Genomic DNA, 144,179 nt, shown 5'->3' with positions numbered 1-144,179 from the left:
ATCACATTTTTTGCCACTTCTCACAGTCTATGTTGTGACTCCTCTAAATGTGCATAGTTTACCTGTGTCCTAATAGGTGCTCCCCACTCCCTCACCTCTACTCTCAATCAAGAAAATAGTGCAATTCATGTAGGCATGTCATGTCTCTCCCAAAAATATTATTGTAATCTCTCAGGGAAATACATCTTAATGACTAAATGCCCAATGATAGTACACCTGATCAAGTACTGCTCCTTTCTGCAATATGGTAGGTGGATCTCATCATCCTCTTTCCCAGGGAAATCTCTATATGGTCTCCATATGAATTGCATAAAGATGTCCATTTTATGTCTAAAGTACAATGTGTATCCAAAGGTCCCCACACTAATTCCCCTCCATAGTTGTATTCATATGGCATATCCTCCACTATCTCTCTCTCCACAAGCAGTATGAATAATGTCATGTGCCCATATGCCTAGATATGTACTAATGTGGCCCCAGTACTAAAGGACAATATGCCTCTATAAGAAAACTTGTGGAGGTAATTGATGTAAAGCATCTTACAAATCAACCAATCAGTGGGATACATATTGATACCTTCAAAACCTATGAAATAATTTCATTATTAGAGGCATCTCATGAGGCAAAACAAAGCATTTTCCAACACAAAATCATCAACCCTTCTCCATTTACATATCTTGATTTATATATTTGATTCTATTACTCATAACTTCTGTTATAAACACCTTCTTGAAAACCCCTTTGGAAAAATTGTTCCAAATTAGGCCTAATAAAACATATCCAAGACTGAGTACAATATAATATACCACTTAAAAATTATGATGTCTGTACCGAGACCCATTTGCTTTGTCATAAACCAGAAGTAAAACATGTGACCCTACCTAAGGCATCAAATATCTTTCACAAAACAAATTCAAATAACTCCAAACCAATTCCAAATCATCCATTGTGAGTCTAGTTTCCAAATTTATAAGCCATTAATTTTTTCAATTCATAAATCATTATATAAGCACAAATCTTTGCTTGCAACACCATTAAAGGCATTTAAAAACCAATTTTTGCTCAAATTTTCATAACTTGCACAAATCTACATAAAAAAACCTCAAAAAAATGAAATGGAAGGTAATTCACATATATTAAAATAACTACATTTATACTTCTTGAACCATCCATATGTGTCCATACCAAATGTTGCAACATGATTGCTTGCAAGAGTTCTCAAATCTGAAAACAACTTTCACCAAACTAATCATAACTTCCTCAAAATTGAATGAAATTACTCCAAATAAAGGGAGAAGAAATATGATTCATACCACTATGAAAATATATAGATTATATAGGGTTTCTAGGCTATGCATGTCTATACAAGGCATGGAACCAACACAAATCTAGAAAAACCAATCAAAATAGCAATAGGTGAAAACACCAAAATTCTCCAAAATGATTCTTTCTTCTCCTTATTCTAATTAATTTATTTGAAATGACCATTTAAATTTTCTTGTATGATTTTTGATAGTTGACAGCTTCCCAAAAAACTTTTGAACCAACTTATTATGCTCTTTAACCCTTTTTGCACTTTTTGCAAAGTTTTAAAGTTGCAACATTTAAGCAACTTTTACATTTTAGAAATTTTGACCTCACAACCTTATTCCAACCTTACAAACATGTCATGATGGAATATTAATCACCATTTACAATTTTTTACTCTTCATTGGGTTTAAAAACACATTTTGACCTCTTGACCAATTCATGACCTTACTAGGACAACTAGGGCAAATTGACAACTTTTACAATTTATGACAAAATGGCTTCATAGCCTTTACATCTTGATTTTAATAAAACATAAATGACTTAAATGAATTTAAATATATTATATAAGGAATATTAACCTTATCATGTTCTTGTACTTTAGGTTCTCTTGCACCATACTCCCAACCTTGAAAAGTTTCCAAGTCTATTGGAAACATGGAACCAATAACCTACAAAAAAAAATCAGACCAAAAATCTTCACCTTTTTCTTCACTTGTTTATTTTCCTCTTCATACCTCTATCACCATCATGTATTCCTTTAAGGACACAAAACTACCCTTAAAATCACCTCAAATACTCCTATCAGTGGAGCATTAACGATTGCAACTTCCATGCTACCTTATGAGTGAGTGCTCCACCTTTACCATTCTACTTCAAACTCACCACAACAACTCACCCTTATGCCCCACCAAGGAGTCCTCCTCTTTGCCTCTCTCCCTAGTCTCTTGGAAATCTAATGGACCACTCCTTGGCCTTGGACCTTCTCTTGGCCCTTGACAGACTTTCAATGTCTATACACACAACCCAACCTTCACATGTAGCAATATGGATGAGCACCTACAACCAAAACTCATCAAAAAAATAAATACCAAATCTCCAAGGTCCTTGTTTGGATTGCCTCCTTCGACGCTCTACCCACACACTTGAGATCTTCAAGCTCTAATACCAATTTGATGCAAAGCATCTTATAAATCAACCAATTAGTGGGATACATTTTTATCTCTTCAAAACCTATGAAGTAATTTCATTATTAGAGGCATCTCATGAGGCAAAGTAAAGCATTTTCCAACAGAAAATCATCAACCCTTCTCCATTTACATATCTTGATATATATATTTGATTCCATTAATCATAACTTTTGTTATAAATGTCTTCCTAAAAAACCCTTTGGTTTAATGTTTCCAAATTGGGCCTATTAAAATATATCCAAGACTAAGTACAATATAATGTACCAATTAAAAAATATGATGTTTGCACTGAGACCCATTTTCTCTATCATAAACCAGAAGTAAAACACATAACCCTACCTAGGGTATCAAATATCTTTCACAAAAAAATTCAAATAACCCCAAACTAATTCCACATTATCCATTTGTGAGTCCAATTTTCAAATCTATAAACCATTAATTTTTCCAATTCATAAATCATTGTATAAGCACAAATCTTTTCTCATAACACCATTGAAGACATTCAAAAACCAATTTTCACTCAAATCTTCATAACTTTGACAAATCTACATAAAAACAACTCAAAAAAAAATGAAATGTAAGGAAATTCACATATATTTCCACTGAATACATTTATACTTCCTGAACCATCCATATGTGTCCATACCAAATGCTGAAACATGACTATTCGCAAGAGTTCTCAAATCTAAAAACAACAACTTTCACCAAACTAATCATAACTTCCTCAAATTGAATGAAATTACTCCAAAAAAAGGGAGAAGAAATATAATTCATACCACTATGAAAATATATAGATTATATAGGGTTTCCATGTTGTACATGTTCATACAAGGCCTGGAATCAACACAAATCCAAAAAAACCAATCAAAATAGTAATAATTGAAAACACCAAAATTCTCCAAAATGATTCTTTCTTCTCCTTATCCTAATTTATTTATTTAGAATGACCATTGAAATTATTTAACAGGATTTTTGATAGTTGAGAGCTTCCCAAGAAACTTTTGAACCAACTTATTACACTCTTTAACCCTTTTTGCACTTTTTGCAAAGTTTTAAAGTTGCAACATTTAAGCAACTTTTACATTTTAGAAATTTTTACCTCACGGCCTTTTTCCAACCTTACAAACATTTCATGATGGAATATTAATCACAATTTACAATTTTTTACTCTTCATTGGGTTTACAAACACTTTTTGACCTCTTGACCAATTCATGACCTTACTAGGACAACTAGGGCAAATTGACAACTTTTACAATTTATGACAAAATGGCTTCATAGCCTTTATATCTTGATCCAAATAAAACATAAATGACTCAAATGAATTTAAATATCTCATATAAGGAATCTTAACCTTATCATGTTCTTGTACTTTAGGTGCTCCTGCACCATACTCCCAACCTTGAAAAGTTTCCAAGTCTCTTGGAAACATGGAACGAAAAACCTACAAAAGAAAACTCAGACCAAAAATCTTCACCTTTTTCTTCACTCATTTATTTTCCTCTTCATACCTCTATCACCATCATGTATTCCTTTAAGGACACAAAACTACCCTTAAAATTGCCTCAAATACTCCTATCAATGGAGCATTAATGACTACAACTTCCATGCTACCTTATGAGTTAGAGCTCCACCTTTACCATTCTGCTTCAAACTCACCACAATAACTCACCCTTATGCCCCACCAAGGAGTCCTCCTCTTTGCCTCTCTCCCTAGTCTCTTGAAAATCAAATGGACCACTCCTTGGCCTTGGACCTTCTCTTGGCCCTTGACAGACTTTCGATGTTTGTACACACAACCCAACCTTCACATGTAGCAAGATGGATGAGAACCTACAACCAAAACTCATCAACAAAATACATACCAAATCTCCAAGGTCCTAGTGTCGATCGCCTCCCTTGGTGCTCTACCCACACACTCGATATCTTCAAGATTTGATACCAATTTGATGTAGAGCATCTTAAAAATCAACCAATTAGTGGGATACATTTTTATCCCTTCAAAACCTATGAAATAATTTCATTATTAGAGGCATCTCAAGAGGCAAAGTAAAGCATTTTCCTACACAAAATCATCAACCCTTCTCCATTTACATATCTTGATTTATATATTTGATTCCATTATTCCAAATTGGGCCTATTAAAACATATCCAAGACTGAGTACAATATAATTTACCAATTAAAAACTATGATGTTTGCACCAAGACCCATTTTGTCTGTCATAAACTAGAAGCAAAACATGTAACCCTACCTAGGGCATCAAATATCTTGCACAAAAAAAATCAAATAACCCCAAACTAATTCCACATTATCCATTTGTGAGTCCAATTTCCAAATCTATAAGCCATTAATTTTTCCAATTCATAAAATTGTATAAGCACAAATCTTTTCTCGCAACACCATTGAAGACATTTAAAAATCAATTTTCACTCAAATCTTCATAATTTGCACAAATCTACATTAAAAAAATTCAAAAAAAAGGAAATGGAAGTTAATTCACATATATTTCCACTAAATACATTTATACTTCCTAAACCATCAATATGTGTCCATACCAAATTTTGAAACATGACTATTTGCAAGAGTTCTCAAATCTGAAAACAACTTTCACCAAACTAATCATAACTTCCTCAAAACAAAATGAAATTACTGCAAAAAAAGGGAGAAGAAATATAATTCATACCACTATAAAAATATATAGATTATATAGGGTTTCCATGTTGTACATGTCTGTACAAGGCCTGGAACCAACACAAATCCAAAAAAACCAATCAAAATAGTAATAATTGAAAACACCAAAATTCTCCAAAATGTTTCTTTCTTCTCCTTATCCTAATTTATTTATTTGGAATGACCATTGAAATTATTTTATAGAATTTTTGATAGTTGAGAGCTTCCCAACAAACTTTTGAACCAACTTATTACACTCTTTAACCCTTTTTGCACTTTTGGCAAAGTTTTAAAGTTGCAACATTTAAGCAACTTTTACATTTTAAAAATTTTGAACTCACAACCTTGTTCCAACCTTACAAACATTTCATGATGAAATATTAATCACCATTTACAATATTTTTACTCTTCCTTGTGTTTAAAAATACATTTTGACCTCTTGACCAATTCATGACCTTACTAGGACAACTAGGGCAAATTGACAACTTTTACAATTAATGACAAAATGGCTTCATAGCCTTTACATTTTGATCTTAATATAATATAAAAGACTCAAATGAATTTAAATATCTCATATAATGAATCTTAACCTTATCATGTTCTTGTACTTTAGTTGCTCCTATACCAATAATAGTATAACATCCCGAGCATGCATGGCCCCCATGAAAACATTCTCTCATCCATCACCATCCGCTCTAACACCCTACCCCATCCCATGGGGAACCCATGCCCTCTCCTATCTAGAATTATCAAGCCACCCACCATCCAACATATCACTGCAATGAGACACTGATGTTGAGCTACTAGCACCTACGATCCTATCTCATAATCTTTGATGTCTAATTCTACATCCCCACATCTAAACATCAGATGTAGCATGGCCCGCCCTATTGTGGGCTCCCTTCCAACTCCCTATGTAGCAATATCTAAAGGATGCACCATACATCTCTAAAGTCACAATAACCTCCCCATTTGGTAGATGGAAGGAACTCATCTCTAAGTGTCATCTCTCTATCAATGTTGTTAACAAGCCCCTGTTACTTGTAATCTCAGGCATAAAGGTAATATGATATAGCCCTAGCCCAACTAATATCTCCCACTCACTTAGAGTCATCCTTTGATGTAATGGTAGGCCCTATGTCCTATGTCCCCTTGTCCTCAACAAAGGAAGGTCCTCCTGCATGATCACACACCTTCTATCAACTTTTTGTGGCTTTCTACCAAATTTGACCTAAGTTTGACCTAGATTTGACTAGATTTGACAATGTTTGACTAGGTTGACCTAAGTTTTGACTTCTTCCTAGGGTTTTGAGCAAGCATACCAAATTTGGAGTCATTTTGAGTCAATTTTCCCTATTTCAAGCTATCGACACATCAAGGTGCACAGTTGGGATTACCAATTATGCCTTGGGTAGACTTGGGTGCGTTTTGGGTGCACTTGGGGTAGTTTGGCACTCAAAACTACCCTGGGGCCCTATTTGACCCCTATTTGACCCCTACCTAATCTATAAATGTGTAAAATACATAGAGAGGCCTCGATATACTCACTTATGATCCTATGTCTACCCAACACTAGTAGGTGCAAACTCATTCTCCGCGATGTTGCTCCCTTGGTAACCTATCCATCTTCCTTTGTCCAAAGCTCTTTTCTCTAAAATGTGAGGGTAATAATAACCTCCAAAATCCTCTCCAAACCACTTTATAACCCTTTTTCTTCCTAGATGGACATGCAAGAGGCCTCTTATGTGTTGGATGTTATGTTTTTTGCACTCTAGACCCCATAACTTTTACATTTGAGCTTTTATTATTGATCTGTCAATTCTTATGGTTTTGTCTCTTCATTGTTGACCTATCACATACATTTTTTGGTCAATTTCTCAAGGGGCACCCATATATACCACCCCTACTAGGGCATGTTGTTTCTAGTTTTTTCATTAGTTATTCTTTGACACAACACTCTAAATTACATTGTATGAAAGAGGGGAAAAATGTAGACACTAAAAAATGGTTTGTGCCTATTGTTTCATCACATTTTCATACTAACACATCCCATTTTCTTATTTCACTAATTCTGATATTTTGGCCAAACTTGATCATCATTCGAACATATTTTGACATGTTCTTCATCATCCACACTCCCTTACAAATCAACTGCATATCATCTCATAACCGGTTCTTGTTTTATCTAAAAATTTTAGAACTAGCTCTAAATCATTTCAACATCATCAAAATCTCATCTTATCAACACTAGACCATTTCAATATCATAAGAATCTTGTCTAATCAACCCAAAACCATCCCAAATCAACCCAAAACTATCCCAAATGAACCCAAAATCATCCCTAATCAACCCAAAACCATCCCAATTCAACCCAAAACCATTCTAAGTCAACCCTAATCTATTTGAATTAAAGATAGAGTAACTAAGAGGGGGGTGAATCAGTTACTCACAAAAATTAATCCACAAATCCCTTAGATGTCTTAATGATCTACTTACTACTTTTACTTGATAAACAACTGCTATAACTTGGTAAATTAAACTATTACTTTCTTTTCAAGCATTCATGCATGTAACTAAAAATAAAGTGAACACAAGAGACACTAGATTTAACGTGGAAACCCAATATGGGAAAAACCACCTAGTCACCAATTTTTCACTCTTCTAAAGTGAGCCCTATTAGGAGCCAACCCTGTTAAAGGTTACAATACACACTATTAGGTGTGACCCTATTAGAGGATTTAATCATCCTGCTAGGAGTGGCCTTGCTAAAGGTCTTTAGAACAATTCAACTGAACTGTCACCTTGTTAGAGGATTTACAAAATGGCTGTTAAACCAACTCTATTAAGAGATTTGAAATCACTGCTACAATGGTTAGAAAGCAACAATGAATTGACATGAATAAGATGCAACTAAATTTTTTGTATACAGGTCTCTGTTCAGCATCATTAGATCATCCTTGATCAAATATGACTCTGCTTCTCCTCAATGATGTCTAATCATCCTTCAAATTCACTTCCACAATAATTAGTCTTCATATCATATTAACTTCTCATATCTCCACATCATGCTACTTTGAATTCGCAACTTGACTTCTTACTTATACCATTCAAGTTGTCAAGTCAGCCCATTTACATGTTACATTTATCAATAATCCATTTATCAGTCAGCTACAGATATTACTCTTAATCAAATAAATGTTATTTCATAAGACAATGAAATCCTTTACTGGTCGACCTTGCTCAGTAAGTACTGCTTCCAGGAATTTCTAGAGTTAACCTTCTTGACTCGGTTAACATTACAATATCCTTAAAATCCTTTGGCTACCGAGTTCGCTCGATAAGAACTGAATCTTCCAAATTTCCTTTGATGACTGAGTGAACTCGGTAAGAATTGTTACTATCATATTTTCTTTGATTACTGAGTGATCTCAGTAAGAACTAAAATTCTTTGATTACCTTGAAAGCTCAATAAACACTGTCCTTTGCCTTGCTGACCTTCTAAGCTTGATAGACACTAGCCTTTGCCTTGCTAACCTTTTGAGCTCAGTAGACACTATCATTTGCCTTGCTGACCTTCTGAGCTTGGTAGACACTATCCTTTTCCTTCTTGACCTTCTAAGCTTGGTAGACACTATCCTTTGCCTTGCTGACCTTCTGAGCTTGGTAGACACTATCCTTTGCCTTGCTGGCCTTCTGAGCTCGGTAGACACTATTTGATGACTGATGTGACATTTTGTGACATCAAAGACAACACACAATTGAACAATTGTATCCAACACTAATCAATCCAAAACATGTCAAATATCCCTAATCATTAAACACTTATCCATTCCTAGGTATTATCGTATCCATAAGTACCTCTTCAATCTATAAAACCTATCAAATCAAAAATTGGCACCACCATGTTCCTTGGTGCTAGGTCAATCTATCATATTTATCATTTGATTATTGACATTTTTGAGTCCCTCAGTGTCGGATTGTGGCCTTATTCAATCAATTTAATAACATTGAAGATATTTTTTGATGTTATTATGATCAACCTTATCAATGAACTTTGATCCTATGGCATTTACAATGCCTATTAAATGTCATATATCCTTAATCTATGGCATATGTCCTTGACATGCTATCAATCCTAATCACCAAATCAATTTGATCATGTCTTTGACCTATCCACCATCATCCTAGTCAATCTGCATAATCGTCGCAATTCATCAAAAGGGTAATCCTGCATTTATTTCATCAAATTGGCCAATCATTTACTAAATTTTCCTATAGGATTAGATAACCCATAATCTATTGCTATGCCATTTCAATCACTTTGTTCATCCTAGTCTACTAATTATTCTCACTAACCAATATTCTCAATTAATTGATCCATCTTTGTGAGTTATGGGAATTCTTAATTTCCTAATTCCTATTTTCCCATTTCTAATTTCTAATCTACTAATTTCTATTTGAGTGGAATTATGCATTTTTAATTCAAAATTCCACCCAATCCTTACACATGGCCATAATGTGTCATACATTCTCTCTCTACATATGGCTAATATGAGTCATATTTGGCATATATTATTTCTTACACATAACTATAATAACTGACACTTGTCATAGATTCTTGTCTAGACTTGGCTATGATGTGTCATAGGCTTGTCATGGATTCTCTTCTATTTTTGGTCATGTTGACTTATATGTCTCATAGAATCCTATATGGTATATTACGTCATATTTTTGATAGAGATTCTAAGGAATATTGTGCCAAATTTCCCACTTGAAATGACAAATTTCTATTTCCTCATTCATTACTAACCTCTTGCATTTTACCTATAATTTTTTCCATTTTGCACTCTTCTGGAGGCTTGAACCACATTATCTTGAATCATGCCCAAACCATGCTTTTAGTATTCTTGATATCATTCATCACATAACGTTGTCATTAACCTTTTTATTTCAATTATGTGTGCACTATAGGAAACTAGAGCTACATCAACAATTGAGAAGAAAGGACATGGGAACTACACTTGAAAAGGGGGGTTTTTTGTTTTCAATCTCCTTATTTTTAATTGTTTTTATAGTAGATCGGAGGAGATTTAGCATATGTTATTTGAGTTTGTGGTTTCTCATAGTATGCTATCCCACCTATTTTCTAGTCCTACATAGAGTGTCATATCAAGATGATTGATGAAGAGGATTTGAGAAGGACATAACAAAAGGACCTAGAAGAAAGGTTCAGTTATGAGGAACTACAATGAGCACTTGATTAGCTAGACTTTGAAAAGATAATATAATTATTAAATCATAATACAAGTGGAGAAGATAGTTGTACTGAAGCCTAGAAGAAGTGATAAAAGAATGACCAAATGCATAGGCTTAACCGTGAAAAAGAGTAAAAGACCAAAAGATTAAGGAACTTCAAGTTTAAGTTGATTGATGCTAGAGTTGACCAAGTGAAGGTATAAGTTGAGTGAAATATAGCATCAACTAAGCATAAGTATTGACAAAAATTCAATATATGTGCCAATCGAGTAATCTAGTGATGACCGAATGTTAGAGAACTCTATTGGTTGAGGGACAACATTTGATATATTATGAGGAAATCATGATTTTGGTCGACATATTTGATTTCTTGAAATATACAAAGCAGGTTGAAGATAAGGATAGATGACCTAGAACATTTAATCAAGGAAAACCATGTTTGAAGCATTTCTACAAAAGAATTCAAGGAGACGTTTCAAGAAAAGAAAGAGGAAAAAATGTGGATAGATTCATTGTATGTGTTGAACCTAATCAAATCCCTAAGATCTATGGTGATGTTTAAGTGTCAAAAGATTAGAACTACAAACTTAAGGAGGTACAAGAGCTAAGCTTAGAGAGTTTAGTAGAGCTGGTGAAGACCTCAAAAAGGTTGGAGCAATTGTTGATGCTATTGATTGGTGAACTTGAGCAGGAGGCTGAGAAGAGATGTGAAGAGGTGAAATGTGATTGCTTGAAGGGTTTCCAAGAAGATCAAAGATAGAGATGACAAGGGAGGCTAGTCAGTGGATTAGAATATGAACCGAATTGTGATTTGTATTTGCAAAGTGAGTTATATTTCTTAGATAAAACCTATTGTTACATTCTAACCATTGTATCAATATTGAAATCCTTTAGTCAAGGTTGACCTAATAGTCAGATGTAAATCCTTTAATCAAGGTGACATTCTAATGGAATGTTCTTAAGACCACTAACAAGGCCACTTCTAACTGGGTGATTAAATCCTTTAATAAGGTCACATTTAATAGTTTATTTTCTAACCTTTAATAAGGTTGGTTCCTAATAGAGCTCACTTTAAAAGAGTGAAAATTTTGTGACATGTTACTACTGGTTTTTTCCCAAATTGGGTTTCCATGTTAAATTTTAGTGTCATACTTGTGTGGATGTCATTTAATATGTTTAACTATTAATATTTTACATTTTGCAAGTTTATTACTATTAGGATAGTGAACTACAAGTTTGTGTTACTTATTATTTGGTATAGAGATCGAGTTATTAAATGTTTAGATCTAAAGTATTTGAAGTGTTTAAAAGTTAAATTGGTACATCTTGACCTAAGGATAATGGATTCATCCCCCTCTTAGTTATTCTAAATCATTATAACAAATAATGGAAGCCCCCCCTATAATAGTGACATCCACAAATTTTTGGTAAGAAAAACTTTCATTATCTGAAGACAGTTTGATACCTTCAAAATAATTCAAATTAATTCTAGTAGAGATCAGTCTACACAAGAATTCCACAACAATAATAAAAGGATAGGGGAGAGAGGGTCTCCCTTCCTTAATCCTTAGGAAGCATTAAACATATCATTTGGCACCCCATTAATGATAGCCGCCAAGGAGGCAATAGATACCACTTGGAATATTAACTTATAGACCTTTCTGTCGAAACCTAAAGCTGAAAGAATCTTTAAAAAGGAACTCCTAATCTACTCTGTCATAGGCTTTGGAAAGGTCCAACTTGAGAACAAACCCTTATTTTTTGGCAGCCTCAAGAGAATGTATGACTTCATGGACTAGGATGATAGGATCAAGAATTTTTCTTCCAGGGGTGAATCCCAATTGATGTGGAGAGATAATCATTTGAAGGATCTCAAGAATCTGCAAGGTGAGAACCATAGAGATTATTTTGTAAAAGTAGTTGGAAAGACTAATGGAATGAAATTTTTCCACAGAATCTACACTAGCCACCTTAGGGATCAAGGCCAAGAAAGTAGAATTGATCTCCTTTAGAAGATTCTTGGCACCAAAGAATTCTTGGACAAATTTCACCACATCATTTATGGCAATACTCCAAAAATTCTAAAAAAATAACATGAAAAAACCATTTGGGGTTAAGGCCTTATCATCTTCAAAGGGAAAAATATCCCTTTCCACCTCATTCCCTAAAGGAATGTCACTAACTTTCTTATTCTGATCCTCTCCAATAATAGCAGGAATATAACCCAAGAGTCTATCCTAATTCTCCTTAGATAAGGTTGAATCCAAAGTAAAGAGGTCTTCAAAAAACCTATTTTCTTCCTAAATAATACTTTCTTCTTCCCTAATAGTTGTATAATTTTTAGCCAAATGAGAAAATTTGATTCCCACCCTATGCTTGAGGGAAGAGAGGTGAAAGAACCTAGTTTTTTTGTACCCCTCACACAACCAAATAGATCTTGATCTTTGCCTCTAATAAACCTCATCTTTAATTATAATATCATCATAGGAAGAGAGAAATTTTTTTTATTGAGTCAACATTTCTTCATCATATCCCAATTGTTTGATGGATTCCTGAATCTAGCTAATTTCCAAAAGAATGCCAACTTTTGATAAAAAAATATTTCCAAAAATAGACTTGTTCCAGAATATGATTTTATCTTTGAAATTCCTGAGTTTTTTGGAAACTCTAAACATCATGGTAGTACTCTCAATATTAGTAGACCACCACTCTTGAATCTTGTCCTAGATGCTTAGATGACCAAGCCACATATTTTCAAATATAAAAGGATAACTTCTCTTTCCATGCAAGGAGTCCAACACTAGAGAAATAGGAGAGTGATCTAAACCTGGCCAAAGTTGATAGCGAGTAAGAAAAGGAGTCCAACCTATCAATAGTTATCAAAGCTTTATAAAGTCTAACTTGATTACAATCTTCCCCAAGTCTCTTATTCATTCATGTGAAATCAACCCCTTGAAGATACCCATCAATAAGATTCAGATCATTAATAAGATTCATAAGATCCATCATGTTGTCCAGGTCGATCTTTGACCCCCCTACCTTTTATCTTGGATTTTAAAGGGGGTATTCAAATCTCCCATAATAATCCAACCATATTGTTCTTAATACCACTAGCAAGGCCACTAACTAAGATTTTGAATAGTAGTTGGATTATTATGGGAGATTTGAATACCCCCTTTAAAATCCAAAATAAAAGGGTGGGGGAGTGGTCAAAGATCGACCCAAATATCTAGTCCTACCTCTCTTCAAGTTTGGTGCATAAACATTTAGAACATAGCAAATACTATCCTCTCTAGAATTAAAAAATTTTATTAGCAAGAGATTATCATCTTCAAAAATAACCTCACCTTTAAAAATTTAAGAGTTCTATAATACATCTAGCCCACCAAAAGCTCCCTTAGAACTAAAACTAGCTACAAAAAAAATCTTACACAATTTCACAAACTCCACTTTGTCCTTGGTCATTTTGGTCTCTTGGATTAGAATAATATTAGGTTTATGATCTCTTATAAAACTTGTCAAAACATATTTTTTATGTGGTCCATTCAAACCACAAATATTCCACAATATGACCTTCATTTCTTTTCTTGAAAACAAGTCTCCTAGATGGTCATCTGAGTTCCATCTTCTATATTATTTCATGCCTCTTCCTCTCTCACAATACTTGCCATTTGACATCCAGACATTTTTGGTTTGGCTTCTACATCTAGATTATTTTTAATTCCATTCATTTTCAGTGATACTAGAGAGGGATTTTTTTTCTCATCTTTCTTGACTTTCTCTTTGAATCTAATTCCCATCTCTCCTCACTTGATGTTTCTCCCCCTTTGCACTGAGAAATTAGGGGTTCCATTTTCTTGATTAGGGGGTTCTTAAATCTTGAGTCTAAGATTTGGCTCTGTGATCCTCCTATCACATTGCATCATTGAGATTTCTAGAAAGACACATTGGGGGTGGTGGTTTCCAAAGACTCCCTTTTATCTTGAATCCCCCTTCCTCCTTGGACTAGTCTCCAATGGAACTAGGAACAACAAAGATGTTCTCTAAATCTTCCTAAAAAGAATTAGAAGAATGCCCTTCTTCCAAGATTTTGGTCCCCTCTTCCTCCTTTTGATTTTCCTCTAGAGGGTTAGCCTTCCAACAACTCAAATTTGGATTAAAAACTTCCTTAGACCTAGGATCGTACTCCTCATTCAATTGGACATCACCCTTCTCATCTTCTTGACCCCCCTTGGAAGGGGAGGAGATCATCAAATTTTCCTTTTTCTCTTCATTAGCAAGAGCATTTTCCTTCTTTCTCCATTCCTTTTTTTGTACCTTCCTAGCTTTCTCTTTAGTAACAAAGGATGGGGATAAATTTGATATATGACCTACCTTCTTACAATGAAAACAAGAAAATGACACAATTTCATAATCTAGTTTCTAAATACATTTCTCTAGCTTGGAATGGATTTCAATAACCTTTGGCATGTATTTATCTTTCTCCACTCCAACACAAATTCTAGCATAAGTTAGACTTCTATGTGACACTGTGACTAGGTCAATAGACAATAGTTCACCAAAAGAACCAACTATGCCATTAAAGACATCTACATACCAAAACTCTAGAGGGAGCTTTGAAAGCCTTACCCATGCTAGGGCTTGAACAAAAAAAGAATAATTCAAATCTAGACTAGGAGACCATTTCTAGAGGACCTGAGGGAGTTCTCAAGTACATCTTATTGTATGCATTACCTTTCTTAAATCCCACTCTTATCAAGTTCTTGCCTAGTCTTGCATACCAAGCTCTAGGTACTTGCTCCAGTCCATACAATGATTTTCTTAGTATGTAAACCATAACTTTATCTTCATTCAATTGAAATCCATTAGGTTGTTCAATTTAGACTTCTTCCTCAAGTTCTCCATTAAAAAATGTTGACTTAACATCCATCTAATATATCTTAAAATTATTGTTAGATGCATAAGCCCAAAATATTCTTACGGCTTCAAGCCCTACTACAAAGGAAAATATTTTTTCAAAGTCATTTCCTTCCTACCATGAGTATCCTTTACATACTAAACTTGATTTTTTTCTTATCAATTCACCTTGTTCATTCATTTTGTTCTTGGATACCCATTTTTTCCCAATAACATTATGATCTTTAGGTCTAGGGACTAGTTCCCAAGTTTTGTTCTTTTTAATTGGATCAAGTTCTTCTCATAGCCTTCATAGAATATTCATCTTTGCATGATTCATCAATTGTCTTAGTTTCAACTTGTGATATCAAACAAATTGTTTCTCTTTATTTGTTACTTGTCATCACTCCCTTGTTTGTGCTTCCAATGATTTTTTTTTTAGGATGATTTCTTGTAACATACTTCGGTGTTCTTTGTTCAAGAATTCCTTATTTTTTCCTAATTTAAGTTATTTTTTCATCTCTAGGTACTTCAATTTGTAAGTCACTATTTGTCTCATAGAATAGTTTATGTTCTATCCTTTGACTTGTGCTATCTTCATTGTTAGAATCATAATCAAGAATCCTTTCTTGTATCCTAAATTTCTCATCAACTCTTTGATTAGCACTTTCACCTATTGTTCTCATCTCTAATTATAACATCTATATGCAATTTTTTTTAATGAATAACCAAGGAATATACCTTCATCACTTCTAGGATCAAACTTTCCTAAATTGTCTTCTCTCTTGACATAACATTTGCTTCCAAAGATTATAAATTATTTCAAAGTAGGAGTATGCCCAAACCAAAGTTCATAAGGTGTCTTTCTAGTGCCTTTTCTATTTGTGCTATGTTCATTGTATATACTACAGTGTAATTGCTTCTCTCTAATACACATGTGATACATTTCCTTCAAACATCGTAGCTCTATCTTCCTTAGTTACTGATATGCTTCTTCTTTTTCGTATCCCATTATGTTGTGATGCTTTAGGGGCTGAAAGATGTCTTTTGATTCCATTGTCTTCACTAAATTTATTGAACTAATTTGATATGAATTCTCCTCCTTTGTCTGATCTTAAACATTTTATCTTCAATCTTGATTCATTTTCTACTTTAGTCTTAGATAACTTTAATTTCTCAAAAGCTTATGATTTCTCTTTAAGAAATGCTACCAACATCATTCTTGTAAAATCATCAATGAAAATAATAAAGTACCATTCACCATAAATTTTCTTGTTCTTGTAGGACTACATAGATCTATGTGTACAATCTCTAATTTACCTATTGCAGTGAATGATTTGTTTGAAAAAAAAAATTATTTCTCTGTTTGGCCAGCATGCATTCCTTGCAAAACATGTTAAAAGGTTTTACAATCTTAGTTAAATCTCTTACTACATTAGTGCTATTGATCTTCACAATATTGTGAAAGTTTATGTGACAAAATCACTTATGTCATAACCAATTTTCATCAACCTTAGCAACCAAACTTGTGGGATTCAATTCAAAGACATTACCTTTAGTCCTTACATACATTCCAATCAACTTACCATCCTCATCTTGGATTATCAATGTCTTCTTGGTGAATTGCAAAAGATATCCATTATCACCAAGTTGTCAAACACTCAAAAGATCACATTTCAATCCATCAACAAGATAGACATCCTCAATGCTAGTTTTACCATCACATGTTATAGATCCTTTTCCTTTAATAGAACAAGGAACATTGTTGCCAACTCTAACTACTCCACCATTAGAAATATTGAATTCAAAAAAAATTCCTCTATCTCCTATCATGTGATGTGGCCATCCACTATCTGTTATACAATTAAAACTTTTATTTTCTACATGTAATACAAATTTTTTTCTCTTCTTTCACGAGAATTTCTTCTTATATAGAAAAAATCCATTTCATATTCTTCATCATGACTTTCTAAAAAATTTATTTATTCAAAATCAAACTCATCATCCTCATTGAGAAAAAAAAAATCTTTTGTAATCTTTGATTATAAGGCTTCTTAGGTTTCATTTTATTTTCTCTCTTAGGACATTGATATGAAAAATGAAAAAATTCCTTGCAAGTCCAACAAGAAAAGGTTTCTTACTTCTTGGTTCTCTCCTTGCAACTAATGAAAGAGCTTCCTTAATCTTCTTATTTTCCTCACTTACATCTATCAACATTCTTGTAAAATCTCTACTACTTTTTTCACTTTTGGTTAGTATTCTTTTATCTTTTTGTACATTGGTTCCGAAATTAGTCTCGGATCTAGGTAAGTTTGGTTTCAATCTTGATTTGCATGCTTGCAATTTTCCAATCAATGTTTCTCTATTACAGTTTGGCATAACTAGTGTAATTTCTTCAATAGCTAATACCTTATTCTCATAAGAAGAGGTCAGAGATCTCAAAATATTATAACATACCTTAGTTTATATCATAGATCCTCCACAACCTTTGATCCCTATAACAATCTTAGAGATTCTTTGTGTATATCTTCTAATTGATTTATCTTCCCACATCTTTGCATTCTCAAGCATAGATTTCCAATTTTTTAATCTAGAATCCTTTGCATGTTGATATTCTTCATAAAGAGCTTCTAATCTTATCCAAATATCATGGACAAGATGTAGAGCTTTTATCTCAACAAATTATGATTATAGAAGTGCATAAATTAATGCTTCTCTAACAAACATATTGTACATGAATAGCTCCATTTGTTCAGTAGTGCAAGAGTTTATCTTGCTTTCTTGTACCACGGTCTTCTCATCCCTTGTGATCATCGAGTAGTCAATTCCATGCATATAAAATGTTTCTTCATCTTAACCTTCCAACTATCATAGTTATCCCCATCAAATATCAAAATTTCCTTCCTAAATGATGTCATAGATCTCCTTAAGTTGTAAAACTTTCTAATCAAGGACTTGAAGCTTTGATACAAATTGTTAGAAAGTAGAGTCCACCAATACAACTGGGAGGGGGTGAATCAGTTGTATACTTAATTAGATTCAAATTTAACTTATTAAATCTAATTCCAATAATCAAAACATACAACCATAAGAAAACTAACATGCATAATAACACAAAATTTGTTAACTAGGGAACCCCTTGATCATAAGGAGAAAGCTAGTGGAAGTGATGCCCAAAAGATGATGTACTAATATAAATGTTCCTTTTGAATGGACTTGACCTTATTGAGAGCCAATTAAATACAATTAGTACATATGAGTCTCTATTAGGAGACTTTGAATCCCTGCTAGAACATTCCACTCTATTAGGAACTAATAAGTTAACTAAACTCACTGTCCAAACTGCTTCAAAACTATCTTCATTAAAAAAATTCTCAAGATAACATATGCAAGGGTGAATCGATTGATACAACTTCTTATTTTTCAATATAGTTCCTTTGAAGTTCTTAACACATCATCAACATCATCTTTTGTTCTGAACTCATCAAATTGCATCCACATTTTGAATAACTACAATAGTCACAACATCATAAGAAGTCTAGAGCAATAAATTCCCATAACAGTTTCTTTGGTGAAGGAGGGGTGGATTACCATTACTAGAAAATATCATAAGAAATTCACTCCTCATTTTGAAATGAATCTCACCCCCAAAAGAAGGGAGGTAAAGGAAAATTCTAGTGTTTTCCTTATTTTCCTTGTTTGAAGCTTTCTTCCCCTTGGGGAAAATTAGTTCTTTATTCTCTTTTTTTTAATCTATCAATCTTTCTTGGTGGAGATTTATGGGGCTCCTTTTTGGCCTCTATATTGATTTGTTGCATTTCTCTTGGCAATTGTTCTAGTTGTTTGTGCTTAGTTGAAAATCTTTTGGTTGAGAAGTTGTTAAGGGTTTTGGCCCCCCTTCAAAACCTATTTTTATTTCCTTCATGAAAACCCACAAAAATCACAACATGATCATATGACACTTACAACCAAGGAAAACATATTTCTTTTATACCAGGTCCTAACAAATCATTGAGTCAGCCTTGAGGCTTCCCCAATGTACAATGAATAATATATGACCATATTAAGATAATACAATACATATTCAACATCTAAAATAAATCCCAATACACAATTCACTTGGCTGTGAACATGTGACACATTACACTTCAAAAACAATCAAAGAATCATCAGTATCATCTTCTATCTCAAAAATATCAACACAAACATACTTTCAACCAAAATCCAAGCTTGCTCAACTAAAATTCATCACATTGAATAGATACAATTCATTTACTAGTGAACTATGTCATGTGTACTAGCCTACAACTAATCTACACTAAATCAACTTACACATTCCTTAATAAGATACATCATTAAGACATTTACAACAACATGATTTTAAGGTCGTAGCACTAATTTTCGCATCCTCTAACTGCACTAACCAAAAGTTTTTCTACAATTTTGACTGTCATAATAAAAAAGCATAATGTTGACATCAATGAAAAAATAAGTCATGAATGAAACACATAAACACTCAATCATCTCCCTAAACATACTACCAATCTCCCCCATCAAAAAATCATTAGCATTCATACTAAATTGATTGGCCTATTGAGCCCTCTAGGTCAAAGATGAGTCAAGATGGTCAAATAGGCCAAAAATATATTTGACTGGTGTTGATGATTTATTTGGATCACATTGGACATATTTATAAGGTTCTCAAAGTCATTTAATATAAAAATGAAAAAATACACAATAATTGCAAAATTTGTCAATGTAATTGCACTAATTTGGGGGGTTAATTGAAAATGAATGTACAAAGTTGGTTGAATCAGTTATAATTAGTAAAATGTCTTGGGAACTTTAAATAGTCTTTTGGGTTGGGCATCCTTCTATTGGCTCCTGAATTAACAATTTTTTAATAACCCAGTGATAAGAACACATACACCTAGGGACAGCTAATTTTCATGTTCAATGCACCTATTCGAACACTAGGGCCAACTATAAGGCTATTTAATCTCCTTCTTCACTTCAGGCTCTACAAAACCTAGGCAAGTGGACCTTAGATCCTTTATATGGTACTAGTGTAAAAGCATATAATTGAATCTATAAAACAAATAAAAACCCCTAAATCTTCTAGTACTCATACAAACAACATAGACATGAAATAGCTAATAGCATGACCTATGAACTTGAAAAGCTAAGTGAGGGTAACTCTTTTTAGCTCTTCAACATAAAATAGAAAAACTTTGATTAATATGTTGAATATCAACATAATCCAGGTATGCAATAGAATGAACATGTAATTTCCAAGATGATTAGTCCCTTATCCATACATACATATGGATATCTAAAATATACTCATGTACCCAGATATTAGATCTATCCATTTACCTTGCAAATAGACATCTATCTTCAAAATGAAACTCATACTTATCAGATCCTCCTATGATCCCTTCAATTCTACCAATGCATATCAAGTAATTTACTCAAGTCCTTGACCCAACAAGATACATAATGGCATACAACTTCAAAGACAAGTTGCAACTGCACAATATGCACCTTGTACATATATCAACAAAAAACTACAAACCCATAAAAAGGAGACAAATTTCAGAATGAAACTTTTAACAAAGTTTTCTATTAATTTCCTTGAAACAAATACATCAAATTTATGTAGAGAGTCAGAGAATACACAATAGATGATTGTATTAACTAGATTCTTAAAAGGAATTACAACCATTTTTCATACAGAGAAAAATGTTGAGATTGGTATCACAGAAATGGAGAGAATTTTCAAACTAGAACCATCCTTATAGTATCATAGTAGTGAAAATCTTAACCAAAAGGTTGGAACTAACCTGTGGTATCATGATGGTAAAATTGGAACCCTTAAAACATATTTACAACTGCCTTTTATATAGTTAAGGCATAACTTAGATGACCATGAAGTTCAACCTCAACCCAAGGGGAGTTAAGTTGCAGAGAGCAGCAATAAATGAATATTGGAACTAAATCTAATCATGAAATACAATCTACTATAATGAAGTGACATGCAATGAAAAACAAATGTACCCAACCATAAAAAATCAAATCCCATGAGATTTAATCACTACAATCCTTAAGGAGGCATGGAGAAGCAAAGGTGTAATGTAAATAAGGTCAAAGAATGTTGTTCAACATTAAAGAATAATCCTTGTAATGTATCATAACTACAATAAAAGAAATCACCCCATTGTCAAAAAATGTGGGATGGGATAACATGCTATTGGATTTTTTTAGAATAACTGAGAGGGGGGATGAATCTGTTATTCAAGGTCCAAATGTACAAATAAAACTTTTCACAGCTTAGTGAACCCATATTCATAAAATATTTTCATCATGCATGCATCCATTAGATTATGCAATCACTTAAAATTGTAGGTTACTGTCAAATCAATTTGCACAAATGTAATCATGAAACATAATATATTTGACATAATGATTTAATGTGGAAACCAAATTTGGAAAAAAACCACCAGTAACATGCTACTCATTCTCACTCTTCTAAAGTGATGCCCTATGAAAGGCCAACCCTATTAAAGGTTACAATACACACTATTAAATGTGACTTGGTTAAAGGATTTCAATCACCTTGTTATGAGTGAGCCTTGTTAGAGGACTTTTGATCATTCACTTGGAATGTCAATCGGTTAAAGGATTTAAAAATGAGTGTTAGGTCAACCTTAATCCAAAGGATTTACCCTAGACTGATACAATGATTAGAGAGTAACAGTAAAGCTTGATCTGATAACAACTTACAACACACTTGTAGATTACAAATCTCTATTTCAGTCCTCCATTCTACTTAGCTTTCATACACATTGGCTCTAATAGCTTGTTCACCCTTCAAGCATCCATACCCTTAAGCCTTCTTGCTTTATTTTCCAATAAAAACTCTTCTCTTAGGTCACTGAATGAAGCAATACCCTAAATTCCTTGTCTTCCTTAGGTTCTTGCATATGACAACCTTTTCTTTTGACCAACCATCTTGATAAATAGAGAATTAAGATCCTTTTTCATTCATCCTCCATCATCCTTTTTAGGGTTAGGTTAGATTAGGTAGGATTCAATGAATCTACCCCTCATTTCATTTCATTCCCTTCTAAAGTCTTCTCCTTCAATTCTCTTTGAATTCACCTCAAAATGGTTTATCTTGAATTTTGTGCCACCAGGTCATCAATCTTATCTTCCACATGGTTCACACAATCCAAAAAATCAAACTTTTCAGCTTAGATTCATCAAATTATTGATCTTTCTCATAATGCTAACACTCGACATTAATTGGCTTCTGATGCTCGACACATACTACATTGTCTGGCATCTGCTATCAAAACACTTGGCACGAACTAAAGGCTACTACAACTAAACTTTACTCAACTTACATTGAAATTGACTTTTCTTGGCTCCAACTAATTTTCTACTCGGTTTGCACTAAATTTTCTTGGCACTTACTGTCCACTCAGTCAAGCTTGGCAGAAAAACTTTGTTTAACTTATTCTTCTAAACTAACTCAGTGTAATCAACCTTTACAACCTTAAGTAGATTATCAATGCACTATAATATCACTATCTTAACTAATTATTGTACTCCTTTTCATATCATAACTCAACCTTTCCTCTAGGTTCTACTATTACCTCATTTGATCAAATCATCTTCATCAATCAAACAAATGACAGCACTTAAATCATATAAGCAGTTGTCTTACCAGCAACTAGCAAGTTTGACATCAATGACAAAATAATGATTGAAACACATTTATCATACTTGTATCAATATATTTTCAACAATCTCCCTCTTTGGCATTGATGGCAAATCAAACTAACTAGACTTGATCAGTATGATGAACAAAAAACCAAAAAGAAAATAAGTCCTTGTATTGAAATATCTCCCTCGATCAGCAAATTCCATCTTCTGAATAGGTTATAACATTCTATTTTGTTCAACGGACAATTAATCAACTCATCATTATGACTACCTCAACATTATCTCCCTCTTACTAGGTAGATGTAATCAGTGGGTACACTTGTATACGTTATCCTTCTGAGTAGATATTCCAAAGTTTTGTACCTTCTATATCTAGATTTCTCCCTCTTTGACAACAATGCCAAAGATGTTGGCATTAAGTCAAGTTTGTTATTAGTGATAACACTTACTCAGATTCTATATGGTTACTGATCTCTTTGATCAGTCTTCAGTGATTTCCATATAATTCAATAGTTACCAAGCTTCACAGTTCCTATCAAGCATTCTAGTGGTTACCAAGTGAATTGAGATAGTGTGAAGTCCAGCAATTCTTACCAAAAAGTTTAGTAGTTATCAAGCTTCGTAGTGTCTATTGAGTCATCAGTTCTTGTGAAGCAAAGATAGTGTTGACCAAGTGATGAGATGATTAGTGTTTACTGAGTGTAGGCATGGTAAACATGAAATTCAGTTTCTACCAAGTGATATAGTATCTACTGAGTCACTAGTGTATACCGAGTTTGAAACTACGTTGAAGTGATCAATATGGACCGACCCTCTACTTCTACTGAGTGCATGACAATGCTAAGTAATGATAGTGGATGTCGTGTATCAAAAATTCACCAAGTCAATTTTTTGAACCCGAGTTTCTACATTTGGGCCGACTTTATAATATTGGTGTTAACTTGTGTATTGGCTAACCTTGTAATCTTGAGTGACATGACTATCATCACTTGAACTAGCTTGCTCGGTAGATTTAGGAATCCAAAGTTGTCTCATCTACTTCCTAATGTTATTAGCTTTTGCTTTCTTTTCATCTTCAGTTGTACTTGTATTCATGCAATTCTAAGCTATATGACCAAGTTTAGTGATCTAGTTAAGATAGTTATGGATATCATAGCCTCCCTTCCTCACTCTTCAACAAAAACTACAACATCATCAAGCGTGGAGATAGCTTCAGCAAGTTTGATTGTGACCACAATAGATACATCAAATGTCCAGTCACTCTTCACTCCCTCACAACTCAACACATCACTAATGGAAGTGTCTACCACTTCATCTACCAAGCTACAGCCTCCCTCTTCTTCAGTTCTTGAGTCAGGTTCATTAGTAGTGAGTATAACATGTTCTACAATTTTGTGTTCTTTAGTAGTGAGTACAGTTTTGAGTTCTACAATTTTGGATTCTACAATTTTGTTTTCTACAGCTTCAAATACTTCTATAAGTATATCAATTTTGGATTCAATAAGCATACCAACTAGTATTCCTTCTATTGGTACTATATTAGTTTTCACTAGTAGCCCTACTATTTTCACTATTGTTTCTATTCCAAAATCTAAAGCATTAATTTCAAAAGTTGAACCAAAGATTCAACTAGGACTTTTTATTAGTGGAAAGGAAATAGAGGAAGATATAGATCTAGATAAGGATATTCAAATTCCCAAATTGGATTTTGACAATGCTATTGTAGATCAGATGAGATTAGTCAGTCAGCTCCTTGAAAAGAAAGCCAAACAAAAGCAATTAAGAGAAGAGAGAGACAGAGAATTCAAGATTATTGAAAGTGCTAAAAATATTTTCACTAAACCTATAGGTGTTAATGTTGATTCTTCTCAACACATTTTGTTTCAATTAGAAGAGGTAGTTAGAAAATTCAATGAAGATTCCAGTGGCCAAGATAGGTTGATGGAGAAAGTAAAGAAGAAGTTTGATAACAAAGTGCTTGAGAACATTTCTCAGCAATAGCTATTCAACAGGTAGAACTTTCTTCAATTTTTTCAAATCTTGAATCCTCCTACACTAATGTAACATCTCTTTTTTTTAGGTTATGTGATGTTACCGAGCATACTAAGGAAATAAAGAGAAAATTGAATAAGATTGATGAAGATCTAAAGGCTAGTGCACAGAAGTTGCAACTTGACCCCAATTCAAGCTCTACACATCACATGAAGATCATATTCTTATCAGATGTGCAAGAAAAATTATTGAGAGAGGAAGCAAGGATCTGGTCTACACTCTTAGATATCTAAAATATGATCCTTCTCATTATGGATACAATGCAAAAGCATAATGCTTATTCCAAAACTTTGATCCATGACAATAATTTTTCAATTGCAGATCATATGATTGAGCTCTCTACAAAAGTACATGTTGCACTTCAAACCTGCTAAATTTTGCAAGAAAACTAGGACAAAACCTTAACTCTTATTCTTAAGGTACATTCTAAATTTCTCTCACATTTTGGTGTCTCTATATAAGTACCTTGTGTATAAATCTTTGGCATTATTGTCAAAAAGGGGGAGAGACATGTATATAATCAAGGAGGGATATTTGTATATATCATGAGAGAAAGATTCCATACTTAGTATGACACAATATGTATATTGTATGGGGGAGATATATGCAAAATGTATATACAACAGAGTTACAAAGACAAATTTTGAAAAATCTCAAAAAATCAGCATACCATACCAAGCCAGTATCATACTATGTTGTACATAAGTTTTGATTGATAAGTGTTTTTGTCACTAATGTCAAAGGGGGAAATTGTTAGCATTAAGTCAAGTTTTTTATTAGTGACAACACTTATTTAGATTTTGTATCTTTACCGAGCTCTTTGATCAGTCTTCAATGATTGCCATGTAATTCAGTGGTTACCAAGCTTCATAGTTCCTACCGAGCATTCCAGTGGTTACCAAGTGAATTTAGGCAGTGTGAAGTCCAGTAGTTCTTACCGAGTAGTTCAATGGTTACCAAGCTTCGTAGTGTCTGTCGAGTCATCAATTCTTGTGAAGTGAAGATAGTGTTGACCGAGTGATGAGATGATTAGTGTTTACTGAGTGCAGGCATAGTAAACATGGAATTCAATTTCTACCGAGTGACATAGTGAAGTGATCAGTATGGATCGAGCCTCTACTTGTACTAAGTGCATGATGATGTCAAGTAATGACAGTGGATGCCGTGTATCAAAAATTCACCAAGTTAGTTTTTTGAACTTGAGTTTCTACATTTGGACCGACTTTGTAATATTGGTGTTAACTTGTGTATTGGTTGACCTTGTAATTATGTGAATTGGGTTGGTATATATGTAATATATTGTATCATACCCAAATGTAATGTTTTTGATATGAAGTGAATGCAAATGAAATGATAAGCATGCAAATGTAAATCAGTAGTAGAACAAAGTGTATTACAAGGTCATATCAGGAGCAGTCAAGTTACATCTATCACATAAAGGTGATCATTATTTCAAGAATCTCAATCAGCAATTCAGTTATAAGTAAGAGATCTATTTTTTCATCCTAATAGGTGAATCAACTTCAAATCCTTTAATAGGGTAGACTTAACAATCTTTTCTTTAAATCTCTTTACCGAGTGCATACTTCATTATATGTTTGTAAAACCTCTAACAAGGTCGACCTAGCACTCCTAATTGCTTCTAATAGGGAAAATCATCAGAAGTGATCATTGTAAGCCTTAACAAGCCAACTTTATACTATAGTATTGAATTTTTGTGGGTATCATCCCAACCCCAGTTTTACTTTCCATTTGGAAGGTTTCTAGGTCACCAAATATTGTGTTCAAAGTGCTATATGCTTTTAGATTTTAAGCATGTAGTAGATTAGATCTATTAATGATAATTTGATTATGTTATTTGGTGCTTAAATTGTCAAAAGTTTTGAGGTTATTGATTCACCCCTCCCCTCTTAGTAACCTAGCTAGTCCTAAATATTTCCAAAAAAAGATGTGTCATCTTCATATGCAGATATGAATATTTATAGTTTCTCCCTCTGTCACTTTACTTGTGATTGATTTATAGTTCCATCTCTATGATTACTTTAGGCATCTCCTAAAGTAAGATCCATTGCATCAATGTGTAACATATATCAATCAACTTGTTTGATACAAGGCACTCCCCATGCTTCTTAGATAGCCTTTTATAAGAGTATCACCCCTAGTTTACCTCATAGATACTCATAAGCATCCTTGGGTAATGCTTTTGTGAAGATATTAGCTATTTTCTCTTTTCTGTTAACATATTCCATCTTCATCTCTTTATCTTGAACTAATTATCTTAAGTAATGATACTTGATTGCAATGTGCTTAGTCTTTTTATGCATCACAAGATTCTTTGATATATTTATAGCACTTGTATTATCACAATAAAGTATCACAATTTTAGTGATTTCCTCCTTCATACCTTTGAGTTGCTGTTTGATCTATACAATGTTTGTACAATTTACTACAACAACAACATATTCAACTTTAGCAGTAGATTGAGAGATGCAATTTTTTTTCTTGCTAGTCCATGTAACCAACCTTTTGCCTAAGAAAAATGCTCCTCCACTGGTGCTTTTTCTATCATCAATATTTTCAGCCCAATTAGCATTATTATAGGCTCTCAATTCAAATTTCTCATTTTTCTTGTAGTATAGACCATAGTTCTCTATTCCTTTCAGACATCTCATTATTCTCTTAACTACCATCAAGTGATTCTCCCTACGATTAGCAGAGAATCTTGTAACTATCCCTATAGATAATGAAATATCAAGTATGCTATGTACTACATACTGTAATTTGCCAATCATAGACCTGTATAATGTTTAATTCACCTCAATTGAATCATCATTCTTTGAAAATTTATGGCTTGTCACAATAGGTGTACTTGTTGGCTTGGAATCCTCTAATCCAAAAGTTTTTAGTATCTCATTTGCATACTTTGATTAAGTGATGTATATACCATATTTCATCTTATGTACTTGCAAATCCATAAAGAACTTGATTTCTCCAAACATAGACATCTCAAATTCTTTCTTCATTTCATTTGCAAAAGCATTACATAATGTATCTTGACCTCCAAATATGATATCATCAACAAAAATTTCAGATAAAAAAATACCTTTGCCTTTTTCTGTCTTCAAGTACATATTGTTATTATCATTAGTCCTTACCATGCTCTCGGTGCTTTCTTCAAAGCATATAAAGCTTTGTGTAGTCTACATACCATGTTTTTATTATTAGCATCAACCAATCCTTCTAGTTGTTTTACATAAACCTCTTCCTCCAATATACCATTCAAAAATACATACTTAATATCCATTTCATAAACTTTGAAATCTTTTTATGCAGAGTAAGCAAGCAGATTTCTTACTCCTTCCAGTCTTGCAACATGGGCAAATGTCTCTCCATAGTCTATCCCTTCTTCTTGTACATATCCTTTACAGACTAATCTTGCCTTGTTCCTTATGACTTCACCATTTTCATCTAACTTGTTTCTATGCACCCACTTAGTACCAATCATGTTTTGTCTTCTGATCTAGGAACTAGAGCCCATGTCTTATTTTTCTCCATTTGTTCAATGTCTTCTTCCATGGCTTTACTCCAGTACACATCTTCTAAGGAATCTTTCACTATTTTAGGTTCTTGCATGCTTAGCAAACATGTATCATTTCTTAACTTGTTCCTTGTCATTGGTCTAGCATCTTTATCTCCAATTATTTGTGCAGTAGTGTGATGTCTCTTGACATACTTAGACAATCTTCGTTTACCTTGGGCTTCTACATTTGTTCATTAGCGTGTTAATAATTAGAATAGGTTTCCAACCACATAAAAATTGTTCATTAGCAGATTAGGTGAAACAAAACCATTCTCATAATGCATATAAAAACTTGAATCACTCTCTTCATCTTGCTCACTATGAAAATGCATATCAACATGCTCTTGAATACAAAAATCAAACTGAGAGTCTTCAAAATCAAAAGACTCATGCATGCTATCAATTGTAAATACAAAGTGCTCATACTCTTCACCATTTATTTGCAACTCACCTTCTATACCTAGATGTGAAGAGTATGCGAAATCTGATCCCTTATTATTTGATGTCTTGTTACTCACCCAATCAGATTTATCATGTGTTGAAACCTCTTCACACTAAAAAAATTGGTTAGTTACCAAGCTTGAAAAACTATCCTGAAAATGTTGACACAAAATATGTTGATCATAATCATAGTCTTCATCTAACAAACTATTAGAGGGAACCTTAAACTTATCATTACAAGATTGATCAACATATAAATAAAATCCATAGGTAGACTAACAACCCCCACTGATTTTGTCTCCATCATTTGAAGCATCAAACATATTGTAGCACAATCACCAACATGAGAAGAAATTGAGACAGCACCAAACTTCCTATTATTGATATCCCCTACATCTACCAAGTCGTCATGTGCAAAGAAAATTGAGGTATTGCCATATACACCTCCAAAATTTGACAAATATTGTTTTGATTTTGTATTTTTTTCCACATCAAACTTTGGCAAAGTGACTTGACTAGATGAAGAAACATTAGAAGGGATATGAGCATCCTTAGAAGTACTTACATATTTTTCAAAATCATGAGCCAAAAAAGTAGAAATTTTATCAAGGCTCAAGAAGATTGCCTCACAAATCTTCTCCTGGCTATGATTACTATCTAGATGACATGAAGAACTTACAACAGCAGAACCATTAGTTTAACAATCTGAAACATCAGAATCATTACAACATTCATTCTCATCAAGGTAACAGTTACCTCTACTACTATTATACACTTCTTCAACTTCATACTCATTGTCACAAGACTCATTTTGAGTTACATATTCATCTTCCTCATGCTAACTACAATCATTTGATTCACTAACAACTAAATCCATCTCTTCACACTTGGAAGACATATTATCATTGTATATGGATTCATTACATTCATTACTACCTTGACTTTCAGCCCACTCATTGTCATCATTAGAAGATCTAGCATGAACTCTATTACTATCACTTTCCATCTTCTTAATGAATTTTTCAGCTTGTAAAAGCTCTTGTAATCTTATAAGTGATGGCCAATTAATTGAATCAGGCACTAGAATGTCAAGGAAAATACCAGGCAAGGAAGATTCCTCAAGTCTAGAATGAAAAGGCATCATGTTGATTACTAATCTAAACTTTAGATAACATTACCTAACATGTAGACCCTGAGTACTTCCCATTGCAATTCTTATGAATTTGACAATCCTAATATGGATTTCCTTGTTCAATAAAGCAATGTTATTAACCACAATTTCCAAACTTTTAGATCTTGGAAAACAAGCCTCAATATGAGAGCTGACTCCATTTTGAAATAAAATTTCTACCTCTTTCCTTAGTTTTGAAAATCATTGAATGAGTAACTAATTTTTAACATTTGACATTCCATGAAAAGGAAACTCATGAAAAGCACAATACCTTTCAGTGTTGATGCAAAAATTTTCCTCTGTTGATCTGGCATGGGTGCGAACAAGAAAAATCTCTCACACCATTGATAAAAACTTTTTAGAGCCACCACTTCCTTGAAGAGGAAAAATGAATCACTTCTTGTAATAGAAGAAGCATACAACACTAAACACTAAAACAATAAACACACTTCTTTAAACTATCAAAAGCTTCAGATCTTCCCATACAACTTGAGAGTCGTTCAAAATATAACATGAAATCAACTAGGAACACTAGTATAGAGATACAAAGTCACCACTCACACAAGTGAGAAATAAAGCATAATTGGTCACTTGATAAAATTTGAACTAGACCTTCAATTGTAGGAAACATGCAAATCATCAAACCACTTTTGTAGATTTAAAAACTTGAAAAATAGAACAACCCTATTGTTTATTCTTGACTATAACACTACACCACTTTGAAAACACTTCTTAGCTGAACTAATTGATGATGAATCATTAGTAATAATGCAATTTTCATTCAACCTTGAAAGCTACTATAGTCTAGGATAAAACATTACTGGGGGGCATGAAACTTCAGTATGACCTTGCTGCTAATAACAAACTTCGCACATGCCTTTCTTCTAACTGTATTGAATCACCTTTTAGATTTAATGCATCCCCAATAGAGTCACCATTTTGTTGGCTCCTAAATTAATATTTTTTGAATAACTCAGTGATAAGAACACATATACCTAGGGGTAGCTAATTCCCATGGATACCAAAAATTCCCATTTTTCCAGTGGTAATTCCCATGATTTATCTAGTCACCTTGTAAACAGACATCTATCTTCAAAATAAAACTCATACTTATCAAATCCTCCTATGATCCCTACAATTTTGTCAATGCATATTAATCAATTTACTCAAGTCGTTGACCCAATAGCAAGATACACAATGGCATACAACTTCAAAGCCAAGTTGAAAATGCACAATATGCACCTTGTACATATATCAACAGAAAACTACACACCCATAAAAGGAGACAAATTTCAAAATGAAACTTTCAACAAAGCTTTCTATTAATTTCCTTGAAACCAATACATCAAATGTATGTAGAGACTCAGAGAATACACAACAGATGACTTTATTAACTAGATGCTTAAAAGTAATTACAACTATCATTCATACAAAGAAATCTTGAAATTGCTATCACAACAATGGAGAAACTTTACAAACTAGAACCATCCTTATGATATCACAATAGTGAAAATTTTAACCAAAAGACTAGAACCAACCTATGGTATCACAATGGTAAAATCAAAACCCTTAAAATGTATTTACAACTATATTTTATAGAGAAGTTCAACCTCAACCCAAGGGGAGTTAAGTTGTAGAGTAGCAATAAATGAATATCATAGCTAAATTTGATCATGTATGTTGTAATGAAGTGACATGCAAGGAAAAACATATGCACCCAGCCATAAAAAATCAAATCCGATGAGATTTGATAACTACAATCCATAAAGATGTATGGAGAAGCAAAGGTGTCATGTAAAAAAGGTCAACGAATGGCGTTCTATTAGAAACAATAGTCCACCAAGATAACTGAGAGGGAGGTGGGGGGGTGAATTAGTTATCTAACAATTAAAACACTTATCTTCTTTAAAAAAACTTAACCATTCAACCAAAGTAAATAACAACCATACAAAGATGCACATAGACAATTACACCAGATATGTTGACTAAGGAAACCCTTGATCAGAGGGAAAACCCCGGTGACAATGATGCTCACAAGATGATGTACTAATATAAATATTCCTTGTCAGAGGATGGACCTTGTTAGGAATCTATTACAACACATAGTACAATGAGTCCATATTGAGAGACTTTGAATCCCTATTAGGAGATTCCAACCCTGTTAGGAGTTGTGCCAACCCTATTAGGAGTTGTAGTACAATGTATGCAAGAAGAGCCCACTGCCCAAACATGCAATTTCAACTACAAGAAGAGCTTACTGCTCAAATAAATAGTTTACTATTATTTTCCTCTTTCCTTGTTCTTTCCTTTGTCTTCTCAACCGGAGCAATCACTACTAGACCTTGTAGACCAGGTCACAAACCTCAGATCTAAATACCAAACCTTGGATCACTTAGCAAAACCTCAGCAATGAAGTTTCCTTCACTTATGTACTACTCTGCTCAAATTTGCATTCCATACTTTCTTGCTTTCTAAACATTCAAAATTCACATATATCCATACCATGATAAAGGAAAATATCCTTCCTTTATACCAGGTCCATTAAACAATTCCTTGAGTTGATTGTTAGTCCTTCTCAATTAATTATTATAGGACTACATTAAGAACATGTTACACTTATCAATAGTACAAATCTTCTACCTTGCAACTTGAATAACTTTCCATACACACAATATTATGATGAGCAAGCTTAGCCATATCATCCTCAACATGGCTTCTCCATGTCCTCAACCTCGATCCTTAAGATATCAACTCTGCTAAGAGATATAATAAGTTTACCAAAACATACCTCTATAAACTCTATCTTAGAATAGATATCACCAAAACTTACATAACTTCTTCTAGACTTATCCTTTAATTTCAGCTTCTAACATTAACTGCATATGCCAGATACTCAAATGTATCTCCCATAACCTTGGGTGGTTATCATGCTCAACTAGTCATCTGTATCAACTTGATCTTTCTATTGTTCTCTAGTCAATTACCACAGAAGACATCAAACATGCTTATGTTGACATCAATGACAAACTCAATCATGAATGTAACATATCATCATCAAACCAATCTTCCAATAATCTCCCCCTTTGGCATTGATGACAACATAGATGAAAAATATCTAGTTCCAAGAATACCAACAAAAGATTGTCCATCTTCAAATCCTTTTCACCAATCATACTTCCCCCATTGATATACCTCAATGTGCTCTATACCAAACTGTTATTCCACATATTATGCTTATGTCAAACATCTTCCTTAGCATACTACCAAACTTTTCTTCTTAGCATAATATTTTCCTGCAATACTTCTCCCCATTTAGCATAATGTTTTTCATGCCAAACTTCTCCCCCATTGACATCAATGTCAAAGGTTTTTGCAACTAATATCTCTGCATCAAACTCTATAATCAACTGATACTTATTCAGCTCAAGTGTCAAAAGACACTATTTACAACAATATCAATCAAGAGTCCTAAATGACTCTGTCCATCACAAATACTCCCCCATACAGGAAGCATCAGCATCCAGTCCAAAAAAACAATGGTGCTATGTTACCCTGGACTGATGCATTCTCACATCTTCTACTCTGATGTAGGAAGGGACATAACCCCAAGCATACCTCACAAAAACTCAAAAGTCTCTTTGGGAAGAGGCTTAGTGAATATATCTACAATCTGCTCTTTTGTGCTTACATACTCCAATCTGATTTCTTTTTCTACAACTTTTTCTCTCAACATGTGATACTTAATAGAAATGTGCTTAGTCTTCAAATGCAACATTGGATTCCTAGACATATTTACCATGCTTGTGTTGTCAAAATGTATAACAACAAGTTCACTGATTTCTATCCTTATATCCTTCAGCATCTATTTCATCCAAATAAATTGATTACAATTATGTGTTGCTTCAACATACTTTACCTTTGTTGTACTTTGAGATGTACTATCTTACTTCTTGCTTAACCAAGAAACCAATCTTCCTCCAAGAAAGAAGGCTCCTCCACTGATGCTCTTTCTATCATCCATACTACCTGTCCAATCTACATTAGTATAAGCACTTAGAGTAAAGACATTAGCTCTATCATACCATAATCCAAATTCTAACGTTCCTTTCAGATATCTAAATATCCTTTGTATTTCTACATAATGTGTTTCTCTGGGATGAGTCTGGAATCTTGCAACAATTCCAACTGCATTGTCTATATCCGGCCTTGTTGAGTTAGATATTGCAATCCTTCGATGATAGATCTATACTTCTTCTCAACAATAGGTGTCTCATCCTTTGTAGATAACTTGTATCCAATTACCATAGGTGTTCCAATAGGTTTATATGTTTCCAAACCAAACCTTTTCAGTAAATCCTTTAAGTGCTTAGTCTGAGAAATAAAGATTCTTTATTTATTTTGTACTATCTGCAATCCTAGGAAATATTTCATTTCTCCTATCATACTCATTTCAAATTATTTCTTCATTTCTTCTACAAAATTTTTCTTTCTCCATCATTACCTCCAAATATAATATCATCAACAAATATTACCAAAATCATCAAACCATCATCAATTTCTTTCCAATACAAATTACTATCTGCCATACCTTTTTTATATCTGAGCTTTGTCAAATGCTTGTCTAACCTTACATACGAGGTTATGGGTGCTTGCCTCAATCCATACAATTCTTTCCTCAATATGCATACTATATCCTTGTCATTTGTTAAAGGACATCCTTCAGGCTAGTTAATGTATACCTCTTCTTCAAGTTCTCCATTCAGAAATACTGACTTGACATCCATCTGATATACTTTGAATTTCTTATGTGCTACATAGGCTAAGAATAATATTACTACTTCTATTCTATCCATTTGAGCATAAGTCTCCTCATAATCTATTCCTTCTTGTTGTGAGTAACCTTTACATACCAATCTTGCTTTGTTTCTTACAACTTCTCCTTGCTCATTCATCTTGTTCTCGAATACCCATTTCGTTCCTATCACATGCTTATCTATTGGTCTAGGGACCAATTCCCATGTTCCATTCTTTTCTATCTGATCCAATTCCTCTTTCATATCTTGTTTCTAGTAATCATCACTACATGCTTCATCTGCATTTTTGGGTTCAACTTGAGATATCAAGCATAGTTCTTCATTCACTCTACTTCTTTTCATCACACCTTTGTCTTTACTTTCGATGATCTATTTGGGCAGGTGATTCTTTATCATGTTCTTTCCTAAAGTAAGAGTTGCTATCTCAACTCTTGGTTATGCTAAAGGTTTTGAGCTTTGTCCCTGCTTTGGCTCTCCTTCATTCTACAAACCATTGTTAGTCTCAATAAATATCTCATAATTCCTTGGCTTAGTAACAACATCATCATCTGAATTCTAATCAACTATTCTCTCTTGCATTTTGAACTTCTCATCAATTCTCACATTTGCACTTTGCATAATAGTCTTAGTTCTCTAATTATAACATCTATAAGCCTTTCTTTTCAACGAATAACCAAGAAACATACCTTCATCACTTCCTAATCAAACTTACCAATATCATCATTTCTTTTTATGTAACACTTACTTCTAAATATTTTGAAATCCTTAACTATAGGTGAGTGACCAAACCACAATTCATAAGGTGTCTTGTTTGTGTCTTTCCTAACTTGTACTCTATTCATAGTGTAAACTATTGTATTCATAGCTTCTCTCCAAAATGTCTTGGATACATCATTCTCTACTAACATAGCTCTTGCAGCTTCTATAACAGACTTGTTCCTTCTTTCTGCAATGCCATTCTGTTTAGGGGTTCTCAACTCAACTCTTTCTTCTACTCTAGGATTAGATCTTTGTTCTTTAATCTAATTCCCATTCTACAAATCATTGCTAATGATAACTTCCACATTTTCATGGTTAGCCTTTGGATCAACAATAGTTACCAAAGCTATATATTCTACTACTTCCTTTTCCTTAATCAATTCAAACTCAGTATCACAATCTTTCAAGAATCTTTCCATACTTGCTTTAAATTCTTCATCTTCATCAAAAATCAAACTCTTTCTAGATTTCCTTATTCTCTTAGGGCATGTAGATGAAAAATGACCAAACTCTTTACATGTCCAACAAGAAAAAATTTCCATACCTTCTTTCTCTCTTTTCATAAGTAGATCAATACCTTCTTTGATTTCCATGTCTTCTTTGGATCTTGATCTATCTTTACTTATGCCTCTATCTAGAAACTCAACGCTCAATTTTGTACACAATTTTGATCTCTCAAAGCTCCATCTTCTTGGTGTTAAAATTTTCTCCATCAAACTTAGGACTAACTTTTCTGAAATACCTCGCCGCTAATCTCCCAAAGTTGTTAAGCTTTATCTTCAAGGACCTAACACTCTGATATCAATTGTTAGAAACAATAGTCCACCAAGATAACTTGGGGGGGGGAGGGGGAAGGGGAGGGGGTGTGGTGTGAATTAGTTATCCAAAAATTAAAACACTTATATTCTTTAAACAAACTTAAACATTCAACCAAAGTAAATAGCAACCATACAAAGATGCACATAGACAATTACACCAAATATGTTGACTAGGGAAACCCTTGATCAAAGGGAAAACCCTAGTGTGAATAATGCCCACAAGATGATGTACTAATATAAATATTTGGTGTTAGAGGATGGAACTTGTTAGGAGTCTATTATAACATTTAGTACAATGAGTCCCTTTTAGGAGACTTTGAATCCCTATTACCCTATTAGGAGTTATAGTACAATGTATGTAAGAAGACTCTGTAACGCCCCGCCAAGGGACCCAAAAGAAAAGACCTAAAGTTTTACTAAGTTTGCCAAAAAAAATTTTTTTGAAGTAAGAAAGTATAACATACATGTCAAACACATAGTAGCGAAAGCAATAACATACAATCAACTAAAGCATGCATGACAGGTTACATTCCTTAAGGATCCCATGATGTTGAATTACATTTAAATCTAGTCTAATCCTAAGTCTAACAACTACCACATCCACATGAAAGAATAATTAGAAAGTCCAATGTCCATATTATACATTTGTTCTGAATGCCTCTTGGAAAATTAATTCGAAATGCTCAATCATCCACTGTACATGTCATAGGGTATGAAAGGCTAAAAGAATAAACATATGTAGAAATAGAAATAAAGATACATCACCCTCCTCAAATCCATGATACAAAGTACAATAAAATAAAATAAACCATCCACCATACATGATACATCCATCCATCATAAAAGATATAAACAACCAACATGAAATACAACTATCCATTATAAAACATAACTAACTAAGTGCGCAGTTCCTCCCAACCATCAATAGCATCATAAGACCATCGTGGGCCCTAGCCATCGCCCACACATAACATCCCAAGTCACCAATCAGATCATTGGTACTATCATAATAGGGATGTCACTCCTAAAATATACTACAACATACGCATAAAGAAATCTAACATGTTAATCATCAATATAAGTAAATGCATCAGTAAATAACATCATCTAAACATGATAAACAAACATCCCAAGAAGCTCCAGCCACGGTAACTACGGACATACTCAATGGTAAGAGTGAAAAGGCACTACCACCCAACCACATGGACCCTAAATGGCCCACTCCCACCACACTAAGGAGATAGTCTCAAGTCCTAAACAGGATATCAAATCACATAACACAAATACTCTCTAAGTCCAGGAAATCCTAAAAGTCTACTAACTCAAAAGTTCCAATCACAAATCGACATCTAGACCCAGAGGCACACAAGACAGGTAGGAAACCTACTATGTAAGCGGGCAACTGTCATTGCACGAATCATGTAGGAGTTACCCTGGCAGTTAACTTAGGACTCCAGGGTCCCTAGTGATCCCTATGCGGCCACTAGTATCCTCTCATACTGACGAGGTATACTACGGAATGCAAGGTCATAACCAAGTGTTCTCTCTACTCCCATCCTAGTTTGTACTAGCACTCGAGGCATGGGTGAGAACATACAATTAACTCTTATTAGGTTCATTTAAGTTAGTATTTAGTGTAATGTTTTCACTTATTAAAACAACTTACAATGTGTTATTCCCAGAGCCACTTAGGGCCCTCATCCCCCATTGCAAGCCACTTCTCGACACTACATATAGATAACCTACCCTAAGCTCATGAAATCACAAATCAAAGAATCATAGTAAAATCATCTCAGTCATATACAAGTGACTAAAAAGCATCAAAAGATAATCTACAATATTCACATTAGTTCTCCACGAGTAACTAAAAAGCATCAAATAATAAATCACAATATCCATCAGTTCTCAATGAGCAACCAGAAAGTATCCCAAAATAATATTGATCAAAGATTCCAAAAATGGTCAAGTCAAACATGACACAACATGACATCATCAAGAACAAATCATTCAAAACACCTCAGTCCTCTCAAAGTGACTGGAAAGCAAATCAAATATAATTGATCGATGACTCAAAAATGGTTAAGTGAGGTATCTCATAAACATACACCTTAGCTTCATACAAGGAAACTGGAAAGCAATAACAATCAATAATCCACACACATCATAGAGCATGCCATCGCATTACCATGGTTGGGTTTTAAAAAGATCAAGATCAAAACATCATAACATCACAATCACACAACCCCCAAGCCTTTGGTAAACATCCTAAACTAGTCAACATCTAATCAACCCCAAAACATAGACAAGACATAGAAAGCAGAATAATCTCACAGTTGATTTGAATTCACATGGTTGAGATAAACATTAAGATTTTAGTTTTCATTTTCAAGGTACGTTTCAAGCAAAGGATTTCTAGATAACCCTATAGGTTGACCCATTCACTTGTTCAAATGAAACTAGAATTACTCTCCCATCATGTTTTAAATCAATTTTCTACAAATAACCAAAGGATAATTATTTACTTAACTTATTAAGATAATAATTGTTGGTGATTCTTTCTTCTTCTTTTTTAATAAGAACTTCCAACTTAAACTAAATCAATAATATAAATCTATAATTTAAACAATATCCATCATTAATTAAATTTAATTAAACTAATTTTAATTAAATTAATTAATAATTATCGGTCTAAACACTTATATTAATATCTTCATTAATTATCAATTTATTAATATTTAACCAAAACTATTAATAAATTAATAATTACAAAAACTATATTTAAATGCATTAATATTTAAATTAATAAATATTAATAAAACTTATCATAATAGTATTAAAATCTTATTAATAAAATAATAATTACTTATTATTAAATTTGCTAATAACTTATAATATTTTAATAAAACTATTATTAAATTTATTAATACTCAACATTTAAAACAATTAATAAAAATTTAATTAAATAATATATATATATTAAAAAACGTCAAACCTTACCTGCGATTTAATAAATTGTTGCGCTTTAATACAGCGCCTACCCTTTAAAGGGTGTTGCCACAACAGTGGCCGCTGTGTAGCCATTAATGGCTGCCAGTGGGCCCACTATCGTGGACAGTGACCGCCGGTGGGGGGTGGGGGTGTGACTACCTGCCCCTCACCACATTTTTTATTATATTTTTTTTAAATAAAATTTTATTATTATAATAATTTGTAAACCGTTTTAAATAAAATTTATTTATTTTATAAAATTTATAATTATGTAAAATTTATTAGACAATTGTTTTTTTTTTAAATATTTTTTTAAAAAATTGTTTTCATCATTACTCTTATAGAGGAAATATTATTAACCATCCAAATTTTTTAATTTAGAATTCCATCTTTAAATTCTAACCCTTTCCAAATTAAATCCTATTTTCTTTAATCTAGAAAACAAGGGTTTCTGATTACTTTTCTAATCTCCACATATGCAAAAGATATTGACAAGCATTTAATAAATTACAATATTGAATTGTTTAAATGTTCATCACAGAGAATTCAGATTTACAATTCACTGGCACGAAGAAGATAGGAAAAGAAAATTGCATAATTAATCAGTGATCAAAACACAAGACCCTACATGAACCTGATGCTAATATGCAACCACCTGATGATTGTGGAAGAATTTGCTTCTATCCAAAAATCCCTCTCTGAAATTTTCCAAAAATCCCTTTCCAAAATTTGCTTCCCAAAATTCACATCCAAATTCATCCCTCTCTTGAAAATGAACCCTAAAATTGAGATAAAGAGTTCTCTCCTTAAATTAGGGCACTAATTGTGTGTTCACCCAAGAGAACTCCATGCTCACTAGACTCGAACTCCAATTTAACTTTTATTAATCTTTCTTTATCTTACATTAATAATTTTCATGCACGTTTATGAATTAGTAAATAACTTTATTTAATTTTCACTTGACTCCTCTTTTAATTAATTAATTACTTTAATCCCATATGCACTTTATGCAATTAAAATAACATTATTAAATTCACATGTTTAATCTTATTAATTAAGTTCTTTTATTTTCAACTCATGCACACATCATGCGATCCAGAATCTTTTTAATAATTTAATATCTTTTCACTCTTTAATTTATTTTAGAAACTTAATTGATAATATGTTTATTAACTTAAATAACAATAATATTTAGCATTTATTTAAAAATGAACTCTAAATATATTATTATTAAATTAAATTAATATCATCACGTTCTAAATTTATACTTATAACTTTTATCTCCAAATTTAAATTTTTTTGTTTAATTAATTAAATACAATTAAATATTAAAGTGTCATAATAATTTTCCATTAAATTAAATCATTAATTTAATCTTTTAAATAGACTTAATTAATAGAAAATTCACCAAAGACTCATAAAGCAACATACGAAAACCCATCTTAGCAAAACACATAATAAATCAAACAAAAGGGTTATAATCACGAATTAACATCATTCGATGCATTCTGAGGGTACTCGACTCAGATACTTGTCCTAATTTTCAATTAGGACAAATGACTTAAAGGTTTAGGATTTGGACTTAAGAATTTATCTCCCCTCTCTTACCATTGAGATAATGTGATAGGGTATGCTCATCCTGGCAATTTAGGGAAGTCAATACCTAGTACCTACAACCTACATAAAATCCATGCATGTACAAACACAATATTCTAAGCTAAATAGGCAATGGCAGGAAGTGGTGCATCTTGTAGATCCCGACTAGCAAGTGACTACCACTCCCTTCTTTAACCACATCAGAAATGTCATACATAAAGAAAACAAACACACACACCATACACATGCAGTATGGGGTAAGTATCCATAAGAAAACACATATGATAATCATCATCAATAACTGAAATCACTGAATAATCATCATGCATACATGAAATATAGAGTACCAAGTAATCTCATCATATAATAAATTGAATGTAAAACAATATCTGATAATCTCAAAATAATGCTACTGATAATGAAGCATAAAAATGGCCTAAAAGAGTTTGGCAATGATAGCAAACATGTAAACTAGGGTAGGCACTATAGACCCCACTACCAAAACATGCAATTTCAACTATAAGAAGAGCTCACTGCTCAAACAAATAGTTTACTGTTACTTTCCTCTTTCCTTGTTCTTTCCTTTGTCCTATCAACTGGAACAATCACTAACAGACCTTGTAGACTAGGTCACGAACCTGGGATTTGAATACCAAGCCTTGGATCACTTAGCAAAACCTCGGCAATGAAGTTTCCTTCACTTCTGCACTACTCTACTCAACTTCACATTCCGCACTCTCTGTTGCTTTCCAAACATTCAAAATTCACATATATCCGTACCATGATAAAGGAAAATATCCTTCCTTTATACCAAGTCCATTAAACAATTCCTTGAGTCAGTTGTTAGTCCTTCTCAATTAATTATTATAGGACAACATTAAGAATAGGTTACACTTAGCAATAACACAAATCTTCCGCCTTGCAACTTGAATATCTTTCTATACACACAATATTATGATGAGCAAGCTTAGCTACGTCATCCTCAACATGTCTTCTCCATGTCCTCAACCTCAATCCTCAAGATATCAACTCTGCTAAGAGATATAACAAGTTTACCAGAACATGCCTCTATAAACTCTATCTCATAATCCTTTATGCTTCTGACATTAACTGCATATGCCAGATACTCAGACGTATCTCCCATAACCTTGGGTGGTTATCATGCTCAACTAGCCATCTATATCAACTTGATCTTTACATTGTTCTTCTATCAGATACCACATAAGACATCAAACATGCTATGTTGACATCAATGAAAAACTCAGTCATAAATGTAACATATCATCATCAAACCAATATTCCAACACATTCATCATTAAAGAACAATCCTGCTAACATATCATGGCCGCAACAAAAGAAATATCACCATTGTCAAAAAATGTGGGATGGGATAACACATAATGTTAGCCCACCACAAAAAGCTAGAGTTGACCCACATGAAATAAATCTGATTTGACCCTTATAAGATGAGCCATTGATGTAGATATTCATTATGAAATAGATGGCCCAGATGCTGCAAGAAAACTCCTCAATAGAAGAATAAAACACAATCGTAGATCTAAGATCTCCATATAACCATAGACGGTTGAGATGCACTCAAAATATCCAAAGATGCTCCCAAATCTAACAACCATTGTATCTTCGCAAGAGGCCCAAGCAATGATATGAAAATATGATAACTATCTCGTTCAAAACAACCCAACACAAGAAGGATCTTCCACATGGAATGAATTTATTGGTGGACACATTCACGGTTGAAGAGATAACTGTGATTTTCATGATATCGCGAAAGCCAAAAGTGAGACTTTCCAAAATAGCAAAAAATAATTAATAAAAAATGTTAACCCTGATAGAAAACAAATGTTAACCTGCAACTTGGCACATGAAGGATACTAAGTTCACTTGGTCAAAGAACAAACTGAACTAGCTCAATCAATGAAGGGACCAAGCCAATTCAATTCATGAAGAGACTAAGTTAACACAATATTAACCTCCAACAAAATCACACGTTAACCCACAACAAGGAAAACAACCCATTGAAGATCTCTCAAATCAATTATCAGTAATGGGTTGAATGGGGGGTGGGCAAAATAGGCAAAAGAAACCTATCATCATGGGATGTAAGCATATGTTGAATGAAAGGTGTGGAAAAACTGAAACACATCATAGGCTGACTCAAGTTTCACATAATGGTACTCAAAATCAAAGCTTCAATTTTGAGTGCCAACACCTTCAAAGAATGGAGAGTGATCAAAAGTTTGAATTAAAAAAAGTTTATTTTAATGACATTTTCAACAAATTTTCTATGTCAATCACGTGTAACTTTGTTTGTTTGATTTGATTCAATGCAAAACCAACTAGAGAAGGAAAAATTTTGTGATATATTTCATTTGAGCCTACTCTTATCACCAATCAATCATTCTCTAAGGAAGAAGATCAAAATAAATTATGAAATTCACTCTCAAACCCTCACTTTCAAGGGTTTCAATACAATTGGCTTAATACCTTTGCAACTAAATGGTCAATTTTTTATAGTCTTTGGTATTTCCTTGTATTGTTGATGTGTTTTCCATTGGTTTAAGTCTCAATTTTTTTGGAATTGTATGCAAGGAGAAAATGCAAACCATAGCACGTGAAATAGAAGTAAAATTGTGACCATGACTATGTATTTCCAAGTTTTGATGATATTTGATCAAGTTAATAATTGAATAGAGTACATTTGATTGAAGGGAGATTAATGCAGCTTAAATCAATCTTATATGAGTGTTTTGAAGTTGAAAGTATCATCATTTCTTGGAGTTTAAATGGGTGGCAACATGTCTACAGTGATACACGCAATTCATGGTATTACTGACATTATTGCATAATATATTATTCCTAGCCATTATCAAGAATTTTTGGTGAAAGACAATATTGTCAAGACCTTATTGAACATCCCTAATTAAGTGTCGAAGGATGTTGAAGTTAGTTTGATCCATGTTTAATGTTGCAAACCCAATTCATTGATATAGTAACCAAGGACAATCATAATCTCCTAAGGTCTAATATTGGATTGATTGTTGTCATCAAAGTTGATTGGGCATCAATAGTCCTCACTATTCATTTCTTAAGGGAGCGCCATTATTTGAATCCACCATTGTTTGGGTGACATCATATTATCCTCTAAAGGCATTATCCCCATTGCTTATTGATTGTTGCTCCATTGTCAACAATCAAATCAAAACCATTACGTAACCAAATATTGTTGATCCCTGAAGATCTTAGGTTGGTCATTTGTCTTAGCTTCCTTGCTTTACATTGGGGTTGAGGTTTTCAATACATTGTTAAGCCTTGTAAGTTGAAATTACTACGTTTCATATCACCTCTAGGACAAACCCATATTGAATGTGATCCATTTGTCAAGTTGTTTATCACACAAGGGCATGAGGTTGCTTGAGACTCCTTGTTGCTACAAAACAAAACGACAATGTGGATTAGTCTCGTCTCCTCAAGGCCAATGGAAGTATGATGAGTTGTACCATGGTGAACAAGGTCACATAAAGGTTAGACAAGTTGGATTAGCACACCAAGGATAATTGTGAGAAATATTTTGTAAGAAGGATGTGTAGAGGTTTGCCTATGAAGTTCATGTGAGTGGTAAATTGTTAAGGAGGATAAGAGTAGGGCTTCATACAAACGTAAGGGAATTGTGATCAAAATTTTGACTGGGAGTGTATTGATTGCTTGAACATTGTCAGAGACCAGTTGAAAGAGAATGTGTGGGCTTTTTTAGCAAAGGTGTGTATGTTGTCTTGGGATCAAGTGTAAGTCTTCTACATGGTAAGTTGTGAAGTTGAGAAGAACGTAATCATGTTAGATGCCTCAAATCCATCAAATTGGAGTCTTCAAGGGATGTTGGGGTTATGAAATTCCCTTAGGATTGTGTGGTTGTAGGATGCTCCACTTTAATAAAATGGTAAACATAATTGTTATACTAACCCTAAATATGATACTAATTCTAAATGTAAACATAACATCCTGTCCCTAACCACAACCTTAATCTTATCCTACACCTAACACTAACCCCTCACACTAATCATATGCCTAACCCTAACTCTATTTTGTTGTCATTCACATTATGCTACTCATAACATTAAACCATTCAAATTAACTATTACCATGTCTCAACTATTGACATTAGGTTACATACTAAGGTTACATGTGAAACTAATCATAATTCTAAATTTAAACCCTAACACTAAATATAACCATAACTCTTCCATTTACCCTAGGTACATAATTGTTATGCTAACTCTAAATGTAACCATACTTATAACACTAACCTTAACAAAATTTAAAAAATTTAAAGTATCTTCAACTTATGTCATTTATGTAAAAATATTTAACAATGTGTAAATTAAAAATTAACTTAATACTTTGACACTAAATTCACAAATTAAAGAAAATCATAAAATATCTTAATTTATACCATCTATTTTAAAATAATTAACAATGCCTAAAATGAAATTTAAAAAATAAATGAATAATTAATACTAATATTAACAAAATAAAAAAATCAGAAAATATTTTTCATATTACATCGTGACTATTACTAACTTATACATGTAAATGTGAATGTATGTACATATAGAACACCAAGAATAATCTTTTTGAAAATGTCTATTTTCCAACAATCCTAACATCTATTTTCCAACAATCCTAACTCTCACACATAAAGCCTTATAATTTGATAAAAATAGACACGTTGAAAAGATTACTCTCGACATACTATATATGAGTCTAAGTTTATGAGAAATGTTAGATAAAGAGTCCATCTCGATGAAAATATCAAAACTTACAATAACTGATGGTCAACAGCAAATCTGAAAGGACAGAAACACCACTACATGTTAATTACCTTGACACGCGAAATGGAGGATTGTTATGACCAGACCTGAAAATTGATGGTCGTATTGGCCATTTTTCGATATTTTAACCATATATGATAAGCTAATTTTTTTAAAGACCGTACACATTGACAGGCTACAAAATTTTAAAACCGTAAATTTGACAATTAGATTTCTTAATAAACCATCAAAATCTCTTATAAAAATAATATAATACTTCACTTACTAATATAGATATAACATTATATTAAAATATATGTAATATATGCATAATAAAATATAAGATATTTTAATTAATATATAATATATATTTTGTATATTAATAGTAATTTAGAATCTAAAATATATGAATTTTAAAAACTCAACTTACTAATAAATACTGTGATCTAATTGTTAACATATTTTATATTATTAATTATATGTATCTATTTCTATATTTTTAGCTTAATTCATTGTAATTTGTAATTATTATTATTTTAGAATCTTTTTTATAAAGCATTTGATTTTAGAAACTTGTTAATATTTATATTGATTTAATATTTTTAAAATTAAATATATTAATTTTAGAAAGTTGCCAAGTTTCTTTAATATTTTTATGATTTTATATTTTTAATCTTATAAATTAAATCTTTTGTGTTAACATTTTCTTATATTAATTTAGAAGCATCCGTGATTTGTTAATATATGATTGATTTGTACTTATTTTTTATTATTGTTTTTAAAATTGTTTTCAAAACAAATATGAAAAAATTAGAAATTTATTGTTTTATATTATTAATTATATATATCTATTTCTGCATTTTTAGCTTAATTCATTGTAATTTGTAATTATTATTATTTTAGAATTTTTTTATAAAGCATTTGATTTTAGAAACTTGTTAATATTTATATTGATTTAATATTTTTAAAATTAAATATATTAATTTTAGAAAGTTGCCAAGTTTCTTTAATATTTTTATGATTTTATATTTTTAATCTTATAAATTAAATCTTCTATGTGTTGACATTTTCTTCTATAAATTTAGAAACATTCCTGATTTGTTAATATATGATTGACTTGTACTTATTTTTTATTATTGTTTTTAGAATTGTTTTCAAAACAAATATGAAAAAATTAGAAATTTGTTGTAAATATGAGATTTCTTTATTTGTTACTAAATTATACTTATTCCAATTTGTATCTATATAATCATATCACCAAAAACATTATTTTTTGTCAAACAAATGTATTTTATTTGTACCTTTAAAATTATTCTTCATCAATTGAATTACATAAGGTAAATTTATGTAGTTTTCAAAATTCCTATGTTGAATCATATAAGGTAAATTGTATGTAGTTTTCATAACTCTTATTTTCATACATAGTTACTAATGTTATATTTATTTTTGCAGGTATATAAAAAATGTCCTCAAAGAGAAGGAAACAAGCAACTATTGGAGAAATGTATAGGTGGCCTCGAAAAAAAAGATTCAGATGTTTTTTGTATTTCATTACTAAATCAAGATGAACAATCTCACAATAAAAATTTGAAAGAAACTTTCAAAGAAATTTTTGGGACTTCTTCAGAGGAGGATTTAAATGAACAAACAAATCAAACTGGGGAAGCATTTAGTTTTAATGACGAAATTGAAGATAGGTCAAATATTTCTAATCAAGGGAAGAAAAAAATTCCAATTAAAAGAAAATTTCGAATGGAATGGCTAGAAAAATTTGTGTGGCTAAATCATTTTCATAATGATGGTAACATAGTAATGAAATGTTTACTTTTCATTTTAACTGAATTTTTTTTCTTATATATTAGAATATTAGATGGTGTACTTTTGAGTTTTTTTTAATATTTAATATGTTGGAAATTATAGCGAAAAATTATTAAAATTTAAAAATAATTTATTAAATTATTCATATAAAAAAGTTTTGACAATAATTTTTTTTTGAACGTAAATAAAATGAAAGGTACCAAAATGACTCAACCGTCATCAAAAATCTATATGACACGAAGGGTGACCGTCAAATTCCAATCTATATGACACGAAGGGTGACCGTCAAATTCCAGGCCGGTCATGACTAGAGCCATTTTTAAAATGGCGGACTCATCATGTAACGTGACTGATAACTAATGTGTCTTGGCAGAACTTTTGAGGTGGTCTTATCGCACTGAAATGAAGCGTCTACCCAGCCGATAGATTGGCTATTAAATTATTATTTAATATTATTTTAAAACTATAAATCAAACGGTGACACCACTTTCTTTACAAGAGTGGCTGAAAATTTCCCGGAATCCCTGCTCTGGACATTACTCCAATCGCTCTCAACAGTCATTCAAATTGACTGTTCGATCTGCTGACGGTGGCTTCTGACCAGAAATAAAAACAATAACTAATCCTCCTTTCTTAAATTTTTTTTTTTTAATCAAAAACATAACGTACTCTTGACAGAACACTCATTCAAATTGGGAAGTTCAATCTGCCCACGAGGACCAGGCTATCGTACATAAGACAAAATAAAGGGAACTTGTTTTTTTTTCAGATTTGCTATTTTCGTCTACAAATTAGGCCGATCTTTAGAATGCTGAAATTTTTAGAGAAAAATTTATGATATTTTTTATTTTTAAAAAATTGGTCAAATATACAGTTTATCTCGAAGAATAGCAGCGTCCATAATTCTACCTCTTAATCCATTTCCTCAATTTGCTTTTGAAGGCAAGTGCATATGTACCCAATTCATCATCTTCGATGATTTTACTGCGTTTTCAATCCTCACCCACCATGCTTCAAATCACTTGGAAACTGGTATTTCTATCTGTCACCCTCCTCTGTATTACTGCTACAGTTCAAGGACAAGATGGAACATCCAATATTACAGGCTACAGCTGCTCTGATGGCCCAGCACCATGTAATACATATGTCTTTTATAAAGCCCAGCGTCCTAATTACATAAATTTGCAGACCGTCGCTAATTTGTTTCTTGTTACCCCGTCAAGTATAGCAACAGCCAATGGTTTGCCTGAGGATACCTCTTCTTTTGCTGAAGGGCAAAGTTTGCTTATTCCCATTACATGTACATGCGCGCGAAATTATTCTCAGGCCAACATAACTTTCGTTATACAGCCCAGTGATACCTTTTATAAGATTTCAACAGAGAATTTTGAGTATTTGACCACATACCAGGCTGTAGAAATTGCAAATCCTACTTTGGTGCCAGTAAATTTAACTATTGGTACTCCGGGTACCTTTCCAATCAGGTGTCAATGTCCATCCCAATCCCAAATTAGTAAAGGGATCAATTTGCAGATAACATATGTTGTACAGAAAGGAGACACTCTGCAATCCATCAGTGAAAAATTTGGTGCAAATCTGGGGGATATAAGGTCTGCAAATGGTATGTCATCAAATTTAATTGTTTCTAATTCTACACTCTTGATTCCTGTTTCTGAAAAGCCAACGTTAGCTCAATCTCCTTCCTCTGCACTCTCACCGTCACCATCTTCTTCTTCAAGAACAAAACTATTTCTGGGTGTTGGATCTGGTATTGTGGCTTGCATCGCAGGTGGCCTGTATTTCTACCTTTGTTTTCACAGAAGAAGGAAGAAAGCTGCATCCATCGGTGGTGAAAACCTAGCAAGCATGGATCTTGAAAAGCTTCTACACCACATTCCACGACGATTTAAGATGGATGATCTACTAGCCGGAACTAGCAATTTCAACGAAGCTAATAATATTGGGCATGGAGGATTTGGGGCAGTGTACAAATGCAATCTTGTCCAAACAAATGAGATTGTGGCTGTAAAACGCATCTCAGAAGGTTCAAAGCAAGGGATTAAGGAGTTCATTTCAGAAGTGAGCATAATTAGTCGTTTGAGACATCGGAATCTTGTTCAACTCTTGGGATGGTGCCATGAGCAAGACCAGTTGATTTTGGTGTATGAATACATGTCTAATGGAAGTCTGGACAGACATATTTTCCCCAGAAGAGGAGAAGAAGAAGAATATCATGCGCCGCAGTGGAGTATCAGGTATAAAATAGCTACTGAAGTGGCGAGTGCACTGCTGTATCTTCATGAAGAATGGGATGAATGTGTTGTGCACAGAGATGTGAAATCGAGTAATATTTTGCTGGATAGCAATTTCAGTGCGAAAATTGGGGATTTTGGCCTGGCGCGTATGCTTACGCATGAGCGTTTAGATCAGACAACTCGAGCTGCGGGGACATTGGGATATCTGGCCCCTGAATGTGTTGCATCCGGAAAAACTAGTCCTCAATCCGATGTATACAGCTTTGGAGCTGTAGCTCTGGAAATAGCCTCTGGCAAGAGAGTAATAGATGCAAGCTTGGTCGATTTTGACATGCGGCTTGTAGCTTAGGCATGGGATCTGTATGGTCGAGGAAAAATATTGGAGGCTGCAGATGTGAGATTACATGGGGAGTTTGAAACGAAAGAAATGGAACGATTGATTGTCGTGGGGTTGTGGTGTTCACATCCTGATGCTGCTAGTCGCCCCAAAATGAGGCAAGTGCTGAGGTTACTGAGCTTTGAAGTTGCAGAGCCTATTCTTCCACCTGCAATGCCTGTACCATCCTATGCTCACACTTCCATTACCAGTAAGTCTTCCTTTATATCACACTCTATTCCAACCACTTTAAGCCCAAGATAGATCTATCTCTTGTTGAATTCCTGATCGCTGCGATATAGATCTTCATGCTCTTCTCTGAGGTTCTTTGTTGCTGCTGTTGGATGTGAAGTCCAACTCTTCATTTCATCTTTTCTGATTGTTTATTTCATGTTTGACCCTTCGTCTTCTGTTGAAGACTATTGTATAAATATAAGGGCAAAGCCTTATGTATGTAAGTTGTAAGCTGCAATGACTCAATAAATATATGCTCTGCTCTTTAGTCTGGGCGTATTCACATTTGTGGCAAACCAAGATAAATCATGTCTCTTTCTCTGTTTTGTGGTTTGCAATTTGTCTTTTAAATTTAACAATTGATATCAGACCATGTAAGATCCCAGAGAGCAGAGCAGTCTATCAGAGTCATTAAAGGGAGATCCAGCATTTAAGAGAATAATCATCTATGAATGTAACATAATACCAAAAATCACTAAGAAAAGCAACCGAAAATGGACCACATAAATGAAGATGTATTAATTCTAGAATATCTCTAGCTCTACTTTCATTGCTGTGAAAAGTGCTCTTGATATTTTTCACCTAGAGTGCATCCCTTGCAAATCCCTTCATGCTTTTGGTTCAGCTTTGAAAGACCAACTGCAACCTTTTCCATAGAGGATAAAGTTCTGAAACTTAGATGATGCCCAAACCTCTTATGGAAAAGTTCATTTGAATCTGAAGATAATTAAGAGCAAGAGCTTGCAGAGGACGCGCTGAAAGTTTGTATAGACTATCATGGCAAACACTGATTTCACGAGCTGATTTAATACTGCACTTCATTTTCCATGTCAAGACCTTGCCACTAGAAAAAAGAAACATTGTATCCTTTGTCTTGTATCATTGAATCTTGAATGTTAGATTCAGTGATGTTGATCCAGATTCACCTTCTGAAATTTAGAGGGAGAATGTAGATTCAAAAGTTTCAGGTGAACCGGTTAATCGTATAAATCCAATTGATACTTCAGCAAGACCTAGTAATTTTTCAAACAACAAGAAAAGACCATTATGGGTCAGGAATTGATCACTATCTTCGAAGCTTGGGTTTCGATAAGAATGATGCTGATCCAAATCTATACTTCAAGGTAAACAACGACAAGGTGTTGATTCTTGCACTTTATGTTGATGATTTGTTTCTTACCGGTGATGATGATCTCATTGGTAAAATGCTAATGTGCAATCCGTGGTTATTCCTATGGAAGCAAATCTGAAAAATATACACGAGGACGTTGGTGTATCAGATTTAGTTGATCCTACTATGTATAGGCAGTTTATTAGCTTTTTAATGTACTTGGTCAACACAAGATCTGATATATGTTATGCAGTTAATACATTGAATCAGTTCATGTGCGAACCAATACAGATTCATCTTGCCACAGCCAAACATATATTGAAATATGTCCGTGGTACAGTAGGATACTGACTAAAATACTCCTCAGATATTGAGCTGAACTTACAAGGATTCTCTAATCTAGATTGGGCAGCATGTACCTGACAGGAAGAGTACTTCAGGATGTTGTTTCAGCCTAGGCTCAGCCACGATTTCTTGGTGTTGCAAAAAGCAATCTTGTGTGGCATAGAGTACAGCTAAAGCAGAGTATGTTCTAGCATGTATGGCTGCAAAAGAAGCTATGTGGTTTCGCAAACTTCTTGTAGATCTTTTTGGACAGCATTTGAAACCTTCTATGATCTTGTTTGACAACCAAAGCTATGTAAAACTTTCAGTCAATTCAGGATTCATGATAGGTCAAAACATGTGGGGATTAAATACCACTATTTAAGGGATATGGTTCAAAGGAAAGCTATTGAGCTTAAATACACTTATATGGAGGAGCAGATTGCAGATATACTTACCAAGCCTCTTCTGAGAGTCAAGTTCTGCTACTTCTGGAATAAGCTTGGCTTGGTGGAAAATGATTCTCTTGCTGAGAGAGAATCCCATTTCAGTGATTAATGGGTTCTTGTCTAAGAGAGAAGTTTGAGGGTAAATCCTTCAATCCTCACTCTGCGAGTAAGCATGGTGGATGTCATGAATGTGATTACATAAATGTTTTATTCCTTATGACTCACTTGCTAAGAGTAGCTATGGTGAACATTGTTATAATGAGATGACAATCTATGATTAGATGTGTATTACTGATATAATTTTTACTGCAGCTATGTGCACTTGTCAAAAGATGGCACTTTGAAGATCTCTCTTGCTAAGAGGGAGTGTTCAATTCCTAGTAGCTGTGATATAGATCTGCATGCTCTTCTCTAAGGTTCTTTGTTGCTCTTGTCTAAGATTCTTTGTTGCTGTTGTATGGTGTGTGTATCTCTTTACTTATCTGTCACTACCATTTTGCAGTATGGTGTTGTGTCTATGATATTTGGTAGGAATCATCTGCAGTAATTTCTCTTATGCCCGCGTTGTGCATCCCTGGTATCATGCGCTCAAGTAAATGTTTGGTGACAGCTCTCTTACTCTCCATTCTTCTTCCTATCACTCGTATGTTTACCTTATGATCATGCATATGTTCCTTATCGACAGCATCACTCATGATCACACTTGGAGTGCACATAGATGATAACTTGGTATCTCTGTTGCCAGCATAACCTTCTATCATATTGATATTGCCAGGAGTCTTTATTTTGTTTAAGGCTGTGTTTTTCTTAATGGTTGTGCATTCTCTACGTCCGTTCTCTTGGTCATAGACTTTTAATTAATAAAAAGCCGTTTACATTGTAATGGCAAACTAAGACATTTCGATTAATTCCATTCTGTTCATTCAACGATGATGAGAACGATATCACGTTGTTGTCTTTTTCGTCTTTATTGGACTGGTCATTTTTGTACAAGGCGTTCTGTTTTTATGAAGAGGAACGATATATCTGCTTCATATTCATGTATCAGTATTGGTTCTATTTCTAAGAACAACAAAAGGATGTACCTTCTGAGATGCATGTACATGGTAGTTTCTTCAAGCAGATTTCTCTATTGTTTGTATAAGCTCAGATCTCTCTATGATACTTGAGCATCTGAATTATTCAAAGGGGCAGAACATTTTTGTAATCAGTTTTGCTTTCTAATAAAATATTTTGTTTGTGGTGGGCTGGTTGTTTCCCTCAGTGAAAAGGGTTTTTCCTGGGATATATTTTGTGTAGGTTCTGATTGTTTTGTATTCTTGAGCCATCATTATTTGATTTAGTTATATTCTGGTTACTATCATAACATCTCTAATTTCATTAAGATGAATAGATTTCTACAGTCAGTCATGGTAGAGTGATGCATATTCTGGATTCGATTGTGTGTCATATTTTTTAATCAATATTTTGAATCACACTCAGTGATCCATCCTCTAGCTTTTCTCATCCTGATGATCAATCACCGAGTGTGATTCAAAATGTTGATGCAAAAATATGGCACACAATCAAATCCAGAATATGCATCTCTCTATCTCTAATATTTTTACTCTCATAATTCTCTGGATTATGGGCTAATGTTAGCCTACCTGCAAGATATTTCCCTATAGGGATGTCTTTCTTGTTAAGGGCTGTCTGTTTGGGAGCTGTTTCTTTTGTTTCCGCAGTTTGCTGTGTTAATGGAGTCATATGTATATTAAGGCTGTATAATATACAGAACTCTTTGACTTGCTATGACAAATCACCACAGAAAGGTTCTGATTTCGAGGTGGGGATTTTCTTATAAATATTTAGTGGGTGCTGTCACATGTTTTAGAAGTATATCAAACAAGTCATCTTCTATATTTTGTACAGGGATCTTAATAGTCTCGTGAATTTGTAGTTTTGTATATTTAATTCAACCATCTCTGTAACATAGAGGGCTCTGTTTACAAAAGTACTTTAGATGGTAAGGTTTATGCCATAAATCAAATGAAGAGAGAAGTTTCTGAAGAACTGAAGCTTTTGCAGAAGGTAAACCATAGAGTAACTTGGTGAAACTGGAAGCATTTTGTATCAGTTCAAAAGACAAATCTTTCTTAGCCTATGGCTTTGCAGAGAATTGTTCTCTCGATTGCTGGCTCCATACACCTGAATTTATTTGAAAGTGGAATGCTTCTACTTTGAGTTCTACATTTTTTTCATGGAAGATCAAATTGCAAATTGCCTTGGATTTTGCAAGTAACTTCAATACATTCATGAATATACAACCCCTAGCATTATGCACAAAGATGTAAAAAAATTTAATCTCTTGGACAGAATTTTCAGGACCAAAATTGTGAATTTTGAAACAGTGAAATCAGGGATAAATGTTCTGACAAGCCAGTGCACACAGATACATGGCCCCAGAATATGTTGCAGAAGGACTGGTGACCCGCAAGCTTGATGTGTTTGTGTTTGAAGATATGCTACTAGAGCTGACTTCTGGAAAAGAACCCATAGTGTGTGAAGGGGGAGTTCCATTAGTAGGGAGGGTAGGTCTTCTTTTGATGCAGGAGCATCCAGAGGTATAAGGGCAATTCTGTGTCACCCAAAAAAATATACTTAGACTTAGTTCTTGTTACATGTGTTTTCATTTTTGGATACCCATTTGGGTCAAATAAAGGTTCCAACTCTCACAGTTCCACTATTAGTGTGCTAAAAAATTTCGAAAAAATAGGAGCATGTAATTGGGCCATCATTTTGGTAAACTAGAAGGTGTGAATTGGCCAGATGAATGTAATTGTAATTTAGAGCATTCCAAAAAAAGAATCAGGTCAAAAGGCCCCACGGTTTGAAAGTTATTGCATTTTTTCGGGTTTTGGAGACCTCCTAAGAATGCTTCAAAGTCAGGTTAGGGGCATTAAATGACTTCCAAAAGGGCCAAAAAATGGGGGACGAGTAAAGCTGGTCCATAGGGCTATAGAGCACTTTGAGAGCTTTCCGGAAATGTAAACGGTTCGTCAATCGGAGCTACGGTTCAAAAGTTATGCCTCCCGGAAGTTCGGTTACTGTTTCTGGATTCTTCTAGATTTGCACCGACTTCTAACGCAGCTTCTGGAACCTTCTATTTGGTCGGTGGATGCCTACTAGCACTTTCTAGAATGTACTCCTAGTCCTTAACCCTCCGGGGTCTATTTAAGGAGATTTCTGGCATTGTAAAAGGCAGTTTAGAGTGGAGTTTGAGAGGAGGTACTAAAAGGAGAAATTATCTCCACATTTATGCTATTGTAAGCCCTTAGGGCATGTTTTGAAGTTTATTTTCTCTGTACTAAATGTACTAGCTTATTTTTTAATTAATACAATTTTCCTTTTTCTGTTGTGTCCATTCTATTCTTGGGTTGGGTCCCCATCAAGTGGTATCAGAGCTAGTTTTCCTGAGTGTGTAGACAGAGCGTCGACTGTGAGGCAGTTTGCACCAGGACTGTGTGGTTGTGGGTTTGAGTTAAAAGATGCCTCCATGAAGAGAGCGTGGCGAAAGGGCCAGAGCTATTAATCCTGAGGAGGTTAGAGCCCTCCAAAGGCAGGTACAAGCATTGCAGGAGGAGCTCCGTAGAGGAACAATTGTGGCCGCAGGTGATGAAAGTGAAGATGACAACGAAAAAGACGAAATTGGACTAAAAGGGGAATTTGACGGAGAAGTTCTGAATCATGCAGAGGAAAGGCTTTTTAGGGCCATTACTAAGTTTGGGAAAAGACCTACAATTGAAGTGGGTGTATTTTCAGGAAATCTGAAACCAGATGAGTTGATCGATTGGATCAATGAACTGGAAGAATACTTTGAGTATGAGGATATCAGGGACCCAGATAGGGTTAAGTTTGCAAAGGCCAAACTAAAAGGCCATGCCAAAATCTGGTGGCAAGAGGTCCAATTGGAAAGAAATAGAAGAGGAAAGGAGAAGATCACAAGGTGGGATCGCATGGTGGACAAATTGAAGAAGCAGTTCATTCCTATGGACTACGAGCTTGATTTGTTTAAGAAGATGCATGGGTTAAAGCAAGCAGGAAGATCAGTCCAAGAATATACAGAGGAGTTCTACCGACTCTTGATTAGAGCAGGGCATGCAGAAGCAAATAAGGAGAAGGTTGCTCGTTATATCAATGGGTTGCGACCTAGCATCCAAGAGGAATTAAGTCTGGTAAGAATGACCAGCGTTGAAGAGGCAGACCAGTTTGCCCTACGAGTTGAAGAGAAGCTGAATAAAAGGTTTGAAGGAAGACAAAGAGGGCGCGGTCAAGGAGGAAGGGGAAGCGGTAGATCATCTGGAGGCCGCAATGAAACCCAAAAGAAAAATGAAGATATGGGTACTAGCAGGAACCATAGGAATGGGGGTTTCAACCGCTCTATGATCAAGACTTTGGAAATCAGAGAGGAAGAGGTAGAGGACGTGGACAAGAAAGAGGAGGCTTCCGTGGTACCTGTTTCCATTGCAATGAAGAAGGTCATCGTGCCTTTGAATGCCCTCAACAACAAGGAAGGACAGATAGGAGAGCTAAGGGCCAAGCTAGGGTTGCTCATGTGGATGAGGATGCACAATCATCACATTCAAAGGATGCAGAAAGAGGAAAAACCTTGGTAAATGAAAGAGTCCTACTAACTGGTGAAATTGAGCCAGGACAACGGAGGAGTTTGTTTCGTACCAGATGCAAGTGTGAGGATAAATGTTGTGACGTGATCATTGATGGTGGTAGCACTGATAACTTGGTATTAGAAGAGATGGTCTCTAAGCTGAAGCTCAAGAGGGAAAAACATCCCCAGCCCTATCGGATTGCTTGGGTAAAAGATGATCATAAGGTCCTAGTAAGTGAACAGTGTTTAGTGAAATTTAAAATTGGGAGTTACCATGATGAAGTTCTCTGTGATGTTATTTTGATGGATGTTTGCCATCTATTGTTGAGTAGACCATGGCAGTTTGATAGACATACAGTACATGATGGACATGCAAACACATACTCTCTGACAAAGGATGGAGTTTGCCACAAATTGAAGCCCATGAAAAAGGAAGGTGAAAAGGTATGTAGCAGTGCTAGGATTTGTCTTGTTGATGAAAGGAAGTTTTTAGATGGCATGAAACATCAGCATATGTGCTATGCTTTGATTCCTAGGAAAGATAAAGAAGGTAGTAGTGAAATACCACTTGAAGTTTCAGATTTGCTAGGGGAATTTGGAGATATTATCTCTGATAATGTTCCAGATGGATTGCCACCAGTAAGGCAAATCAGTCATCAGATAGATCTGATTCCAGGAGCTAGTTTGCCTAACAAGGTTGCTCATAGGATGGCTCCTGCTGAAACAGAGGAACTAAATAGACAGGTTCAGGAGCTGTTGAGGAAGGGCTTGATTCGAGAGAGCCTGAGTCCATGTGCAGTACCTGCAGTACTTGCACCAAAGAAGCATGGAGAGTGGAGGATGTGTACAGATTCTCGAGCTATAAATAGGATAACCATCAAGTACCAGTTTCCTTTGCCAAGGATGGATGATCTTATGGACTGCTTGAGTAGAGCTCAATACTTCACAAAGATAGATCTCAAGAGTGGCTATCATTAGATACGGATTCGAGAAGGAGATGAGTGGAAAACAGCCTTCAAGACCAAGGAGGGTCTTTATGAGTGGTTAGTCATGCCCTTTGGATTGACGAACACCCCAAGCACCTTCATGTGGCTCATGAATGAGGTACTTAAGAAGTTCTTGGGGAAATTTGTTATTGTTTATTTGGATGATATTTTAATTTTCAGCAAAACTTTGGAAGAACATTTATTGCATATTCGTAGTGTCCTTGAAAGGCTAAGGGAAGAGAAACTGTTAATTAATCTGAAGAAGTGTATCTTTGCAAAAAGGGAGTTAGTCTGTTTGGGGTTTGTTATATCACCTGAAGGTCTCAAAATGGATCTAGAGAAGGTAAAAGCCATCCTGGAATGGCCTACTCCAAGGTCTGCTACTGAGGTAAGATCATTTCATAGTCTGGTTAGTTTCTACAAGAAGTTTATTAAGAATTTCAGTGGCATATGTGCACCCCTAACTGATACAATAAGAGGGGATAGAAAAGAGTTCAAATGGACTGCAGCAGCTGCAAGAAGTTTTGAATTACTGAAGAAGAAGGTGACAGAACAGCCTGTGTTGGCACTTCCAGATTTTAGAAAAGTGTTCCAGGTGGATTGTGATGCTAGTGGCAGTACTATTGGAGCTGTATTAAGCCAAGAAGGTAAGCCTATTGCATATTTTAGTGAAAAATTGAATGATGCAAAGAAGAAGTATTTTGTTTATAATCAAGAGTTCTATGCAATAGTTTAGGCCTTAAAGAAATGGAGGCATTATTTATTGCCAAAGGAATTTGTTTTGTATACTGATCATCAGCCATTATAGTACCTAAATAGCAAAGGTAAATTGAATCAGAGGCATATGAAGTGGGTAGAGTTCTTGCAGAGCTATACATTTGTGTTGAAGCATAGAAGTGGAAAATCTAACAGGGTTGCAGATGCACTAAGTAGGACACAATTGTTGCTTACAGTAATGCAGGTTGAAGTAGTTAGGTTTGATGAACTCAAGAATTTGTACCCCGAGGATCCTGATTTTGCTGAAGCATGGAAAGCTTGTAAAGAGCATGTTGCTGTAGATAGAACCAAGTGGTTAGACTATTTGATTCAGGATGGCATGTTGTTCAAGGGTAGTCAATTGTGCATTCCAAGGAGTTACATGAGGGAAAATCTGATTAAGGAGAAACACAGTGGAGGGATGGCAGGACATTTTGGTCGAGATAAGACCATTGCCATTCTTAGAGAACATTATTTTTGGACTCAAATTTCACAGGATGTGAAGAAGTTTGTATAGAGTTGCCAGGTTTGTCAAGTTGCCAAGGGGTTTAGTCACAATACTGGCCTATATCAGCCATTGCCTGTTCCATTAAGGCCATGGGAGGACATAAGTATGGATTTTGTTCTTGGATTACCAAGGACACAAAGGGGTAATGACTCAGTATTCGTGGTGGTTGATAGGTTCTCCAAAATGGCACATTTCATTCCATGCCACAAAACTCATGATGCTGTCCATATTGCAGACTTGTTTTTCAAAGAGGTGGTAAGACTACATGGTCTCCCAAGGAGTATAGTTTCTGACAAAGATACTAAATTTGTGGGGTATTTCTGGAGGACATTGTGAAAAAAGTTGAGAATAGACTTGAAATTCAGTTCCGCGCATCACCCACAAACTGACGGCCAAACAGAAGTGGTAAACAGAAGTCTGGGCAATTTGCTGAGATGTTTAGTTGGGGATAAGCCCAAGGGATGGGATTTGATTCTACCACAAGCAGAGTTTTCTTATAATAACTCTATAAATAGGAGTACTAGAAAATCACCATTCCAAATTGTATATGGGAATAGCCCAAGGACTGCACCAGAATTGAGAAAGATAGAGCAAGGGGAGAGGACAAGTGCTGAAGCGGAAGAATTTGCTGAACATATCAAGCGTCTACATGAGGAGGTTCAGGCACATATTACCAAGATGAATCAAGAGTATAAAGCTACGGCTGATCAAAGGAGAAGACATAAGGAATTTCAAATAGGGGATCTAGTCATGGTGCACTTACGAAAAGAAAGATTTCCAGCTGGTACTTACAACAAGCTGAAAATGAAGAAATTTGACCCTTGCAAAATTTTGAAAAAACATGACTCAGAAAAAGCATATGAAGTGGAGCTGCCAGATGGTATTCACATTTCTCCCATTTTCAACATTGCAGATTTAACAGAGTATCATGATGATGGTGCAGATGAGGAACTGGTGTTAGAGCCATGTCCGATTCCTACTTCTAAGAAGGAGGAGATAGAAGACATTCTAGATCGTCGTGTGGGTAGGAGTACCAGAAACAGACAATATGAAGAGTATTTGGTCAAATGGAAAGGACGACCGATCAAGGACTCAACTTGGATTTCAGCAGCTGAGGTTTCCCATTTGGGATTTCCTCTACCATTCATAAAGTGACAGGGTCACTTTTCAATCTACCTTGGGTGTCTGATGCAGGAGCATCCAGAGGTATAAAGGCAATCCTGTGTCAGCCAAAAAAATATACTTAGACTTAGTTTTTGTTACATGTGTTTTCAATTTTGGATACACATTTGGGTCAAATAAAGGTTCCAACTCTCACAATTCCACTATTAGTGTGCTAGAAAATTCTAAAAAAAATAGGAGCATGTAATTGGGCCATCATTTTGGTAAACTAGAAGGTGTGAATTGGCCAGATGAATGTAATTGTAATTTAGAGCATTCTAGAAAAAGAATCAGGTCAAAAGGCCCCACGGTTTGAAAATTATTGCAGTTTTTCGAGTTTTGGAGACCTCCTAAGAATGCTTCAAAGTCAGGTTAGGGGCATTAAATGACTTTGAAAAGGGCCAAAAAATGGGAGACGAGCGAAGCTGGTCCATAGGGCTATAGAGCACTTCGAGAGCTTTTTGAAAATGTAAACGGTTCGTCAATCGGAGCTACGGTTCAAAAGTTATGCCTCCCGAAAGTTCGGTTACCATTTTTGGATTCTTCTAGATTTGCACCGACTTCTAACGCAGCTTCTGGAACCTTCTATTTGGTCGGTGGATGCCTACTAGCACTTTCTAGAATGTACTCCTAGTCCTTAACCCTCCGGGGTCTATTTAAGGAGATTTCTGGCATTGTAAAAGGCAGTTCGGAGTGGAGTTTGAGAGGAGGTACTGAAAGGAGAAATTATCTCCACATTTATGTTATTGTAAGCCCTTAGGGCATGTTTTGAAGTTTATTTTCTCTGTACTGAATGTACTAGCTTATTTTTCAATTAATACAATTTTCCTTTTTCTGTTGTGTCCATTCTGTTCTTGGGTTGGTCCCATCATCTTTGAACCCCAATTAAACCCCTAATGGAAGGGAGAGACAAAGAAGTGAAACTTAAAAAGTGGATTGATCCAAATCTTGGTGTTGTTTGTCCTAATGATGATATTCTTTGCTTTGGAATGATAGTCAAAGCCTGCATCAATGAGGTTCTTGGGGCACTATTAGACCTTCCACATTAGATACACTTTCAGAACATTCTAATGGAAATTTGAGGCTTTGATTTAAGTTATTGCAAGGTGATTCTTACTATTAAGTGCTATTAATGGCATCTTTGATGTCATTATAGAATATATCTCGGGATAATAATGGTACCAATGATATCTTTGATGCCATTCTAGAACGTCTCTTGGTATAATAATGATTGACAAGTAGTCAAACGCTTGTCCAGTTTACATTCAATCTCTTTTAACTTTTTCAAAATAATTTTAAATTAATCATCCATTTAGATAAATACATCAAAAACATGCCAAGAATGTGGTGGAATGGTTTTCCAATCAATCTTGAGACAATAAGCAGGCCCAACTCTTCTTTTATCAGGAACCTACATCTTGAAGGTTGTGGGGTTGTGTATAGTCAACGCATCCTCTAGGTGGCAGCTGCACTAACATATTAGCACCTCTCCAATTCTCTATCAAGGTAATTCGGAAGCAACCAAATCCATTACACTAGTCTGACTGGTATATTTTCAAACAAGATTCTTAGTGCATTCCTGCAACTATTTTGTAGCTTGATTGAACAGTAGTAGAAAAGAAGCAACTCAGTACTGTGAAGGGTCCCTCCCTCAAAAGTGAAAATAATTGCTGTGCGCTTTGCGAGACATTGCAAGTAGTAGCTTTCAGATTATTAACATTGATCAGCAGAGAAATTTATGAGAGACTTATCACCTGCTATTCAGTTGTAGTTGTGGAAATTAATGGGATACTCCCTTCTCTAAATATGGAGTTCTGTTTGCACTTTACACACAAGAGAAGAGCCAGAATCTCTACAATTCAATCCCTTTATGTCTTTCATGCTGGCATACATTCATCTCTGTTAGAAATCGTCGAAAGAGAAATTTTGCATAATTCTTCTTTATTGAATTTTAACAATAATTTCCATTTTCTGCTGTTTGTGAGAATTTTTTAGCAGAATTATCTAGTATTGAATGGATCCCAGCTACTGCTGATGCTATAAATGAAATGGCTATCAAAGCCGTCTTCACATATAATGAATAGTAGACGTCAGACCACCTCCATATGTTAAACTTACTACATTCTTGTTCACAAACTCTATACATTGTACATTGCATTTCTTCAAAATTTTGTGTCATTACACTGGCTCTTGTACTTTAAAGACTAAAGTGCAGAAAGATAGACAAGGCATGTGAAATGTTTTAAATAATTCCTTGATAATCACATTTTCTGAGCCTAAATATTATTCTCAATCAGAATATCCAGTGATTAGAGTTGCTTTTATCTTTGTCTGCATAACAACAACTCTTAGGCTACATCTCATTCCTCATCTACCATTGTAGGGAAGACCAATGAAGAATAAACATACAGATATATGCATGGAAAATTAACTCCTTGCAGGCCTCGTAAACTGAATCCACAATCGTTTATTAGGATTAGATGGCAAGAGGACTCATCCATAATGATAACTGGACAAAAGGCAGACTTCAAATTTATACGCCCCCCTGGTACATGATATTTCATACCATCAATGTCTACAGCTAAGAAATCCTCATTACCAGAACCCACTCCTGTGAAAATATCAAAATGCAAATAGATGAAAATTTCCTGTTTTATCCCAATAAGGTTGAATTTTTATTGCATTTATAAAACATTTCTAGAAGCATGGAGTTAAGTTGAAGAACATAATTAATAGTTATGTCCAGGTGAAGTTTGTTCAGGAGATTTCACAGATTGTATGAAATTAAGGAAATAACTCCAAGAAATCGTAGCACCTACATGCATAGTTTATGCAAAGAATATAAAATCTTTCATTCCGCGATTTATGTATAAATATCAAATTTAAGACTCCATACAACTCTGAAACAATGATATCCACTGTAGATTTACAGAATTTCACAGGATTATATTTGTGAACATTAAAAACATATTTTTATGGCTGTTAAGATATAGATCAGATTAGATTCTTAAATAATTCAGTGTACAAAATTGGATGCCTGAAGAATGTTAGCAGACATATTAAGTTGGATTTGAAGCATGTCAAGAAGATATTTGCATATTATCAAAGCAAAAGGATGAATGTGTTGTCATGATTTCAGTCCCCCTATATTTTTCAAACTTCTAGGATTAGGGTTGAGTCAATGTGATGTCATGTCGTGTCTAGATTGCCCTTAAGGAACTTCTCCTCTCATCTATCCCTTTGTGTGCACCTAGGTGGGCATTCAAAAGCAGTCTAATGCATTCGCTCATATTAAGTGATTAGGAAAGGGAGGGTAAGTTTATACATTTCCTAGATGAGAGGGAAGTTGTTCTGAAACCATAATGCTTTGATCAAGTGTTCATGGTGAAGACAGGATGCATTTGAAAAGAAGATCACACTTACATTCAGAGCAAAAGGCAGCAGAGAACATTGATATCAAGGCCAGAGGATATGATGTAGATCATGGAAACAAGTTAGAACGAAGAGCATTCAAATCTGATGCATAGTAAGAACTCAAATATCTAGCAATGGGGAAAAACTTGGTTAAAGGTGGCAAAAGACCCTATTGAAATGTAATTGACAGTGCAGATTAAATCTAAGTATCCACGTTTGCAAGTTGAAGAGTCAAATACTCTAAAGGACATGTCACAATAGTTAGATGGGGATCAAATCGACGGATGGTGTTTTAAGATGGAATTATAAGTGCTCTTAAGTATTTTAAGGCAGTGAAGTTGCGATAAAGAGCTAACCAAAGCAATTAAGATCTGAGCTTTCGCATCAATGCAAGGAGTTAGGGCTGACTTCTAGTTAAAGAGGCGAAGCAGTGAAAGTCCTTCATCCCATCATCGTTGGCAATTAAACTTGACCTGAGGTTAAGGTTGCAAAGGAGCAAAAGCTTATGATCGCACCATCACAAGGTTAAATGTTAGGTTAAAATCTTAAGTTGCAAGCTTGTGAGAGGTATTAAGCAACAGTTAAGTCAAATAGTTATCATGTGGTTGCACGGTCTCAGTAGCAATTAAATTCTTTGGTCAAGAAGCTACAAAACAGGATAATAGTCTTTTATGCAGTTTTCGCAGTGTCGCAAGGTGTTAATGTTGACTCTCAAAGAAGGCTGTGAAGGTGTGAAAAGGGTAATTACAACAGTAAGATTACAAGTCATCGCTACTTTGCAATCAATTAAAGTTGACCCAAAGTTAGGTTTACAAGGGAGTGAAACTATGTATTCATAGCTTCGTAGAGTTAAAGTTAACCTAAGATTAAATAGTTGTGAAAAGGCGATAAATGGCCAAATCAGTAAAGTTAATGGATCACATCGTCACACGATTAAGCCATAAACAAAGATTTTGAGTTGTGAAACTATGAAGAGTACATGATAGTTAAGATAGCCAGTGATTGCAACATCGCATTGTTTCATTTGCAATTATGGTAGGTGGATCTCATCATCCCCTTTCCAAGGGAAATCTCTATATGGCCTCCATATGAACTATTTAAAGGTGTCCAGTTGATGTCTGAAGTAAAATGTGTATCCCAAAGGTCCCTGCACTAATGCCCCTCCATAGATGTATGCATATGGCATGTCCTTCACAAGCTCTCTCTCCACAAGATGTTTGAATACTACGATGTGCTCATATGCCTAGATCTCTAGTAATGTGACCCTAGTACTAAAGGACAATATGCCTCTAAGAAACCTGGTGGAAGTAATAGTATAACATCTCGAGCATGCATGGTCCCCATGAAAACATTGTCTTGTCCATCACCATCCGCTCTAACACCTTGCCCCATTCCATAGGGAACCCATGTCATCTCCTATCTAGAATTAATAAACCACCCACCACCCATTATATCACTACAATGCGGCACTCATGTCGAGCTACTAGCACCTCCCATCCTATCTCATAATCTCTTATGCCTAACTTTGCATCCCCGCATCTAAACATCTGATGTAGCATAGCCTGCCCTGTCATGGGGTCCCTTCCAACTCCCTATGCAAAAGAATCTAAAGGATATGCCATACATCCTCTAAGGTCACAATAGCCTCCCCATTTCGTAGATGGAAGGAACTCGTCTCCAAGTACCATCTCTCTATCAATGTTTTCAACAAGCCCCTGTTACTCATAATCTCAAGCATAAAGGTAATGTGGTATAGCTCAAGCCCAACTAATATCTCCCACTCACTGGAAGTTATCCTATGATGTAATGATAGGCTTTATGTGCCTATGTCCCCTTGTCCTCAACAAAGGAATGTCCTCCTGCATGATCATACACCTTTTGTCAACTTTCCATGGCTTTCTACCAAGTTTGACCTAAGTTTGACCTAGATTTGACTACATTTGACCATGTTTGACTAGGTTGATCGAAGTTTTGACTTCTTCCTAGGGTTTTGAGCATGCACACCAAATTTGGAGTCATTTGGAGTCTATTTTCCCTATTTCAAGCTATCGACACATTAAGGTGTGCAGTTGGGCTTACCAATTTTCCCTAGGCACACTTGGGTGCATTTTGGGTGCACTTGGGGTAGGCTACCGCCCAAAATTGCTTTGGGGCCTTCTTTGACCCCCATTTGACCCCTATCTAACCTAGAAATGTGTAAAAAACATAAAAACACACAGAGAGGACTTGATATACTCACTAGTGGTCCTACATCTACCCATCGCTACTAGGTACACACTCATTCTGTGTGATGTTTCTCCCTTGGTCACCTATCCATCTTCCTTGCTCTAGAGCTCTTTTCTCCCAAATGAGAGGGTAAAAATGACCTCCAAAATCCTCTCCAAGCCCTTTTATAGCCCTTTTTCTGCCTAGATGGATGTGCAAGAGGCCTCTTATGTGTTGGTCGTGATTTTTTTGCACTCTAGATCCCATAACTTTTGCATTTGAGCTCTAATTCTCAATTCGTCAATCGTTATGGATTCCTATCTATGTTGTTGACCTATCATATACATTTTTCAGTTAATTTCTCAAGGGGCACGCATATATACCACCCCTACTAGGGCATGTTGTTTTTGGCTTTCTCATTAGTTATTCGTTGATACAACACTCTAAATTACATTGTATCAAAGAGGGGGAAAATGTAGACACTAAAAATGGTTCATGTTTATTGTTTCAAAACATTTTCATACTAACACATCCCATTTTCTTATTTCACTAATTTTGATATTTTGGCCAAATTTGATCATCATTCGAACATATTTTAACATGTTCTTCATCATTCACACCCCCTTTCAAATCAACTGCTGATCATTTCATAACCGGTTCCTATTTTATCTAAAATTTTCAAAACCGACTCTAAATCATTTCAACATCATCAGAATCTCATCTAATCAACACTAAATCATTTCAATATCATCAGAATACTTTCTAATCAACCCAAAACCATCCCAAATCAACCCAAAACCAAATTGAGTCAATCCTAATCAATCCAAAACATGTCAAATATCCCTAATCAGTAAACACTTATCCATTCCTAAACATTTTGATGTCCCTAAGTACCTTTTGAATCTATAAAACCTATCAAATTAGACCTCGGCACTGCCATGTCCATTGGCACTAGGTCAATCTGTCATCTTTATCATCTAATTATCAACATTGTCGAGTCCCTTAGTGTTTGATCGTGGCCTTATTCAATCAATTTAATAACATTGAAGATGTTTGTTGATGTTATTTTGATCAACTTTATCAATCAACTTTGATCCTATGACATTTACAACGTTAGTTAAATGTCATATCTCCTTAATCTATGGCATATGTCCTTGACATGCTATCAATCCTAATCACCCAATCAATTTGATCATGGCTTTGATCTATCCACCATTATCCTAGTCGATCTACATAATCATCACAATTAATCAAAAGGGTAATCCCACGTTTATTTCATCAAATTGGCCAATCATTACTAATTTGTCCTATACGATTAGATAACCTATAATCTATTCCTATGCCATTTCAATCATTTTGTTCATCCCAATGTGCTAATTATTCTTACTAACCAATATTCTCAATTAATTAATTGATCCATCTTTGTGAATTATGGGAATTCTTAATTTCCTAATTCATATTTTCCCATTTCTAATTTCTAATCTACTAATTTCCATTTGAGTGGAATTATGCATTTTTAATTCAAAATTCCACCCAATCCTGACACATGACCATAATGCATCATAGATTCTCTCTCTACATATGGCTAATGTGTGTCATATTTGGCATATATTCTTTCTTATACATAACTATAATAAGCGACACTTGTCATAGATTCTTGTCTACACTTGGCTATGATGTGTCATAGGCTTGTCGTAGATTCTCTTCTATTTTTGGTCATGTTGACTTATATGTCTCATAGAATCCTACATATGGTATATTACGTCATATTTTTTATAGAGATTCTAAGGAATATTGTGCCAAATTGCACACTTGAAATGACAAATGTCCATTTTCTCATTCATTTCTAACCTCTTGCATTTTGGCTATAAATTGAACCATTTTGCACTGTTTTGGAGGCTTGAACCACATTCTTTTGAATCACGCCCAAACCATGCTTCTAGTATTCTTGATAACATTCATCACATAACTTTGTCATTAGCCTTTTTCTTTCAATTATGTGTGCACTATAGGCAACTGGAGCTACATCAACAATTGAGAAGAAAGAAGGACATGGGAACTACACTTGAAAAGGGGGTTTTGTTGTTTCCAATCTCCTTATTTTTAATAGTTTTCATGGTAGATTGGATGAGATTTAACATATGTTATTTGATTTTGTGGTTGTTTATAGTATGCTATGCCACCTATTTTCTATTCCTACATAGAGTGTCATATCAAGATGATTGATGAAGAGGATTTGAGAAGGATATAACGAAAGGACCTAGAAGAAAGGTTGAGTTATGAAAAACTACAATGAGCACTTGGCTAGTTAGACTTTGATAGATAATATAATTGTTTAATCATAATACAAGTGGAGAAGATAGTTGTACTGAAGCCTAGAAGAAGTGATCAAAGAATGACCAAATGCATAGGCTTGACTGAGAAAATGAGTAAAAGACCAGAAGATTAAAAGGAACTTCAAGTTTAAGCTGAGTGATGCTAGAGTTGACCAAGTGAAAGTATAAGTTGAGCAAAATATAGTGTCGACCGAGCATAAGTATTGACCAAGATTCAGTATATGTGCCAAAAAAAATTGTTAGTAGCGATCGAGTAATCTAGTGATGACCTAGTGTTAGAGAATTGTGTTGGCTAAGGGACAACATTTGATATATTTTGAGAAAATCGTGATTTCCAGTTGACACAGTTGATTTCTTAAAATATGGAAAGCATGTTGAAGATAAGGATGGATGACCTAGAACATTTAATTCAAGAGAAACTATGTTTGAACCATTTCTATGAAAGAATTCAAGGAGAAGTTTCTAGAAAAGAAAGACGAAGAAAGGTGGATAGATTCATTGTATGTGTTGAATCTAATCAAAACCCTAAGATCTACGGTGATGTTTAAGCATCAAAAGATCAGAATTACCTACTTAAGGAGGTACAAGTGCTAAGCTTGGAGAGGTTAGCAGAGTTGGTGAAGACCTTAACAAGGTTGGAGCAATTTTTGATGCTATTGATTAGTGAACTTGAGTAGGAGGCTGAGAAGAGATGTGAAGAGTTGAAGTGTGATTGCTTGAAGGTTTTCCAAGAAGATCAAAATAGAGATGACAATGGAGGCTAGTCAGTGGATCAACATATGAACTGAATTGTGATCTGTATTTGCAAAGTGAGTTGTATTTCTCATATCAAACCTTATGTTACTAACCATTGTATCAATATTGAAATCCTTTAATCAAGGTCGACTTAACAGTCATATGTGAATCCTTTAATCAAGGTTGACTTAACACTCATATGTAAATCCTTTAATCAAGGTAACATTCTAACATTTTGTTCTTAAAACCTCTAACAAGGCCACTTCTAACAGGGTTATTAAATCTTTTAATAAGCTCACATTTAACAGTGTGTTTTGATGCTTTGATACAAATTGTTAGAAAGTAGAGTCCACCAATACAACTGAGGGGGTGAATTAGTTGTATGCTTAATTCGATTCAAATTCAACTTATTAAATCTAATTCCAATAACCAAGACATGCAACCATAAGAAAACTAGCATGCATTCTTGTTGGTGTAAATAAGTATTTACTATTTACACATTACTTAAGTTTACTTAGGTCAATGCATTATTTTATTATTTCTTAGGTGAGACACTTAGGAGTTTGCATACTCTTATGAGTTGTCATGTTGATGATACTAGAGTAAGCAACCCTAATTCAACACATGGTGTCTACAACACTGGAGTTTGCATAATTAATTAAGGTGTCATGTAGACAACACAATTATTAGCACTCTTAATTAAGCACATGGTGTCTACAACATAATTTTGTGTGCTACACCTTTGTAGGCTTATCCTCACATCATCACACTTACTCTTGTGCTTAATGGAGGATAATCCACTTTTGGTGGACATGTGCTTGTTTGTAAAACTTATCATGTTGTTGATTCCTAGGCATTATAGAAGCATTCGAGAGACCTTTATATACAGGCACTCCTAGTGTACTTTTACAATACACATTGAATTGAATACTATATTGTTATTCTAATCATACTCTTTCTGGTCTACTGTTGTGCTTGTGCTTGAGTTCCTTGATCTTGGATGATTTTTCCCTAAAACAAATTCTTACATGGTATCAAAGCTATACCAAATTATTACATGGTATCAGAGCTTGGGAAGATTCTCTTCACATAGCTATTCAAGACCATTCTTGCTTCAAGCACCTTGACCCAAATCTGGAGAATCCACAGATATTAGGAGCATTTAGAGCCAAAGCAAACCTCACCATTATGTCTAGAACGTCAATTCAATGAAAATCAGCTATAAATTTGTCTATATTGGGCCAAAGTCGATTTTGAGGAAAAATAATTTCAAACTAGCACCCTAAGGCCCGATTTGAAAATTAGGTATGATCATTTGCAGATCTGCTTAATTGTTTTTTCAGATCTATTAATTGATTTTTCTCTGCAATTATTTTCGAATTTCTAAAAAAAAATCAAATTTTTTTGGCCAATTCAGCTTGCAGAGAAATTTTTTCTGCAGGAACTAGGCGGTGAAACCTTGGCCCCTGTAAGGAATATTCAGAGGGAATATTCCATTTTTTAAATCGATGACATTTAACATCATTTCCACCTTTTGATCTCTGAATTTAAATTTCTGGTCTACATATTTTACCATTTGAATCTCTGTTATTTTTTTTTCTGGATCTGCATTATTTTCTATAAAAAAATTGGCCATTAGGCCAATAGGAGAGATTTTTTGCAGACATAGATTAGAGCTTGGTGGTGCAAATTAGATATTTTTATCAAATTCAAAAGATCCAAAAACCCCCAAATCAAGTTTTGTTTCACCAAAATCGGACATTTGAAGTGAAATCTAGAGTCATTTCATTTTTGGAGGCATGATAGCGGTGATTTAGGAAAAATAATTACATTAGCAATTTTGAAACAATGATATCTCCCTCATACAAACTCCTTTTTGCAAGCATTTTTTTTTTTTGGGTAGAATTTCATGAGGTGTGTTGAGATCTTTCTCCCTAAAGTTTTCTACAACTCGCAAATCTCGATTTTTGCCACTTCAAATGATTGGTATTTGCTCATCTGGACACATAATCAAGTTTTATTTTTTTTGAAATTTATAATTTTTTGTCTACTTTCCAGATTTGCAATTAGATTATAAGCTTTTGTGGACAAAATACTACTTTCAAAAATAGGCCCTAAATTGGCATGTGGCTATCGCACTAAGTGCCAAATCATATATTAGGGGGGGTTAATTGATTATTTATGCATTTTGGGGGGTACATTTATTGATCTAATGGAGTCTTGTCACATATGTCAGTCTGGCATAAGACCAAAGTTGACACTAAGGAACTATCAAAAATGGAGTGCCTTAATCATTGATCATCTAAGTAGAGAACATCTGGAAGTATTTCCTTATCTCTCCTCGAAGATACTACCACCTAATCCTAATTGGGAAAATCATATTCATCTTCTTATTTGCTTTATGTATAACAACATGAGTGAGGAATCTTTTGCTCCTCTTCATATGGCCATTTTTCCTCATGATGTTTGGATGGCCCTTTGGGAAGCATATGGAAATCCAATAGTTCCTCTATTTCTAGAGGATATTTTCTCTTTAGTTGCTTCAGTATTGGTTCCTCCAACTCCATATGAGATCACACCTCCTAATGCTCCTATTGCTTCTACTAATCCAATTTCAGCCACAGATGCTTATGATTCAGTGCAACAGGAAACACTATGTCTTCCTACTTCATCTTCATGGGATGACTTCCTTCCAAGCATTGCAGGGCTGTTTGTGGAGTCTCACATTGAAGATGTGGGCGACATCATCGATTCAATTCATCTTCTCTTTGTTGAGGAGACTACTCCATGCATTATGGAAACTGATTGTGACACTAGTAATAGTGCTTCAACAAATTTAGATATGTGGGTCCTATTGACATATACAGGGAGAGGTCACAGCATTAGCAAATTCTACATGCACATATTGCCATAGTGATAGGTCTAGCACAGTAGGGTACACCTTGTCGTCCAGCTCCAACATCGATGGATGACTTCTTGACAGATATTTTAGGTTTGTTCATGGAGTCACACATAGCAGATTTGGGAGACATCATTGATGATATATATCTTCTCTTTATTGAAGAAGATCCTTCTCTAGTTGTTGCGAGGACTCACTCTGACCCTCTTGTTTATTCTCTACATGATCAATCTTCACAGGTTGATATGATTGTGTATCCTTATGTACAACACTTGCAGGAGGTCTCTTTATCATTTGATGAGACAATTGGTTCTTTGGGATAGGTTCTACATCCATCTTTGCTAGATCTGCACTTGTTCTTTTATATAGTATTGGAAGGGGTAACCGTTAGTATCAACACAGGGACAGTTGAGCAAGTTTTAGAGACACTATTCATCTTCGGGATTCTTTCTACACATAGGGAAAGCATCTCACCTGTACCTCTGCCATTGTTTCTTCCAAAGGAGAGGAACATTATTCAACGCTCATGGATGAACTTCTACATTGGAGCAGCTATCATTGATCGACACACTACATTTAGAGGGGGGGACTACCTTGTCTCCTTTCTTCTTCTCTCTCTTGTGGGAGGGACCTTTTCCTCCTTTGGGATTGTGTTCTTCTCATACTTCTCTATTGTATATACTTGATGTATGTCATAATGTGGGGATCTTGATTACCCCACCGATCCATACATCTTGTCTTTTCATCTCTCTTTTTGGGGGAGGGTTTTTCCCATGAGATTTTCTGTCTTTCTCTGCTTTATGAGAGATTGCATTGCATTTTGTATATGGGTACCTAACATGGCCTTGTAGCTGAGACCCATTATGCATTTCATCCTAGCTTTCATAAGTTTAAGTGAATTCCTCTAAGTTGCACTTAAGGGGGGGTGTTGGTGTAAATAAGTATTTACTATTTACACTTTACTTAAGTTTACTTAGGTCAATGCATTATTTTATTATTATGCAATATTTTTTTATTTCTTAAGTGAGACACTTAGGAGTTTGCGTACTCTTATGAGTTGTCATATTGACAACACTAGAGTAACCAACTATAATTCAGCACGTGATGTCTACAACACTAGAGTTTGCATAATTAACTGAGTTTTTATGTAGACAATATAGTTATTAGCACTCTTAATTAAGCACATGGTGTCTACAACATAATTTTTTGTGCAACACCTTTGTAGGCTTATCCTCACATCATCGCACTTACTCATGTGCTTAATAGAGGATAATTTACTTCTGGTGGACATGTGCTTGGTTGTAAGACCTATCATGTTTTTGATTCTTAGGCATTCTAGAAGCATTCCAAAGGCCTCTATATACAAGTACTCCTAGTGTACTTTCACAATACACATTGAATTGAATACTATATTGTTATTTTGATCATACTCTTTTTGGTCTACTATTGTGCTTGTGCTTGAGTTCTTTGATCTTAGGTGATTTTTCCCTAAGGAAAATTCTTACAATAATAACATCAAATTTGTTAACAAGGGAAATCCTTGATCATAGGGAGAAAGCTAGTGGAAGTGATGCCCACAAGATGATGTACTAATATAAATGTTCCTTGTGAATGGATGTGACCTTGTTAAGAGCCAATTAAATACAATCTGTACATATGAGTTGTAAAGCCTCACTTAGGAACCCAAAAGAAATAAACCTAATATGTTACAAATTTTATTGAACTATTTTTAAAAAAGTTTAAACAACATCAAAGTAACAATAATGAAATTGAAAAATGTTAAAAGAAATATTAATTTTTGGAATAAAATGGACTTCGGCCATATTTTTCAGGATAAAGATGAGAAGATTTCTTAGCTTAGCTCTATCCAAGAAGAAATTCGACACATCGGTTACAATGATTAGAACAAGCTAAAAGAGAGAGCCACCCTCTCAAATCTCCATAACCTCATTTCAAAGGAAGAACATTATTGGAAACAAAGATCTAGAGTTAATTGGTTAAAAGAAGGTGACCAGAACTCAAGGTTCTTTCATCTGACCAACCTAAAACATTGCGTAAACAATAGGATCTCTTCCATTAAGAAAGGCCAGACTCATTTAACCAAGGACGATGAGGTTGCAGATAAGCTGTTTCCTTTCCAAGGATCCTTCTCTCTCGGATCCCGACCAAGTTGACATTTTGTCTTCTATCCCATCCTTGTTGCAACCGCACCACAATTTGATGTTGAAAACTATCCCCTCCTCAGAGGAAATCCTCTTGGCTCTCAATTCTCTCCTGGGAGCTAAAGTCCCAAGCCCGGACGCCTTCCCGACTTTCTTTTTCCAAGTCTTTTGGGAAGTGGTCAAGAAGGATGTTATTAAGACAGTGCAAGAATTCTTTGGCGCTAGAAATCTTCTGAAAGAACTAAATGCCTCCTTCTTGGTTCTCATTCCTAAGACTCTAGGAGCTAACTCGATGGATAAGTTCAGGCCCATAAGCCTTTGCAACTCTTTGTACAAAATTATTTCAAAGGTTCTTACCTCAAGACTCCTCAGCATCCTCCCTTTGATTATTTCTCCTCAATAGACTGGCTTTGTTCTTGGGAGACAGATTCTTGACTTCATTATCACGGTTCATGAGGTCATCCACTCGCTTGAGGCTAGTAAGAAGGAAGGTTTCTTGCTCAAACTGGATATGTCTAAAGCCTATGATAGGGTGGACTGGAATTTCCTTCTGGCAGTTCTACAGGCTTTTGGTTTTGATGCCCAGGTTTGCAAGCTCATCTCTCAACTTGTTACTTCTCCTTCTTTATCTATTTTGGTTAATGGTTCCCCTTCTCTTTTCTTCTTTCCTTCGAGAGGATTGAGACAGGGTGACCCCATTTCCCCTGTTCTTTTCATCATAATGGCTAAATGCTTGGGAAGACTCATCCAGAGGAAATGTCAGGACATGAGTTTGCTTGGTCTAAAGGCCTCTTCAGGTTCCTCAACCTTCACTCACCAACAATTTGTGGATGATACCATTTTGGGGGGTGAAGCCTCTTTCAGTGAGGCCAACGTTTTCAAGGGCCTCCTAAATACCTACACCAGAGGCTCAGGCCAGGCGATCAATTGGGAAAAGAGCTCAGTCTTCTTCATCAACACTCCCTTGGAGAGACAGAGGAAGATTGCTTGCATCTTGGGAAGCAATATTGGGTCTCTTCCTGCCAACTATCTCGCCCTGCCCTTGGGCACCAGACCCCTAGATTCTTTCTAGAACAACATCCTAGATAGATTCAATAGGAAACTTGTAGGCTGGAAAGGTGCCACCCTAAGCTAGGCTGGCAAGTGCACTTTAGTTAAATCCATCTTTCAGAACCTCCCAACTTATGCCTTAAGCCTTTTTGGCATCCCAGTCAAGCATGTTGATAGGATGGAGAAGATTCAAAGGGACTTTCTTTGGTCAGGGTCTGATGACCATAAGAGATACCACCTCATTGCTTGGGACCTTGTTTGTCTCCCCAAATGCTATGGTGGTCTTAGCATCAAAAAAATCAGACATCTCAACAACGCTCTCCTAGCTAAGTAGATATGGCACATTTTTCAAAGTTTAGGTTTCTGGAGGGATATCCTGACTGAGAAATACTTGAGAAGGTAGTCCCTCAACTCCCTATTTGATGGATCTGAGATTCCCCAAGGGTCTTACAGTTGGAATGGAATTTTTAAGGCAAAGCCTCTGGCCAAATCTAAGGCCAGGTGGAAAGTTGGCAACGAGGACAATATCCTTTTCTAGCATGACAACTGGACGTGTTAGGGACCTCTAATCAATCACCCTTGGTTTGGTAGATGGGCTGAACAAAGCATAGAAAGATATGGTCTATATGTCAGAGATTATAGATCTGGAAATGATTGGCATGACCTGTCTGAGCTATCCCTAGACCTTAACTCTCTGATGATTTATCTGAAAGCCACCTTCCTCAACAATAGTAGGAATACCCTCGTTTGGGGGGATTCTTTGGGTGGGCAGTACTCTATTGCCTCAAGATATTTCTCCATATGGGATAGGATGGAGAAGCCAATTTGGGCTAAAGCCTAGATTTCTAGTCTCACTCCTAAAATCAACATTTTCTTATGGCTTAACCTACAAGAAAAAATCCTAACCCTGGATAATGTAGCCAAGAAAGGCTAAATTATTCCCAATAGATGCAGCCTCTGTAAACATGATCTAGAAATTGTTAATCATTTGTTCATTCATTACCCTTTCTCTTCCAAGGTGTGGAACCTTGTAACCAGGGACCTCGATTTCAGTTGGTGTCCCGCGGTTAGTTTCTAGGACTTCTTCAGCCAATGGAGAAGCCACCACTCTAGCAAAAATTCACATTTATTTAGCTTATGGATTCTCCCACACTTTTGCTAGGGAATCTGGTAAGAGCACAACAATAGAATATTTAGAGAAAAATTCATAATTACTGAGAAAATTGAAGGTCTCACCTTGGAGAACTATGCTATAACCAAGGTTGGAAACATCAAGGAAGGAGGGAACTATAAAGCTAGAAAGGAAGATAGGGACAAGAGGAGATAGGAAGCCAGATGGTCCTTTCCCCCTAAGGACTGGCACAAAGCCAACTTTGATGGGGCAACAAAGGGGAATCCTGGTCCCGTCAGAAGTGGAGGCATTATTAGAAATAGTTCAGGTGGAGGAATTGCTGCTATTTCCTTCCCTCTTGGTCACCAGACTAACCACTTCAGTGAAGTTAGTGTGGCAAACCATATTGTTAAACTGGCTTTGGCTTCTGGAATTGAGCATCTCTGGCTTGAGGGTGATTCCTTAAACATCATCAACTTTATCAAAGCTCTCACCACGCCATCCTAGACTATTGCCAACGTCATTGAGGATATCAAATCTGACCTGGGCAAGTTCAAAAAGACTTATGTTAGCCATATTTTCAAGGAGGCCAACCTAGTTGCTGATTGGTTTGCTAATGATGTAGTCATAAGAAATTTGGTGATGACATGGAGGAATGATGACAAATTTCCAGTTTCGGTGACAGAGTTACTCCAACTGGACTGAATCTAGGGCACGAATATTATTCCTTTTTAATTATGACTAGATTTTCCAAATCACATGTCAGAAGGAGAGTAATAAGAAGTAATGCAAAGCCCTTTTCAAGATATAATTATACATATAGAAGGCACACTTTGAAGGCAGGCTCAAACAGAACCACTAAAAATCATAAAAACATTTTCATTTTTTGCACCCCAACCAATTTTGTGCTCTATAATACTGCTAGTGGTCTTGAGTTTGTTGAGCCGAAGACTACCATGGTGGGTGAAAGGATCAAAAGAGAGCCTTCAGGGGAGGCAGAGAGTTGGAAGGAGAAGAAGAAGGTTTGACGTAAGCTCGAAAAAGGTGGAATAACTAGGTTCATGGAGAAGCTGCATGGTTTCAACGCTGGGGTTACAAGGGTCATGGTGGATTCTTAGAGCAACAAGAGAGTCAAAATTGATGGTGTAACCCACAAAATCTCTGAGGGCTTAATCGCAAAGACAACAGAAATCTCGCTGGATGGCATAAAATTTTACAAGGACAAAAAGATGTCGCCCAATGCTGTAAATGTATTTGTCAATGATGACGAGGAGAGAGACAAGCTCATCAAGATCGACACCTACTATGATATTGAATCCATCAAGAAATTATGGAGGTATGTCCTCATAATCCTCATTGAGTATATTACTCTTGATCCCAGGTTCGACAAGATAAGAACACACCATTTTGTTTTGCTGAACCACTTTAGACATGGTGTTAAATTTTCTTTTACCTTCTATCTTTACACTTCCATGTCTAAGGGTATTGAGGGTTTCAAGAAAAAAACTGTTACTAATCTCGTCCTCTACGAAGGCCTTCTTCTCCTGGTTTACGAGTTTTTGAAAACCCAAATCAGAGGAAATCCCTTGGTGACCTGGGTAGTGAATCGGAGGATACTACCAGTTCGGACTTGGAGGATGTTCAAGTTGTTCAAACGGAGGAAGCCAAAGCCACCCCTATTGCTTGCAACCCCAGTATGCCCAGTAGAAAGAGTCCTAGAAGCCACCACCCCCTACCCCCCAAGCCTAAGCCTTAGGAGAAGAAAATTGATAGTGGGGAAGAGGAGGAGATGGAAATTGATTCAGAGGAAGAGGACAAGGAGCTGGGGAAGGACAATGTGAGTGAGGAGGAGAAGGGGAGGGTTAGCAACAAGGAGGAGGCTACCCCTGTTTCCCCTCTGTATAACCCCAAGAAAAGAAAGGCCCACTAGGCCTTGATTTAGGAAGAAGCCTAGATTCCTGAAACCCATGGCCCTATCTCACCAATATCCCCACTTGAGGAGATGAATGAAATTGTGGTGGAAAGAAGTGGGGAGGTGGTAAGGAAGAACAGGAGGAGGGCTTCGAGAAATTTGAGCAGGGACACAACTAGGCTAGGTATTGTCAAAGAACCATTGAACATCCAAGTGTTGGATGACCTTGATGACAGAACCCACTATGACGAGTTAATTGATCCTGCTATGTTGGTCATCTCTGACAACACACGGGAAAATGGCTTCAATTTCTTGAATAATGCGAAGAATTACTTGGTAGACAATTTTCGTTCTATCAAATGGTTGTTTCAGGAAATTGAGGCCCTTAAGGAAAAGAACAACAAGGATACCAGTCAAAATACCCACAGGGTTCAGGAGAACATAGGAAAGAATACTACCCAAGTTGGTAACCAGAACATCTATGATGGCCAGGACACCAGGGACAGACAAGAGGACAAACTCTCCTTGATTGAACAGAAAGTCTAGAAGTTCAAATCCATCTACCTAGTGCTGATTAAACAAATTGTGGACACCCTGCACACTCTGAATGAGAATATTGTCAACTTGAGTGACTCTTTGATGAGAGCCAACTTAGGTAGGGACACTACACAAAGGACTGGGATGAATTTCAGGCAAGTGGAGTTTGGTTAGACTGAAGCCAGGGACCAGGTGGAGACCCAAAACAGGAACCAGGAAGGAGCGAATAGTCAGAAGGACAACGAAGCTGCAGAAACTCTGTAGGACCTGGAGAAGGACAACCAATAGTCTACTTCACTTTTGATTTTGTTCTTTGTTTTGGTTTATGGCCTTTGCCTCCTAGCCTCGAACCTTTTGTCAATTTTTGGCTTTTAGTAGCAGTCTCTTTTTAGCCTGACTTTTTAATTTTCTTTCTGTTATGATGTAAATTTTTTGATTTCAAAATCCTTGTAAAACCTGTTTTACTTAATAAAAAACAATAATGTGGAAGTAATATATACATACACATCAAATATACATAAGCAATTATAAATATAATTTCAATTCCTCAAGTGTTCCTTCATGTTGAGTCGCATTTTAAGAAAATTTTATTAATAAGTTTAAGTCTCAATTACAATGTCCATAATCATAAAATAAATAAATGCATACATAATCATATAAGAAAATGTATAAGTACAACTAATAATATGAAAGCACATTTAATGAATAACATCTATTACACATGTCACAAGGTATGTGAGAATAGATACAAGTACATCAATATACAATACAATATCCTATAGAATCTTAAAACACATGATACATAGATACATCAAATGAATAGAAGCCTTCAAGATAAGAGGAAGAATGATAAATGTATCATTGTATCGATGAGCATCCAACATTTGTCAATTTGAAGGGGGATCCAAATGGTAAGAATACACTACCTCTCGATCGCATGGTCACCTAATCAAGCTTTCACTCCCATCGTGTAGGAGAGATAATGTACGATCCATACACAGATAATGAAATTATAAAATAATCCTAGGCAAGAAATCCTAATAGCCAAAACTACCTCAAGGGTAACACAAACTACTCAAGAAGAAGAGATAATCACAATTGAAAGGACACTCATTCCAATACTAACATCTCATACCAAGTCAACATACAAATACCAAGATAAAAAATATACAACCACCTCAAAATCAATGTCAAGTGTCACAAGCACAATGACCAACAAATAACAATTGTCATCAATAAAAGTAAACTACCAATAACTAACTCCAACAATAAAAACACCACTAATGAATAATTGATCATTCATTAATAAAAGTCAATTGTCAACAATAAATGACATCCAATCAATGAGTAACAACTCACAATAAATGCACCATCAAAAGTAATATCCAACAAGTACACCACTAGAGAAATATAAAAAAAACCATGAAGGAAACTTAGGCTACATACTATGGAGTGTCATCACATGAGCCAACTCTAAGGTTATCCTGATAGTCTCTCAAGACCTTGGCCCCCAGACCCTGACCCCCTAGTGATTCTATGCAAAATTGAAATACCCTCTCATGATGACGAGAAAACTAGTCATACCTCTCACTAGGTATCATCCCATTCCCATCCTTAGCCTATACAAACACTCAAGGCATGGGCGAGGCAAAATCTCTAACTTATCTTTTTAATGTATCTTAAGGAAAAATGATCAAGCAAGATATTTTAATTACTATGCTATCACTTATTACACAATTTACAATGAGTTACTTTGGTAGCCACTTTGGACCTTGACTCCCATTACAAGCCACTCTCATAGACATGCACTTAGATTACCTTCCCAAAAATCACAAACCACAATAGTGTCCATACCATAAAAGTAATATTGACCGAATTTGGTTCCTTAACAGGCAACCCAAAAAATAACATTGGTTCTTGAAACCCAAGTTATCATAAATTATCAATAGCATAAAGCTCATAAAACATAAATCACAATTCAAATCATAAAGTTCATCATGACATCCTATCAAATAATCATAAAAGAAATCTCAAAAATGCCTCTAGTGCACATCCTAACTTGGCCAACTAAACAACCCACAAAGAAAAACTATCAAGAAAATAAACATCAGAAGACTATAAATAGAATATTAGAAAACACATAGTTTTCAGCCAGATGATTTAATTCTACCAATTTCTCTTGTTTAGTTTGGGTTATAAGGATTTGTTTAAAATAAGGTAAGAATATACATGTTAATATAAATTGTTATGCTAATATACTTATTTAAACAAATAATTATTTGAATATCAAATCTCCTTGTGCATGTAAAACATCATGCAACATTATCATGTTTTTAATTTAAATAATCTTAAATCTTAAATGATTTAATTAATAACATAAATGTATATTAATATATTTAAATATTGATATCAATTTCAATTTCTAAAATATTAATATGACTTCTATTTAAGTCTAATATTAATATTTACTTTTCCTTTAATTCATAATTCAACTAGAGATAAAATTATAAATTTAATTTAATTATTTATAATTTCTCTGATAAAGTCAAATACTTATTAATTAAATGATTAAAAAGTGAACTCTACCACGACTTCTCTTAAAATATAATCAAATTATAAATATTTATTTATTAACTTCCCTTTTGCATTAATAAATATAAAATCATTTATATGCAGCTAATAGTTTAATTAGACTTAAATAATCACTAATACTAACATTCACTTTATAACTAAATGGATAATATTTATTTAATTTTAGAAATTAATAAATTATTTTTATTTTTTAAATAAATAAATCTGAAAATTAAATTATATAAAATAAAAATACACATGCAATTAGTATTTTTGCATGTCTTTGATCTCTCAAATCATACAACTATACTATACTTAGTTTTTTATTTTTAGCATATTTGTTTTCACATGCATGTAACCTTACTATATTTAGCTTTCTATTTTTAGCATATTTATTTTCACATGCATGTAACCATCCTATACTTAGCTTTCTATTTTTAGCATATTTGTTTTCACATGCATGTAACCATACTATACTTAGTTTTCTATTTTTAGCTTATTTATTTTCGCATGCATGTAAACACACTATACTTAGTTTTCTATTTTTAACATATTTGTTTTCACATGCATGTAACCATACTATATTTAGTTTTATATTTTTAGCATATTTGTTTTCACGTGCATGTAACCATACTAAGTTTCTATTTTTAGCATTTTTTTTTCACATGCATGTATACGTTTAGTTACAACGCGCTTTCCTCTCAATTAATCTTTTGCTTTCCAAATAAATATTGCAATTAAATTATTTTAGGTGTAAGAAGATTATTTATTTATATTTAGAAAATTCATGATAATCACATGGTTCTAATGTCAAATTTAAAGTTGAGACCCTAATTGTTCAATTTATTATTTTCTTCCAAATTTTTATAATCAAATATTCCCTATATTATCTAAAGGGTTTGAAAAGAATACAGTCATAATAATTTTCTATAATTTTTCTCAGTCAAGTTTTCTTGATTAATAAGTTTTCCTTTTCAAAATCTACAACATAATCTCTTATTCAGCAATCACTACAGTAAATTAATAAGCAATAAGCAAACACCTAGGAAGACACAAAGTAGACAAATCTTTCAATAAAATTCTACAATGGGTTTTCAAACCCTACCTTAAAACCACAACTAAAATTCGAGACAATCTGTGAATGCATGCAAATCCAAACCCTCTGAAACTTTCAACAATTTTTTTGATCCAATTCTTAATTTTCGCTCTAAAAACCTCAAAACCACAATTAAAATTTGAGACAATCTTTGACTGCATGCAAATCCAAACCCTTCGAAACTCTCAGCAATTCTTTTGATCCAATTCCGAATTTTGCTCTCCAAAACCTGTGTAATTGTAAAATGGGCTTTAAATCTCTGATAAAGAGTTGTCCCCTAAATTGGAGCTTTAATTGTGCAATTACGAGAGGGAACTCACTGATCAATTATTGTTTATTACTTTATTACCTTTTACCTTATCATACACAACTCTTTTAGATATTTAATTACAAAATAACTTAATTTAAATAATTAGCTTTCTCTCTTTAATTAATTTTTGAAGCATTTTTAATAATATATTTATTAATTTAATTAATAATATTATTTAGAGTTTATTATTAAAATAAAACTCTAAAATAATTATCATTAAATTAAATAAATATAACTACGCCACAATTAAAACTATAACTTTATTTTTAAATTTCATTCTTTTATATTTTTTTTTTCAATTTATTAATTAGTGCAAGCACTAATTAAAGCATAGTTTATTATTTAAATTAATAATAATAATAATAAATCATTGTTTAAATGTAACTCTAATTTAATTATTATTAAATAAATAATTACAATAAAGCAACATTAAATCTTTAATATTTTAATTCTCTTTTTGTCCAACTTATTAAATCAGACTTTTAAATTAAATCTTTTAAACTAAAGTACATAGTTAATTAATTAAATATCATCATATTCTAATTTCTCTTTAACCAATTTTCTAAATTTAGATTAATACTTTTAAATTAAAGCACATATTTAATTAATTTTTTAATCAATTAAATATTCTCATACTTTAATATTTTATTTTTAATCAAATAATATTTAATAATTCATGATATTATATGATTAACCAAAATATTATAATTAAATCATTTACCAAATAAATCACATAGCGAGATCCACATAAAAGCAACATTACCAAAATAAGCCAAAGCTCAAAATCAAACAGCACAAACAAAGATAAACTCATAGGTTTTTAAAAAGGTGGAAAGTCAGTTACGAGTTCTCCTTGCAAGACAAGTATTTAGGCTATGGTTGGGATTGGACCTGAACATTATATCCTCATTCTTACCATTGAGTTATTGTGATAGGGCATGCTCATCCTAACAATTTAGGGAAGTCAATGCTCGGTACCTACATTCTACATAAAAAACAAACATGTACATGTATATAAATATATCTAATCTAAACAAGCAATGGCAAGGAGTGGTACATCGTGTAGATCCCAACTAGCAGGTGACTATGACTCATTCCCTTAACCACATCAAACATGACAAATAGAAAGATAAAACAGACACATGCAAGTATGGGGTAAGTACCATAATAATTATAAGTCAAACATAAAATGCTCAGATAAAATAATGCATCATTACAGATATGAAGTAATCATTATTAAAGCATCATCTGACATTGTTATGAAATAAATCACAGTTATTAACTATGAATCACTAAAGCATCATTAATGCACCAATAACCATAATCATTAAACAACACGTGAAATATAGTCAACTAAGTAATCATCGTTGATATATCTCTAGTACAAGTTATGAAATAATATCCTTGAAACTAACACATGGATGAAATAGGCATACAAAAGTTTAATAAATATAACAAAAAAATAAACTATAGGTGGGCATTACATGAGTCCATGTTAGGAGACTTTAAATCCCTACTAGAAGATGCCAACTCTATTAGGAGCTGATAAGAAGTCAACTAAACTCACTGTCCAAATTGCTTCAAAACTATCTTCAAAAAAAAATTCCTCTAATAACATATCCAAGGGTGAACCAATTGATACAACAACTTCTTTTCCAATACAGTTCCTTTTAAGTTCTTAACACATCATCAACATCATATTTTGCTTTGAACTCATCAAATTGCATCCACATTTTGGATAACCACACCAATCACAACATCATAAAAAGTCCAAAGGGATAGATTCCCATGATAGTTTCTTTGGTTGAGGAGGGGTGAATTACTATTACTAGAAAACATCATAAGAAATTATCTCCTCATTTTGAAATGAATCTCACCCCCAAAAGAAGGGAGATAAAGGAAAATTCTAGTGTTTTCCTTGCTTTCTTGTTTGAAGGTTTCTTCCCCTTGGGGAAAATCAGGTCTTTATTCTTTTTTTTTTTTAATCTATCAGTCTTTCTTGGTGGAGATTTGTGTGGCTCCTTTTTGGCCTCTATATTGAGTTGTTGCATTTCTCTTGGCCGATGTTCTAGTTTTTTTTGCTTAGTTGAAAATCTTTTGGTTGAGAAGTTGTTAAGGGTTTCAAGCCCCCTTCATAATCTATATTTTCCTTAATGAAAAACCACAACAATCACAACATGATCATATGGCACTTACAACCAAGGAAAACATATTTCTTTTATACCAAGTCCTAACAGTTGATTGAGTTGGCCTTGAGGCTTCCCCAATGTACAATGAATAATATATGACCATATTAAGATAATACATTACATTTACAACATCCAAAATAAATCCCAATACACAATTTGCTTGATAGTGAACATGTGACACATTACACTTTAGAAACCATCAAAGAATCATCACTAGCATCTACTACCTCAAAAATATCAACACAAACATACTTTCAAGTGAAATCCAAGCCTGCTCAACTAGATTTCATCGGATTGAATAGATACAATTCATTTACTAGTGAACTATGTCATGTGTACTAGCCTACAACTAGTCTTCACTAAATCAACTTACACATTCCTTAATAAGACTTTCCATGAACATTGATACATCATTAAGACATTTACAACAACATGATTCCAAGGTCCTAGAACTAATTTTCACATCTCTAACCACACTGACCAAAAGTTCTTCTACAACTTTGGTTGTCATAATTAGAAAGAATAATGTTGACATCAATGACAAAATAAGTCATGAATGCAACACATAAGTACTCAATCATCTCCCCAAACATACTGCCAACTCCCCCATCGGAATATCATTAGCTTTCATACTAAATTGATTGGCCTATTGAGCCCTCTAGGTCAAAGATGAGTCAAGATGGTCAAATAGGCCAAACATGCATTTTACTAGTCTTGGTAAGTTATTTGGATCACATTGGACATATTTATAAGGTTCTCAAAGTTATTTGATATAAAACTGGAAAAAAAAAGCACAATAATTGCAAAAGTTGTCAATGAAATTGCACTAATTTGGGGGGTTAATTGAAAACGAATGTAAAAAGTTGGTTGAATTGGTTATAATTAGTGTTAAACTATCTTGGGAACTTTAAATATTCTTTTGAATTGGGCATCCTTCAAAGAATGGAGAGTGATCAAAAGTTTGAATTAAAACAAAATTATTTTAATGACATTTTCTACAAATTTGCTATGATAGTCACGTGTAACTTTGTTTAATTGATTTGATTCAATGCAAAACCAACTAGAGAAGGAAGAATGTTGTGATATATTTCATTTGAGCCTACTCTTATCACCAATAGATCATGCTCTAAGAAAGATCAAAATAAATTTGTGAAATTCACTCTCAAACCCTCACTTTCAAGGGTTTCAATACAACTGGCTTAATACCTCTGCAACTAAATGGTCAATGTTTTTTAGTCTTTGGTATTTTCTTGTAGTGTTGATGTTCTTTCCATTGGTTTAAGTCTCATTCTTTTTAGATTTGTATGCAAGGAGAAAATGCAAACCCTAGCATGTGAAATAGAAGTAAAATTGTGACTGTAAGTATGCATTTCCAAGTTTTGGTGATATTTGATCAAATTAATAATTAAATAGAGTACATTTTATTTAAGTGAGATTAATGCAACTTAAATCAATCTTATATGAGTGTTTTGAAGTTGAAAATATCATCATTGCTTGGAGTGTAAATGGGTGGCAGCACGTCTATAGTGATACACACAATTCATGGTATTACTGACATTATTGCATAATATATTCTTCCTAGACATTATCAAGAATTATTGGTGAAAGACAATATTGTCAAGACCTTATTGAACATCCCTAATTAAGTGTCAAAGGATGGTGAAGTTAGTTTGATCCCTATTTGATGTTGCAGTCCCAATTCATTGATATAGTAACCAAGGATAGTCATAATCTCCTAAGGTCTAATATTGGGTTGATTGTTGTCATCAAAGTTGATTAGGCATCAATAGTCCTCACTATTCATTTCTTAAGGGAGCGCCATTATTTGAATACACCATTGTTTGGGTGACATCATATTATCTGCTAAAGGCATTGTCCCCATTTCTTATTGATTGTTTCTCCATTGTAAACAATCAAATCAAAACCACTATGTAACCAAATATTGTTAGATTTTTGTTGATCCTTGAAGATCTTAGGTTGGTCATTTGTCTTAGCTTCCTCACTTTACATTGGGGTTGAGGTTTTCAATACATTGTCAAGCCTTGTAAGTTGAAATTACTATGTTTCATATCACCTCTAGGATAAACCCATATTGAAGGTGATCCATTTGTAATGTTGTTTATCACATAAGGGCATGAGGTTGCTCGAGAATCCTTAACATTAGAATGTTGTTGCTACAAAACAAAACAACAATGTGGATTAGTCTTGTCTCCTCAAGGCCAATGGAAGCATGATGAGTTGTGTCATTGTGAACAAGGTCACGCAAAGGCTAGACAAGTTGGATCAACACACCAAGGATTGTTGTGAGATATATTTTGTAAGAAGGATGTGTAGAGGTTTGCCTATGAAGTTCATGTCAGTGGTAAGGTGTTAAGGAGGATAAGGGTAGGGCTACATACAAGCATAAGGGAATTGTGATAAAAAATTTGAGTGGGAGTGTATTGATTTCTTGAAGATTGTCAAAGACTAGTTGAAAGAGAATGTGTGGGTTTTTTTAGCAAAGGTGTGTATGGTGTCTTGGGATCAAGTGTAAGTCTTCTACATGGTAAGTTGTCAAGTTGAGAAGAATGTAATCATGTTAAATGCCTCAAATCCATCAAATTGGAGACTTGAAGGGATGTTAGGGTCAGGAAGTTCCCTTAGGATTGTGTGGTTGTAGGATGCTCCACATTAGTAAAATGGTAAACATAATTGTTATATTGACCCTAAATATGATGCTAATTCTAAATGTAAACATAACATCCTGTTCGTAACCACAACATTAATCTCATCCTACACCTAACACTGACCCCTCAAACTAATCATATGCCTAACCCTAACTCTAATTTGTTGTCATTCACATTATGCTACTCGTAACATTAAACTATTCAAATTAACTATTTCCATGTCCCAACCATTGACACTAGGTTACATTCTAAGGTTACATGTGAAACTCATCATAATTCTAATTTTAAACCCTAACACTAAATATAAGCATAACTCTTCCATTTACCCTAGGTACATAATTGTTATGCTAACTCTAAATGTAACCATACTTATAACACTAACCTCAACAAAATTAAAAATATATAAAATATCTTCAAGTTACGTCATCTATGTAAAAATATTTAACAATGTGTAAATTAAAAATTAACTTAATACTTTAACACTAACCTTCACAAATTAAAAAATTCATAAAATATCTTAAGTTACAGTGTCTATTTTAAAATAATTAACAATGCCTAAAATGAAATTTAAAAAATAAATGAATTATTAATACTAATATTAACAAAATTTAAAATCAGAAAATATTTTTCATATTACATCGTGACTACTACTAACTTATATATTTGTATGTGAATGTATGTACATATAGAACACCAAGAATAATCTTTTTGTTGAAAATGTCTATTTTCAACAATCCTAACTCCCACAATAACCTTTTTGACTTTACAAGGGTGACAGAAATTCTCGGGAATCCCTGCTTTGAACATTTCTCCAGTCACTCTTAACAGTCATTCAAATTGACTGTTAGATCTGCTGACGATGGCTTCTGACCAGAAATAAAAATAATAATTAATCCTCATTTCTTAAATTTGCCTTTTTTATCCTACTTTTGACAGACCACTCATTCAAATTGGGAAGTTCAATCTGCTCACGAAAGCTTGTGACTGGATATAAAAACAAAAATAATTTACAGTCTACCTCTTAACCCATTTCCTCAATTTGCTTTAGAAGGAAAGTGCATATGTACCCAATTCATCAGCTTCAATGATTTTACTGTGTTTTCAATCCTCACCCACCATACTTCAAATCACTTGGAAACAGGTATTTATATCTGTCACCCTCCTCTGTATTACTGCTAAAGTTCAAGGACAAGATGGAACATCCAATATTACAGGCTACAGCTGCTCTGATGGCCCAGCACCATGCAATACACATGTCTTTTATAAAGCTCAGTGTCCTAATTACATAAATTTGCAAACCATCGCTAATTTGTTTCTTGTTACCCCGTCAAGTATAGCAACAGCCTATGGTTTTTCTGAAGGCAAAGTTTGCTTATTCTCAGGCCAACATAACTTTTGTTATACTGCACGATGATACTTTTTATAGGATTTCAACAGAGAATTTTGAGTATTTGACCACATACCAGGCCATAGACATTGCAAATCCTACTTCGGGTACCTTTCCAATCAGGTGTTCGTGTCCATCCAAAGCCCAAATTAGTAAAGGGATCAATTTGTAGATAACATATGTTGTACAGAAAGAGACACTCTACAATCCATCGGTGAAAAATTTGGTGCAAATCTGGGGGATATAAGGTTTGCAAATGGTATGTCATCAAATTTAATTGTTTCTAATTCTACACTCTTGATTCCTGTTTCTAAAAAGCCAACCTTAGCTCAATCTCCTTCCTCTGCACTCTCCCCGTCACCATCTTCTTCTTCAAGAACAAAACTATTTCTGGTTGTTGGATCTGGTATTGTGGCTTGCATCACAGGTGGCCTGCATTTCTACCTTTGTTTTCACAGAAGAAGGAAGAGAGCTACATCCATCAGTGGTGAAAAGCTAGCAAGCATGGATCTTGAAAAGCTTCTACACAACATTCAATTACGATTTAAGATGGATGATCTACTAGCCGGAACTAGCAATTTCAACAAAGCTAATAATATTGGGCATGGAGGATTTGGGGCAGTGTACAAATGCAATCTTGTCCAAACAAATGAGATTGTGGTTGTAAAACACATCTTAGAAGGTTCAAAGCAAGGGATTAAGGAGTTCATTTTAGAAGTGAGCATAATTAGTCATTTGAGACGTCGGAATCTTGTTCAACTCTTGGGATGGTGCCATGAGCAAGACCAGTTGATTTTGGTGTATGAATACATGTCTAATGGAAGTCTGGATAGACATATTTTCCAAAGAAGAGGAGAAGAAGAAGGATGTTATGTGCTACAGTGGAGTATCAGGTATAAAATTGCTACTGAAGTGGCGAGTGCACTGTTGTATCTTCATGAAGAATGGGATGAATGTGTTGTGCACAGAGATGTGAAATCAAGTAATGTTTTCATGGACAACAATTTCAGTGCAAAAATTGGTGATTTTAGTTTAGCACGCATGCTTACGCATGAGTGTTTAGATCAGACACTGGGATATCTGGCCCCTAAAAGTGTTGCATCCAGAAAAACTAGTCCTCAATCTAACGTATACAACTTTGGAGCTGTAGCTCTAGAAATAGCCTCTGGCAAGAGAGTAATAGATGCAAGCTTGGTAGATTTTGACATGCGGCTTGTAGCTTGGGCATGGGATCTGTATGGTCGAGGAAAGATATTGGAGGCTGCAGATGTGAGATCACATGGGGAGTTTAAAATGAAAGAAATGGAACGATTGATTGTCGTGGGGTTGTGTTGTTCTCATCCTGATGCTGCTAGTCACCCCAAAATGAGGCAAGTGCTGAGGTTACTGAGCTTTGAAGTTGCAAAACCTATTCTTCCACCTGCAATGCCTGTCCCATCCTTTGCTCACACTTCCATTACCATCAAATCTTCCCTTATGTCACACTCTATTCCAACCACTTTAAGTCCAAGATGGATCTATCTCTTGTTGAATTGCTGATAGCTATGATATAGATCTTCATGCTCTTTTCTGAGGTTCTTTGTTACTGCTATTGGATGTGAAGTCCACCTCTTGATTTCATCTTTTGAGTGTTTATTTCTTGTTTGACGCTTCATCTTTTGTTGAAGACTATTGTTTAAATATAAGGGCAAAGTGCTGCAGGAGCAAGTGCTGGGCACAGGAATTTTTGGTTTGCAATTGTGATGGTGTTTAAATATTTTTTTGTTATTATTAAATTTTAGGGGTTGCATTGCATTTGGGGTGGTGTTTAATTTTAGGGCTTAATTTAATATTTTGTTATAACTTTAGTAAAGGTTTAAACAAAACCTTTATGGGTCTGGTGGTTGCCAAAACCAATTCTTAACTGTTTGGCTTTGTTTATAAATTCTCTCCGAAACTTTTGGGAGAGTATGACTTTTGATTTTCTTTTCTGTGTGAAGAAGGACTGAGATATTGAGAAGATTATTATCCGGCCCTGAACAAATGAAATAAATAATATTTGTAGTGCTTTCTTGCTACTTGGTTTTGGTTTTATTTTGTTCTAAATAAAGTAGAAGTAGCATTGTTTTTTTGGTTTAAAAGTTATTGTTGCAGGAAGCCAGACTCACACAAGAACCTTTGGAAGTTTATTTGGGCAAAAATGCCTCTTGCTCACATGAACACCATGTGAAGTGGCCTAAGTGTGGTGGAGAGCGGGTAGGAGGAATGTACATTACTCTCTTCATGGCCATTTGCAAGAATGGGCTATAGTTTGAAGAAAAATGTGTTGGGTAAGGCAGCATCCCTATGTGCTTGCCATGAATGAACACATGTAACCTGTAAGGTGCTGTTCATATTTGGTAATTTCCTTATAGTTTTTTTTTTTCAGTTTCTTCTTTCCATCCAATATTGAGCTTATTATAAGCTTTGTCCTTGTTATCTCCTCATCATATTGGTATCAGAGCATAGAAGATTCTGAGCGTGTAGATGGATAGAATCTACACCAGGCAGTGTTGGATTGTTTTGGATTCTTGTTTTGAGGTTTGTGGTTGCAAAATGGTGCCGGTTCGCTTAGCTGCAATGGGTGGATAGGAGAGCTCTACCAAAGGATCATAGGAGATGATCTAGGGCCAGAGAGGATGGTCCTTTGTGTGTCGCCAACAGACTGGGGAGAGAGGCATGATGGGACTCCCAGGTGAGGGACAGGATGTTGTGATGCGGCATGGATGAGTGGATTGTGCAATGGCTAAAGCACCATTGGAGGCGACCAGCATAACTCCATTGATAGGAGTCAGTTAAAAGAGATAAAGAAAGTGGAGGAGGCATCGAAGCAATGATGGTGAAGAGGTGAAGATTCTCATTAATGCATTTCCATGAGGGCATGGAAAACTTTGAAGTTCGGGAGTATGGTGCAAGGGCACCTCACTCTATTAATTTTATATTGTTTAAATTCATCTCCAAAATGATTTATTTATTAAGTCATTGGAACCATAATGTGAAATGGTCTATTTATTATGTTATTGTAATCTTGATCATATGAAATTTGTAATGAAAATCCAAATATGGATAGGAAGGGACACGGGAAGGTAAACGGTTGTAACCGTTTCAGGTTGTCTTTAAAAGAAAGACATTATTGTAATAGCAGGGAGAGATCGACAAAGTGGAATAAGGAACAGGTTGTGAGAGGAAATTGGGCTCTCTGGTTAAAACCAAAGAGCCGTTGATGTTTTGTTGACTTTGACATTAAATAAAATGTATTTTTATTAAGTTTTTATGTTTCCTTCTGTCTACTTTTGATCTCTATTAGGAAGGCTATAATAGTGAAAATGAATCGGTTTCTCTCTATTGTTATTTGCAAGAAATGTAAATGATTTGTTTTATGTGATGACAGTCCGAAAGAATGGTAATGGAAATGGTTTTACATAAAAAGATAATTAGATAAACAGATTTGAAGATTACTCGATCCCTCTCCTCATCACAAAGCCTTATGTATGTAAGTTGTAAGCTGCAATGATTCAATAAATATATGCTCTGCTCTTTAGTCTGGGCTTAGTTACATTTGTGGTGAACTAGGATAAATCATGTTTCTATTTCTCTGTTTTGTGGTTTGCAATTTGTCTTTTAAATTTAACAATTGGTATCAGAGCAAATAAGATCCAGGAGAGCAGATTAATCTATCAGAACCATTACAGGGAGATCCAGAAGCATGGGAAGTTGTAATATGGAAGCTTATAACAGGCTGGTGTGAAATTAGGAAATCATGTAGCCTGAGAAGGCCGAGGAGGCCACACCTCACAACACTCTCAAAGCTGTTATGGTTGGATTAAACAGATGCATAAGAGATGGGAACAAATCTGCAGGGTCAAAGGATGCCTTCGGGTGAGGCTCCATGGTGGAGTCCATCTCATCTATGGGTGGATGTTGTTGTAAAGGCAACATGCTATGGACAGAAGAAGACAAGTGAGGGAGTAAGTCTGCAGAAATGGGGGAATGAAATTTCAGTCTATCACACACTTCATGATCATGTGCGATTTGCACAGGAGATGTCCTTTTATTCGGTGGAAAAGCATAGGTGTTCACCATGTTGAAAACTTATCAAAATTGGAGTTACCACGACATGTAGGAAAACACACGCCTGAGATTTTTCTTGGTCACCAATGTGTTCAACATCCCTACTGAGAGAGATAGGGGTGTGCGGGTAATTTGGGAAGTCATGTTCAGAAACTATTGTCATACGAACTTTTCCCACTTTCTGAGAGAGTGACCATGGGTAGTGATCATGTGAAAAGGAGATGGAGAGTCTCGGAGGTGGACAGTCGTCCATCAGACTGAATTGATGCATATTTATATGATGATCAAAGATTAAGCCTTTGAATGCTAGCTCTGTCAAAGCACATGCATTTCTTCAACGGAATAGGCTTGTTCATGAGTTCAGACATGGTAGCCTACGGATGAAGGATTAGTAGAGGATATGTTAGATGATGATAAGAAGACAAAGGGTCATAAGACTGAAAAATAATAAAATATGGTTGTACTGTAGAAGTGAAGGTTAAGAAATAGCAAGGCTAGTGGAGGATGGTCATTCCTAGTTTTCAGGCAATAAATTTCCTTGTCACGCGTTGTAGAAAGTTGGAGCAAGCAATGAGCTACATAGGTTCATTATTTGAAAGAAGAAAATTCCCATAGCCATGATGGAGAATGAATGCTAGCTTGTGTGTGGTAATTGTTCGTGGTAGCTGCAATTGCAAAGGGCTGGTGTGTTTTTGGTAATAGAGTCTGGTGTTTTTCTGATTCTGATGAGGGGCAAAGAGGTGGTTATAGGGGCTGTGTCGTTTTTTTTGGTAATACTTTTACTGGCAGCATTATTATTAATAATGGTGATACAATTGCAACTTCAATTTATTTTGCCATGAGATGGTTTTGTCCATGAGATTTTAGATGTATGTTGTTGTGTCATGGTGAGCTCTAGATTCTAGATTAGAGGATTCACATGGTATAGCAAGTTATGCTCTTTAGAGCATGAGGTTCTAATTTGTGGAGATCAAGTTGTCATGTTGTGTTTCCACATTATGCAGATGTGCGATGGGAGTTTTGGCAATTGATCTTGGTTAGTACTCTTGGTATCAGGTACTTTGGGTGATTGACCATGGAGGTGCTCTTGAAAACTAAGAGGCTTGGGAGAGGCTAGAGTTCTCTTGGTTTAGAGAACATTTGTTGAGACAGTTTCTCTTTGGAGGTTTCAGCATGAAGTCCGAGGAGCTTACACCTGTGGATGGACATGAGTTCATTATGGACCTAGTGGAGATTGTTCTCGGAGAAGAGTCATTATGACTTGGTGTATCCTGGAGGAGCATTCTCACTCCCCATGGTTGGCCTATTCGGCAGATTTATCTCCTTGTGCATTTAGGAGATGGTTGGTATTGTTCCTAGTTTTGGAATGTTTTGAGTTTGATCTTCTTGTTTACAAAGACTTTCATCCATGGTGGTTTGGTGTTGTAAATGCTCTCATATGGGGAAGTAAAGGAGATCATACTTGACACAACTAAGCACTTGTTGGTGTTGGTAAAAGGATGAGTAATGGTTTGCATGGGTCCTCCTTCCAAGAGAGAACTTGGAAGAGGTCATGATATTTTGTAGCAGGTTGGTTGTGGTCTGCAGATCAACTCAAGTTATTGCCACACCTTTTATGTGTTGATTGGTAGATTGAGTCAATTTTTGGTTGACATTGCTCATTGTTGTATGAGCTGGATATTTCAGCATAAATCTACTGATGTTTTATAGTTAGTTGGATGTGATTAGCAATTGTGTGTGGTTGCTATTACACTTGTGATGATTGTCTATTGGCAATTTCTTACCATAGGATTTGGTAAGGGAAAGAAGAGTTTAAGTGGGAGATTCTTCAGATATGAGGTTGCAGCATGAGTTGAACTTCAAGTGGGAGATTGTTGGATGTGAAATCCAACTCTTCATTTCATCTTCCCTGATTGTTTATTTTTCGATTGACTCTTCATCTTTTGTTGAAGAGTATTGTATAAATATAAGGGCAAAGCCCTATGTATGTAAGTTCTAAGCTACAATGGCTCAATAAATATATGCTCTGCTCTTCAGTCTGGATGTAAACACATTTATGGTGGACCAAGATTCATCATGTGTCTCTTTCTCTGTTTTGTGGTTTGCAATTTGTCTTTTAAATTTAATAGTTGTTGCATGGAGTTTGTGCCTCTTTTAACTTATCTATCACTACCATTTTGCAGTGTGGTGTTGTGGTTCTACACTATGTGGTTGGAGTCATCTGCAGTAATTTCTCTTCTGCCCATGTTGTCCATCCCTGGCATCATGCACTCAAGTAAATGTTTGGTGACAACTCTCTTACTCTCCACTCTTCCTTCTATTACTCGTACGCTTACCTTATGATCATGCATATGTTCCTTATCGACATCATCACTTAGAATCACACCTGGAGTCTATGTAGATGATAACTTGGTACCTCTCTGCCAGTATATCCTTCTATTGTATTGGCATTGCCGGATGTCTATATTTTGCCTAAGCAGTGTTTTTTTAATGGTTGTGCACTCTCTACGTCGGGTCTCTTGGTCATAGGCTTTTAATTAATAAAAGACTGTTTACATTGTAACAGTAGACTAGGACATTTTGATTGCTTCCATTTTGTTCATTCAAGTATGATGAGAACGATATTATGTTGTTGTCTTTCTCATCTTTATTGAACTGGTCGATTTTGTACAAGGAGTACTATTTTTCTGAAGAGGAACGATATATCTGCTTCATATTTATGTATCAATATTGGTTCTATTTCTGAGAACAAACATAAGTATATACTTTCTAAGATGCATGTGCGCATGGTAGTTTCTTCAAGAAGATTTCCCTATTGTTTGTATAAGCTCAGATCTCTCTATGATTCTTGAGCATCTGAAGTTTTCAAAGGGGCAGAAGATTTTTGTAATCAGTTTTGTGTTCTAATTATATATCTTCTTTGTGGTGGCCTGGCTTGTTTCCCTCAATGAGGGGGTTTTTTCCGAAGATAGATTTTGTGTAGGTTCCGATTGTTTTGTATTTTTGTGCCTTCATTATTTGATTTAGTTGTATTCTACTTGCTATCATAACATGGCATTAGAGCCGGTCTAAAGCAAATCGATCTAGAACCAGAAGTATTATTTAATTTGTGCTCCCAATCTCTATTTTGATTTGTTAATCTCTCAGTAGGTAAAAAATGATGGGTAAAGATGGTGAATGGATTGAAGTTGAAGATAGATTAGATTGCTCATCACGGTTTGCTACTTGCAAACCCAGGGTTCTCATTGCTCTTGAAGAGAATGATTTTTTGGATTACATTAATTATGATGTTGCAGAACCGTCTGATGATGATGAAAGAAACTCGGTGGAAGAAGAACAAGATTATAGCCAAAAATGTTCATGATCGACTCTATCAAAGATCATTTGATTCTGGTCATTTCAAAGTTGAAATCGGCAAAAGAAATGTTCAAAACTCTTAAGGATTTGTATGAAATTAATAATACCAGTAAAGTTCTTGCCTTGAGGTGTCAACTGCTGCATGTAAAAATGGAAAAGGGTGACGCTGTAGTTACATACTTACAGAATTGAAGGATCAACTTCGCACAATTGGTGAGATGTTTTTAGATTAAGATCTTGTTATGCTTGCTTTGTGGACTTCCTCGTTCTTGGGAATCCTTTATTGGCATTAGTGGAAGAGATGAACTTCCAAAGTTTGATAGATTAAGAGAAAATTGTATTCAAGAGGAGTGCAGATTAGAAGCAAGAGAAAATGGTCAAAGAAATAATCTTGAAGATGATCATGTTCTTGCATCTCATATTTCAAGAGGAAAAGGAAAGCTTCAAGAGGTTCACAGACAAAATTTTAGCATCTACCCCTAACTCCAAGAGAAAAAGGGATTATTCCAAAATCTAGTGTTTCAGAGTGTGACAAGTATGGGCACATTGCAACAGATTATTATACTAGACCGAGACTCAAGCTGCTGCAACAGTTGTCGAAAAATCTCCTCCTCAAAAGGAGTCAGGTGAAAATTCTGAGGGTTTTTTATTTATTTCTGCACTTTCTAGCAATATTCCTACAAACAACGATACATGGCTGGTTGATAGTGGTGCATCTGGTCATATCACTGGTTACAAAGAACATCTTATCAATTTGAAGGAAAAAAACTCGTCTTCAAGTCATAATTGGTGATGATGCAAGTTACTCAGTAAAGGGTGTTGGTTCTACTTCATTTAAATTAAATTCTGGAATTCCTTTTTACCTAAGTGATGTATTATTTGTTCTTGGAATAAAGAGGAATCTAATTTCCATATCAGCTCTAGAAGAAAAAGGATATAATGTTTCTTTTTTCTAGTGGCAAGGTCTTGACATGGAAAATGAACTGCAGTATTAAATCAGCTCATGAAATCAGTGTTTGCCAAGATAGTCTATACAAACTTTCAGCCCGTCCTTTGCAAGCTCTTGCTCTTAATTCTTCAGATTAAAATGAACTTTTCCATAAGAGGTTTGGGCATCATCTAAGTTTCAGAACTTTATCCTCTATGGAAAAGGTTGTAGTTGGTCTTTCAAAGCTGAACCAAAAGCTTGAAGGGATTCGCAAGGGATGCACTCTAGGTAAAAATATCGAGAGCACTTTTCACAGCAATGAAAGTAGAGCTAGAGATATTCTAGAATTAATACATTTTGATTTATGTGGTCCATTGTCGTTTGTTTCTCTTAGTGGTTTTTGGTATTATGTTACATTCATAGATGATTGTTCTCTTAAATGCTGGATTTATTTTCTTAAGTTATAAAGTCTGATGAGGTGTTGTCCTGGTTCAAAGAATTCAAAGCTCTTGTTGAAAACTTATCTGACAAGAAAAATAAGATATTAAGGTCTGATAATGGAGGTGAATATGTCTCTAGTATATTTAATGACTATTGTGTTGAAGTTGGGATTAAAAGGGAGTTTTGTGTTCACTATAATCCTCAACAAAATGGTGTAGTTAAAGGGAAGGACAGGACAATTATTGAGGTAGCAAAGGCGATGATTCGTGAACAAAGTTTTCAAACCTTTCTATTGGCTGAGGCATGCAAAACTGTAGAAAACCATAGTCTTCGTCAAGTTCTTGACAACATGACTACTAAAGAATCTTTTACAGCTTTCAATCCAGACATTAGTTATTTAGAAATTTTTGATGTCTAGTATATAATCACATTCCAAAAGAGTAAAGATCAAAATTGGAACCTACAGGAAAGAAAGGTATCTTTGTTGGATACAATGATTCATCAAAAGCTTTTAGGATTTATAAGTCCTAGTCAAAAATAGATTGAACTAAGAAGGGATGTTACCTTTGATGAAGGTGTAGCTTGCAAAATTTCCAATGATCTCATTGAAAATGATGGAGAAGATTTTGAGCATCCTCAAGATTCAATGATGTTGATCCAAATTCACCTTCTGAAATTTAGAGGGAGAATGTAGATTCAAAAGTTTCAGCTGAATCGGTTAATCGTATAGATCCAATTGATACTTCAGCAAGACCTAGTAATTTTTCAACCAACAAGAAAAGACCATTATGGGTCAGGAATTGATCACTATCTTCTAAGCTTGGGTTTTAATAAGAATGATGCTGATCCAAATCTATACTTCAAGGTAAACAATGACAAGGTGTTGATTCTTGCACTTTATGTTGATGATTTGTTTCTTACTAGTGATGATGATCTCATTGGTAAATGCTAATGTGTAATCCATGGTTATTCCTATGGAAGCAAATCTGAAAAATATACACGAGGGCGTTGGTGTATCAGATTTAGTTGATCCTACTAGGTATAAGCAGTTTATTACTTCTTTAACGTACTTGGTCAACACAAGATCTGATATATGTTATGCAGTTAATACATTGGGTCAGTTCATGTGTGAACCAATACAGATTCATCTTGCCACAGCCAAACATATATTGAAATATGTTCATGGTACAGTAGGATACTGACTAAAATGCTCCTCAGGTATTGAGCTGAACTTACAAGGATTCTCTGCTCTAGATTGGGCAGCATTTACCTGACAGGAAGAGTACTTTAGGATGTTGTTTCAGCCTAGGCTCAGCCATGATTTCTTGGTGTTGCAGAAAGCAATCTTGTGTGGCATAGAGTACAGCTAAAGCAGAGTATGTTGTAGCATGTATGGCTGCAAAAGAAGCTGTGTAGTTTTGCAAACTTCTCGCAGATCTTTTTGGACAGCATTTGGAACCTTCTATGATCTTGTTTGACAACCGAAGCTATGTAAAACTTTCAGTCAATCCAGAATTTCATGATAGGTCAAAACATGTGGGGATTAAATACCACTATTTAAGGGATATGGTTCAAAGGAAAGCTATTGAGCTTAAATACACTTATATGGAGGAGCAGATTGCAGATATACTTACCAAACCTCTTCTGACAGTCGAGTTCTTCTACTTCTAGAATAAGCTTGGCTTAGTGGAAAATGATTCCCTTGCTGAGAGAGAATCCCATTTCAGTGGTTAATGGGTTCTTGTCTAAGAGAGAAGTTTGAGGGGAAATCCTTCAATCCTCACTTTGCGAGTAAGCATGGTGGATGTCATGAATGTGATTACATAAATGTTTTATTCCTTATGACTCCCTTGCTAAGAGTAGCTATGGTGAACATTGTTATAATGAGATGACAATCTATGATTAGATGTGTATTACTGATATAATTTTACTGCAGCTATGTGCACTTGTCAAAAGATGGCACTTTGAAGATCTCTCTTGCTAAGAGGGAGTGTTCAATTCCTAGTAGCTATGATATAGATCTGCATCCTCTTCTCTAAGGTTCTTTGGTGCTGTTGTATGGTGTTTGTATCTCTTTACTTATCTGTCACTACCATTTTGCAGTACGGTGTTGTGCCTATGATATTTGGTAGGAGTCATCTGCAGTAATTTCTCTTATGCCCGCGTTGTGCATCCCTGGTATCATGCGCTCAAGTAAATGTTTGATGACAGTTATCTTACTCTCCATTCTTCTTTCTATTACTCGTATGTTTACCTTATGATCATGCATATGTTCCTTATCGACAGCATCACTCATGATCACACTTGGAGTACACATAGATGATGACTTGGTATCTCTGTTGCCAGCATAACCTTCTATCGTATTGATATTGCCAGGAGGCTTTATTTTGCTAAAGGCTCTGTTTTTTTAATGGCTGTGCATTCTCTAAGTCGGTTCTCTTGGTCATAAACTTTTAATTAATAAAAAACCGTTTACATTGTAATGGCAAACTAAGACATTTCGATTAATTCTATTCTGTTCATTCAATGATGATGAGAACGATATCACGTTGTTGTCTTTTTCGTCTTTATTGGACTGGTCAGTTTTGTACAAGGCGTTCTGTTTTTCTGAAGAGGAACGATATATCTGCTTCATATTGATGTATCAGTATTGGTTCTATTTCTAAGAACAAACAAATGGATGCACCTTCTGAGATGCATGTACATGGTAGTTTCTTCAAGTAGATTTCTCTATTGTTTGTATAAGCTCACTTGGTTGATTTCGACAGGGCTGTCTGATGCCCTTTCTCTGTTTGTTATTGTTTCTCTTTCAGCTTGAATAAATTTTCACCTTCCTTTATTTCAATAAGCTCAGATCTCTCTATGATACTTGAGCATCTGAATTATTCAAAGGGGCAGAAAACTTTTGTAATCAGTTTTGCTTTCTAATAAAATATCGTCTTTGTGATGGGCTGGGTTGTTTCCTCGGTGAGGAGGGTTTTTCTCGGAATATATTTTGTGTAGGTTCTGATTGTTTTGTATTCTTGAGCCATCATTATTTGATTTAGTTATATTCTGGTTACTATCATAACATCTCTAATTTCATTAAGATGAACAGATTTCCACAGTCAGTTTTGTATTCTTGAGCCATCATTATTTGATTTGGTTATATTCTGGTTACTATCATAACATCTCTAATTTCATTAAGATGAACAGATTTCCACAGTCAGTCATAGTAGAGTGATGCATATTTTGGATTCGATTGTGTGTCATATTTTTGCATCAACATTTTGAATCACACTCAGTGCTCCATCCTCTAGCTCTTCTCATCCTGATGATCGATCACTGAGTGTGATTTAAAATGTTGATGCAAAAATATGACACATAATCAAATCCAGAATATACATCTCTCTATCTCTAATTTTTTTACTCTGATAATTCTCTTGGTTATGGGCTAATGTTAGCCTACCTGCAAGATATTTCCCTATAGGGATGTCTTTCTTGATAAGGGCTATCTGTTTGGGAGTTGCTTCTTTTGTTTCCGCAGTTTGCTGTGTTAATGGAGTCATATGTATATTAAGGCTGTATAATATACAGAACTCTTTGACTTGCTATGACAAATCACCACAGAAAGGTTCTGATTTCCAGGTGGCGATTTTCTTAAAAATATTTAGTGGGTGCTGTCAGATGTTTTAGAAGTATATCAAACAAGTTATCTTCTATATTTTGTACAGGGATCTTAATAGTCTCGTAAATTTTTAGTTTTGTATATTTAATTCAACCATCTCTGTAACATAGAGAGCTCTGTTTACAAAAGTACTTTAGATGGTAAGGTTTATGCCATAAATCAAATGAAGAGAGCAGTTTCTGAAGAATTGAAGCTTTTGCAGAAGGTAAACCATAGTAACTCGGTGAAACTGGAAGCATTTTGTATCAGTTTAAAAGACAAATCTTTCTTAGCCTATGGCTTTGCAGAGAATTGTTCTCTCAATTGCTGGTTCCATGCACCTGAATTTATTTCAAAGTGGAATGCTTCTAGTTTGAGTTCTACATTTTTTTCATGGAAGATCAAATTGCAAATTGCCTTGGATTTTGCCAGTAACTTCAATACACTCATGAATATACAACCCCTAGCATTCTGCACAAAGATGTAATAAAAATTAATCTCTTGGACAGAAGTTTCAGGACCAATTGTGAATTTTGAAACAGTGAAATCAGGGATAAATGTTCTGACAAGCCAGTGCACACAAATACATGGCCCCAGAATATGTTGCAGATGGACTGGTGACCCGCAAGCTTGATGTGTTTGTGTTTGAAGATATGCTACTAGAGCTAATTTCTGGAAAAGAACCCATAGTGTGTGAAGGGAGAGTTCCATTAGCAGGGAGGGTAGGTCTTCTTTGAACCCCAATTAAACCCCTTATGGAAGGGAGAGACAAAGAAGTGAAACTTAAAAAGTGGATTGATACAAATCTTGGTGGTGTTTGTCCTGATGATGGTATTCTTTGCTTTGGAATGATAGTCTGCATCAATGAGGCTCTTGGGGCACTATTAGACCTTCCACATTAGATACACTTTCAGAACATTCTAATGGAAATTTGAGGCTTTGATTTAAGTTATTGCAAGGTGATTCTTACTATTAAGTGCTATTAATGGCATCTTTGATGTCATTATAGAATATATCTCGGGATAATAATGGTAACAATGATATCTTTGATGCCATTCTAGAACGTCTCTTGGTATAATAGTCAAACGCTTGTCCAGTTTACATTCAATCTCTTTTAACTTTTTAAAAATAATTTTAAATTAATCACGCATTTAGATGAATACATCATAAACATGCCAAGAATGTGGTAGAATGGTTTTCCAATCAATCTTGAGACAATAAGCAGGGCCAACTCTTCTTTTATCAGGAACCTACATCTTGAAGGTTGTGGGGTTGTGTATAGTCAACGCAACCTCTAGATGGCAGCTGCACTAACATATTAGCACTTCTCCAATTCTCTATCAAGGTAATTCGGAAGCAACCAAATCCATTACACTAGTCTGACTGGTATATTTTCAAACAAGATTCTGAGCGCATTCCTGCAACTATTTTGTAGCTTGATTGAACAGTAGTAGAAAAGAAGGAACTCGGTACTGTGAAGGGTCCCTCCCTCAAAAGTGAAAATAATTGGTGTGCGCTCTGCGAGACATTGCAACTAGTAGCTTTCAGATGAGTAACATTGATCAGCAGTGAAATTTATGAGAGACTTATGACCTGCTATTCAGTTGTGGAAATTAATGGGATACTCTCTTCTCTATATATGGAGTTCTGTTTGCACTTTACACACAAGAGAAGAGCCAGAATCTCTACAATTCAATCCCTTTATGTCTTTCATGCTGGCATACATTCATCTCTGTTAGAATTCATCGAAAGAGAAAGTTTGCATAATTCTTCTTTATTGAATTTTAACAATAATTTCCATTTTCTGCTGTTTGTGAGAATTTTTTAGCAGAATTATCTAGCATTAAATGGATCCCAGCTACTGCTGATGCTATAAATGAAATGGCTACTAAAGCCGTCTTCACGTATAATGAATAGTAGAGGTCAGACCACCTTTATATGTTAAACTTATCACATTCTTGTTCACAAACTCTATACATTGTACATTGCATTTCTTCAAAGTTTTGTGTCATTACACTGGCTCTTGTACTTTAAGGACCAAAGTGCAGAAAGATAGACAAGGCACGTGAAATGTTTTAAATAATTCCTTGATAAAAAGAGGTCTGATGGTATGCCATGATTGCAGGAGATACACAAAATCACAGTATCTGAGCCTAAATATTATTCTCAATCAGAATATACAGTGAATAGAGTTGCTTTTATCTTTGTCTGCATAACAACAACTGTTAGGCTACATCTCATTCCTCATCTACCATTATAGGGAAGACCAATGAACAATAAACATACAGATATATGCATGGAAAATTAACTCCTTGCAGGCCTCGTAAACTGAATCCACAATCGTTTATTAGGATTAGTTGGCAAGAGGACTCATCCATAATGATAACTGGACAAAAGGCAGACTTCAAATTTATACGCCCCCCTGGTACATGATATTTCATACCATCAATGACTACAGTTAAAAAATCCTCATTCCCAGAACCCATTCCTGTGAAAATATCAAAATGCAGATAGATGAAATTTTCCTGTTTTATCCCAATAAGGTTTTTTTATTGCATTTATAAAACATTTCTTGAAGCATGGAGTTAATTTAAAGAACATAATTAATAATTATGTCCAGGTGAAGTTTGTTCAGGAGATTTCGGAGATTGTATGAAATTAGGGAAATAACTCCAAGAAATCGTAGCACCTACATGCATAGTTTATGCAAAGAATATAAAATCTTTCATTCGGCGATTTATGTATAAATATCATACTTAAGACTCAAACACAGCTCCCATACAACTCTGAAACAATGATATCCACTGTAGATTTACAGAATTTCACAGGATTATATTTGTGAACATTAAAAATATATTTTTATGGCTGTTAAGATATAGATCAGATTAGATTCTTAAATAATTCAGTGTACAAAATTAGATGCCTGAAGAATATTAGCAGACATTAAGTTGGATTTGATTCACGTGAGGAAGAAGATATTTGCATATTATCAAAGCAAAAGGATGAATGTGTTGTCATGATTTCAGTCCCCCTATATTTTTCAAACTTCTAGGATTAGGGTTGAGTCAATGTGATGTCATATCTGTGTCTAGATTGCCCTTAAGGAACTTCTCCTCTCATCTATCCCTTTTTGTGCACCTAGGTGGGCATGCAAAAGTAGTCTAATGCATTTGTTCATATTAGGTGATTAGGAAAGGGAGGGTAAGTTTATACATTTCCCAGATGAGAGGGAAGTTGTTCTGAAACCCTAATGCCTTGATCAAGTGTTCATGGTGAAGATAGGATGCATTTGAAAAGAAGATCACACTTACATTCAGAGCAAAAGGTAGTAGAGAACATCGATATCAAGGCCAGAGGATATGATGCAGATCATGGAAACAAGTTAGAAGGAAGAGCATTTGAATCTAATGCAAAGGAAGAGCTCAAATATCTAGCAATGGGGAAAAACCTGGTTAAAGGTGGTGAAAGACCCTGTTGAAATGTAATTGATGGTGCAGATTAAATCTAAGCATCCACATTTGCAAGTTGAAGAGTCAAATACTATGAAGGACATGTCACAATAGTCAGATGGGGATCAAATCAATGGATGGTGTTTTAAGATGGAATTATAAGTGCTCTTAAGTAATTTAAGGCAGTGAAGCTGCGATAAAGAGCTAACCAAAGCAGTTAAGATCTAAGCTTTCACACCATCACAATGAGTTAGGGTTGACTTCTAGTTAAAGAGGTGAAGCAATGAAAGTTCTTCATCCCATTGTCATTGGCAGTTAAACTTGACATAAAGTTAAGGTTGTAAAGGAGCGAAAGCTTATGATTGCACCATCGCAAGGTTAAATGATGGGATAAATTATTAAGTTGCTAGCTTGCGAGAGGTATTAAGCAGCAGTTAAGTCAAACAATTATCATATGGTCGCATGATCTTAGTAGCAATTAAATTCTTTGGTCGAGAAACCACAAAATAGGATAATAGTCTTTTATGCAGTTTTCGCAGCATCACAAGGTGTTAATGTTAATTCTCAAAGAAGACTGCAAAGGTGCAAAAAGGGTAATTATAGTAGTAAGATTACAAGTCATCGCTACTTCGCAATCGGTTAAAGTTGACCCGAAGTTAGGTTTACAAGGGAGCAAAACTATGTATTCACAACCTCGCAGAGTTAAAGTTAACTTGAGATTTAAAAGTTGCAAAAAGGCGATAAAGGGCCAAATCAGTAAAGTTAACATATTGCATCATCACATGGTTAAGCCATAAGCAGAGATTATGAGTTGTGAAATTGCAAAGAGTACATGACAATTAAGATAGCCAGTGATCGCAACATCACATTGTTTCATTTGTAGTTATGGTAGGTTGATCTCATCATCCTCTTTCCCAGGGAAATCTCTATATGGCCTCCATATGAACTATGTAAAGGTGTCTAGCTGATGTCTAAAGTAAAATGTGTATCTTAAAGGTCCCCGCACTAATGCCCCTCCATAGTTGTATGCATATGGCATGTCCTCCACCAGCTCTCTCCCCACAAGAGGTTTGAATATTGCGATGTGCTCATATGCCTAGATCTCTAGTAATGTGGCCCCAATACTAAAGGACAATATGCCTTTATAAGAAACCTGGTGGAGGTAATAGTATAACATCCCGAGCATGCATGGTCCCCATGAAAACATTGTCTCGTCCATCACCATCCGCTCTAACACCCTACCCCATCCCATGGGGAACCCATGTCCTCTCCTATCTAGAATCAATAAGCCACCCACCACCCAATATATCACTACATTGAGGCGCTCATGTCAAGCTACTAGCACCTCCCATCTTATCTCATAATCTTTGATGCCTAACTCTACATCCCCACATCTAAACATCTAATGTAGCATGGCTTGCCCTATCGTGGGGTCCCTTCCAACTCCCTGTGCAATATAATCTAAAGGATGTGCCATACATCCTCTAAGGTCACAATAGCCTCCCCATTTCGTAGATGGAAGGAACTCATCTCTAAGTGCCATCTCTCTATCAATGTTGTCAACAAACCCCTATTACCTATAATCTCAAGCATAAAGGTAATGTGGTATAGCTCGAGCCCAACTAATATCTCCCACTCATTGGAAGTCATCCTATGATGTAATGATAGGCTCTATGGCCTATGTCCCCTTGTCCTCAACAAAGGAAGGTGCTCCTACATGATCATACACCTTTTGTCAGCTTTCTATGGCTTTCTACCAAGTTTCACCTAGATTTGACTACATCTGACCATGTTTGACTGTGTTGACCTAAGTTTTGACTTCTTCCTAGGGTTTTGAGCATGCACACCAAATTTGGAATCATTTGGAGTCTATTTTCCCTATTTCAAGCTATCGACACATTAAGGTGTGTAGTTGGGCTTACCAATTTTTCCTTGGGCACATTTGGGTGCCTTTTGGGTGCACTTGGGGTAGTCTGCCACCCAAAACTGCCTCAAGGCCTCGTTTGACCCCTATCTAACCTAGAAATGTGTAAAACACATAAAACACACAGAGAGGCCTCGATATAATCATTGGTGGTCCTATGTCTACCCATCACTAGTAGGTATGCACTCGTTCTCTGCGATGTTTCTCCCTTGGTCGCCTATCCATCTTCCTTACTCCAGAGCTCTTTTCTCCCAAATGAGAGGGTAAAAATGACCTCCAAACCCTTTTATATCCCTTTTTCTACCTAGATGGATGTGTAAGAGGCCTCTTATGTGCTGGTCATGATGTTTTCTGCACTCTAGAACCCATAACTTTTGCATTTGAGCTCTAATTCTTGATCCGTCAATTGTTATGGATTTGTCTCTTTGTTGTTGACCTATCATATACATTTTTTGGTCAATTTCTCAAGGGGCATCCATATATACCACCCCTACTAGGGCATGTTGTTTCTAGCTTTTTCATCAGTTATTCATTGATACAACACTCTAAATTACATTCTATCAAAGAGAGGAAAAATGTAGACACTAAAAAGTGGTTCATGTCTATTGTTTCATCACATTTTCATACTAACATGTCCCATTTTCTTATTTCACTAATTTTGATATTTTGGCCAAACTTGATCATCATTCAAACATATTTTGACATGTTCTTCATCATTCACACCCTCTTTCAAATCAACTATAGATCATTTCATAACCAGTTCCTATTTTATCTAAAATTCTGAGAACCAACTCTAAATCATTTCAACATCATCAGAATCTCGTCCGATCAACACTAAACCATTTTAGCATCATCAAAATCCTTTCTAATCAACCCAAAACCATCCCAAATCAACCCAAAACTATCCCAAATCAACCCAAAATCATCCCTAATCAACCCAAAATGTGAGGCCTCGCCCCAACCCTTTGTAGCCTTAGTTGTTACACTATTATTTTGATACTCTCGACTCGAGATGTCGAGACATCATCTGATGCTTAGAACATATTATATTATCTCATGCTGCGTGATGTTATTTTCAGATATTTGATGTCCGTCATTTAATGCTTATGTATATGTATGTTGATGAAATCAGTAAATGTAGGATTGAGACTTTGATTTAAGAGATTTTAAATGGTTAAGAATTAAGCAGGATGAAGAAACCCTTATTGATGTATGTTTCAATTTATGTGGATTTCTGATATGTATACATATATGTACATGTGATTTTATGGGACTACTGATGTGTGCAATGAGTGTGCAGATATTTAGCCGAGAAACCCTATGGAGGAACAGAACTGATCTCTATGTGCTAATTTTTGGAAACCTTGTTCGTAATTCAAGTATTGTATTGTGAGATGTATGTATGTATCTTTCTGTGTTCAGTGAATGTTACTGTTCATAACTATGTTCTTTTAGTGTCGCTTGACACTCGTAAATTGTTTATGTTCTTCAATGTGCTGATTAGGGTTAGTTGTATAACCTTTGGACCCAAGTTGGTTTAAGTTAGTGTCAGTTTGCTAATTGGGTTCTTAATCAAGTTTAGCCACCCTTAATTTGGATTAGTGCTTAATCTGTTTTGTTAGAGTTGTTAGTTGGTCCTAATTATTTCCTAACTTTTGTTTGGCTCTAAACCTTTTTCCTAAGGCTTAAAACATGAAATAATTATACCCAAAGGGTATGGGTATGGGTTAGGGGTCTTTTCCAACCCCCAAGCCCCTTTTATTGACTTTTGAGGCCACTCAAAAAGTCTCATTTTTCCTTTGTGCGAAAATTGCAAGTGGTTATCTTGAGTCACCTCACCTCACCTCCACTTAGTGTTTAACCATAGTGTGGGTCGAGTTAGGAGTTTCTAGAATTGTTAGTGGGTGGGAGAAGTTATTGATCCTTTTGGGTGGTTGTGTTTGAGGCTTATTTAGAGGCCTTTCTTGGTCTAGTTGGGTTTGTTACCCAATCTCTACATTTAGAGAGGAGTTTTGAAGATTGAAGCAAGGAAGGGGAAACTCTACTCAAACTTGTTCATTTTCCATTACCTCTTGGTGCAGGTAGGAATTGTCATCTCCCTTGTTCAGATTTCATTTTTGTTTCATACTTATGCTACCTTGTTGTTGTTTGGATGTTTGTATGTTTGTGGGTATGTTGGGAAGATTTGAGAACCATGTTATTTTGGATGATTTCTTTTCTTATTTATGTTTGAAATTTTCTTGCATGGATGTTTTGGTATTACTCACCCTTGGATAGGGCAGAAGTGACCAATTTTGGGAAAGGTTTTTTTAGTTGGAGTCCAACCAGTGTAGAGTCTCTTCTCAGGATGAGAAGAGGGAGAAAGGGTAGGGTGTTATGGGCCCCTACCTGTCAGCACAAACCTTGTATGATTATGGTATGTTGAAATGGAAGAACGGAAGTTCTTGGTTTATAGCCACGATTGAGCATCTGTTTGGTGTTGTGCTTGACTTCTCCTGGCTGGAAGAATCCACCTTTCCCTAGTGTTGATTCACTGTGAATCATATAGTAATAACCTTGTATGATTTTGCATGTTTGATTTGTTTCTTGGTCATGCTTGTCATCACCTGATTAGATTTTGTTTCCTCCACGGTTCGTAGAAATGTGCTGTTGAATTGGATATGGAACCCTTGTTGAGGGTCATGAAGGAAATTTCATTTAAGTGTTGTAATTCAAGATTGAAATCTTATGTAATTTGTATCTCAAAACTTTGTTGGTTTGGCAACGAAGCCAGGTTTTCTTCCCGATTCTTTTCCGGCTGAGCCTTTGAATCAGGTTGGCTAATAAAATTGGTGTTTGAGTATAATTGGTTATCATGTGACTTAATCGTGATTTAAATTTAGATGGATGTGCATCAAAAATAGGATGGAAATATGATGTTGATTTAATTTGGAAAAATTTCAAGTTTTCTTATATGATGGAAACGAAAATTCTATTATGAATGAAAGATTAGTTTTTGTGATTAATGGGGTTAAATCAATTCTTGCATTATAGTTAAAATGATTCATTTAAATCCTTGGCATATTAAATTTGAAATGGGTCCTATTAGATTTATTGAAAAAAAAAGTATAACACCTCTTAGTAAATCAATCAACTTAAAAAAAAAGTATACTTAGAAAAAAATTAAGGCAAAAAAAAAGATGTTTCAAGAGAGTGAAAACTCTCTGCCTTTTGTATGGGCACCAATTTATTCTGTCTTGGGTGACAGAGAATATTCTCTTAATTATGCTCTTCTATTTAATTTTTGATATAAAACATAATAGAGTAAAGACATAAATATACTTGAATAAATTTACAAAGAAATTCCAAAACAAAATATACATAACATAATATCTTAAATATCTACATTTCTACCTAAAAAACTTTATTTCATCAATGCACTATCTTTTCTCTATGCACGTTAGTTCCCATGATACTTGAATAAGTTTTGTTTAAGAAATTTTTATTGCAAAGTCTTTAGTCATCATAGAGATGATGTCACCCGGTCACATCAACTATGTTTGCAGACCTTGGAAAAGTTTAAATTTGGTTATGAGTCTTTTTTTTTGCATTGATTGTTTGGGCGCCTCCCTTTTTGTATGAGCTTGCGCCTGCTTTGGTTTTGGGCAGACCGCTGTCCTTGGTCAGAACTTGGGCAACGCTTGACCTTGGGAAGCGCTCGCCCAAGGTAGGGGTAGGTGAGTCATAGGAGGGGCAGAGGGTTAGTAGATTAGAGTTAGTCTTGTTAGGTGTTAGAAATAGGTTAGTATGTAGGTTAGTTTGTTTGAATTAATTTAGTTTATGTTTTATTAAATGTTTTAATTAAGTTAGAATGATAAGGGGTTAGTAGAGGTTAGTTAGATTAGTTTAGTTTAAGTAAAGTTTAGTATATGTTAGTTAGTTTATGTTACCTTTAGTTAGTAAGTGGTTATTAAAAAGTTGTTATAAATTTTGTTTAATTGTTTAAAGTTAATTATTAACTTAGTTGCCAGCATGTTTTAGTTAATTAGTTTTATTTTTATTTAAGTTTTAAAGTTTAAGTTATATGTTTTTTAGTTTCATCTATAGGATTAGTTGTGTTTTATTATGTTTGTTTAATAGTTATTTGTAAAAAGTTATTGCTTTAAATTTTTATAGAGTTACATTAAAATTTGATTATCTTGTAATTAAGGATAGAATTATGGCTAGCTTATTATTAGATTTAGATAGTTTAGTTTTTAGATTAATTTAGTTGTTTAATTAACTTAGAAAGTTGTAACTTAATGAGTAGTTAAAAGATTAGTTAATAATGATAAATTAGTCTTAATTTAAAATTATAGATGTAAGTTAGTTTTGATTTCGATTCATTCAATTGTTAGATATTATGGATATAATCGTTAAGTTAGATTTGATTTCTTCTAATTAATTTTTAAAATGTATTTAGTTTGGGTATTGAAGTAAGTTTGAATTTTGTAGTACTAATTAGTTTTAGACTTCAGGTTATTGTCTATTTAAAATAAGTTTTAATGTCGATGTTATTTTCTTAGTTGTTTCATTAAACTAATTTTGTAGTCATCTACATCTTTTTTTAAAATAACTTTTACTATAATGTTGTATAAGAAATGTAAGAACATAAGTTTATCGATATCAATCTTATAACAAAAGTTTTAATATCTTAACGATGTAATCATCCTCATGTTTATAATCTTAAGACATAATGTAGAGAACCTGTACTTAAAATGTTATCTCAATCATTTCAACTTAGAGCACTTTAATTAATAATTATAATTTAAAAAAAAAAATTGTGTGTTTTTGCCCTCGTAGTTTGGGCATGACACAAAACCATCCCAAATCAACCCAAAACCATTCTAAGTCAACCCTAATCAATCCAAAATATGTCAAATATCCCTAATCATTAAACACTTATCCATTCCTAGGCATTTTCATGTCCCTAAGTACCTTTTGAATCTATAAAACTTATCAAATCATACCTCAACACCACCATATCTGTCATCTTGATTATTTGATTACCAACATTGTTGAGTCCCTCAATGTCTGATCATGGCCTTATTCAATCAATTTAATTACATTGAAGATGTTTGTTGATGTTATTATGATCAATGTAGTGCCCACTCATAGTTTACTTTTCCATTATATTTACAAAACTATGTTTATGCCCATTTCATAGATGTGTTAGTTTCAAGGATATTATTTCATAACTTGGACTCGAGATATATCAACAATGATCACTTAGTTAACTATATTTCATGTATTGTTTAATAATTATGGTTACTAGTGCATTAATGATTTGTAGTTAATAAATGTTATTTCTTTCATAGCAATGTCAAATGATGCTTTGATGATGATTACTTCATATTCGTAATGATGCATTATTTTATCTGAGCATTTGATGTTTGACTTATAATTATTATGATACTTATCCCATATTTGCATGTGTATGGTGCGTGTGTCTGTTTTATCTTTCTATTTGTCGTGTTTGATGTGGTTAAGGGAGGGAGTTGTAGTCACCTGCTAATTGTGATCTACACGATGTACTACTCCCTGCAATTGCTTGTTTAGTTTAGATATATTTATATACATGTACATACTCATCTTTTATGTTGAATGTAGGTACCGGGCATCGACTTCCTTGAATTGCTAGGATGAGCGTGCCCTATCACAATAACTCAATGGTAAGAATACAGAGATAATGTTTAGGTCCAATCCCAGCCATAGCCTAAATACTTGTCTTGCAAAGAGGACTCGTAACTAACTTTCCACCCTTTTTAAACTCATGAGTTTATCTTTGTCCATGTTTGATTTTGATTTTTGGTTTATTTTGGTAATGTTGCTTTTATGTGAATTTTGCTATGTGATTTATTTGGTAAATGATTTAATTATAATATTTCAGTTAATCATATAATATTGAGAATTATTAAATATTATTTGATTAAAAAGAAAATATTAAAGTATGAGAATATTTAATTGATTAAAAACTAATTAAATATGTGTTTTACTTTAAAAGTATTAATCTAAATTTAGAAGTCTAAATTTAGAAAATTGATTAAAGAGAAATTAGAATGAGGATATTTAATTAATTAAATATGTACTTCAATTTAAAAGATTTAATTTAAAAGTCTAATTTAAGAAGTTGGAAAAAAATGAATTAAAATATTAAAGATTTAATATTGCTTTATTATCATTATTTATTTAATGATAATTAAATCAGAGTTGCATTTAAACAATGAGCTTTGATCATTATTATTAATTTAAATAATAAACTATGTTTGCTTTAATTAGTGCTTGCACTAATTAATAAACTGGAGGAAAATAAAATATAAAAGAATGAAATTTAAAGATAAAGTTATAGTTCTAATTGTGGAGTAGTTATATTTATTTTATTTAATGATAATTATTTAGGAGTTTTATTTTAATAATAAACTCTAAATAATGTTATTAATTAAATTAATAAATATATTATTAAAAATACTTCTAAAATCAATTAAAGAGATAAAACTAATTATTTTAATTAAGATATTTTGTAATTAAATATCTAAAAGAGTTGTGCATGAAAAGGTAAAAGATAATAAAGTAATAAATAATAATTGATCAGTGAATTTCTTCTTGTGATTGCACAATCAAAGCCCAGTTTAGGGGAGAACTCTTTATCAGAGATCTAGAGCTAATTTTGCAATTACACAGGTTTTGGGGAGCAAAATTCAGAATTGGATCAAAAGAATTGTTGAGAGTTTCAGAGGGTTTGGAATTTGCATGCATTCATAGATTGTCCTAGATTTTAGCTATGATTTTGAGGTTTTGAGAGCAAAAATTCAGAATTGGATCAAAAGAATTATTGAAAGATTTAGAGGTTTGGATTTTCATGAATTGACAGTTTGTCTCAGATTTTAGCTGTGGTTTTGAGGTAAGGTTTGAAAACCCATTGTAGAACTTTATAGAAAGCTCTGTCTACTTTGTGTCTTCTTGGATGTTTGCATATTGCTTATTAATTTACTGCATTGATTGTTGAATAATGAATTATGTTGTAGATTTTGAAAAGGAAAACTTATTAATCAAGAAAATTTGACTGAGGAAAATTATAGAAAAATTATAAAAAATTATTGTGAATGTATTCTTTTAAACCCTTTTTTAATATAGGAAAAATTCGATTATAGTTGAAAGAAAACAACAAATTGAACAGTTAGGTTTTCAACTTTAAATTTGTCATTAAGATCTTGTGATTACCATAATTTTTTTAAATATAGATAAATATTATTCTTATATCTAAAATAATTTAATTGCAAAATTTATTGAAAAAAAAGAAAAAAAAAAGATTAATTGAGAGGAAAACATGTTGAAACCAAACTTATGCATGCATGCTAAAAATAGAAACTAAGTATAGTAAGGTTATATGCATGTGAAAACAAATATGCTAAAAAAAGAAACTAAGTATAGTATGGTTACATGCATGTAAAAACAAATATGCTAAAAATAGAAAGCTAAGTATAATATGGTTACATGCATATGAAAATAGATATGCTAAAAATAAAAACTAAATATAGTATGGCTATATGCATGTAAAAACAAATATGCTAAAAATAGAAAGCAAAGTATAGTATAGTTACATGCATGTGAAAACAAACATGCTAAAAATAGAAAACTAAATATAGGATGGTTGCATAATTTAAAAGATCAAAGACATGCAAAAATACTAATTGCATATGTATTTTTATTTTATATAATTTAATTTTCACATTTATTTATTTTAAATAATAATAATAATTTTTTAATTTTTTAAAATTAAATAAATAAGATTTCTTTAGTTAAAGTGAATGTTAATGTTAGTGATTATTTAAGTCTAGTCAAACTCTTAGTTGCATATAAATAATTTTATAATTATTAATGCAAGAGGGAAGTTAATAAATAAATATTTATAATTTTATTATATTTTAAGAGAAGTTGTGGTAGAGTTCACTTTGTAATCATTTAGTTAATATCTATTTGACTTTATGAGATAAATTATATATAATTAAATTAAATTTATAATTGTATCTCTTGTTGCATTATGAATTAAAGAAAAAGTAAATATCAATACTAGACTTAAATAAAAGTCAAATTAATATTTTAGAAATGAAATTGATAGTATTTAATCTAATAATATACATTTGTGTTATTAATTAAATCATTTATGATTTAAGATTATTTAAATTAATAACATGATAATATTTTTTATTTTGCTTTTTTGATAGGTAAACAACCAAAGCCTAGGTTATTTATTATTATTAAGATTAATTACTAGTATGTGTTAATCGTGAGTAGATTCAAACCCAAGACCTCCTCAATGAGAGGCTCACAATTTACCAAAGCGTTGTAGGCTCTTGCCTTTAATAACATGATAATATTGTATGATATTTTATATGTACAAAAAGATTGGACATTTAAATATTTATTATTTTAAATAAGTATATCAGCATAACAATTTATATTAACATGTATATTAACATTATCAAATTTTCACAATCCATTTGTACGTAACTTGTCTTCTGGATTTGATTGTGTGTGTTTTTTTACCATCAACATTTCAGATCATGTAGTATGATCCAAACATTGATGGTAAAAAAGCACACACAATCAAATCCATAAGACAAGTTATGAACATGTATATTCTTACCTTATTTCTAAACACATCCTTATGACCCAAACTAAACAAGAGAAATTGGTGAAATTAAATCTTGTGGTTGAAAACTATGTATTTTCTAATATTCTATTTATAGTCTTGTGATGTTTATTTTCTTAATAGTTTTTCTTCGTGGGTTATTTAGTTAGCCAAGTTAGGATGTGCACTAAAGGCAATTTTTTATATTTCTTTTATGATTATTTGACTGGATGTCATGATGTAACTTTATGATTTGAATTGAGATTTATGTTTTATGGGCTTTATGCTATTGAGCATTTATGAGAACTTGGGTTTTGAGAACCAATGTTATTTTTTTGGGTTTCCTATTAAGGAACCAAATTTGATCAATATTACTCTTGTGGTATGGAGACACTATTGTGGTTTGTGATTTTTTGGGAAGGTAGTCTAGGTGCATGTCTATGGGAGTGACTTGCAATGGGGGTTGAGGTCCAAAGTGGTTGTCAGGGTAACTCATTGTAAGTTGTGTAACAAGTAATACCATAGTAATTAAAATATCTTGCCTAGCCCTTTTTCTTGAGATACATAAAAAAGATAAGTTAGAGATTTTTTCTTCATCCATGCCTTGAGTTCTTGTATAGACTAAGGATGAGATGGAGATGATACTTTGAGAGGTATGACTAGTTTCCTCGTCATCATGAGAGGATATTCTAGTTTCACATAGAGTCACTAGGGGGTCAGGGTCTTGAGAGAATGTCAGGGTAACCTTAGAATTGGTTCATGTGATGACACACTATAGTATGTAGCCTGAGTCTCCTTCGTGGTTTTTAAAAATATTTTTCTCTAATGGTGTACTTGTTGGATAATACTTTTGATGATGTATTTATTGTGAGTTGTTACTCTTTGATTGGATGTCATTTATTGTTGATAATTGACTTTTATTAATGAATGATCAGTTATTCATTGGTGGTGTTTTTATTGTTGAAGTTAGTGATTGGTAGTTTACTTTTATTGATGACAATTGTTATTTGTTGGTCATTATGCTTGTGATGCTTGACATTGATTTCAAGGTGGTTGTATCTTTTTGGTCTTGGTATGAGATGTTGGTATCGGATGAGTGTCCTTTCGATTTTGATTATCTCTTCTTCTTGAGTAGTTTGTGTTACCCTTGAAGTAGTTTTGGCTATCAAGATTCCTTGCCTAGGATTATTTTATGATTTGATTATTTGTGTGTAGATCATATATTATCTCTCCTACACGATGGGAGTGGGAGCCTAATTAGGTGACCACGCGGTCAGAAGGTAGTGTATTCTTACCATTTGGATCCCCCTCGGATTGATAGATGTTGGTTGCTCCTTGATATAGTGGTACCATTATCATTCTTCCTCTTATCTTGAAGACTTCTATTCATTTGATATATCTATGTATCATGTGTTTTGAGATCCTATGGGATATTGTATTATATATTGATGTACTTATATCTATTTTCACGTACCCTCTAACATGTACAGTGGATGTTATTCATTAGATGTGCTTTCGTATTATTAGTTGTACTTATGCATTTGCTTATATGATTATGTATGTGTTTATTCATTTTATAAGTATGGATATTGTAATTGAGACTTAAACTTATTAATAATTTTTTTTTAAATGTGACTCAACATGAAAGAACCCTTGAGGAATTGAAACTGTATTTGTAATTGATTAGGTGTTTTTGATGTGTATGTATATATTGCTTCTACATTATTGTTAATTTGATGTTGTTTAAACTTTTATTAAAAAAATTATTTCAGTAAACTTTGTAATATATTAGATTTATTTTTATTGCGTTCCCGAGCGGGGTGTTACAATCAACTTTGATCCTATGGCATTTACAATGTCCATTAAATGTCGTATCTCCTTAATCTATGGCATATGTCCTTGACATGCTATCAATCCTAATCACCCAATCAATTTGATCATGGCTTTGATCTATCCACCATCATCCTAGCCGATCTGAATAATCATCACAATTCATCAAAAAGGTAATCCCGCATTTATTTCATCAAATTGGCCAATCATTTACTAATTTGTCCTATAGGACTAGATAACCCATAATCTATTCCTATGCCATTTCAATCTTTTTTTAATCCTAGTATACTAATTATTCTTACTAACCAATATTCTCAATTAATTAATTGATCCATCTATGTGAATTATGGGAATTCTTAATTTCCTAATTCCTATTTTCCCATTTCTAATTTATACTCTACTAATTTCCATTTGAGTGCAATTATGCATTTTTTAATTCAAAATTCCACCCAATCTTGACACATGGCCATAATGCATTATAGATTCTCTCTCTACATATGGCTAATGTGTGTCATATTTGGCATATATTCTTTCTTACACATAACTATAATAAGTGACACTTGTCATAGATTCTTGTCTACACTTGGCCATGATGTGTCATAGGCTTGTCATAGATTCTCTTCTATTTTTGGTCATGTTGACTTATATGTCTCATAGAATCCTACATATGGCATATTAAGTCATATTTGTCATAGAGATTCTAAGGAATATTGTGCCAAATTGCACACTTGAAATGACAAATGTCCATTTCCTCATTCATTTCTAACCTCTTGCATTTTGGCTATAAATTGACCCATTTTGCACTCTTTTGGAGGCTTGAACCATGTTCTCTTGAATCATACCCAAACCATGCTTCTAGTATTCTTGATAGAATTCATCACATAACTTTTTCATTAGCCTTTTTCTTTCAATTATGTGTGCACTATAGGCAACTGGAGCTACATCAACAATTGAGAAGAAAGAAGGACATTGGAACTACACTTGAAAAGGGGGTTTTGTTGTTTTCAATCTCCTTATATTTAATAGTTTTCATGGTAGATTGGATGAGATTTAGCATATGTTATTTGAGTTTTTGGTTGCTCATAGTATTCTATGCCACCTATTTCTATTCCTACATATAGTGTCATATCAAGATGATTGATGAAGAGGATTTGAGAAGGACATAATGAAAGGACCTAGAAGAAAGGTTGAGTTATGAAGAACTACAATGAGCACTTGATTAGTTAGAGTTTTACAAGATAATATAATTGTTTAATCATAATACAAGTGGAGAAGACAGTTGTACTGAAGCCTACAAGAAGTGATCAAAGAATGACCAAATGCATAGGTTTGATTGAAGAAAAGAGTAAAAGACTAGAAGATTAAGGAACTTCAAGTTTAAGCTGAGTGATGCTAGAGTTGACCAAGTGAAAGTATAAGTTGAGCGAAATATAGCATTGACCAAGCATAAGTATTGATTGAGATTTAGTATATGTGCCAAAAAAATCTGTTAGTAGTGATCGAGTAATCTAGTGATGACCTAGTGTTAGAGAATTGTGTTGGCTAAGAGACAACATTTGATATATTATGAGGAGATCGTGATTTCTAGTCAACACAGTTGATTTATTAAAATATGAAAAGCATGTTGAAGATAAGGATGGATGACCTAGAACATTTAATTCAAGAGAAACTATGTTTGAAGCATTTCTATGAAAGAATTCAGGGAGAAGTTTCTAGAAAAGAAAGAGGAAAAAAGGTTGACAGATTCATTGTATGTGTTGAATCTAATCAAAACCCTAAGATCTATGTTGATGTTTAAGAATCAAAAGATTAGAATTACCTACTTAAGAAGGTACAAGGGACAAGCTTGGAGAGGTTAGCAGAGTTGGTGAAGACCTTAATAAGGTTGGAGCAATGTTTGATGCCATTGATTGGTGAACTTGAGCAGGAGGCTAAGAGGAGATGTGAAGAGTGTAAGTGTGATTGCTTGAAGGGTTTCCAAGAAGATCATAGATAGAGATGAAAATGGAGACTAGTCAGTAGATCAACATATGAACCAAATTGTGATCTATATTTGCAAAGTGAGTTGTATTTCTTAGATCAAACCTTATGTTACTTTCTAACCATTGCATCAATATTGAAATCCTTTTTAATCAAGGTTTACCTAAAATTCATATGTAAATCCTTTAATCAAGGTGACATTCTAATGGAATGTTCTTAAGACCTCTAACAAGGCCACTTCTAACAAGGTGATTAAATCCTTTAATAAGGTCATATTTAATAGTGTATTTTGATGCTTTGATATAAATTGTTAGAAAGTAGAGTCCACCAATACAGTTAGGGGGTGAATTAGTTGTATGCTTAATTAGATTCAAATTCAACTTATTAAATCTAATTCTAATAACCAATTCACGCAACCATAAGAAAACTAACATGAATAATAACACCAAATTTGTTAACTAGGGAAACCCTTGATCATAGGGAGAAAGCTAGTGGAAGTGATTCCCACAAGATGATGTACTAATATAAATGTTCCTTGTGAACAAACGTGACCTTGTTAAGAGCCAATTAAATACAATTAGTATATGAGTCCTTGTTAGGAGACTTTGAATCCTTATTACAAGATTTCAACTCTATTTGGAGCCGATAAGAAGTCAACTAAACTCACTGTCCAAATTGCTTCGAAACTATCTTCACAAAAAAATTCCTCTAATAATATATCCAAGGGTGAACCAATTGATACAAAAACTTCTTTTCCAATATAGTTCCTTTTAAGTTCTTAACACATCGTCAACATCATCTTCTGCTTTGAACTCATCAAATTGCATCGACGTTTTGGATAACCACAACAATCAAAACATCATAAGAAGTTCACTCCTCATTTTGAAATGAATCTCGCCCCCACAAGAAGGGAGGTAACGAAAAATTCTAGTGTTTTCCTTGTTTTCTTGTTTGAAGGTTTCTTCCCCTTGGAGAAAATTGGGTTTTTATTCCTTTTATTTTATTTATCTTTTAGTCTTTCTTGGTGGAGATTTGTGGGGCTCCTTTTTGGCCTCTATATTGAGTTGTTGCATTTCTCTTGGCAAATGTTCTAGTTGTTTTTGTTTAGTTGAAAATCTTTTGGTTGAGAAGTTGTTAAGGGTTTCGAGCCCCCTTCAAAAACTATTTTTTCCTTGATGAAAAAGCACAACAATCACAACATGATCATATGACACTTACAACCAAGAAAAACATATTTCTTTTATACCAAGTCCTAACAACTGATTGAGTTGACCTTGAGGCTTCCCCAATGTATAATGAATAATATATGACCATATTAAGATAATACATTACATTTATAACATCCAAAATAAATCCCAATACACAATTGGCTTGATAGTAAACATGTGACACGCTACACTTCAAAAACCATCAAAGAATCATCACTAGCATCTACTACCTCAAAAAATATCAACACAAACATACCTTCAACTAAAATCCAAGCCCGCTAAACTAGATTTCATTGCATTGAATAGATACAATTCATTTACTAGTGAACTATGTCATGTCTACTGGCCTGCAACTAGTCTTCACTAAATCAACTTACACATTCCTTAATAAAACTTTCCATGAACATTGATACATCATTAAGACATTTACAACAACATGATTCTAAGGTCGCAAAACTAATTTTCACATCCTCTAATTGCACTGACCAAAAGTTGTTCTACAACTTTGGTTGTCTTAATCATAAAGGATTATGTTGACATCAATGACAATCTAACTCATGAATGCAACACATAAGCACTCAGTCATCTCCCCAAACATACTACCAGTATCCCCCATCAGAATAGCATTAGCTTTCATACTAAACTGCTTGGCCTATTGAGCTCTCTAGGTCAAAGATGAGTCAAGATGGTCAAACTGGCCAAACATGCATTTGACTAGTGTTGGTGAGTTATTTGGATCACATTGGACATATTTATAAGGTTCTCAAAGTCATTTGATATAAAACTAAAAAAAAAGCACAATAATTGCAAAAGTTGTAAATGAAATTACACTAATATGGGGAGTTAATTGAAAATGAATGTACAAAGTTGGTTGAATTGGTTCTAATTAGTGTTAAATTGTGTTGGGAAATTTAAATATTCTTTTTGGTCGGGCATCCTTCAAAGAATGGAGAGTGATCAAAAGTTTGAATTAAAACAAAATTATTTTAATGACATTTTCAACAAATTTGCTATGACAATCACGTGTAACTTTGTTTGATTGATTTGATTCAATGCAAGACCAACTAGAGAAGGAAGAATTTTGTGATATATTTCATTTGAGCCTACTCTTATCACCAATCGATCATGCTCTAATAAAGAAGATCAATGTAAATTTGTGAAATTCACTCTCAAATCCTCACTTTCAAGGGTTTCAATACAACTGGCTTAATACCTCTGCAACTAAATGCTCAATTTTTTTTAGTCTTTGGTATTTTCTTGTAGTGTTGATGTGCTTTCCATTGGTTTAAGTCTCATTTTTTTGGATTTTTATGCAAGGAGAAAATGCAAACCCTAGCACGTGAAATAGAAGTAAAATTGTGACTATGACTATGCATTTCCAAGTTTTGATGATATTCGATCAAATTAATAATTAAATAGAGTACATTTGATTGAAGGAAGATTAATGCAACTTAAATCAATATTATATGAGTGTTTTGAAGTTGAGAATATCATCATTTCTTGGAGTGTAAATGGGTGGCAGCATGTCTATAGTGATACATGCAATTCATGGTATTACTGACATTATTGCATAATATATTCTTCCTGGCCATTATCAAGAATTATTGGTGAAAGAAAATATTTTCAAGACCTTATCAAACATCCCTAATCAAGTGTCAAAGGATGGTGGAGTTAGTTTGAACCCTGTTTGATGTTGCAGTCCCAATTCATTGATATAGTTACCAAGGACAGTCATAATCTCCTAAGGTCTAGTATTGGGTTGATTGTTGTCATCAAAGTTGATTGGGCATCAATAGTCCTCACTATTCATTTCTTATGGGAACTCCATTATTTGAATCCACCATTGTTTGGATGACATCATATTATCCTCTAAAGGAATTGTCCCCATTGCTTATTGATTGTTGCTCCATTGTCAATAATCAAATCAAAACCACTATGTAACCAAATATTGTTGATCCTTGAAGATCTTAGATTGGTCATTTGTCTTATCTTCCTCACTTTACATTGGGGTTGAGGTTTTCAATACATTTTCAAGCCTTGTAAGTTGAAATTACTCTATTTCATATCACCTCTAGGATAAACCCATATTGAAGGTGATCCATTTGTCATGTTGTTATCACACAAGGGCATGAGGTTTCTTAGGACTCCTTAGCATTAGAATTTTTTTACTACAAAACAAAACAACAATGTGAATTAGTCTCATCTCCTCAAGGCCAATGGAAGCATTATGAGTTGTGCCATGGTGAACAAGGTCACACAAAGGTTAGACAAGTTGGATCAACACACCAAGGATGGTTGTGAGAAATATTTTGTAAGAAGGATGTGTAAAGGTTTGCCTATGAAGTTCATGTGAGTGGTAAGGTTTTAAGGAGGATAAGGGTAGGGCTTCATACGAGCATAAGGGAATTGTGATTAGAAATTTGAGTGGGAGTGTATTGATTTCTTGAAGATTGTCAGCGACCAGCTGAAAAAGAATGTGTTGGTTTTCTTAGCAAAGGTGTATGGTGTCTTCGGATCAAGTGTAAGTCTTCTACATGGTAAGTTGTGAAGTTGAGAATAATGCAATCATGTTAGGTGCCTCAAATACATCAAATTGGAGTCTTGAAGGGATGTTAGAGTCGGGAAGTGCCTTTAGGATTGTGTGGTTGTTGGATGCTCTACATTAGTAAAAGGGTAAACATAATTTTTATACTAACCCTAAATATGATACTAATTCTAAATGTAAACATAACATCATGTCCCTAGCCACAACCTTAGTCTCATCCTACACCTAACACCAATGATAACTATAAGAAACCCCTCCCACAAAAAAATGCCTAAAATGCTGGCGAATCCAACATTTTGTGGGTAGGAAAATTTTAATGTTGAGGGCAATTTTTTTCTTCCATATAAGGAAATAAAATATTATATGTTGGCAATTTTTCTCTTTCCCTAGCAAAAATCATTTAAAATGTGGTGAATTCATGTTTTTTCTTGCTGACAAATAAATAAATGATGGCTATTTTTTCCCTTGCCAAAAATGAATTAATAATGTTAGAGGAAAATTACTTATTTTGTAAGAAAATTAATAATAACGGTATTTTGTAGGAAAATGAATAATAATGGTCTTGTCTAATCTTTAGTGGTAAACTGAAAAATTGTTTAATCTAAAAGCAAATTTTCACATGTATTAGCTAGTGACTACACTGACTACTGAGTAGTCACTTCAAGTTTCAACTTGTGTACTTTCTTAGATCTATAATTAATAATGTCATAAGGTCATTACGTCAGTGTCACTATTACCAAGTTGGCTACCATCATTGTTGTATTGTTAATACTATAGTTTTATCGACTGTTGATTAATTAGAGATCAACAACAGAAGATGCATTTCAGGTCCACTCGCTTGAAAAAGACCTGGAGTCATATGAAATTCTCTGAAATGGAGACATGTGAAAAGTTTTACATGGAAACCATTAACTAGAATGTACTCAATGTACATCAAGATTAAAATCATAAATGTGGTACTAACGGTTACAATTATTACATTCCATTTACAACCACCTTGGAAGGCACTTTTGACTATCTGACATTAATGTGAGTACATTTCATACACTTGAAAATTAATAAGAATACGAAAAAATAAGATATGAAAGATCGCGATCACCAAACAATTTAATGCAACTGCCATTAAATAGCCTCTTCAATTCCTCTTTCATTATCATTTCTTAAATTCTTGAATTTGAATTCGATTTGCAGAGTTTCTTGAATCTTAGTCATGGATACACTACAATGGCTTTGCAAAAGCCCTTTTTGGGCAGGATTCTTGATGATGTCCTTGCCATAGTTTGCAAGCAATGCCCAAGGTCTTTTTATCCGCCATGCTTTATTCATGGTCCTCAACCATGAATTCTTAAGAAACGAGAAGAGGTACCATGTGTCCAAAAATATTACCTCCCGCTTCCTTGCATCTCTTCTTGACCTTGGAGGCAGTCAAGTAGACATTTTGATGCTTTTGCATAACATTTTTAAGGAAACATTTTTAGAAGACGATGTCAAAATTCTTGTATTGGTCAAGAAGTTACCTGGGCTAGGCATTGGCATCCCTTTTGTAGACGTAACAGACAAGCGTTGGGAGCAAGGCATAGGGAGCATTGTATAGAAGCATCCCTTCCTACTTGGCATGAATGAACAACAATTAGAAGTGGGTGTGACTCGCCATTAGAAGTGGGTGTGACTCGGAAGGGATTTTCTACGGAAGTGGTTGTTGTTGGATGACATTAGCGAGACTGACTTCACATGGTTGGATGAGTTTAGCGAAATCATGAATGAACAACATGAATTGACTCACCATTAGAAGTGGGTGTGACTCGGAAGGGATTTTCTACGGAAGTGGTTGTTGTTGGATGACATTAGCGAGACTGACTTCACATGGTTGGATGAGTTTAGCGAAATCATCTTCTCCAGTAGATTCCTTGTGGAGGGACTTGAAGACCTTTCTAATTGAAGGCTTTAGGCCCTCGACCCCTCAGCCCACTAATGCCTCCAGCCTCCTTATTCCCTGGTTCCATGTTTCTTGAATCTTGTTTCCTTAACCTTTGCCCTTTGGGCAAAAAAGTATTTTTAAGATATCTATTTTTTCTTTGGATTGGGCCTTGCCCTTTAATGTAAATTATGAAATAGTAAAATCAAGCTAATTTAATTAGCTATTTTGAATATCTATTCTATGAATTAGTATTATGTACATTTTACACTCTAAAATATTATCAATGAAAATAATAGTTTTTGGCTTCTCAAATCATTGTTCCTATTAGTCTACGACTTTGTTTTTGGCATCTCAATGCATTGTTAAAATGTTAGTCTGTAACTTTGTTATAAAAAATTAATTGTTAATAGTTATAAAGTTAGAAACCAAAAAAAGTTTAAACAATCCTTTTATGGTTTCATATTTGATTAACAATTTATAGTACAAAATTATTGAATTGAAAATTATCCAATGAAGATTTGTAAGTTTGTAATATGTATATGTATGTCATTTAAATTCAAAACCTATAAAATTTGATAATAGGGCCATGCAAGTTAATAGTTATTAGTTATAATAGTTTTAACTATTATTAATTTATTTAAAAATATTTAAAAAATAAAAAAATAGTTTGTTAAAGTTAAACTTATGATACATTTAACATCATGAATCTTGAATCCTGATCAATGATCATGCAATTTAAATTGTATAGATAATATTGAAATTTGATTTGAAAATAAAAAGTTCAAATTATAACTTATATAGAAATGGTCATATAAAATATTGAACATTAATTAATTAATTCATTTCTTCCTATTTTGAAATGTAAATTTATTTAAATATCATGATCATCATAATATTTTTAACTTTTTACCATATTTTGAATTAAATGAAAATGCCATGATTATTTAAATTTAAATTAAGTTATCACTTATCATTAACAAGTTGAAGTGATTTAGCAAATATTGATTATAATCTAAATCAATTTTAATTAAGTAAAAATGCTATGATTATTAAATCAAGTTATCATTATCAAGCAATTAATGATCAATGAATGATAATTGATTACTTTTTACAAATTATAATTTTATATTTTTGAAATTTGATGTTTCATTAATTTTACATGTTTAATTTTATTCATCCAAATCATGGTTTTTGAAAATTGTCAAGAATTTCAAATAATTGGTATGTTTGTAATTGGTTAGTGCACTTTGTGATTTAAGTTTTAATTTGCATTGTACAACAATAAGATAGGGGAGAGGAACCAGTAGTTGTGAGGACTAACTTTGTCAACATGTAGCCTGTACATGGTGATAGGATATTGTAAGACCTTCATTTTTTTTAAGAAATGTAAAATGGATATTAAACTACCTACAGGCTACAACTAAGGTTTGAAGTTGTGACTTGTCACACAACTCGTTAAAATAGTGCACCTTGTGAGATGTACCAATGCTTAATTTTTAAAAATCTAATAATTAAATTTAAAATTATTATTTGTTATTGATAGAATATTGTATAACTATATGAAATGTAACATTTATGTAACTTAAATGAACCAAATAGTTATAATTAATCACAAATATTTGTTATATATAAATTTTATATATAACACAAAATGACAAATGCTTCAACAACAAAAAAAATTTGTTGTTATAAAAATAACACATTATTATATAAAATACAACCTATAACCAACACAGAGGTTTAAGGGACCATTAGTTGAACACTAAATTTTTTTGACAATCTCACACATTTCATAAGAAAATACAAAACATTTATTAGTATTCACCTTTTATATTTGTGAGACATATTATTAATATGATTTACTATGTACATATATACATTGCTACTCCAATAGTTGTACACATAAGAGTAGTATTTGTACACTATTACTAAGATATCAATGTTTATTTAATTGAGCATATTATGTTTTGAGTGACATATATATATGAAATAGCTATGACATTTTAATTTTTATTTGAGGCAAAAAAAAAAAAAAATTCTATGATATTTATGAGTTTTCATGTGTTCAAGTATTGGTATATTTTTATCAACATTTAAATTTTTTTTATATGTACAAATAGTCTAATTAATTACAATATATAGTATAATAGTAAAAATATGTTTGAAGATTGGACTCTATGTTCACGATAGGGTGATCATAATTAGTTCGTGTCATAGGCTATAGAACTATAGGCATTGACTTTTTTTAACTATTGATTAAACTATTAAACATCAACCAATCAATTTTCATAATTTTTCTTCTACATATCAAATTTTAATATTTGATAAAGTAAAATGCACAATTTAAAAGTTTTGTAATTTCTAAAACTATTTATCTTTAATCTGATTGGTTAAAACAATAGAGCAATAAGAGCGAATTTCAAGGAAAACTAAAGATTATAACCTTAACTATTGGTGTAAATAAGTATTTACTTATTACACTTTACGTAAGTTTACTTAGGTCAATGCATTATTTTATTATTTCTTAGGTGAGACACTTAGGAGTTTGCGTACTCTTATGAGTTGTCATGTTGACAACATTGGAGTAAGCAACTCTAATTCAGCACATGGTGTCTACAACACTAGAGTTTACATAATTAACTGAGTTGTCATATTGACAATATAGTTATTCACACTCCTAATTTAGCACATGGTATCTACAACATAAATTTATGTGCTACACATTTGTAGGCTTATCCTCTCATCATCGCACTTACTCCTATGCTTAATGGAGGATAATCCACTTCTGGTGGACATGTGCTTGGTTGTAGGACTTATCAGTATGTTGATTTCTAGGCATTCTAGTAGCATTCTAGAGGCCTTTATATATAGGCACTCCTAGTGTACTTTTACATTGAATTGAATAATATATTGTTATTCTGATCATACTCTTCTAGTATATTCTTGTGCTTGTGCTTGAGTTCCTTAATCTTGGGTGAATTTTCCCTAAGACAAATTCTTACATGGTATCAGAGCTGAGGGAATTTCTCTTCACATAGTTGTTCGAGACCATTTTCTTGCTTCACCTCTTTGAGGACACGTCGACCTAGATCTAGAGTATCGTAGTCATTGGGAGCATTTGGAGCCAAAACGGACCTCACCATTGCATCTAGAACATCAATTCGATGAAAATCGACTATAAATTCACCTACCCTAGGCCATAGTCGAATTTGAGGCAATTTTTTTTTGCAAACTAGCACCCGAAGACACGATTTGCAAACCCGATATGATCATTCTTTAGATTTGCAATTTAATCTATTTCAAATCAGTATTTTAATTTTCTCTATAATCAGTCAGAATATTTTTTGCAAATTTTTCTCAAAATTTTTTAGCCAGTTGGACCTGTAGAGAAATTTTTTTTGCAGGAACCGAGTGGTGAAACCCTGGCCCCCATAAAGAATATTCATTGTCAGCTTGGAATATTCTCCTTTACTTGGTAGCATTTTACTGAACACCATATTTCAAATTCCAGCCAAGTCAACCACGGTCAAAACCCGACATCTCCCTCATGGCAGATAGAACCAATCTTGATCGGCTACAACTCTTTTAACCTACCCCAGCAGCCAAAGTTATTTATTCACATTTCTTTGCATTTGAACAATGCATGTGGGACTATTGAAAATCCCCCTTCCATGTTTAGAACTCTCGAAGATCCAAATCAAACACTAAAATTACAAACTATCAACCCCACTATCATCGGCATTGACAAAGAACATCGGCATGGCTACGATTTTTGCATTTCGACAACTATGTAAAGTCTCCCACCAATGACATTAATTCTTTTAGCCTTCAACTTGTTTTGAATTGCTCGTCAATCATTTTTCTAGCAACTCAGTACTCCTAGCACTGCCAAATTTATTTTCTAGCAGTCGCTACTTTTCTTTGGACCCTTGGCGAGGACAACAACTCATTGCCCCGTCAATGCCATGCAATGCGGTCTAAGCCTCTAAACAACACCCAATCTAAGGACACATGGACTGCCACATGTACAATTGCCCTCTATGCACATTGACATGTAGACCACTACATGTAAGCGCTAAGTTGACATACATGTGTTTTATATACATTTCATACCAGTTCGTATTGTATGACTTTACCATGTCATTTGGAGGGCCATTTTTTTTGATGTCATCATTTTTGGGTATTAAATTTGATGGTCATCTGACCATCATTTCTAGGAAATTTTGAATTGCTACAATAGCCATTTGACTGTCAAATTTAACTTTGCAGTTTAATACCCAAATCCCTCTCCAAATTTAGTTTTGATTTGATAATCCAATTTTGGGAGGCCATAACTCAGTCATCCGGACTCCAAATTAGGTGAATTTTTTAGTGGTGTTGTTTTTTGGTTTTGGTGCACAGATTTGTCAAAAATTGCATTTTTTGGCGACTATACCTATATAATCCTACATTTTGCAACTTCAAATGCTTCGTATGGGCTCATCTAGACACATTTTCAAGTATTTATTTTATTTTTAAAGTGCTTAATTTTTTGTCTACTTTCTAGATCTACAATCAAATTATAGGGTTGTGTGGACAGAAATATCACTTTTAGACTCAAGGCCTTTTCTGCATTGTATTGCTTTAATTACTTTTCAAAATTGTTGTACATATGAGCTATAGTACTTAGTGACAGATTTGAGTCTTAAAAGGTAGTTGTAAATAGAAAAATCAAAAGTCCACCTTGTACATTTTGACAAGTGGCCTATTGTACATTCACTATCTATAAAGCGCTGAATCATACATGGGGGGGGGGGGGGGATTGTTTTTTTTTGCATTTTGGGGGGTACATTAATTAGTACATCATGGATGAGGAAGATTTAATTACCTTGACAACACAAAACTATAAGCAGTGGAGTCAATTGGTTCTTACTTATGTTAGTCAGCATAATACATTGCCATATGCAAAAGGACTTTCATACAATGGTGACACTAGTTCAATCATTTGCTGTGCACTCTTTCTAAATATGGATATGGAGGTTATGGATTCACTTGATGACATGAAGTCAACTAATTTATATGATATTTGGATCTATCTTTGGGAGATGTATGGAGATCCACACATTCCTTCATTCCCAAAAGATCTTTTACCTCCAGTTGTAGCTGCATCCTCTCTAGATAAGATCACACCTCTTGATGCTCCTGTGGCTACTACTGATCTAGTTCCAGCCATAGATGCTCTTGATTCAGTACATTAAGATTTACTATGTCATCCTACTTCACTTCATGGGACAACTTCCTTCCAAATATTGCAAGTTTGTTCGTGGAGTCTGACATTGAAGATGTGGGAGACATTATCAATGATATTTGTCTTCTCTTTTTTGAGGTGAATACTTCATCCATTGTGATAGTGATAGGTTCATGTACTTTAGCACAACAGGGTACACCTTGTCTTCTAGCTCCAACATTAGCAGATGACTTCTTGACAAACATTGAAGGTTTGATCATGGAATCACACATAGCATATTTGGGAGACAACATTGATAATCTACATCTTCTCTTTGATGAAGAAGATCTTTCTTCAGTTGTTGTGAGGGCCCACTCTAACCCTCTTGTCCATTCTCAACATGATTAGTCTTCACAGTTTGATATGATTGTGAATCCTTATGTACAAAAGTTGTAGGAGGTCTCTTTATCATTTGAGGAGACAGTTGGTTCTTTGGGATAGGTTCTACATCCATCCTTGCTAGAATTGTACTCATTCTTTTCAGTAGTGTTGGAAGGGGTGATAGTCAATATCGACACAGGGATAGTTGAGCAGGTTTCAGATGCATCATTGATCTTTGAGATTCTTTCTATACATTGGGGAAGCATCTCATTTGTACCTATAATATTGTTTCTTCCAAAGGGGAGGAACATTATTCAACAGTCTTGGATCAACTTCTACATTGGAGCAGCTATCACTGATGGGCATTCTACACTGTTATTTTTTTGATGGGGGGGGGACTACCTTGTCTCCTTTTTTCTTCTCTCTTTTGGGGGGGACGTTTTCCTCTTTTGAGATTGTGTTCTTCTCATACTTCTCTTTTGTATATACTTGATGTATGTTGACATGGGGGGGTCTTGATTACTCCATTTATCCATGCATCTTGTTTTTTCATCTCTCTTTTTCAGGGAGGGTTTTTCCCATTAGGTTTCCCCTCTTTCTCTACTTTATGAGAGATTTCATTGCATTATGTACATGGGTACCTAACATGGCCTGGTAGCTGAGACCCATCATGCATTTTCATTCTTAGCTTTCGTAAGCTTAAGTGCATTCCCCTAAGTTGCACTTAAGGGGGGTGTTGGTGTAAATAAGTATTTACTTATTAAACTTTACTTAAGTTTACTTAGGTCAATGTATTATTTTATTATTATGCATTATTTTATTATTTCATAGGTGAGACACTGAAGAGTTTTCGTACTCTTATGAGTTGTCATGTTGACAACACTGGAGTAAGCAACTCTAATTCAGCACATGGTGTCTACAACACTAGAGTTTGCATAATTAACTGAGTTGTCATGTTGACAACATAGTTATTCACACTTCTAATTTATCACATGGTGTCTACAACATAAATTTACATGCTACACCTTTGTAGGCTTATCTTCTCATCATCGCACTTACTCATGTGCTTAATGAAAGATAATCCACTTCTGGTGGACATGTGCTTGGTTGTAGGACTTATTAGCATGTTGATTCCTAGGCATTCTAGAAGCATTCCAGAGGCCTTTATATACAGGCACTCCTAGTGTACTTTTACATTGAATTGAATAATATATTGTTATTCTAATCTTACTTTTCTGGTCTATTCTTGTGCTTGTGCTTGAGTTTCTTGATCTTGGGTGAATTTGCCCTAAGATAAATTCTTACATTAACAAAGTTAAATAAAATTTTGATATATGTGTCAATTTTTTATTTCATACCTATCTTGTCACTTAACTTTTTGCATTATGAAATATTTTAAATGATGAAGAATAGTTTATAAACAATTATCACATGCACATTTTCAATAAATCTTAATAATTTATAGATAATTAAACTATATTACATTTTAATTTTGAAACTAAATAATAAATATGAATAAAAATATAGCATTTGTAATTATATTTTTAAATTTTAATTATTTTATTTAAATTAAACTATTGTCATTATTATTTCATATCTTGCATCAATTTTATTTTATAAAATTTAATATATCTTCATTGAATTTTTCATATCATCTTTAAATAAAAAGTTTATGATAGAAAAGAAAATCATTTCTATAATAGAAAAGAAAATCCTTTATTTATATTATATTATAATAATTATTATAAACTAAATTATATGTATAATATTTATAATAAATAATATGTTAAAAATAGAAAAATGGCAAGCAAAGTAGAGTATGCGAAAAAAGTGAATCAATTACACGAGTTCTCATGGATAGCCAAGAAGAAAGCAAGTCTTAAGGCTTACGCAATAGCTAATACTGGCCTAGGGCTGAATCGCACACTGATACCCTCTACTTCAGATGATTGGAATAGGACTAAGAGTATTTCTAAAATAGCTCCTTACAACAAATCTAACCCTAAGATTGAGTATTCGGTACTAGTTTCAAACATATTTCATGCCCTTAATGAGCAAGAGCAGGTGAATAAAAAGAAGATATCAGGAGATGCTCTAGTCAATATTAATTCTTTTAAAAGAAGAATCGACATAAATTTTAAGGCAGGGAAGGGTGGAAAGAAGCTCACGAAATCATCATCTTAGATATCTCCACACCAGACCCACTCCAAAAAAATTGCATATTTCGAAACAACTCTCAACCTATTTATGGTGCTAACCATTACTCCTAAGATCAGCTGGGAATCCTCAAAGATCATCCTATCATTCTCTCCACATCAAGCTTAGACCACCAAATTATATTTTTCAATCTTACTAAATATGCTTGTTCAAATAAAAATAAGTTGTATTCTAAGTAGATAGGGTTTCTCTCGGAGGACTATCATTATCTCCCTCATCTTCACCAAGATCAACCTAGGAGGAATGAGATCGCTTATTTTTTAGCCCCATGTAGTTCACCAAACTCATATGTTCCACCCCATTGCAGGAACACGATTGTTGTGTCTCCTAGTTTTCTTGAACCACTCCCCAGGTTTTCCCTTGTCTCATTTCCATCCATCACTAATGATAAAACTCTCATCATTAGTAATCAGGAAAGTGAAGATCAATGGAGAGATTGCCAAAAGGTAGGCATTTTTGCATTCTAGAATGGTCCAAAGTGTGAATTGCTCAATCTCACAAGCTGGTTATAGGAATTTTGCCAGAATCAGGTATGTATCTCTCACCACTCACATAGATTATTATATATTCATTGTATGGATGAATATGTTAAAAAAGACTTTATTTTTGTTTCTAGTTGTTTCTTCAAAGGCAATGTTGTTAAATTTTTTGATTGGACTCCAGATTGCAAGGAAGGATTATAAATCTCTTAATACCAACCTAGTTTATCTTCTGATCCCTCTCTTTGAGACTTTTAAATTTGAAGGTAATCAAGAAATTAGGTTCATCTCTAGGTGATCTAATAGGAATAGATTTGTCCTTCCATTCTTGCAATAGTATAAATTGTTGGTCAAATGCAAGATTAACAATTTAGATTCTAGTATGCATTCTTTGGTGGACCAGGCTGTGCATCTGATTAATACTCCTTACTTGGTCAGTTGTTGTTCCTTTGCTGGTCTTTTCCTATCTTTTCCAGCAATGTTGTCTGTGACCTCTTTATGTTTTCTAAAGTCTGTTTCATGTTGTTTGTTTGTTCTCTTTTCATGATACTTTCTTAATACTCTGTTGATGTAAGGTTTTAGGTCCTTTAAAACCTATTTTTACTTAATCAAAATAATTTAGATTCCAGTTAGATTAAAGTAATCACTAACCAAGCTATTTATAGATTAAATTATTATAAATATGAAGGCAAAATCTCAGAATGCGTAAGATTAGATGACAATAGGAAAATCACGTTCAAAACACTGCAACATACAGTGGATCTTGTTAGGATGTTCCCTATGATTAAGATAAGAAATCTTAAAGAGTCTCAAAAGGATCCCACATTGAAGAAAGATCCAACTCAAACTCATCAGGAGGTACAGATTCATTTAGAAATAAATCAGAAAGAAGGGATGGTTAGGAAAGAGAAGGTCACATCAATAAATCCATCATAAGAGGCTAGAAAAAATCACCTCATAAAGGTAAAGGAGGATCAAAAGTAAGTTCCAGAATCTAGACTAATAGACAAAACAATAGATAATCATAGGACTATAAAAGGAAAATTTGCATCATCAAACAGTAGTAAAGGAAATAGTAAGGAAGCAAACAAGGGGATAGGCAATGAAATCTGAGCTCCTTCAAAATGGAAAAATTCCAGCAGTAAGAAGAGCTTTATAGATTTAAATATGGGAAATACTATTAGCAAACAAGATTTGATTAACTGTCAGATACAAGGAGTTAGCACTAATAATAGTGTAATCAAGGATCCAAAAAAATCAAAGAGACTTAAGAAAACAAGTAGTCCAGATGCAGAAGCAGTCCCAATAGAAAATACAGAGAATTAGTATATTAAGAAGCTATCGAATAATGAGGGCATAGAAGAACAAGAAAACTTCCTTTTATTTGAATGGGAAGTGGTAGGTAATAGGGAGGTTAAGAATATAGAAGAAGACTTTGAATTGCCTCAACAACAAATTAGAAAAGAAGAGAAACAACTTGATATCATAAATAAAGAGTCAATCAATAGGCTGTCTAAATTTTGGCAAACTCTCCCACCTAAATTTGGCTCTCCTCTTCAATCTGGAAGCAATCACAAGGATAAGATTAGTGAACAAAGCAAAGCATAAAGACAACTATCTTTAGATTTTTAGGAATTTCTTCATAGGGATTTGAGTTGGGATGAAGATCTAGATAAATATGAACCTTTCCAAGTACGAAGTAGATAATCTAGACTCATTAACTAAAGAATTAATTCAAATGTTCAATTTTGAGAATATAGATAACAACAATGATACTAAGAAAGAGAACCTGATTCAGAGAGTCTTAAAGTTAGGAGGAGATAATTATACTATTGAAGACCTAAAAAGAGATTTGTTAAAAATAGAAAAAGATGATTTAGGCAAGGAATCTACACAAATAGTTGAAGACATATTAATGGAAGAAAAAGGTGAGGTTTTTGGAGGGAAGGAAATCAGAACACTACCATCTGAAGAGGAGATTGTTCCAAACTAGTTTAACATAGAAGAACAACTATTGCAGGAGCTAGAAAGTGAAGATATGGAAAGGAAAGAAGGAAACCAATTTTATATCTCTGTAATTGCACAAAAGAATATTGATTAGTTGGGGATTTAGATGAATCAGGAAGGAATTAAATCACCAAAGATTGGTAAAACAAAATCCAAAAGAGGAAGGAAATCCCTCAAAGAACACAGAGAAGCATATGGCCAGGCAAAGGAGCAACAAAAGATCAGTCAGCTATTGAATGTTGGGAAGGGGAAGTTCCTTCCTAAGGAAGCATGAAGATCACTACATGGAATGCTAGGGGAATAATGCCACCAACAAAAAATTGGTATTAAAGAAAATCCTTAAACTATTTGAATCTAAAGTTATCTTGTTGCAAGAAACTAAATTAAATAAGATAGAAGGTATAAAATTAGGAAATAAATTAGGTAGTTGGAATATAAGTCTACAAGAATCTAATGGGGCTTTTGGGGGCCTAAACATCGTATGGAATCCAAGAAAAGTATCCTTGGATATTATAAACTCAAATAACAATTCGATTCGCAGCATAGTCAAAAGTTTTAAAACCAAACTTTAATTTATCTTAGTAAATGTATATGGACCAATATATAATACAGACAAAAAACTTATTTGGGATGAAATAAGTGGATTCATAAAAAATTACAAAATAATCTCATTTTATTAGTTGGAGACTTTAACACTATTCTAAATTTAAATGAAAATTTTAGAGTTTCCCAACATATTTCTCAAGCACCTAAAGATTTTTAAAAATGGTGTGATTTTCATAACCTAATTGACATTCCATCTAACAATGGAAATTTTACATGGAATAATAGAAGGAAGGATTTTGCATTTATAGCAGAAAAACTAGATAGGTTCTTCCTTAAAGGAGATCTGGGGGAAATCAATGTTAACATTCATTCATCTATTCTTCCTATTGCTAGATCTGATCATTTTCTAGTCGGAGTTGAATTCTCAGAGCCATGTAAACTAGTTAGAAGCCCTTTCAAATGAGAAAAAATGTGGTTCTTAGATCCAAAATTCCTAGAATGTATTAAATAATGGTGGTCCCAAGGCAATTTCAAAGGTCCCAAGATGTTTATTTTTGTTTCAAAAATGAAAATGCTTAAAGAAAATATCCTCAGATGGAATAAAGAATATTTCAATAATATTTTCAAAGAAAAATTGGAAATTGAGGATAAATTAAAGGAATTAAATCTAGATGTTATTAAGAAGGGTATGAACAATGATAGCTACCTTTTAGAAAAAGAATTACTTGCTAGACAAGAGATGATATTATCCAAAGAAGAAGTTTTTTGGAGGCAAAAATCTAGAGAAAAATAGCTAGTGAAGGGAGACTGAAACACAAAATTCTTCCACAACTCAACCCTGCAAAATAGAGCCAAAAGCAAAATATATAAAATTAAAAATTACCTGGGTAATATCATTGAAAATCTAGAAGAAATCTTTGAGATTTTTGTGAGTCACTTTCAAAAAACATTAAATAACTATGATGGTTCTAATAGGATATCTCAATTTAAAATGCTTGAAGTAATTCCTAAAATAGTATCAGTAGAAGATAATAAAGCTTTAAACAAACCTATCTCCATGGAGGAAGTCAAATTGTCAGTATTCAATATGAATCGTGATAAGTCCCTAGGCCTGGACAAATTTCAGGCCTTTTTTTACCAGAAATATTGGGACATTATAGGCTTAGACCTCTGGAAAGTAATTGAAGCATCAAGAAATGGTGGCTCATAATTATCTAAAATTAACCATACCTTTCTCTCTCTAATTCCTAAAAAGGAGACTCCAGAAAATCTAGGGGATTTTAAGCCCATAGCTTTGTGTAATACTATTTATAAAATCTTATCTAAAATTTTAGCTAATAGACTAAAGGTTATCCTCCCTAAAATTATATCTAAAGAAAAAATAGGTTTTGTTCCCGATAGATCAATCCTTGATGGAATTCTTATTATTCAAGAGACATTACATTCAACCAATAGTAATAAAGGGGATAGAATGTTCATGAAACTAGATATCCAAAATGCTTATGATATGGTTGACTAGAGGTTCTTATGCAAAACTTTGGAAGCTTTTGGATTCTCCCATTAATGGATCAACCTCATATTTAAATGCATCTCTACAAAAAAGATGTTAGTTCTTATTAATGGGACCCTAAAAGGCTTCTTTGAAACATCAAGAGGTATTAGACAGGGAGATCCCTTATCTCCATTTCTATATATCATAATGGTAGAAGCATTTGGAAGAGCTCTCACCAAGGCTTATAATAATAGGCAAATTAAAGGTATAACTATTACAAACAATATCCCTAACATTACTCATCAACAATATGTAGAATATACAATTTTTCCTAGTGAGAGCATAGTTAATGAAGCTTTGAACATCAAGGCTATCATTCAACAATACATGACAGCATTAGGTCAAAAAGTGAATGCCTCAAAATTTGAGATCTTTTTTATCCATACCAAACTAGAGATAGAAAAAAAAATCTACCACATTATGGGACATAAGAAAGGAAAATTTCCCTGCAAATATCTTGGTATAGAATTAGAAAAATGTTCTAAATCTAGAAAGGCTTGGAAGAGTGTTATGGAGAAAATGGAGGCTAGGACTGGTGGGTGGAAAGGAAAATGGAGGCTAGGATTGGTGGATGGAAAGACAAGTGGCTTTCAAAAGTTGGTAAAATTATTAAGATTAGTTCAGTTCTTTCAGCTATTCCAACTTACCTTCTTTCTTATCTTCCTCTTCCCAAGTTTATTAATCAAAAGTTAGAGGCCTACAAAACTCAAAAACTTCCTATGGAAAGACTACGAGGATACCAAAAAATGGGCTCTAATAATATGGGATAATATTTGTAAACCTAAGGATGTGGGAGGCTGAGGCATTGAAAATTTATGTTGGCAAAATGAAGCATTAGGGGCCAAGCTAGTATGGCGTCTCTTTGCTAAGAGAGAAAATAAATGGTCAAAAATTATGTATAACAAATATCTTAATGTAGAAGATCCTTTTTCAATTTTTAGCATAAGTCCCTACCCAAAGGGTTAGAGATCTGTAACTTTATGGTAAAATGTCATCCTCTCATTAGCAAACATCTAACTTGGGATATAGGTAAGGGTGATGAAGCTTTATTTTGGGAAGAATCCTAGGATGGGTTTCCCCTAATAGATAGCTGTAAGATTCTAGGGGATCTAAAAGAGAAATTAGTCCATCTTTGGGAAAGTAAGGTTAGTAACTATAAAACAAAGATTTACACAGCTAGGTTTGGAAACCTCTAAAGGATATAGATGTGGATCCAGTAGCTAAAAAGGCATATGAACAAATTTTACAGAAAAGGAAAGTTAAGTAGCTTAAAAGGAATGACAAGATAATTTGGGCAGTGTCAAATAATGGCAAGTATAATGTGAAAAATGGATACAAAGCCCTAATTCAATCCTAAAGATGGGACGAAGTGGAAATTCCTCTTAATCTTTGCTAAGACTCATCCTATTTGCCTAAGGCGGGTTTCTTTTTGTGGCTGGCTTTTTAAAACAACATCTTGACAGTCGAGAGATTTCATAAACTAGGTTTTGCAGGTCCCTCTAGATGTGTTCTTTGCAAACAACATAGCGAGGATATTGATCACATCTTATTAAGTTGTCCCTACTCACAAATTTGTTGGGACTAGCGCAAACATATGTTAGGCTAGTATTCTCCTTTTCCTAGATCATTTATAGATCTCCTCAAAAGCTAGCCTATTGACCTCTGCAAAGGCATATATAGAAAATTATGGAACATTTGTCCATCCATCCTTGTGTGGGAAGTTTGGAAAGAGAGAAATAGAAGGATATTTTGTGACCAAGGTATATAGCCAAAAGAAATTATTAAAAAAATAGAAGCAAGTATTATCAAGGTAGTTAATGCTCATATTAGGAATACCAAGAAAGAAGAAGGATCTTTTTCAAGCTAGGATGGGTACATTAAAAAAAAATGGACAAACTTGATTAATCCCCTGCTCATATATCTCAAGAATAGCAAAGAGGCTAGGGACAACTGTAGATGGTTAAAACTTAACTTTGACAGGGCTGCTAGAGGAAATCCAAGTGTAGCAGGTATTGATTGCATTATTGCTAATGAAATAGGTGAATGGATTGCTAAAGTAGTGAAATCTATCGATCTCACTACCAATAACTTGGCGGAGCTTGAAGCATTAGAAAAAGGTCTTTAGCTCTACCTAAAATTAGATTAAAAAAATATCATCGAAGGAGATTCTCAAATTGTTTATATTGCTATAAGGAAAAGAGCAATGCCTAATTGGGTTCTCAACTCAAAATTGGAAGAAATTATTAGTATTCTAGATCAATTTGTAGATATTTAGATCTGTCATATCTTTCAGGAAGGAAACTGAAAGGTAGATCAGCTAGCAAATGAGGGAGAAAATGGTAGGAACTTTTTGTTTTAGATTACGGTAAAAATAGGTTTTGAAGGGGCCTCGAAGCCCTTTAACAAAAATAGAAAAGATAAAGCAATAAAGTCTACTAGGTTTTACAAGGACCTGAAACCTACTTTAAAAAATAGCATCAAAATCAGGTTTTACAGGGACCTAAAACAAAAAAAAAGTATCCAATGAAAGTATTGAGGTTTTACAAGGATCTGGAACCTAGATTAAAGACCAGATAAAACTAGTAAATAGGACAAAAAACATAAACCATTAACTGCAACCAGCAAAAAAGACCAAAAGTAGGGACAAAAACTAGAGATCAAAACCTAGTGAGAGCTACTACTACAACTCTTTAACCATTTTGACAACCTCTACCAATCTCTGTAGTATCTTGAATGGAATCAACAACTGAAACACCAACAGCCTCCTGAGCCCACTTCCTAAAACTCTGCCTGGTTCTCTTGCTTGACCCCCTGGTGATATAATCTCTTCATTTGTGCATTTTCCAAGACTAGCAACAGTAACACAAATACATTTGTCAAATATAGAGCTCTAGTCTACTCAATTAGTTGTTAATTTAAGTAAAATCTATAATCCATTGTAATGGTTTGAATTTCCTTAGCTATAGTTTATAAATTATCTAGGTAGTTTAGGTCTTTTAGCTTTTCTTAAGTTGTATTGTAATATGGCAAAAAGATATTCTAAATTAAGTTTATAATATATCTCAATAGCTACAATCAACTATTATACACTATTGTGAAATATAGGTTTCACACAAATAAATAGAGATGGATATAGTTGTTTATCTTCTTCATAATCATTTATTGGTTTAGGAATGAGATTTTTAAGGGTCCTTAAGTTTTATAGTGAGATATAGTGGAGGATACTTAAGTAAGTATCTTATATCTTTTGAGTAGCCGTGTTTGGCTTTAGGTCAATATCTGTTCTTGAAGTGCTTCATTGTCCTCTAATTATGGATCCTTTTCCTCTACATTATGGCAAGCTCAAGATGACGTCGAGACAATGATGTGGTTGATGTAGGAAAGTTCTTGGACCTTCTAGTGTGTTCTTGGGATGTCTCTTTCACCTTTATATTCAATTTGGGACCCATCTAGTCATCTAGTGCCCTACTTTTTCCATTGATACTTTCATCTGTGTTTTTCATGCCATGGAGGTTCGTACTATGACCTTTCATGGAAATGTTAAGCCAAAAAGGTGGAACAGGGTGCTTAGGCCAGTAGATGGGATGACAAGAATTGTAGTGAGTAGGGTTGTAGGTGAAGGCTTTTTAAAGTATGACTTCTCATGAAGGAATAATAGTGACATCATAGGAACCTTCATTAGATGTATGGCTAGGGCTAGAATTGATAAGTGAGACATTGTGAGACTTTGCTGAAACATTTTTTATCCCATCTGGTGCAGAGGGTTGGAAGAAGCGATTATGAGTCTAGATGAGAGGCTCAGAGTTCCCCTACTTGAAGAGTATATAGACCGACCTCTAGGGAACTTTGACTTGGCTATCATTCCAAGAAGACCTGCATTGGCAATTGGAGATCTTACAACCTTTAATAAGGTATGGCCAAAAATGGAATCCATTTTACATTTCCTCCTTTGATGGAGAGGGTAGTGGTGGATCCCAGAAAGGAATGGCTCAAAAGCTATCTTGGATTGTTCAATTCTTATGTCCATCTCGGGTTAGAACTGGAAAACTTGGATGCCCTAGTTTTGTACCCCCAATATAGAATTGTCAAGCAGGGTAAAGTTCTCCTTGGAATTCCCTCTGTATTTTTAGATGGAACACCCTAATGACATTGTTGAGATTATTATGGTCTTTTGGAAGCAATAGGGCAAGTTGGATTCTTAGATGGGTCTCTTTGTTTCTTGTGGTTATCCTCTCTGATTAAGTTATGTAACTGGTATCCTAGTTAGTATCTCTATCAGTCTTTATATTTGGTTAGGGCTAAGAGTTATCTTGGTTTGTTTAGCTTGTTTTTAGTAGTCATATGTTTGTAAAGGGTTGTTTTGGTAAAGATGTACATGGTAGTTTCTTTAGTTTGAGAATTTTTCTAAAGTCGGTTTGTCTGTTAGCTTCCAGCTCAGATTTCTCCTTTTGTATACATGTAATTTCTCAAAATCTATATATATATATATATATATATATATTAATATGTTATTCTATTTGTCTCAGTGTAAGGTTGCTCTGGCTCTTACTGCCAATTTAAGATATATCTGCATGAATGTTCAAATGAGCCTCTATATGGTTGTGAGCATAGATTGAAGGATACAGATCTTAGGTCTGGCTCAATTGGTTAATAAGGTAGCAACATTCAGAAGCTATTAATGGACAAAACATCAAGTTTATTATGTAAACTAATTAATATCATATTATAATGAATCCTCTAAGGAAGGCATGTCAATAGGATATTGATATTGTATTAAATCCAAATGCCCACAATACTCAACATGTAGATTCCCTTATAATGATAGACTCACTCTTATGAGCTATTGGTACTATTTCAAGTTTTCATATCTCTTGCATCCTACTGGTCATAGAGAAAGGAATTGGGTTTAACTACTAAAGAATATTACAGAGCTAGTCATCATGTTCTTTCTTCCTTCGTTATAGTAGTGTGGATCCAATATTTCTCTCTTTTTTAGTTTGAACTCTGAAGCTTCATATAATTATAAAATGATTTGGAATTCATAAGTATGATGATGCCCAGTGTGATTTTCTAGTATATGAAGTTAATTAAGTTAATTAAATTATATAATAACCTAATAAGTTGTCTCCAATTCTAATCCTATCATAAGTTAAGAAGCTCAGTTATATAATAGATTGATAGTTAATGGTGACTAGATTAGATTGTAGTCTCCTTTTTTGGATTTTAATCCTTATTAATAATTATATTGTTCTAAGAATGTTGTATTTTAGATAGATTTGGCTTCGATATTTGTATTCTAAGGATAAGTAGGATCAAGTAGGGATACTAATATCACTCAATATCTTTTAGCAATATGTGAATTGAACAAGGCTATCATAGAGTGTTAATAGATGATCAAGGTAGTCATTTGTATCACTTTCTAACATACTATTGACTTCTTGTTAAGTGATCTTATGTTGAATAGTTCTGTGAGAAACTAATAATACAACAAAGAAGGGATGCCTACTAAGTATCAAAAGCTCTAGTCGGAAGGTTCTTTTGGTGAAAATTACATTTGGTTGATTTAGATTTCTTTAGAGAGGTCATATTCAGATAAGGATGTGTGTCCACTTCGTTTGTAATAATTATTCATTTGTGAAATTGGGGTATGCCCCTTTTATAATGTAACAATAAAGAACTAAGGTCTTGGGCGAGACTGGAGATTTTTTTCTCCGTTCTTTCCTACCAGTGCCCATTTGAACAAAGAAATCTAAGTTGTATCATTTTATTTATATTTAATCAAAGGCTTCGGCCATTTACCAATCAAATATATATATATATATATATATATATATATATATATATATATATATATATATATATATATATATATATATATATATATATATATATATATATATATATATATATATATATATATATATATATATATATATATATATATATATATATATATATATATATATATATAGTAATAATTTGGCTTAGGCTAGAATTCACCCAAGAACTAAAGAACTCAACACAAGCACACAGTAGACCAAAATAGACAAAGTATGATCAAAATGACGATATTCATTCAATAACTAGTTCAGAGTACACTAGGAGTGCCTAAATATAAAGGCCTCACGAGAGCTTCTAGAATGCATAGAAGTCAGCATCATGATATGTCATATAACCAGGCACATGTCCACCAGATATGGGTTATCCTCCATTGAGCACGAGATTAAGTGTGATGATGTGAGGATAAGCCTACAATGGTGTAGCATAGAAATTAGTGGTGTAAACAACATGTGCTAAATGAGGAGTGCAAATAACTATGTTGTCATCATGACAACTTAGTGAATGATGCATACTCCTATGTTGTAGACATCATGTGCATAATTAGAGTTGTGTAACTCAATGAGAGTATACAAACTCCTAAGTGTCTCATCTAAAATAATAATAAAATAATGCAAAATAATTAAATAATGCACTAACCTAAGTAAACTTAAGTAAGTGCAATAAGTAAATACTTATTTACACCAACACCCC

General features: G+C 34.0%; 2 pseudogenes across 1 annotated transcript; both read left to right on the top strand.

Annotated features, from left to right (window-relative positions):
- The first annotated feature begins 48,592 nt into the window (after nucleotides 1–48,592).
- Nucleotides 48,593–78,557, top strand: LOC149578224 (uncharacterized; annotated as a pseudogene). Its single transcript, XR_016356053.1, has 9 exons — nucleotides 48,593–50,794; nucleotides 54,384–54,484; nucleotides 54,619–55,243; nucleotides 61,593–61,731; nucleotides 61,872–61,934; nucleotides 74,894–75,052; nucleotides 77,746–77,963; nucleotides 78,161–78,321; nucleotides 78,433–78,557. The product of XR_016356053.1 is annotated as an uncharacterized LOC149578224 (transcript).
- A 10,292-nt stretch (nucleotides 78,558–88,849) lies between these two features.
- On the top strand, nucleotides 88,850–102,658 carry LOC149578223 (uncharacterized; annotated as a pseudogene).
- Nucleotides 102,659–144,179: the final 41,521 nt, after the last annotated feature.

The sequence above is a fragment of the Cupressus sempervirens genome, chromosome 1 (assembly GCF_028749045.1).
Source record: "Cupressus sempervirens isolate cs-2001-9-10 chromosome 1, ASM2874904v1, whole genome shotgun sequence".
Lineage (NCBI taxonomy): Eukaryota > Viridiplantae > Streptophyta > Pinopsida > Cupressales > Cupressaceae > Cupressus > Cupressus sempervirens.
This window is presented reverse-complemented; position numbering and strand designations above follow the sequence as displayed.